This window comes from Solanum dulcamara, chromosome 4, assembly GCF_947179165.1.
Source record: "Solanum dulcamara chromosome 4, daSolDulc1.2, whole genome shotgun sequence".
Taxonomy (NCBI): domain Eukaryota; kingdom Viridiplantae; phylum Streptophyta; class Magnoliopsida; order Solanales; family Solanaceae; genus Solanum; species Solanum dulcamara.
Genome location: NC_077240.1, coordinates 22848603 through 22992781, shown reverse-complemented (window position 1 = coordinate 22992781; position 144179 = coordinate 22848603). Strand labels below are relative to the sequence as shown.

The window sequence follows — 144179 nt, the reverse complement described above, 5'->3', positions numbered from 1 at the left end:
TTTCATTGTGTCAATTAAAAATGTTAAACTCAAAAGCTTTATGAACATTCTAACAAGCACCAAAATGAACAAGCATTCCTTTTGCTGTGTTACAACTTCCAAATGTTCAGTACAGTCAACCTCAGCTTTAGATAGTGCCCATGCATAGCTTAGCTAAAAATGTGAGATTGAATGTACAAAGTTTAAGTCTAAAGAGTCATGAGATGAGTGGCATTTGCCAAACAAGTGCACACCAATAGCCTAATGTTCACCACCCTACCATTAGCCAGGGGACAGGATATACATTAACACTCAGTTCTAGAGGAAGCACATGAAAGAGAAATGCTAAGCTGCCATCATGAGGATCCATTATATTGGTTGTGTGGCAGAGCTGGCATTACATATCATGATGCAATATGGAATTTCATCAAATTGACTACCGCCTAGAGATGGTAATTAAAAGGGGGAAAGAAAAAATATGTTCAATCACATTTCAATTGAATAATCACCCGGTAAAGGATAAACTGGAATACAGGGCACAAATGATAATGGGAGATCAATTATTCAAAAACTATCTTCATTCACCTGAATCGAGCAATTTCTCTTAACGGCCCTCCAATTCCACATCCTACGTCCAAGACCTGCAGTCATAATCTCGGTTTCAACAGGTAATTTGGAGCAGTAATATAAGGCAAGTACTTCATTATGTCTTCTTTTTCATTAATGATAATATATGCAAGCCAAACCTTTTGTCCTGGTTTCAATCCTAGTTGCAAGGCAAGGAAGTGCTCATGCCTCTTAATGCTTTCCTGGAGTGATTCTCCTCTCCACCTGCAGGCAGTGTGATTGATATAGTAAGTAATAACACAGTGACCAAAACCTAACGTTCATTCACTTATGTATGAATGGACCAAGATTAACAAACCTGGGTGCAAAATGGAAGGACTCTCCCCAGCCGTATTCATAGAAGCTAGTGCAAAGATCATAGTATTTGTTTACCTGAATAAAAGATGTGTTACTCATTTAGCAGTTAAACCACATTACATAATTGTGCTTCAACGAAATGTACATGAATACTATATGTTAAGCAAGACAGTTAACTGATGGGAGAATAAAAGCTTCAATAGCTAAATCAATCTATCAGCAGCCAGTTAAGCCTCAATCCCAAACTAGTTGGGGTAGGCCACATGCATCCTCCATAACCGTTCCACTATATTCGGATCCATTTCATCGCAATATTGGTATAATAAGGAGATTCTCTAAATCCTCGCACCGAGTTGAAAAAGGTTTGTGGCAAACATCAGATTAATGCAAGTGTAAATGCAACAACTGTCTTAATTCTAACCAGTAGGTATTGCTAGTATCACCTATGTGGATTTTTCGCTTCGTGATATGATATTAGCAACTCTATTCATAGCAACTTTGACATGAATATCCTTTGAGTTCTAATTCTTATAAGTTCTTTGCTGGTGTACAGGAGGAAGAACAACGCAAGAACTTGCATAACAAAAACTAAGCCATATTGATTCCAAGTGATTGTAGGTTTTTTTGATACAGCTTCTCTCCAACTAACTTTAGGTTTACACTCATCCTGTTATTAGACCTTATGTTGTGGTGCATTTAGAGTTTATGTAAAACCATTTCACAAGTAGATAAAATTTTGAGAATAATGAAATAATGATCTGCTGTAAACCTAATCCAACTTCAATACAGATCTTTAGTTTCGAAAACTTTGCCTTTTACTCAAATAAAAGAACTTGTTTTCTCATTCAAAGCAGAGTTCTAGGTTCCAAAATTGAGAAAAGTGACAATATACTTGAAAGCTGAAAAAAAAGAGGTCTTGTCTGGAAAAAAAATAGCTTCCTATCTTTTTGCTCCAGTTGAAACCAGTTACAGTTGCTACCTCAAAAACCTTTGTGATCACCATAGATTTAGTATTTCCCACAAATATCATAATTCATCTTACTATGCAAAAATAAAAGAAAAAGAGTTGTCTCCGTTTATCTAAAACAAAAAACATGTCCTCTTTGTTCATTTTGTTCATTTTGTTCAGCAAAATGAAATCTAAGAGTCAGAACAAGGTGTAAAAATCATTTTTTTCCTTCTTTTTTCGTAAACCAATACACCCCCCCTCTCAAAGGGATAATGAAGTTATAAGATTGATAGAAATGTCTCTCACCATGTCAGTGTAGTTATTCTTTCTCTCTTCTTCTTCACCTCCGTAACAACCATGGTACTTCTCATACCTAAAGCATTTGACAAAAAATTAAAATCAACAAATACATTCAGAAAATCGATAAGGCTAACAATCATACATTCATGTAGGACAATGCTATGTCATTTATTTGACTCCATAGTAGATTAAATAATGATCCAAGAACCTTCAAAAACAGATATATTCACAAATGCCAAAGAAACTCTTTTTAAGAGATCCACTAAGTTGACTATCATTTAATGTTAAATCATTAGTAAAGAGTCATTTTGTGAGTTATGCAGGCTTTAGTTATGCATATATTAGTTAGTATATCAGTGTATAAGAAAATACATGAATTGAATCATAACTTATGCATATTTTAGCTATATGGTATTGTAAACGGGTAATCAAGCACCGTATTTGCTGTGTTGTAGTATAAACTGCTGACTTTTATACTCCCATAGCAACTAAAATGCTACCAAACATGGTATTAGTTGTATAGGTTTTAAGACATAAATAATTCACTTCCTGACCGGCAACCAAACAACCCCAAAGTGACTTAAGAGTTTCTCTATTATTTTTATTACTAGAAAACCAATAAATAATACCCCTTTGGATAAAAAAATGAAAGAAGAATGGAGAATACATTTTTTTATACTCAACTAGGAAATACAGGCATTTAATGATATGAATACAAAACAGACAGCAGAGTAGCTTACTCCCAAAAAGGATCTATCCTACCACCCTAAATATAAAAAAAACTGTGGGCACCAAGGACCCCAAAGTAAAAAAAAAAAAAAAAAAAAAACTTGTCGTGGCAAAAATATTGCTTCCAATTCAAATTTTCTTGTACTTTAAAAATTATATTGTCAGGAAAACATTCTTGACTTATCCAACAGTAGGTACATAATGTTGGCACAACAGAATCTTTGACGAAAATGACAGAGCAGCATCACAAACTCCACTAAACAAGTTATATGCATAATAAAAACAAAAAAATTGGATCTACAGTAATAATCACCAACAGAAGCCTCTGTGATCCAGCCCAATCAAACTATAATTCCTTAAGCCTAACAGATCAATCAATCTAAGAATTAAAACAAACTCCACATTCTGTCTCATTGTTAAGACTTAAAAATCCATGAAAGATGTTGAGAAATCAATGATAAAAATTGAATCTTTTTCAAGAAACAAAAAAAAAATGCCCACTTTTTTTTTTGTCTTCTTTTGAGGGGTTGCATACAAATCTCAGATTTTTAGCTTCTAAACTTTAAAGGGGTTATCTATTTTTTTCTTTCTGAGGGGTTGATTTATACACAAAAACATATAAACAGAGAAAGAGATAGAGGTATATATACTTGTCAACAGCAGAGAGAACTTCATCCTTGCCAATTCTTCCACCAACCCCAAATGCCAGATCAAAAGCCCCTAGTTTTGACATCTCTTTTCCCAAATCACAAGATCTAAAAAAAGAAGAAGATGAAAGTTCAAATAAAGAAAAAAGAAGGAAAGTTTTACAAGAAAAGATGAAACAATGCCGAAGAAAGAGGAAGCTTACAGATTGAAGAGTGGGGTTTACCCTTTGTGAGATTAAGAAAGGAAAAAGGAAATGCCAAAACGGAGACGGATCCTAGAAAAGCAAGATGCTGTAAACAATAACAACAGTAGATATATATGCTTAATGCCAGCACTCAAAAATTGAAAGACACTATAAGAAAAGTGGGGGTTAGTGGCCACGTCTGATATATCTATAGCACGTCTCTTTCACCCAGCTTTAGGGCCCGGGTTCGACATGCCAATGAAATGAGGTGTCATGAGACGAGACGTTTTATATAATACGGTGTAAGGGTATATATATTATGTATCTTAAATTTTATGATTAAGAAAATAAGTAAATATATATAAAAAAAAATTCTGTAAATAAAAATATAATTATTATTTGAGAAAAATAATAACATAATAATGATAATGAAATATTGAAATTATCATCTATCTTCATATTTATTAGTCGTTTTCACCTTTCATAAATATTTACATTGATTATTGTTTATATATTTCAAAGAATGATTTAAAAAAATGTAAGAGTAGTAATAATAACAACAATATATGTGATAATCAAAATACAATAAACAACATATGACAAAAACTACAAGGGCACTACTAGTCCTACACCAGGCACTAAACCTCGCAAGGCAAGACAACACTCTACCCCTACTATCCTTCAATCCTAATACGCGACCTCTACTCCTTCCTATCTAAAGTCATGTCTTCGATAATATGAAAATGCGTCATATCATGTCTAATCACCACTTCTCAATATTTTTTGGGCCTACCCCTACTCCTCCACCTACCCACTACAACCAGCCTCTCGCACCTCATGCCGAAACTCTTTCAATCTTACTTCTCTCATATTGCCCACCACAGAATCCATTACCACATTCTCCCGAATAATCGCATTTCTAATCTTTTCACTCCTAATATGTCCACACATTCATATCAGCATTCTCATTTACGCAACATGCATCTTCTGAACATGAGATTTTTTTGATTAGCCAATACTCTACTCGTACGACAGGGACGGTTAAATCACTGCTTTGCATAACTTACATTTGAGTTTAGGTGGTACCTTCTTATTAGAGCAGACTCTAGAGGTAAGCTTTTTACCTATGTCGCCCCAATGTTATGTGTGACATCATCATTGATATCATCACTATCTTGGATGACGGACCCAAGATATTTAAAACTTTCTCTCTTAGAAATTGTCTGGGTAGCAAGCCTCACTTCAACATTCGCTTCATACATCGCAATACTGAATTCGCACTCTAAATATCCCATCTTGGTTCTGCTCAATCTGAACCCTTTGGATTCTAGAGTTAGTCTCCAAACCTCCAACCTATCATTAACTCTGCCCTGTGTCGCATCAACAGTACTATGTCATCGGTAAATAACATACATCATGGAACCTCGTGCTACATAGATCGATTCAGTTCATCCATCACCAAGGCAAATAGGAAAGGGCTAAGCATAGATTCCTGATGAATCCCCATCTCAACTAGGAAGTGCTCAGAGTGTCCTCTCACTGTTCTAACGTGTGTCTTGGCTCCATCATACATGTTCCTTATAGCTCTAATATAAACTATCAGGACACCTTTAGTATCCAAACACCTCTAAAGGATATCCATCAAAACTTTGTCATGGGTCTTTTCAAGATCAATGAACACCATATGTAAGTCCCTCTTCATTTTTATATATTTCTTCATTAGTCTCCGCACAAGATGGATTGCTTCGGTAGTCGATCGCCCCGGTATGAATTCAAATTAATTTTTGAAAATGGATCACCCTGACATGAGTCCAATAAAGTCGCAAAATGAATATAGGCTATGAAATCTTTATCCTATCAATTTTTAGGCATGATTATCTAAAAATTATTAATGACACTGTCATTTTTTATGAGAGTTGCTTTATTTATTTATTTTATAAAAGATCACTAAAAATAATTGCAGAAAGTATGAATACGATTACATTAATAAAAAAATATGATTTATAGCAAAAATACTTTAAAAATAGTAAAATCAAAATTAACATTGAGGGCATATGTTTTCACGCCCAAGACTTATGCTTTTATGCTTAGGGGCTTACGCATGCCCCAAAAATTTTAGGATTTATGCCCTATGAATCTACGCATTCAATGTCTTTCCCGGAGTGTTTTTAGTACACACGCCTTGAAACTCACCTTGAAAACGTCTTTGAAAACACTCACTTTTTGTTTGGATATACAATTTGAATTTCTTAAGTTGTATTTTATTTTCTTCATAAATATGAAAATCCTACAAGTAAGATTTCTCCAATTCTTATACAATCTTATCGAATTAGCAAATCATAGTTCAAAAATAAGATATCGAAATATCCTAAGAAGTCACATTAGTTAATCAAACATTTTCATGTTTCTTTTATAAATAAATACTTGCAAATACAATTTTCAAAATGCACATAATTTTAAAAAATTAATTAATCAGCAATAATAATAATTAGTTATTATTTAATATAATTCTTTCACATGAAATGAGCATGAGCCCTTTTGTTTTACAAATTTTAAATGATAGAATCTTTTTTTTTTGTAATATATACACTTATAAATAAAATTTTCTATTTAAAATATTTAAATTATAATTTTAAATCACATATTCATACGATAATTTTTAATTATATGTCTAAATGCAAGTTTAATTTTTCTATTTGTCCATCTTTATTTTATTATTAGGGGAACTTTGGTCTATAGTGCCGCTTTGGAATTCACTTTGAAACAATGCGTGCAAAATAAAATAAAAAAACTTTTTTTTTAAAAAATATTTACATTAAATTTTAATTAATTCAAATTCACCTCATGTAATTAAGAAACGAAGTTTAAAATAAGTTGAAGATTCTCAAAAATTCAATAACTTTTTCTATATTTATATTTAGAATTTTTTTTTAATATGTCTGAAAATGGTAATAAAAGCATATCTTTTGAACAGCTGGAATTTGAATGGGTAGTAGTGTTAAAATATTAAACTTTAAATAGGGAAAAAGAGCTGTACCAAGGGACCACATACAGAAATGGGTACACAAAAATTGAAATAGTCAAATACCAGGGCCAGCCAAAGACTATTATTGATGCAAAGTTGTTAATATTTTTTTTAAAAAGTATTTGTAATTTGGAAAAACAAAGTTATTCTTTTATATAAAAAATATATATTTTTATAAATATTATTTTCTTAATTTAAATTTATTTACCTGATTTTAACTTGATAAGGAATTTAAGAAAATAATAAAACTTTTGAATTTTATACTCTTAAACAAAAGATATGTAATACACCAAAATCCAAAATCTCCTTTAATTTTTGGAGTATTACACAAATTTCATAGTGTTAAGAGCTAATTACATTTTATTCCTACTCTTTTTCAAATTATAAAAATTCCTTAAATTTTGTAGAATCCGGATACATCCCAAAATATTCTCATACATCGCGTAAGTAATGTATCCGATCGATATATCGCGTAAAGGGATGTATCCGATCGATACATCACGTAAAATGATGTATCCGATGTCCCGATGCATCATGTAAAGTGATGTATCCAATCGATACATTGCCTAAAGTGGTGTATGCGAGAATAGAAGAGAGCAGAGATTTTTACAATTTTTTCAAATGGTAGAAAATTTTAGAAAATATGATAAGCTAAGTTGTGTATTTAGGTAAATTTTTCTTTAAATTTTTCCGTCTTAAATATGAAATGTGAAAAACTAAAATTAAAATAATTTGCAATTTTTATTTTTTTAAAATGAACTAAAAATAAAATTAAATTAAACAGCGCAATACAAAATATATTTTTAAAAAATCTATAATAATTTTATTATCGCTAAAAAAAAATGGGGAACTTGGAGCCGGCCACTATCAAATACGTGGAATACCAATCTAACTTGTCCTCAGTTTTTGTTTTTGAATTCCACTTTAGTCGTGTTCTGTTTTAACACTCCAATTCCATTTTTCATATACTTTTTAATCATAAATAATATTATTTGATATAAACTATTTAACGAGTGTTGATAAATATGAAAAGAATATAAAAAAAACATCTAATTAGATAATGTAATTTGGGTTATCTGGGTTTAATCCATATACATATTTTCTAATTTTTAACTCAATTTCAATACGGACAAAAAAAGACTGATTCATTACAAATAATAATTAAAAAACGTTAAAAATCAACTAAAAGATTTATGAATTCCATTGGTTTGTAAATTATTTTTTATGCATTCATTTCTAGAGAAAACCAACTATCTTTAAAAAAAATCGACGTATTTTTATTAATTATTTTGTGTTTATATGGAATATAAAAAATTGAAATGAAACATAATTGAGATAACGTATTAATATAAAAAATCGGAATAAGTTAGAAGCATTGTATATGTATTTGGTCAAATGAAATTATGCATATTCAAAAAATATATATATATATATATATATATATAATTTTTTTTTAAAAAAAAGAACTTATGTTATTACTGTATTTTCATAAAGAAATCCTTTCTTAAGAGATAGATAAACTTACCATGATAAAGAGATTTTTAAGTTTCAAATATTTTAAATATCCTAATGACATCTTACAGCTTGTTTGAATGGTTGTTACTTATTGTTTAAGTATAGTGTGGAATCTATATAATGTCTTTGGAGCTGGACATGTCAGCTTTTTTAAATTAAAGTTCATTTTGATGGCATTTTAATCTTTTTTTATAAGAATCAAGCATTATTTGTTTGGGAAAAAAGGGCAAATATATTTCTTAATTTTATGAATGTAGATCTATTAAAGAAAAAGGTATATATGCACGATTTATAAGACGACAAAGATTTATATACAACACTTTTAAATAAAGAATATATCTGTTTGGATGGTTGTTAAGTATTGTTTAATAATGTATCGTATTATATTGTTTTAATGAATATAACGTTTGGATAAATTGTATCGTTTTTTGTTGTTACATAATGTCACACATCCATAATTTGAATAATAAACCCACAAGAAAAGTAAGCTACGTGGTAGAGATACTATGAAAATATAAGGTAAATGATAAAATAAAATTATTAAATAATAAATAAAGATAATATCAGAAGAAAATATTGAGGTAACGACACGATCAAATCAAATCGATCGTTACACAAAATGGATTTTTTGCTCGTTACCTAACAATAGATTTAAACGATATAATATAATAAATTTATGTAACAATCAAAACAAATATTATAATTAGACTAACAATACAATACAATATAATACAATGGATAACAACCATTAAAATAAAGGGGTTAATCACAAAATTCGAGAAATATATTTATTCCTTTTCCTTGTTTGTTTATGATGTATCCTCAAATGCTTGACCATGATCTCTTTATAATATGCTGCCAAACGTGTCCTCTATGATTTAACAATGACCAAGTATAATACAGCCGGTCTCTTTTAAATTGCACTCTTAATTTAGTTTATTTAATATTTCTCTCTAGTTCAATATGAGCATTTTCTTGTCTTCTCATTTTGTAAAAAAATAAATAATCAAATTAGTATTTAAAAATTTCATGTATTAGTACTTAAAATTATGCAATATATTTTATATTGTCATTTCTTAGAAAAAAAAGCTCAAATTAATATTTGAAAATTTTATTTATTTCTAAAAAAAACCAGATATTTAAAATTGAGAATGAATTATTTAATTTTGAACTTTTCAAGTGTTATTCCGTTAAAATTAGGGATGAATTTATATCAAAATATAATGAGATAGATATATTTAAATCAAAAATATAACAGGAGGAATATATTTAATTTAAAAATATAATAAAAAATATATTTAAACTATTTTCAATAGTACAGATATATTTGACCCTTTTGCCTTTGATGTTGCTTGTGTCGACCTAAAAGAGCAACTAGTCTATGAACTTACTTGGTAAAGTGCATTATGACGACAGGGAGAAACACATTACAAGCACATGACAAGTGGGAGTAGGGAGACAAATCTACATCTCACGAGTCACGAGATTTGAATTTAGCAAACGGAAAAAGATGTGATAATTTAGAATTGATATATTCTTCATTATAAAATGACTCATATATATTTTTGTAATTATACAAATAGCTTATATATATGTTTTTATTTTAACGAAAGTGAAAAAAAATAATTTTACCTGAAAATTAAAATCAAAGAATTATAAAAAAATTTATTCTTTTCAATACAAATTAAAAAAATAAAAAATAAAATAATAATAATATATAAATGGGGATAACCAGGCCTCATGGTCAAACATTCTTTTCATGTCTTTTTACATTCTGCACTTGATGGTTTTATCTTATTATATGTTCAGTTCTCTATGTATACTTTGATAAATCTATCCATATTTAATTTGAGGGATAATTTGTACTTTCAAAAAGCATGTTGGTCCAACAACTGACAAAATACTCTAATTCTTCTTAGAATTTTAAGGAATTCTTCACAATTTTTGATGTACTAACATTTCAGTATTCTTTTCTGACAACGAGTAATATTTTTTTCTTCATGTTTTTAAATATTAAAATATTTACAATAACAAAAGGGGTAAATATAAATATCCATATAAACCGGCTGAATTCACAAATCATTAGTCTCCATTTTGATTTGAAAAGTTATATAATGTAAATTTCATGAGTAAATCTTCCATTTTTTAAGCTAAAAAAATGGAAAAAGGAAATTGCATTCCTGAGATGAAGGAAGTGGAAAGTTTATAGAAAGATTTTTTAAATTATTATTCTTTTACGGTGTTTTGGATTTTTGGAAGTTTAAATAATATCAGAAAACCATTTAAAATAAGATTAAATAATATTAGAAAACCATTTACATTCTTATATGTATTTTACATAATTTAATTTGCAGAATATCTACAAACATTATGTTGCAGTATCAAAATTTATTTTTTCCTATTGTTAATCTTTTTCTAATAAAAAATTTAATTTCATAATACAACAGTGATTGTAGCATATAAGATTTGTTCTTGCATACATCAATATATATATTTTCAAAAAAAATAAATGGAAATATCCCATTTTTCTGTAATTTTCATTCTCAGAATTTGAATCTGAGAATACAACAGTGATTGTAGCATATAAGATTTGCTCTTGCATACATCAATATATATATATTCAAAAAAAGTAAATGGAAATATTCCATTTTTCTGTAATTTTTATTTTCAGAATTTGAATCTGAAACCATTAATTAAAAATGGATGGATAACTTACTATTGCACAAAACTACCACAAACTTTGATGATAGAATAGAAATAATTAATCGCGTTAACACGTTAAATCTCTATATATCTTTCAAAATGTATCAAAAAAATGCTTATATCTTTTCATTTTTTCTCCAAATCTAAAAAAATAATTATACTTTTGTAATGTTGGATCATCCTAAATATCTTTGAACTACATTTTCTCTAACTAACATTATATTGTAAACAAGTACCAAAAAGAAGATTAGAAAAGATTAATTTGGATGTTAAAGTGAAACTTGGGCCCGTGCTAAGCATGGGTTTTATGCCACTAGTAGTACTATATAGTATTTATAAATGAGTATTTTACTTAAATTCCATATTGAAAAAGTTCAATTACAATTTATCTTGATTTTTTTGGTAATTACCCAGATTTTCTCTTTTTTCCAGATTTTTGATACATATGAATGACACTGATACATCACGATTTGATACATAAGTCCTTTTCATGATACATCGCTAGTTGATACAAACTAAACATTGTAATATCAATAAAACTTATGAATCAGCTTATAACACCTAATATATCATGAACACAACAAAAATAGCAGTAAAACTTATGTTTTACTGATACATTTTGTGTTTGGTTTGTATCAACTAGCGATGTATCATGAAAAAGACTTATGTATCAAATCACAGTGTATCAGCATCATTCTTATGTATCAGAAGAGGAATTTTTGAAATTTTTACAAATGGTAGGAAATAATTGAAAATATAGGAATATAAGGTGTGTAATTTGATAATTTTTCCTTTATAAATAGTATTTATAAAATTACTTTTGTAATTTTAGTATGATTAATACGAGAAATTTTCATAAATAGTTATAATTTGAGTTATAATTATAATAGTATTTATAGTTTGTTTTATTATAATTCATAGCAATAATTATAGAGAGAAGAGAGACGAGCAAGATCAAGATAAGTAGTGAGAGAGGCGAGCAAGTTGTATCTCATATACAACCTGTATTTCAATTGAAATTGAGATACATAATAACATCATGATACTTAACATCTTACACATATATATTCAAAAGAAAATTCAAGCAACTCTCTTTGTTAATCAATTCCAAAAAACAACAACATTTTAATCAAAATAGAGTTGTCAAAGTTCCAACGTCTACGCCTTTAGTTTTATACTAATACTAGGTTCTTTTGTTTGTTAGCATTAAAATAACATATATGAAATATTTCATATAACTATATAGTTTAATATGATATTTGGTATTTTGATATTCTATATCTAGTCAAATAATAGCATATAAATTGTGAGGGTATAAAGTAAATGTTTGTCACAATTTAGTTGACACACTAACTAAGTTATACACCTAATTATATATAAATATATAATTTTTTTGTTAATTTTTTTCTGTCACCTATACAATTATGTCATGTTACGGCGCTGCATTGTATAAAATGACATTGGCTGCTACTATTTACTATGTATGGCAAGAGCGAAACCATCATATGTTCCAGAATAGACACTGGCCAAAGGAGATTATCATCAGACGATTGAGGCTGCTCGTTCTTTAATCACCCCTCTTGGATTTAAGTGCCGGGTATGAACAAATTTTTGATAGGGAGCGTTGTTTGGTTCTAACGGTGTGGATGAAAAATGAAGGGTTGTGACTTTTTCGAAAAGTTGTGATCTTTACGAAAGGTTGTGACCGTACTAAAAGGTTGTCTCTTTTCAAAAAGGTTGCGCCCTCTCTGATAAGGCACAATTAACACATTTTCGTACTACCCTTTGTAGGTTATAAATAGAGGAATTTTCTCCCTCAATTTTCTTTATTGAATTTCATCCTTCTTCTACATACATTTTCTTACAAATAAAAGTAGAGTCTTTGTGTGGTTTCGTTGTTGCCTTTTGAGTTCGCTAAAGTTATTGAAGTTTAAGGTACCGCTACTTTTTTAGTAGGTTATTTATTTATCCTGGGAGGAAATAATCCACAACCTCGTGTACAGTGAAGGAATTAAAATTTCTTAAGGACACATAGTGATTTCTGTGTACTCGGATAGTTTCATTTTTTTTCATCTTAATATTTTTCTAGTTTATTATACTGAATACAGAAAATAACAAGTGCTTTCCCTCGAATAAAGCCCTATACGCGGTGCAAATTCGAATAAATTAGACTCCAAACATTGAATGATTATACATGTAGCCATGAATTGAGAAAAGATATTTCACTTTTATTCAATACATAAATTCAAATTAATCAAAATAGTACTAGACATATCAAGGTGCGAAAGGCAAGCAGCATTATACATGTTGTAGGGTACGTAGCTGAAGACGTACACATCTTTTTTCTGAATGATTAAATCAAATTCTATTACTTTTATTATTTTTGTTAATGTTTAATATACTTTCTATAATATGATAATTTTGTCTAGTTTTAGCACCCATATTAAAGATGCAAAATTACTTCTTAGAAAAAAATATTGCTGTCAATGTGACACCATATGAGAACTATGTTACAGACCGGGCATGATGAAGGCATGTGATCTCATTCATTATAGATATCTTTAATTTTTTTAATAATAATGTGAATGGACAATGATCAAGACAATAACATGTGAGTATTTAATATAGCGATCGGAGAGAATAATGTGTACAATTATGTTGTAAACGTTCATTTATTTTTGACATAATGCAAATCACAAACATAGGAAAAAATTGCTATTTTTTTTTAAAAATACACTCAAGAAAATATAGTTTTTTCTTTTGACAGATTTGAGCTATTGTCTTATAAACTCTTTTGAAAACGTTAATTTTGTTTTCTAGTGTATAATGGAAAAAGATGTGTACATGAAATAGGTGATTCAAGTTTTGAACTCAACTAAAAGCAGAATTCTCATTCCATACGCAAAGTAGGCGTTTGATTTGAAATTTCCGATTTCAAGTTTTAATTTAAAATCAATGTATATTTATGAAATTTATATAAAATTTCAATTTCAATTTCTTAATTCTTCAAAAAAGTAAAATTTTAGTAATTCATCATTTTAAATTATATATATAAAGGATCCATGCTCAACGTGAATTATTGTTCTTACCATTTGGAAGGATTATATTAAATGATAGCTAGTTATTATTATTGTTGATTTTTTTGATCTGTAAATCTTTATAAAAATTATGTATATTTGAAAGCTTGTTGAAATATTTATTTATAAAAAGAACATGAAAATATGATTTATTAATGTGGCATTTTAGGATATTCAAATACCTTATTTATGAACTATAACTTGCTCATTTGATAAGATTATATAAGAATTGGAAAAGTTCTCATAATTTTCATAAATTAGAGGATTTTTATATTTATGAAAAAAATACAACTTTAAAATTTGAATTATATATATCAAAAAGAAATTCTACTTTTAACCAACTTAATTTCAAATTAAATTAATGATTAATTTTAAATCATGTCCAAACAGGCCCAACATACAAGCGACCCTAATACTACTGCTATAAGCGCACCGATTCACTTTTAGTACAACAATCTAGAGCATTTGTGTAAGTGATAAATTAGCTCATAAATTTACAAGTGGCTTAATTTATTTAAGTTTAAATGGGTCACTGACTTATTGATTTATATATTAACTTTATTTATTTTGATTCATCTAATTTAAGTTAACACATTAAAAGTTGAATTGATATACAACTCAATTAACTCATGAAAATATTGTCGAGATATTTTTAAGAATTTTTTATTTATTTAATATGTTACATATATAACCATGGATTATAACAAAAAATTAATTAGGTATTTACAAAAATTATAAGTAGATAAATAAAGAAATTAAAATATCGCAATAGTTGAGTGAATTAGATTGTGACCTATTATTTAAGCTCATTTCAATGCAAGTAGTTTCAATTGTGTCCTATTTTGAAGATGTCTTTTATTTTTGTCCCTCAAATATGTGTTCTTTCCTTCAACACTTTAAATAACCAAAAAAAAGAAGCTGAAAATAACGGCGTAGTCAGGATTTTTATTTAAGGGTGTCAAAATATAAAGTAAAAAAATATATGTTACTATTAGGATAGAATGCACAACCTCAAGCAACTTTTGCAACCCCTTAATCTCTACAGTAAAACTTCAAATTGTATCAATAGGTGTCAACACATGTATATATGTATTCATTAAACTAAATTTTAACCCATATATACAATATAATTTTTCGACGAAGGGGTGTCGCTTGACAACCCTTGCCTGAGGGTGGCTTTGCCCCTGGCCCAAAATACCCCTAACATCAAAATAACCAACAATATTCGCTTGACATAAGGTTATATTTTTGTAGCATGATATAACACAATTTATGCTTTAAAAAGGCATAAAAAGTTATGCCACTTCATTTCTACATAGTTTATAAATATCGAGGCATAAATTCAGTTTCAGATGCCACACGTCATGTCCTAAGAGGCATATATATAACTTAATTCCTACATAACTTATGTCGAGCGAAACTAAGTTCTCTAAACTTACCTCGAGCAAATAGATACTATACGTACACAACTTATGCCGGGTGAGAAAAAAGTTCTCTAAACTTATGTCGAGAGAAAATTAGGTCATAGATAAGGATATTTTGATCCACAAATTTCATTAATATAAGCAGCAAAAGCAAAAATTAAAAACCATCATATTTGAGGGCAAACATCAAAAACTACCTTAAAATAGGGGTAATGTGTACAAAAACTTCATTTTCGCTCAAGTAATTTTTTAAAGAGTCATTTTGTTAAATCATTCTACTTTAATCCGTTCAAATCCAAATCATTCCGCTTATTGACATATGCAATCTTGTGACGTAATTTACATGACTCCACTAACTACGCATGGACCTATTAAGAGCCGAATTTTGGTTTGTGGCATATGTATACATTTTTAAACCTTAATAATTTTTGGTGGTTGAAGGGGAGCCTTGACGTAACTGATAAAATTGTTGTCATGTAATTAGGAGGGAGTCGTGGAAACAACCTCTTGCAAAATAGCAGAATAAGATTGTGTACAATAGACTCTTGTGATTCTGCCCTTCCCTAAGTCCCGCGCATAACAAGAATTTCGTACCTCTCACGGTTAAAAAAGTGGTTAACTATCTCAAAAAAATCCATATCGTCCATCCGAATTGTCTCAATTACAGCCAACTCCCCCTTCGAAAAATGCAAGAAACTTTGAATTGGACGTAGATAGCCTTTTCCATCTTTTCTGATTTCGATAGGCAAGGCAAATCGCCAATCGATTTGCCGATCCAACTAGGGACAAAACACCCTCTTAATAAGTTTGGTAGTTGGTTACTTTAAATATATTTTGAACGGCAATGCAAACTACAAGAGTCAAGCACTAACAATGACATTCTTTGTGACATTCGTATTAGGTGATGCAAGCAGGTAGATATTTCTAACAATATGCCTCCTAAAATATTGTCTTTTCTGTCATGTAGGAATTAGGATTAATAATTTGTTATGTAAGAGTGTCTAGCAAGCTATATGGTTGCTGTTATGGTATGAAGCCACAAATGTAACGGTTTTTGGTTTAGGATTTGCCCTAAATTTTCTACCTTAATTGGATTAATTCAAAACCGCTTTCTTAGTACAAAATGTTTTCTTCGTGGAAAAGAACTATTCTAAATTTATTCTTTTCTTGGATTAGAAGTTTTGGACTTTAATAAATAAAAGATCTTTTATTCTCATATAACAACACAATAACATCCACAATATAATCGTTTAAATAATCTTATTTAGGGAGAGATTATTTTCTTAATATTTTTTGCCTTTTAAATTAGTTTTCTTAATATATGGGTCACTTGATCAAATTATATTAATTATTATGCTTCTTTTAATATATTTTTTTGTCATATAATTTATTACAACTATGATTTACAATTACTGACTTCCACCTAATACCTTGTTATTTCAATCTCAACATTTTCAAACATATTGACATGGTCCCAGATATATTTCTACAAAAAATACCACAAACAAAATTAAGACTATGTTTAGATTTCAATTCCGTTGGTGCATCTAAAATAAATAATTACCCTAAAAAGAAAGGACATGCATGTTCATTTATCATGACAATTTATAAGATTATATTGAGTGATATAAAAAAAGTTTTATGACATGATATTTAATTCATTTGAAATCATGAATGAGGAGTGCATGGGAGGTACAAACGTAATGAAATTGGGTGGCAGGGGTTATAGACTTTATTACAATAATTGAGAATTTGATTATTTTTGTAGAACTTGAATATTCACACTAGTTATATTATTTCACAACAAATATTACTTTAATTAATTTAATTTTCATTCTTCACTATAAGAAATTAACGATACAACTTCCATTTGGCCATAATTTTTACTAAAAAGTAATTTGAAAATATTGTTTGGTAATAAAAGTGACCAGGTTTTTGACCGTTCTTGCAAATTAATTTTTTAAGTTTCAAAAAATGCTTTAGATCAGTTTCAAGTAAAATATATGTTACAGTTTAATCTCTCTATAAAATCAATATTTTCTATAATAACTTTTCACGATATTTTTAGTTCAACAAAACCCCCCTACCAGCTCATTAACATAGAGACTTTCAAAGGGCCTTTTGGTCTTTCACTCAAATTCCTTAATTTCATTGTATTCTTCTTACGATTCTCATACGTCTCCCCCGTGCCTCCCAATTTCCTTCGTTGTTTCATTCATACATATTTCTCCCCCAAATTCTATTATTGAGAAAACTAATTGGGAAAAATGAATATCATATTTCAAATTCGAGCATGTTTTTATTGACATAAATAATAAAAGGTTCGAATATCTAAAAAATTTAAAAACTCTTGATAATTAATGTTTAAAAAATCAGTCATTCAATTTTGGAATTAATTCTTTTGCTATAATTCTAATAATGTTCATATTTTCTTTTTTATAGCGAGTACAAATATAAGAATTAGAGGTCGTGATATGTATGTTCAGATGATTCTTTTGACTGAATGCATTATGTTTTCTTCTATATTTCAATCATTATTTTAAGATAAATATTATTATGTGAGTTTTGGTTAACATGTAAATAGGTATTAACTTCCAACAATGCTACATTGGAGTTGGAATGCCAAATTGCCTATATTATTAATTTCATCTTTTTTTCTTTCTTTCTCGAATTTTATTATTTTAAAAAGAAGAAGAAAAACTTCAATTTCTCAAATTTATTAGTATTAAATAAAAAGTAAAGGGATAGTTAGTTATTTTTGAAATAGTTTAGGTGTTAATTTACCAAACAAAAACAAAATGCCGCAGTTGGTGGTACTCCTCTTTATGCACACAGTACCACACTAAATGGAAGAAATTCAAGAATGTAACGTAGCGTAGGTAGTCCGCCCATCATCTTTGAACAAACATTGTGTCGGATCCGAAAAACAACCCTTCAAGAACAGGTGAATATTAATAGCCTTTGAATTGTTAATTTGTCTTTCTGATTAATTGGTGAAAATTTTACCCTTTTTTTTATTGATTATTCGCAATTAGGTGTGTGGATTTTGATGGGTTTCTTCAGTTAATTTGATATTTTTGAGTTTCTTGAAGTTGATTGGAAAGTTTGACTGCTCGATTCATCTATGTGAAAAGTTTATCCTTTTCTTGGTGGGGATGAGCTAAATTTGATTAATTTAAGTTAGTCATGATAGATTTTCCTTCAAGTTAACTGCTTGATAGGTGAATTTTTTTAACCTTTTTGTGATTACTTGTGTTTGGTTGAGCTTGAGACTTGTATACACATTAACTAAATCTGATTAATCTAATAATCCAATGTTGTGACTTTTTTTCTGGAATTCCAGAAGTAACAAGTTGGAGATTTTGAACAATTCATCTTCTTAAACGGGTATGGAGATCATGGTTTTGTGGGATGCTTAAGTTAATTTTTGTTATATGTTGGGGAGATGTGATCAGATAGGACATGACGTAGTTTCATATTACCGAGGACATGACTCTAGATAGGAAGGAGTGGAGGTCGCATATTAGGGTAGAAGGTTATTAGGAGTTGTGTGTTGTCTTGCCTTGCAAAGGTTTAGTCTTGTTAGTGTTTATCATAGTAGTAGTAACCTTGTAGTTCTTGCCATAAGTAGTTATTTGCTTTTCTTATTAATTGTTATGCTTTCGTCATTGTTTTCTTCTTTCTTTACTTGGGTCTGATGCACTTGAGCTGAGGGTTTTTCGGAAGCAGCCTCTCTACCTCCACGAGGTAGTGGTAAGGTCTGCGTATACTTTACTGGGTACGTTGTTGGTGTTGTATTCCTTGTCTGCAAGATTTCAAGTAAGGTGCAGTTGGAGGTGGCAATTTCAAGCATGCCATTTAGCTCAGGAGTTAAGCTTTACTGCATTTGACTTATCTAAATAATTACTAATGAGATTTGAGCTCTTATCAGTTAAAATATTGTGAAACTTTGTTGGTTGGTGTTGTTCAATTTTATATCCAAGAATCTATCCCGAAAAGATAATGATAAAAGAAAGAAAAATGCTATCCAAAATAATATCTGTCCAGTAAAACAGGTTCACTTTGAAATTTAGCTCTGCACCTAGTTTAGTAACATATTCACTTTGAATATGGTTTGGTTCCTTCCCTTTTGTAAAACAGAGTTGTAAGATTGCGCTAGTTGAACTTGTGGTCTAGTTAAAGAGGTAACCTTTGATATATATTTTGTTCTTTTGGTGGGATGTTTTAGCAGTTTCAGTTAGAGGTGATTCTTACTTATGAGATCAATACCCCATATAACTGTTAATTGCCAATTGTGCACTACACATCATTGATTTAATAGGAGTACCCAAGTGTGTGGCCTAGTGGTTAATGAAGTGTTTGAGAACCATGAGGTCTCAGGTTCAAATCCTAGCGGAGACAAAAAAACACTAAGTGATTCTTCCCATCTGTTCTAGCCTTGATGGACAGAGTTACCTGGTACCTGTTGCTGGTAGGAGGTGGAAGGTATCCCGTCGAATTAATCGAGCTGCATGAAAGCTGGCCAGAACACCACAGTCATCAAAAAAAAAAATCAAAAGAAAAAACTCATTGATTTAATAGGAAGTTTGGACCCCAAGTTTTAGGCTGTGTTATTAACTGTGTTCATGCTTGTCAGTGACATATCTGGAACAAGTGTCTAACATTAACCTAAGAGATCCTCTTTCAGTTCTTAAATATAAAATACTAATGTCAGCTATATGGGGCAGTCATATCACTCTACAGGACATAGAACAACTTCTCAATACTGTGCCTTTTAACTACAAATTTACAATTTTAGAAGAATGACGTGGTTTTCTGTAATGAATGAGTTTTGACAAAATTAAATCTTTCAATCCCTTTTATCTTTGAAGCTGGTCGGCCATAAAAGGGAAAGGAAGAGGAACTGACCTTTGTTTCGATGTAAACATTTGTTTAATCAAGGATATTGATAGTCTGATTTATGTTCTTTTCTTGTATTCTTACTAATTTAATACTAATACATTCTTAATTTCTAGTGTGATGTTGAGCAGAGTGAATAATATTTTTCTTATGTTGGCATCTCTAAATTGACATTATTTATCTTCTATTGGGTAGTTTGTTATGTTTTTGTTAGTAGTTTAATTTTATTTTGTGACATACAAAAAAATGCAAAGTCTCCAATTACTATAATGTTATCCCAGTTTTCAAACACTACTTTGGTGTTAATGCTACTACCTTATATTTGGTGATTGAATACTGTCTGGAATAAAATCAATCTAACTTTTAACCTTTTAATTTCCATCAGATTTCTTGGAGAGGACCTTTTTGGTTTGTGTCATTTCTCAGCTGAGCTAGCAATGGCTAATGATGATGATTTCACTTTTTGTCAGGTGCGTGCCATAATAACACCTTGTAATGAAGGAAATCTGAGATGTTTATGCTTGAAGATCAAGTCGTATTACCTAGTTAAATTTTCTCTTTTATCAGTTGAACTTGAAAGATTAATTTGCCTACTTAGGTTGGTGAACCTGATAATCAAGATTATGTGGATGCACAGAAGATTGCTCAAGATATTAGTGAAATTAGAATAAAAGATGAGCCGTCAAATGATGCTGGTACTAGTCAAAGTAATGGTGCACCATGGGAAGGTAAACTGGGCAGCATTGCTACCTCAAAGAAGCAGGGTACAGTTGGTTCTTTGTCTTTCACTGTTATAGAAACATCTCCAGGCAGTGGAACTTCTGGTCAAGTGGCATCAAAAGATGGTGGATTTTCAGTCCCAACTTATCAGAAGCAAATAAAGCCTGCTAGGAAGCCTGCAGCTCGAGCCAAGGTTCCCTATGAGAAGGGTTATAGCCAGATGGACTGGCTTAAGCTTACAAGAACACATCCTGACCTTGCAGGTAAGAATCTTTTGGTGTAAATCTTTCACTCTTTAATGAAATTTGTCATTCTTTCAATCATATTGACAAGGATAGGATAGAAACGGGAATAAATGCATTTCTAAGCTAAGTTGCTCGGACTAGGGTGCATGTGTCCGATATGGGTGTGGATCTAGAGGTCGGGTCCTCTATGATCTAAATTTTAAGATTCGGGGATATAGATCCATGTATGGATACGGGTGCGGGGATTCGGCTAAAGATAATTCAAATATCTAAAAATAGATTTATAAAACCTAAATTATGAGATATTATGTGGAAAACTTGAGGAGAACCCTGGAAGGAGATAAAAGGAAAGGGAGTGACAATATAAATTTATATATACAAGGTATTCCATTTTCTTCAATTTCACATTAATTTTTGTTTTGAGTACAGAAATCATTGAATCTGTCCAAAATTTCTCCCTCGAATTTGGTCAAAGTACCCAAAATTGGTTGACCAGATCGGGTAAGGATCGCACACCCACACCCACACCCACACCCACGTTGTGTCGACACGGGTGTGGCATCGAAAGTGAATAGTCCGAGCAATATAGTTCTAAGTGCGCCTTTTGGCATTATTTCTGCAAGCTTTATACAGGTTATAGTCAATGGACGTATAAGTATAGTACTTCATACGTGGAATGCTTTGTCGAACATTGGAGAAGTAGTATTGGTTTGCATTATTCTATATCAGTTAAAAGCAACTCAATTTTGTTGCTATGCATAGACATTTTTATACTTTCTTTTGTTAATGAAAGTAGTTAATACATCAACTAGACTTGGCCCATTAAATCCATTAGGTAAAACAAGGTAAGGAGTGGATATGTGAGTTTCTGGTCTAGTACTGGATATTGTATCGTTTCTTTAGCTTGAATGGTATCAAAGCCCGAAAATCCTGTCCGCTAAAACTCATTGATGCACCCCATCCTTGTCACACCTATTTACCAGGCTTCGCATGCAATGTTGTGTAACTTTTTAAAGGGAGGATTAGAACCCCGAACTTCATGAGCTTTTCTTGGGCTCTGATACCAAGGCTGGTTTGGAATCCTAGGTGCCATTTTAAGAAATACCAAACCTTTGGTTTAAGAGGCTTTTGATGAACGAAAGAACTACTCTAGATGATCATAATGTGATATCAATCAATCAATTGATCTATTATCCCTCTATTTTTAGCTAGTTGGTGTAAGCTATATGAATACGCTTAACCTATGAGACATTATTTTGAGACATTTCATTCCAAGACGAAATAGTTTGTCTTTTAGGGTAAATTAAGGGTCCTCTAAAAAGTCACGTGATGTGAAAATTTTATTTCATGTACAAACTCTAGACAAGTTCCTATCCTATAGTGCGTGGGATGAGGTTCATGTACAAACTCTAGACAAGTTCCTATCCTATAGTGCGTGGGATGAGGTTCCATGATGCATGATGCTTGTAGTTTGTAGATGACATTGTGTTGATACACGTCACTGTTTTATTAAAAAAATAAAAGTACATGTTACTGTTTAATTACAAGTGAAGTTGAGCCTCTGTCATTTTACAGTCTTAAACAAAGAGGCCTTATTTTGCTAGCTTTTTGGTGCAACCTGGTTATTTTACAGGATGTTGATGCCATTTTAGATACAACAGGGGATCTGCACAATCTGGAGTTATGTTTTCTTGCAGTGACTTAATGCAAGTGTTTATAGAATCTTTGATTACTTATCAAAAAAAATAATGTTGAGCTTGTGTCATTTGAGTGTCGAAGTCTCAAATCTAAACACGCTTTTGTGGGAAATGGGAAGTGGCTATTACTCCACAACATGGAATTGTAAAGCTCGGATATTACAGCTTGCTCTGCAGTTAATTTTCATTTTATATGTCCTTGTAATCAATCTTCAGATGCCTTGAATGCACTGAACCAAGATTAAAAGTTTATAGTACTCATAACTATGATTGGTCTACTAAATGGCTAAAAAGTTCTCTCCTATAAGAGAAGTAGAGTAAACAAATAAACGGAGCATGCAATGCTTATTGTATTCCATCAATTTAATTTTCTATCCTACATAATATGAATCGAGAGAACTTCTTTATGACCTAAATCCTGACATATTTTAAGTGCACAATTGTCGGTCACACTGTTGGCTTCCTCCTATGAAGTTTCTCTTTCTAGTGCTGCTTATTCTAGTCGTCATGTATCTATTGTTCAGGATTGAAAGGACAGTCCAATAGGAGACTTATATCAATAGATGAAGTTAAGGAACACCAAAATGCAGAAGCAATGTGGACTGTTCTTAAAGGACATGTCTACAATATAACACCATACATGAAGTTTCACCCAGGAGGTATGGATCAAATCTTGCTTTTCTCTATCTCATTAATCAGTTATGGAAATCATTTCTTGTCCCATTTTTCTGCATGGCTTTCTACTTTACCTTGCTGTACCAGATGATGTGAAAGATGCATTCCGATCTTAATAATTCTTTTCTCCACAAATATACTCGGCGTTGCAGTTAAGAGTGTGAGTTTGCCAGCTTGTCAACTTAGTAACATGCAGTTATGAGTGTGAGTTTGCATGCCATTTTTTTTTGCTTCATAGTACATGACATTAAGTTGAACTATACTTGAAGAAATGCACAGTAGGAGAAACCCAAAATCTAAACCTCCATGTAGCAAGTACAACTACTGTTAATATAACAGATGTACAATGACTTCCATATCTCTCACGCATAGTCCTTCATGAATGCAAAGGACAAGTCTTATCTTCGTTGTCCCTTTGATTTAATCATCTTGATTTGACTTGAAGATAATCTGATGTGACTACTATATCTCACGTTTTTTAAGATGTGCTCTGTTACATGTATATCATCATGCGAGACTTGCTTGCGAGGGTGACTTCTTCTCATTCCCTGATTCTATGAAGAGGATATGGAAGGGATGGGATGGTGGAGGGTGGCATGAGGTTTATGGATCTAATTCATATGCTACATGTTGCTCTTAGTAAGCAGTAAATTATAGAATTGCCACATTAGATGTATGTTGCATTGAAGGCGGACCTAGGAAACCAGCATATTTACCTCATCTGAAAAAGTGTACATCCTCTTCCATCTTCCTCATCCTTTGCCTTAGGAATCCCTTCTGTAAACATTGTTAGAGAACCACTGGGATAATCTTTTCTGACCTTACTATTTTCTGATTTCCATGTGTACTCATTTCGGAAGTCATTGTCTGTTAAAGCATTTGTTTTTTCTTTTCCTTTTTCTTTGGGAATTATCAGGGGGTGGGGGTAGATTGTAGACTTCGGATCTTAAATAGCATTCCTTCTGAAGCCTGGAAATTAGGCTTCTTAGTAGCTGCATCTTCATGATTCTTTGCAGTTCAACTTCCATTATGTATAGCAAAAGTGGCATGTTTATGGATTTGATGATATACCAGACTGCTGGTAAAGATCCCTGAATGGCTAAGAACTTGAAATTTTATATTTGACATGAAAGAGGTTTTGATTTCCTTTTATAGCTTGACCTATTTTTTCGAGTGATAAGTTGATAACTGATGAACTGTCATGGAATTTGTAAAAGATGGAAAAAAAAATTCAGACTTTAAAGTCGCTTTGCTGAAGTTTTATAACTGTGAAATCAACTGATGTGGCATTTTTACTTTCAAATTTTGAATGATGCTTTGACAGAAGCATACATAAGAAGTTCCTTATTCCTTTCCAACGTTCCACCTCTTGTAATTTGTTTGCATTCGAAAATAATTGTCAATTCTCTGTGCTGTTGTTTTAGTCTCATGCATCAGAATTTCTGTGTGTTTTTTGCTATCCAACTTGTCATGCATTCGATAGATTACTTTAGCTATAACCAAGGGAAATTCTTATTTGGTATTTAGTTATGAATGTTATTTATTTGACTAGCTTGCGTATCTTTCTTTTCAGGTGCTGACATGCTGATGAAGGCTGTAGGAAAAGATTGCACGGCATTGTTTAGTATCCTCTGCTAGCTCTTGTTGTTTTTGTAGTTGATAAAACTATATAATGGTACTAGATTCAACTAGAATTTAACAGGATCCTCATATCGAATCAGTTCACGATTACTGGTTCTTGGATTGGCTATACTCAGTACATGAAAAGTGGATCCTCTACTGCTATTGCTGATGGAGCTCCTCTTCCAGCAATATGGGCATCAGGCTTCATGAGTACCATTTATACGTTATTCCCTTCTACACAAATCCTCCCCTACCATAGTTTGCTAAATTTATCCCGACTCTCCTTACACTGCCCTGACCCCCCTCCTTCCTTCCTGCCGAGAGAGAGAGACTACCATAGTTTGCTAAATTTATCCCGACTCTCCTCACACTGCCCTGACCCCCCTCCTTCCTTCCTGCCGAGAGAGAGAGAGAGAGAGAGAGACCTCCACGAAAATCCTGCCATATTATAGTTTGCTAATGTTACCCTGACCCCTCTCCTCCCTGACGAGAGATAGAGAGAGTGGAATTTGAAAGAGAGTGAGGGTGAACCTATAGGAATTATGAAAGCTATGTAAATAATGATCCTTGTCACCAAGAGGATGGTCGATGTTCTCGTGGTTTAAGCATGGGAATAACAACCTGGAGATTTCGCTTCTGAATCATAGTTACAACACTTGGTGTGAGCCCATGTGCTCCAACTTTTGTCGGCATGATTAACTTGGTGACCTATGCCTTGTGGGTTGGTTAGACTGCCTGGTGGATTAGTTGAGATGCTCGGAAAAAATTGATTAACAATGGTCATAGGGTGATATTTGCCGTAAAATTCTGAGGCAAGATCAAAGGCAATAAGGATATATTTGCTTATATGGTGTCTAATGAATGGCAGAGCAAGGAACTTCCTAATGCATTACTATTTGTTGTTGCAGTTGTTTTGTATCTTACTATTTTTGCTGTCTTATTTTCTTCACAATCATGCGTTGGATACTTTTCTTTTGAGTTGTGGATCTATCAGAAAGAACCTCTCTACTCGACAAAGGTAGGGGTAAGATCTGCGTACATCCTACCTTCCCATACCCCACTTGTGGGATTACTCTGGATATGTTGTTACTTAGAATTTGAATTTTCCTTTGTTTCATCAAGTTTTGCAATTCCTTAACACTTGGTTCAGACAAATACCATGCTTGGGTTAATGCTGAAGTTCTATTGGAGAAATGTCTTGTGGGTATTTTGGATGACAGCAAATGAAAACTCTTTGTTTCATTGATCCCAGAAACAACTGTATCAGACGAGCATTGTCACTACAAGAAGATTGTCCTTGACAGAAGACTAAGACATTTTGCTTCTTTTGAGGAAAAGCTTACAAGCCATAGTATATTGGACTAGCTATTTACATACTCAAGGATTTTGAATTTGTATAAGCTGTATGTCAAAGGAACTGGCTGAATCTTTTTTTATGAAAAAGATATTCCACCTAGTTGCCAATTAAACCAACAAAATAAGCTACCTTAGTTTTTGAAGACTACTTATTCTGACTTTTTATTGGATTTAGAGAGGTTGTCCTCCCCTGGTCCAGAAGTTCTGCAAACTACTACTATGGTTGTACCATTAGGATCCCCATTTCAGAAAATTATTAGGACGATCGTTACGTCCAAAGTTGTATACTAGTTGCTACTATTACGATACTGATAGATTTACTATTTCAACGTAGTTGTCGGACTTTGTAGACTGGGCATTCATTTCTGGTATACCATTCTTTACTGAGAAAAAGGGTAAAAATAGGAGCTATTTTTACTTACGAATAACACCTTTCCTAACCAGCAATTAAACGACCCCTAAAAGATTTAATCATCATATAAAAAGTTTGACTCTCGTAAAACTAAATTAATAAATAGCAACTACTAAGAAAAACTGACAAGCTCAGAGTATTGCAAATTGTTTATATAGGGAAATACGATTGGAAAGGTAACATAATTTTGGACATCTAAAAACAAAATAAAAAGTAACCAATGAAATGAGATTTGTAATCTTATTACTACTGTATTTCATCCTTCAGATAACATGAAATCATTAAAATGTATTACAACTTTGTATGTCACTACTACTTGATCAATTTAGGAATGAGAATCAAAGTGCACATAGTAATGGAGAGGAAATTCTACTAGTTTTACACTTCCTTTGTAAACAAATAGTACACAACTCTTACAGCAGCAATAAGCAATCACATAGGTAAAATACAGCAATTGCCTCAAAATGGTCCTATTGATAAGTGGAGTATGTGGTATGACCATTGCAAAAACTATGACAAGCTTTTTTTGGAGTACTTGTAGAGAGCCTAAGCAACAGGGGTCACCTTAACTTCATCTACAACAGGGCCACAAAGAGAGCCATAGTCATTGATCTTAGTGTGGTAAAAAGAGCTGTAGAAAGTAATTCTGGTCCTGTCTGCAATAGCTGTGAACTTGAAACTAACAGTTTTGAAGTTGCCTTTTCCTTGTGATTTGAAGGGAACTTTGAACGTTTCTTGAGCAGCAAATGCTTCGACCATCATATCGCCATGGCAACCGTTCTTTGCATCACCAACAGTGAATGTGAGGGCATAAACCTTCTTAGGGACCGTCCTAATGATTTGGGCAAGGGCACTTTCTTTCCCTGCAAGAAGTTCCACTGCAGCTTGGCCAAATGGGACATTGAAATGAGCTGAATCCAAGAACTTCACTGCTTTGAGTGACTCAATGATCCATCCTGGAAGTGGGGATGTCAAATCTTCCTGTTTGGGAGGCAGGAGGACTCCATGTGAAGAGTTCATCAAGAGGTGAGGTCCTTCTTCAAAACCAGCATTTTTAACCAAGTTCACTGCAGGACACCAAAAACCAAAATCAAGAAAGCAAAATTTGCACAGTTGTAATCCAACAAAAATCCTTCATACATCTTTAACGGTGACTTTGTACAAATAAGTAGAACGCCAGGTAAAAGCACAAACAAATAGAAGGAATATCATGAGATGTACCTCTTGTAGGGCGAGGTGGGAAAAGTTCCTTGATAGCAACAGCATCCAAGAGTGGACCACAAGCTGGATCCTCTTGAACTCCAGGATTATGAAAGGTAACTTTAACTACGTTAGAAGTGGCATAGAAACCCCAAGCATAAGTATCACCACCATTGCTGCTGTAAAGGGTCTGCAAAGGAAGGTCTCCTGTTTGAGGAGGCACTGACACCCTCAAGACCTCTTCTTGGGCACAGGTTCTTGATGCCCCAAATGTGAGTGCATACAGAGAGCCTTTCTTGACTGGAATTGTCTGAGAAATTGAAGCCTCATTCCCAAGCCTCACGGCGTGGACACCGTGGGCGACTGGGAAGTACATCCCACCGGGCTGTGGCCCGCCAGAAATGTACTCCACTAAGCCATTAATCTCCCATTTGGGCAAAGCATATTTGCCTTGGAGCACTGTTTTTTTCTTGACGTCTTTTGGTTTTGGTGGCTCTTCAAAATTACCATTTGGAAGTAATCCTGAAAACAGAATTTCTCCCTCATATCATTAACTGTAAACCTAACTATATATCCAAGAAAACGCATTCTTTATTTAAACAAAAATAAGCTCTATTGAGCAAAGATTCAACCTTTTTACTCACCCAATGAACACCATTTAAAATAAAGAGAGCCCCATCAAGCAAACAAATCTAACTAATATGCTGTATAAAGCACAGATCCTAACTAAGTACAGAGACTCCTAAGTACATCTTCTTTACAATATCAACCCTTCTCTCAAAACACTGTGGACACACTAAACAGAGGTGAAAAGCAGTTCAGAACTAACCATTCTTGAACACAATCTGAAATGTAGGACTTCTGAGTGGGGCCAAAATTCAAGATTGCATTTTTATACTAAAATAAGTAAAGAAAATGAGCATATTAAAAGAAGAATGTGTAAGATTTGTATTACCTTCAAGAGGAGGAGCTGGGCGAACAGCAGAGGCAGTGAAAAGCAATGAGAAAAGAAGCAAAACTGAAACTTTGACCACCATATTTGCAGAGTAAAGAAGGAGCTGAGGAGGAGAAAGAATAAGGAAGAAGGTATTTAAAAGGGTTTAAGAAGTAAAGATTTAGGACTACTGTTCTTCACTTATCCCTATGTTTTATATTTGTCCCTGTCGGTCTTGTTATAAAATCAATGACATTTTCCACAAATTGAAAATTTTCTTGTTTAAAAATCAAATTTCATATTAATGATATTTTTTTTATATAAAATTTATATATGATATATTAAAAATCACAAGTTCTAAAGTATTTTTGATATGTAACTAAATTTTATGTCTAATTGAATACCACTATAGTAGAATCCACAAATAATAGCGAAACTGTTTAATTGAATTATGCTTCTTTCGAAAATAAAATGAATTTTAAATTTAAATTTTATAAATTAAATAACTAATATTGATTTTATTATAGTTTAAAAGTTATGGGGTCAGATCTGTTGAGTATTATCTTAAATTAGTTATCGTGTTATATTTTTTAAAAGTTAATTTAATTAATTTTTAAAGTGAAATTAAATTAAATTAACTTAATATTTCATAATTTAAATCTGTATATTTTAAAACTAAAGCAAAAGTACTACGATTTGCAATTGTTCTCAGGTTAATTTAATAAAAAGATATATTTTAAAATATTACTCAAAGTTTATTTTATATAATTCTTGAGAAAAAACAATTATTTTAATACTGAAAAAATATTAAAATTTTTATATATAAAATTTAAAAATATTAAATTCAAATAAATTCAATATTATAAGGTTGTATTCGCTTTTATCGAAAATTATAAATTAATTAGAGATGGTGGGGTGAGGGGTTGGGGACAGAGAATAGAGGGAGCCATTCAAGGCACTCATACTTTTGACCGAATGTCTTAAAAGACAGTCCTTTAGAAACTTTGAACAAAATTAACGACGGTTGTGACGGAATAGTAAATAATTTTTTATTTTTAATTAGAGATTTTGAATTTGAGTTTTGAATACGTATAAAATTATTTTTGTTAGAAAGTGCTTTAATTTTAATGTGAGATTTTTTGATATAAATCTGAACTTAGTCTGACTTCAATAGCATGGATACTAAACATTTGGATGGAAAATTAAAAAAAAAAAAAAAAACTTTGAACATGACTTTTTTTCCTCCGTAATCCATGCAACAAATTAATAAATTAATCAGATTTTAATTGCATTATTCTATTTCTTTGGAGCACAGCTGTTGGAGAATACTTGATTGACTTCATATACCTAATCTGTTTTTCCCTGTTTAAATATTTAATTAAGCTTTACATGAAAAAAGTTATAGTCACAACTCACATGAATATATATAAAATACTACTCACTCTGTCACTCATATAAATAATTCAACTTTTCTATAGTTCAAACGTTTAGCAATATTAGAAACTTAGAATAGAATAGAAAAATGATTATTTATTATACTTTTCTCAATGCAATTAGCAAGAAAAATATTTTTTTCACGAATAGAAAAACGATTGTTAATAAAATGCCATTCCTTCATTAGAATGGTTAATACTTGTGTAGTAAATAACGAAGTCGGTGACAATTTTATTTTATTTTTTTAAAAAAAAGATAGAAGAAAATAAGAATAGTCTAACAATGTTTAGTTTTTCTGGAGGAATATATAATATATGTTAGTCCATTAGTGAATTTAGTTTTGAGTTCGACTCTTAAGTATAAAAAATCTTTAGTTCCACAATATTTTTTTTCGATAAAAATCTAAATTAATTGGATCTCAAAAAACGGAGACAAAACATTAGGCAGGAAATCAAAGAAAAATAATTAGATGTTGAACCAATGCGTTTACTTCTCCATATTTTAAACCTCTTCAAATCTTAATAAAAACCTTGTGGCTAGGGGGCGGAGTCATATTGTGGCTAGGGCGAAAAATTATATTATTTATACATGGTTAAAATAATTTTTTATATATAAATAGTAGATGTCGAACCCCCTTCAACTAGTTCATATGTCTACTTCTTCAAATTTTGAACCTTCTTATTAAAAATTCTGACTCCGCCATTGGTTGCTTGCGTGTAACCTTTAATTGTTCACACAATTTGAATTTGAGAGTATGACATGGATGTCCACGTGATTGTTTTTGGAGTGTTCAATTATGTTACGCGGGAAATGGGAGAATAAATGGTGTTTATTGATGTTGACCACTACAAAATTTCGTCATAAAATCTTCCACTAAAGTCTCTCTTGTATAAATTTGAGCGTGTAGCTTCTGGTTAATTAATATCATACGGCTTCAACAAATTATTACAAATTTACTAGTAGTTGTAGATCAATAAATACATATATACTACCACATATCTTTAGTATTTATATACAATACAAAAAATAATGTGATTTTTTACTCTAATATATCATTTTATCTTCATTAACTAGTGTAAATAATATTTTTTGTTTCAAAAAAGTAACTAGTGGTGGACTGGCCCCTTTAGTTGATCACCGTATCTGGCGCTATTTGAATTTGAGGATCGATGATGATGGGATCCAAAGTTCTGGGGCCCATTTTGGCGTTTAAGAAAAAATATTTTTGTTGGAGCCCACCCCAAATAAACTCGGAGGATCTATTTTTTTCGTAAGACTCGAATCTAAAATCTCTAATTATGAATGATGTAGTTTAATACCACAACCATGTTACGTTGGGGAGAGAAAATGTAGGGTTGTTGGCGTGATTTACTCTTTTGGCATGTGAAATCTTGACATTAGAACTTTCCTCCGTGACCCACAAGTCCATAACTTCCCACATGGGTACAATTTACCTTGCATTTCTTTTGGTGGTTATTGTTGTTGTGTTATTATTGTTGATATTTTAAGATTTTAAACACGTTAGTACCATTTAATTAGCTGTTTTTTATTATTACTATTCAATGTTTATAAATTACTAGTAGTTCAACTACATCAGCTTTAAAACTTCAATGACAAGAAGCTAGCTTTAAATTAGTGTGCGTATGAAAGAAACTTTGGTTACTAAAGTAAAAAAAGAGTATCACAACAGTATTGCAAAGACATAAATCAAGTTACCAATCGGTCTATTTTATTTTTTCTTTTTTATTTTGCATGTTTTTTAAGGAAACATAAATTAAAAATGTAATTTGACTATTTGATTTTTATTTATCTTAATTTAATACTACTCTCTTTTTCATCATAATATTAATCTCTTTATATTTATTAGGAGCCAGTTTGAATTGACTTATTTTAAATACTATTAAGTCAAAACAGTTTATAAGCAATTTTGGATTATTTGGGTAAATTTAAAAAGAACTTATAAGCACTTAGTTTTAAGCTAAAATGGTAAAAATAAGCTAAAAGCTAAAAGCTAAAAATCAATTCAAATAAGCTCTAAGTAAGGATAAAAGCGGAACTAACAACCATTCTAGTTTATTTATTTTTAGTAAGGATGACAATAAAGTGAATCGGAGAAAGTACATTTAATATCCCTTTGGTGTCATTGACATAACATATGTCGTTTCTAGTCTATCTCTTTCGGTATATGAAAGAACAGTTACAAGATTGAGAACATTGGAGGAAAATATAAAGTAGTTCATCATAACCGTGAGTATGTTGGGTGCACGTGTTTGTTTACCCTAATTATTGTATACATGGTGCGATTTCATGATGAATATTATTTGCAGATAATATTGTCTACGGATCATAGTCGAAGAGGATTCGAATGAACCCCTGACTTCATGTTGGCTCTGTCCCTTGCCTACAAGTCCACAACTTCCCACTACAATATGCATTTGCATTTCTTTTGGTTGTTATTATTGATATTTAAGAATTTTAAACGCGTTACCATTTAATTAGCTCTTTTATTACTGTTTTAATGCTTATAAATTGCTAGTAGTTCAACAACATCAACTTTAAAACTTCAATGACAAGAACTTTGGTTAGTAACGCTAAAAATAATAATAAAATATCTTAACTGTATTGCAAAGACTTAATTAGAGTAAGAAGAGAGTGATACATAAAGTAACCAATGAACGAAGATGGAGAACTCGTTAAAAGGTTTTCTCTCTATTTCATATTAACTGAATTTCTAGATCATTTTTTATTATTTAAAATAGTTGAATTATTCAATGTTCAAAAGAAATGTTTGAATCTTTTTCCATGTTTACCCTTTGCATTAATGAAGTTTTGTAATTTTCTAGGAGTTAAACTACACTACTTACAAAGTTATACCCCAATAAGAGACTATTTGTATTTATGAATTCACATTTAATCATCTTTATAAGGTTGATTAAACAAAAGGGTAATAGAGAAAAATATGGTTCAAATTTTGTCCTTAAATATTTTTCTTAATATGTGTGCATTAGCTTAGAAATCCAGTTATGGAATACAGGAAATACTGTATAAGAGAGCAACTTTGGGTGTATAGGTAAAAAAAAAAAAACTGAAATTAGAATTTCAACTTTAAGAGGTCATTTAATTGGAAAATAAGTTATCTTTGATTTATAATGACATAATTATAATACAGAGATTAAGTAATAGAATTATTTAGAGTGTATATATATTAGGATATAATATGAAACATGTGTTTTGATTTATATTTCCTTTGTCTCAAATTAGATTGACACTTTCTATTTTAAATGATGATTAAGAAATCATTTAATAGATTGAACAACTTTACTATTTTGCCATTTGTTCATATCAATGCACATGAAACTAAGTTAGAAAAATATACATAGAGTATAAGAATAACTGGTATAGGGAATTGTTCACATTTAAAAATGTCATATTAATTGTAGAGTAAAATGAAAAAAATTTAATTAATTCTATCTTAATTTAGTAAGTAATCAAATAATATGGGACAACAATTTTTCGGAATAACAATGAAGAATAATCCTTAAACAAGACTGCAATTGCAACCTCTACAGTAGAGAGAGAAAGAGAGATATAATATTATTGAGAACATGCTCCTTGCAGTACATCAATCGGCCTTTTATCCAATTCCCAAAGTTAGTTGAGCAGTTAACTAACAGAATTCAGGGAAAGCCTAACTAAACTAACTAATTCCTCTTTTAGCTATTATGTGTATATAACACTTGGTGAAAGATTAGTACTCTTAGTTTAGCTTATGAATGTGTTTAGTTATAGTTATGAAATTTACTGCTGATTTCCATAGTAGAGCAGGTTTTGTTTTGTTTTAGTTGTAAAAAATTTATGGAGTATCATATTTGGTTGCTCTCATTTAATTTGTATTTATTTTTTGAAAAATAAATTTAAATCAAATGAGTGTTGTTGGAAAAAAATTGAAAATGCATGCAATTATCTAGTTCACGTTGCAGAATGAGCTTTGACATATTGATGATTGAAGTTTGTTCTTTACCTCCTATTTCTTTCTCTTGATTCTTCTTAAGTTCATATGTTAACAGATTTCCAATGAGCTGGTTCATCATCATGGTATCTAAGTCACGTGCCTCAGTGATTTCTTCCATCTTGTTTTCCCATGATTCAGGAAGAACACTCGGAAGTTTTCTGATAGCTTTCCCCGTTGGAATCACTTCTCCTAAGGAATATATCTCGTTGATTATAGCAGTGAACTTGATGTGCATGTATTGAATTGTTTCACCATCAATCATCCTGAACAACTCGTACTTCGATTTAGATTATCGATTTTGGACTTCTTAACTTGACAAGTTCCCTCATGAGAAATCTGTAGGATCTTCCATATTGTCTTTGCATCTTGACATAATGAGATCTTATTGTACTCATCTGGACCTATTCCACAGATTAAAATCTTCCTAGCTTTAGCATTGTTTTGAATAACAAGTTTATCTTTCATATTTCACTCTTTTCTGTTCTTTGGCACGCGTGTTGTTCCATCTGCCGCAGTCTTCATAGGAATAGTAGGTCCGTCGAGGATGACACTCCAGAGATCTGGGCTATCTTTGATAAGGTGATCCATCATCCTGTTCTTTCACCATCCATAGTATTTTTCGGTGAATGGTGGGGGGTCTTATGTGTGACGCTCCTTCTTGTGTTGTAGGTGGTGCAACCATTGATTATTTTCAAGAATTGAATCTTCTAGTGAAAAGACCCGTTCTGATACCAATTGAAAAAAATAGACTACCTAACGATTTCAAAAATCAGGTTCTTGCGTAAATAACAGAGTAATAAAAACAAACAAAACGCACTACACAGAGTTATTGTGGAAAACCTCTTTGCTCAAGAAAAGAACAACCACAACCTACACCTCATATGATTTCAACAAACTTCCACTACAAGAAACATGATATTTTGCGGCGACTCTTTGTGGCAACACATACGGTTGCCACAAAAACAAGAACTTTTGGAGCGACTTGGAAAGATTGCCACAAAAGGTTGTGGTATTACGGGCGACCCTTATTGTTGCCACTAATAATAATGTTTTTGTGGTGACTATGTTTTGGCAGCCACAAAAGTGAACTAAAATTTTCTAATAAAACTTAGGTTGAAGAAGTATTAGTGGCGACCTATAAGATGTCATTGCTAAAGGTTATTTGTGGCAACACGATTGTTACTAAAAGCTGATCTTTTGCGGTGACATTTTATGTCGCACCTAATTCTTTTCTTCTGATATTCAGCGTTATTTTGAGATGAAAGTCGCATTTTTGTAAATAGTTGTGGATAATTTATTGTATATTTTGATCCTTTATTAGTAATAAAATCCTTTATTAGTAATGAAATCAATACTTATCGCAATTTTATATTTAAACACGCACAAAAAAAATATAAAAAAATTTTAATTACTATTTTAGAGTACTTGTTTAGCCCGTGTGTCTAACGTTAATCAATAAAACTATATACAAGACAAATACCATAATTAAAAAATAATAATTGACATTAAAATAAATATTATATCTATTCAAATTATAAGAATTTCATACATGAAAATTAAAAAGTTATTTTAAAAAATGTGAACCTTTGTCTTTAATATTTTTGGTTCTTTTATTTATTTTGTTTTTCACGTTTTATTTTTATCACAACATTCCTCAAAAATGTATCTGAGTTACTAGATACCAGAAAATAAAATGTTGCCTTTTAATGCCAAATTTTAGGCCAAATTATGATGGCAAAATTCCTATTTTCTGTAATGTGATTTTATTTTGTTTTATATCTTTTGCGATGCATCTTGTTTAAAATATATATTTTGTACTTCTTAATTTTAAATATTATAAAAATAATTAAATAATAATTTAAGAAAAATAATAAATGACAATTTTGTATATTATAATTTTTTTTAATGAAAGACAAAAAATTTAATCAATATTTCTAAAAAATTTAAAGTTTTTAAAGTAATACTGATTATAGTGTAGAGTTATTTAAGTAAATTTATAAAGTAATTTTTTAATAATAGTTAGTGACTTTTTGATTTTCACTATGTGTTTCATTAAATATCATTTTAATTTCTTAAATAAAAATATAAAGAACCAAAATGGTTAAAAAGAAGCCTCCAATTCCAATTCCACATTTAACACCACACATATCCCCTTTCCCCAATTTTTAGGGCTACTATTTTTGATGTCAAATACGCCGCTTTCACTCATCTTCGATAGTGTAGGGGTTGCAAAATTGCTAAGATGATTTCTGCTATTCCTAAATGCTAAACTCTAGTGAACTTTGTCTGTTAGGAAGCAACAAGATTCGACATGCTTTCTCTCTTGCAACGGATGAAAAGTATCTTTTTGGGGGTTTTCTTTTTCCGCATATCTTTTCGATGAATTTATTTATTCTATTTCATTTATTTGTTCATTTTTGTCGGGTTTTCATTTGTGTTAGAAATAATATTTAAATTTAATTAAATCTTTTAGAGTTGTATGCTAGTTGTTAGAATAGAGTGAGTGACTAGAAATGAAGGATGCTGAAAAGAATGGCAAGATGTTGAGAATATTGTGGCAGAGTCAAAACCTAAGACTTTCAATTAAAGTTTGAAACTTGAAGGGTCTGCTACTGATGACGAATGTTGACACCCAATTGTGACTAATCCTTAACTATTTTTCGGATTGCTATCTTAATAAATAAGTATTTTTCAAAAATTATTTCTTTATTAAATAAATAAATTTATATTTAGTTTTACCCAATAAATCGTATATTTTTACGTTCGTAATTTATAATATCTTTTCTATTTATTAATATTATAACTATTATCTTTACTATTTTTTTTTATATAACGAGCCTCATACGTTCAAATATTTTTACGTGTCTATTTAGCATATATTATATGTGTATTTCCTCTATATAAAAAATATTTATTAATTAAGTTTATTTTATAATTCACTTATTCATATTAATATATACATATTACATATCTACTTTAATACTTCTTGTATACATGTGCATATAAAGTTGTTACTTAATTAAGTTTATTATATATTTAGTTAACTATATTAATCATGCATCTATTTTAGTACGTATTATATATATACTTCAGTGCATATACGTATTATTCCTCGATCCGGACTTATTACCGCTATCAATTCACTACCAGTGCCCCATGTGGCCGAGGTTGTCCCGAAGCGGATCACCCCGATGCCTGTAATGAAAGGACAGACTTTCATCAGCTGCAAACTGGAAGCGGTTTATATATATATATATATATATATATATTTACATAGTATATATATGAGTAGTTACCTTATGTACACAAATGCTACTACTTGATAAGGTTTGTGATTTTACTTATTCAACATATATATTATAGTTATTATTTAGAAAAGTAATATATTTAGCTTTCCTCCATTTTATTTTAAATATAGTCTTCTTTATCAAATTTATTAAAATTCTAGCCAAACAGATTTCAATCCATCTCAATTGTAGCCTATTTGAACCAAATGTGGTTAGTTAAGATTTAATCACATTTATCCATTTCATCTCCATCAAATACCCAGATCCAATCCCAACCACTCATCAAAATCAATCAACGATCCAGATTAAAGGACAATTTCTTTCTTATTTTTATCAAAAAAGACCCCAAAATCCTAAGGGACGATTTTTTCATCTTCTCCAACAAGGGAGATCCGCCGCTCCCTCCCCTTTTCTCTCCGTATTGCCGTCACACATCGGCGAGCAACCACCTTACGTCGTCTCTCCGACGAGATAACAGCAGCCCTCGCTGCTCTCCACTCTCTTCTTCTCTCTAATCTCCTTTTTCTCCCTTTCTCCCTCTCCACCGCCGGCGGCCTCTCTCTCCCATCGCCTCCTCACGCAGCGACTCCGATGAAGAACACCACTGGGTCATCATTGCTCTCCTCCGTCTCTTCACCTCCTTCATCTCCTTGTGGCCGCTCCGCCAGCGAGAACCAAAGAGACACCATCCCCCCAAAATTCCTTCGCACTTACTCTTCTCCTCTCCTCTCCCTACCACCAGAATCAAAGGCAGATGTCGAAGAGAACCACCGGCAGAGCCGATCCCATTATGGTCAAAGAAACTACTGTGAAACATTATGGATGCTGCATTGGTTTGATCTCTATTACATTTCATCGTCTATTGTCTTGAGTTGCATGATTTTTATGATTGTTATAGGTATATGGTGCTGCTCGAATTTATGCTCAACTTCATGGTAAGATTTCACAATCTGTTGGCATACCTTGGTATTCTTCTCCTAGACATTTACTCTTTGCCCATTTTCTCCTCGTTTCTAAATTAGTTGCCTCTTTGTTTACTTGACAGATTCTGAGACTCAATTTGATATCAATTTTGATTCATGTTTCTCAATGCTTGTGCGAAATCATCCCTAAATGCTATTGGTTTTTATTTTTTTTGTTTTAATCCTAATGTTCTGCATTCATGTTCTACTTGTTCAAATTCCTTGTTCACTTTAGATGGGAGAAAGTGTTTCTTTGAGGCAATTATATAAGGTCTATGCATAATGTTATATCTTTTCCATCGTGAGTTTGGTTTACAATGACTTCCTCTATGTGCTAATTGTTGGAGTTTTATCTCATATGATTACTTATAACAACCTAAAATTTTGTTGTTTAGGATAATCTATGATTGATTCTAGGCAACTTTTACTTTTGCATATGGCGGATTAGGAATTGAATATTTCAGATAAGTCTAGCTTTTAATCTGCTAATTTCATTATAATTATTTCACTTCTTTGATTCACGACAACTTTGCATTATGTTATGGTAATTTTGAACAATCTGTTGTCTTTCCCTCTTGAATTTAGATTGTGATTGCTCAAGATTTTTTCTACTACTCGAATTTACCATATTTGGTTCTGTTAAAATTTATTATGGACAGAACTTTTATTTTCTAATATGCAGCAAGATTATGAGTAGCACGTACGTGAGATGGGAGATTCGGTTCAGCTAACGCTTGAACAGTTCACTCAAATTTGGACAGAAAAAGTGGTTGGAGGCAGCCACAGAGGCCGAATATATGAAATGGACTCTAGAAATAATGTACAACGACTCCAATCAGGTTTAGAAGGTATTGGATCATCGCGTCAAGCCGAGGCCATTGACGGGATTCAGATAGCTGCAATGTCTCAGCAAATTGCAGAACTTATACGCGCATTGACAGAATCAGAGAAAAGAAGGCTCGCGGATCAAAAAAATATGAATGAACAAGTTAAGCAAATTAAAGAACAAGTGCTCAACCTAGCCTGTCAGCCTCCGCCCCGTTATTCAAGAGGGTCCACTCCGGATGATTTCGATGATAGTGATGAATATATAGCAAATAGTCCTTAGGGTTCCCTATGTTATTTTATGAACATTTTTGAAATTTTTTGTTAACTTTGAAACACTTTAAATCGTTCTAAATTATGATTTTATTCATTTTAAGGGTTTGATTATGTTTGTTATTATGTATTTTGTGTATTTTGTTTGTTGTTATTTGTGTTAGAATGGGCTGAATTGAATAAAAGTGAATTGAATTTTGATTGCAGGTGGGCAGCAGAAACTGCAGGTTTCTGCTGTAAAAAATGTTGCAGAAAAGCGACGGACAGGATTCTTTAGTCCGTCGCTTTTCTGCAAAATTTTAAGAAGACCAGTATGAACATAGCGATGGACGGAGACTAATAGTCCGTCGCTTTTTATTAAATAATATTTTTTTAAAAAAAAATAAAAAAACGGAGTCCATCATTGTTTTTATATATATTTTTTAATTAAAAAAATTAGGGGCGACGCAGTCCGTTGCTTTTTACGGCCCTGTCCGTCGCTCTTTCAAAAGCGTCAGCGACGGAAGTAACTGCATCGCTTTTCCGTCGAGTTTGACCAAAAAAGCGACGCAGTGTCTTTTTTTTTGACAGTTTTTTAATAGTGTTTAGTTCACATTGTTTTGATATTAGTCTACGCAGTTCTTGTATGTCAGGCCATCCATAGAAGAACTTACCTATCACAGCATATTGTAAATTTTCATTGTGAATCATGTGCTCTACCTCCTCCTGTTCCTAGATAACTCTAGGCTCTCCATGGAAGTACGAAACAGGCTTCAAAGGTATTGATTTTTTGGTAACTTGTGGTGGTCGAAGGGTATCTGCATAGTTTTGTTTTGGTATTCGTTCATCTGTGGCTTCAAGATTAGGGACTGATGGCTGTCCCGGAGACGTAGTGGCCATGGCCACCGGAATTTCAAAATGTTTTGCGGCGGCGGCTTAGGATTTTTGTTCCATTGAACACCTCTATCAACTCGAATTTGAATATTTTTTTGACAATCAACTAAAAAGTATAAAATATGTGTAATATACTCGCCAAATTGACGAATTAACAATGTACATGTGGCATTTTGAGTCAAAATAATAATTTAAAAATTATGAAGAAAAAAAAACTATCTTTACGCCGCTGTCCGCCCACGTCGACCTTCAACCTCCTTTATTCAGAATGTCGCCCACCCACCATTCCCTTCTCCGCCGTCACCCGTTGGTCCTCTTAGTCCAACTATTTTTTTTCCAAATCTGTTTTTTTATAATTAAAAAAAAAATTGAAATAGCAAGCTACATATTCTATTTCAATTTCTTCATTTTTATCCCTTTTCTCGTCTCAAGAAAATTTAACAATTAATGGTGAAATTAAGTTGATTCAGTGAATAAATTACTCATTATTTTGTTTGTAGCTGAACCCCACCTCCATTTTCTTCTTTTTTAATCCTATTTTTATTTTTGGTGCTGAAGAAAATTGAAAGAAATTCACTTCCATGAAAGAAATTTCTCATTTCTAAAAGGTCGTGGAGCCCCGACTAAATCTGAATCACGCACTAGCCTATTCGAAAGTGACACTCCCAATAAGATTTTCACCATAGGTAGGGCTCGGCTCGATGAAGTTATGGCTAAGGAAGAAAAGAAAGAAGAAGAAACAGATAAAAATACCTCTCACGCGCTAAGATATATGTGTATTGCACTTTCCAAGCCATGTTAGCAAAAAATTGTCCAATAGGCACTCATTTTCCATGTCATGCTTCAAAAGCGTTGAGTAATCTCACTGAACAACTAAAATTAAAAGAACTCTGCAGTTTGAAAGTGCAAACAAACCATTCTACAAACTAATAGTATTTAAATACATAATATGCAGAGGATACCTTTTCATTCTTCAAAAATATACTTCTGGTTATTGTTCAAAATTAATGTTAAAAGGCTTACCAATCTTTACTGGTTAGAAAGGAACATTTCACTTCCAACAAAACAGTCTCTAAACTAATGTACAACAGACAATCCCATCTTTCTCCTGAACTTCCTATGGTTTTTTGTAAATTGTTTGCTGCAAAAATCACCTCAACAGCTTTCAGTAAGTTTGACGTCCACAAGGCTGCGCGCAAACTGAGTTAACATGAGATTTTGATCCAAAACGTTATCATTTATTCAACTTTCATCACCTAACAGCTTCTGGTGCAGAGTTGCAGTAAGGCGTATGCAAGCAAACCAACTTTGTAAATGCTAGACAAATACTCGCAAAAAAAATGCCTATTATCAGTCCTGTTATGCTCTTCCGCTTTTGGAGGCTCATTGCCCTCTTGAAAATGCTCCCAAAACATGGAAGTAATCCCCCACATGCAAACATCATAAGGTGATCCAAACCACTGTAGTCAATACCTGCAAGTATTGCTCCGATTGCAGATGAAGGACCCATGAAGCCAATAAGAGCAGCAGCTAAAAGGGACGCATGCCAGCTGTCAGTTGCTCCATAAATGCAGCTAGCAACAGCGGCACCACGCGGGAGTCCATGAAGTGAGACAGGAAGAACCATGTGCCGACCAAGTCCATAAGCTTTCGGTGCAGCGACACCCAAAGCAAGCCCCTCTGATAGTGCATGGAGGGCAACTGCAGCACAGCACAAAATTGACTGAAGAGTGAGAGCACTCACTGGCAATCCTGTTACAGCAGATAAAGCATCTGCTGAAGTCCTCTTGCGACTTCCAATTTTAATAACACTAGCAGTTGAAAAATGGGAAAGTGAGAATCCTGTTGCAAAGAGAGAAAAGAGGGGGATAAACTCCATCTTTGATGATAAGACTAGCTGCAATGGACGCCATACACCAAGGACAAACGCTGTGCCACAGGCTACACCAGTTAGGAGAGCATGCTGAAGACGAAGAGCAAGAGCAAATGCAACAAGAGATACACCGCCAAGCAGTGGACCAAATCCGAACAGTAGAGAAACAAGGAAGGCAGAAGCATCCTCCGAACTGCCATTGCAAAATGATTTGGTTAAGAGGACAGGACACATCACTAATGAAGAATCCATATCAAACTAAAAACATACATAGCATAAAAATATTATAGATTAATTTTCCAAGTTAAGTCTTTCAAACCCCAGATAGATTGTAGGATATTTTCAAATTCTATAATTGAACACATCCCAGACCCCACTTAGTGAAAAAAACCACTGGCTATATTTTCAAAAGAGAAGACAGCTTAGTGGCGGAAAACTCTTATCATCCTAAGACTAACAATATGTCTTTTCTACTTTTCATCACCAATCTGTTTCTACTTCTTCTCCTGTTATTGCAGGGGCGGGGAAGCAGATATATAGAGTTGGTGAAAGATTTACTCACTTGTAGTTGTGGCCAAAATTCTGGAACACAGCACTAAGAGCTTCCATAAATGCTACTGAAAGAGTAGCAGCTGATGCAACATGAGATGGTGAGGCTTCCTACACAAAGAGAACCCATAAATTAAAAGGAAAATGTAATCAATATTTCATTAATGGTTGTGCTGGACTATCGGAGATAGTATTAGAATACGAAACATAAGATTCAGCTTTAGGTTGTGGAATTAATGTAACCACCATCTCGAGAAGTTGTCAGTAAAAAATTACAAAATAGAGTATTTCCTATTCAACTAACATCCATAATATTAGCTAAATAGAAGTTTCATTAACATTTCGATCTACTGATTCCAATCAGTTGATAAAATTCAAGGAGCCAATTTCATCCAAAGTTTCATAGAGCAGTACATTAAGTGCTTCTCTACATATTTGAGTTCAACATACGCCCATTTCTTGCCAACTGAAATCATCATGGATCATTACAGTGCATTTTTTTGTATTTTTCTATATCCTCTTCTTTTTTTTTGACAAGGTAACATTCCTCATTCTCTCCCTCTTTTTCTTTTATTTTCTCCTTTTTACCCCTTTGGAGGGTAGAGGGCACTATATAAGTCGGTTATGAAAGGTCTTTCAAAAATTAAGAGGGCATTAAATAATTACCTTGAATCCATCAGGAAGGACCTCAGCAACAACTATCCAAATCATACACCCAGCAGCAAAGCCAGTAGCAAATGGCAGAAATTTGTGAAATGCATCGGCACACATATATGATGGTACTGCAACAATTGGCTGCATTAAGAAGGAATTCAAGGCTTAGACATCAATATATCACGACTACTGACAAAGGATGGAAAATAATTGAACTATAACTAAAACAGGAAACTAAAAATCATATATCATACCTCACTTGTAGACATCAATATATCACGACTACTGACAAAGGATGGAAAATAATTGAACTATAACTAAAACAGGAAACTAAAAATCATATATCATACCTCACTTGTTCGTGAATATCCAATAATTTATATTAGTACACGCATGAACAGCATAAACTATCATTACAATGATTGGCACAAGCACCTCTTCTAGAAGACGAAGACTACATCAGTGTGGTTGAAAGCAAGTAATTCATTGCTTACTTAGACATCAATATATCATGAGTACTAACAAAGGATGGAAAAATAATTGAATTATAACTAAAACGGGAAACTAAAAATCATATATCATACCTCACTTGTTCGTGAATATGCAATAATTTATATATGTACACGCATGAACAGTATAAACTATCGTTACAATGATTGGCACAAGCACCTCTTATAGAAGACAGACTACATCAGTGTTGTTGAAAGCGAGGTGAGAGTTCATTTCTTTTTGAGTGTGAAGTGAGGTGAAATGAAAAATGGTTGCTTCTCTAATGAAAGCAAGAAGTGTGTGTGGCGAGGAAGTGATGGAAGCGTATGCTTTTGTTTTAAATTTAAAAAGCTGGACTTTTTTAGAAGAAAAAGAAATCGCACAACAGTATCCTTTTATTTCTCACTGCTTGGTGCGACATTCTTCTCCGAACTACGACACGACTAGGGTTCACTTTCTGCTGCTCTTCTTCTTCTTCAAGCTCCAGGTATGGCTTCTCCATCGTTTTTCTTCCTCGTCGTCGCTGGCTAGCTACTGGAGTGGCTGGCAACTTTTTTTCCCATTCTTTCTTTCTTTCTTCCCTGGGTCGCTGGACTCTGTTTTTTCCTCTGCTGAAGGGGCTGGCTTCTCTTATTTTTCTTTTCAACTTTTTCTCCTTTTTTCCTCTTATTTTCTTCTTCAGCAATCAGCAGACTTATGTTTTCTCTTATTTGTTATTTTTAGTTTATTAATTAATTATATTAGCCTTTTTTAACATACAAGTAGGCAGTGGGCAGTTACTTACAAATTTCTGATTTTTTGGGTCTTTTTTTAAAATTGTACTTCACTTCAAAGAAGCGAGCCCTGTGCTAAAAACATGAAGCGGGGCCTTGGTCTCTTTTTTCCATTGCCCTTCTAAAAACACTGGACTACATATCACAAATGAGGTAATTCTTATAGGAATCAGTTACAACAAAATTAGATACATCCCAACTTTCACTTGTCTACTTAGAAATCCCAATTCGTAAAAGATGGTATATATTCAATCACCTGGGGTAAGGAAGTTAATATACTCCATAACATGGCTTTCTGCGGAGAAACTCCTCTTGATGCAAGAACCATGCTCACAGCTAAACCCTCTGGTATGTTGTGCACAGCAATAGCCAGAGTTACCAAGATACCCTGAGAAAGACCTTTGGAGCCAGCAAAGGATACTCCAACACCAGCACCCTCCCCAAATGAGTGAAGTGTCATAATTCCAACAACAAGGATGACTTTTGCTGCATCTGCTCCCTTAATGTCCAGCATACTTACTTCACCATATTGTTCAAGAAACTGAATATGAAAAACAGACAAACATGAGGAAATTGCAAAGTGGGAATGAAGAAACTTGTCAAACTATGCAAGAGTAACAAGAGTTATGCACAAAAGATAAATTTAAACAGAATAATGTTTACTTTAAACCAGAAGAGACTGTGAATCCTGAACTCAGCCAGCAGGTCAAGCCTATACAACTAGCATCCGCTAGTGATGCGCCAAGGCTTTTATAATGTCCTTCAGTAAATAGAATTTAGAAACAATAATACAACACACTACATCTGATATCCACTCAACAGAATGACTGGAACTGAAAAGCAGTAGCTTCTCAACTTAACTCCGTAAGACCCATTACCAGCACATCCAATTTCCCAATATGGAAGTCAACATTTGGTTGTAAATTTAATTTGCGAACTCCACTCCAACTCAAGAGAAAAAAATACATGAATAGCGTACTTCGACGAAGTGAATATTAGCTAAAACATTACATATTCTGCTAAATCTTTATAATTGCAGCTAAAGCATAGTCATTCTTTTCTTTTTTCTTTTTTTATTTAACTTTTTTTTTTATAAAGGTAATGGTCAGGGTAGCTCATGCACACCTCTACTAATCCACAAACAGCCTGCGACATCATACATGCACAGGTAATTTTGTCCATATGGCTCATACTAAGTATATTGTGTTGGAATTCAAGCCAGAAACCTCAACAGTGTTACTCCTAGACCTCAACCACTCAGTCATCCCCTTTAGAACGCATATTAATTTTCTTCATTGATAAACTAAGACTAAAGATTAAACTTACACCTAGTCCGTAAAAGCAACGAAATACTAAGAAAGCTGGAGTATATGGTATGTCGCGCAAATCCTTCAAATCCTAGCCGCGCCCTGGTCAAACTAACACGATTTGGGTATCTGTGTGGGTGTGGTGTGGGATCTGCACTGGATTTAGTCAACCTAAATTGGGTGTTTTGACTACAACTCTAGGAAAGAAATATAGGTTGATTGAGTATTTGGTTTGATTTGGGGTTATGAGATATATATATATATATGATAAATTACAAATAAAATATTAAGTGTTTACAAAGAATTTGATACACATCGTAATATACATTTATTGGTTGTATCTTAGCAGCCCCATGACTATACTACGATTAGGGTAATGATGAATCCAACTTCTAGATCTGCCTCAGTGCAGCGTGCCCACATCCTTATCCAAGCAACATAGAGTATATGTTTTTGAAGGGCAGTGATTGAGAATAAAAAATTAAAAAGGAAGGAAAGTATTGGACATTTAGATTTTTCTAATAGAGTTGCACATTACAAATTTCCTGTATCAACAGATAAAGGTTTGATCTGAAACCTCTAAATTCCAATATAGCCATGAGAGTTATTTCCTTTCGAGATAGCAACTGCCAAGAAAACATTATACATGTATTGAATAGTTCCACAAGATAGAACTTTTGTGACAAAACTAAACCTACTAAATGGAATCATGGACAGCAGTGGTCTGGAGAGTGGAACAGTAAAGTTTTATCAGATATGTCAGGAAAGTCCCCAATCAAAGGAACGACGGAGACAAGTGAAAAATCAAAAATAATATTCGTGCATGCGTTTCTTAGAATGAAAAAGGACTAAAATCAAAATAAAGGTGGACGTTCATGGATTTCCTTCAAGAACAGAAACTGTTTCAAGACCCTAACTTGCAGGAAAGTTGAAGCTAGGATATCCAGAAGAAGTTAGAAAGTAGGATACCGCAACTTCCTATTGATCAAACAAAATAATTTAGAGAGATGTAATTTTGTTTCGATCATAAGTACTCTAAATCTGAAAATAGTGGGAAAGCTAATAAACGTTGTGGCCCCACAGAATTTGAAAAATAACAGGTCAAAGATACTGAAAGACCAGTAGCCCATGCCATGTATTAAGCTTTACCTACTCATGGACCGTTTTCCACTTTTATCTAGATTAATAGTCACAAAAAAATACATAATATTAGAGATGATAATAAAATTATTTAATCTTAATCAATGAAACCATTTAACGTTATTCAACAGCAGAAATGATATAAAGCTAATTGAAGGATGAAAACTGGACAACACGAAAGCGGGAAACAGGACTTTCACCTTCTTGCAAAGCAATATGAAGATTCCACCAGCCAAAATACCAAACACAACCCATCCACCACTTCCATGATCCTGTCCTTCCTTTATAAGATCAAAGCTCGCCGCCAACATCACTCCAGCAGCCATTCCATTGCATACTCCCGACCATTGAGGATCCAGCTCCACAAAGAAAAATGGTACTGCACCCAAACCACTAGCCGCAGCCATTGCCAAAGTGAACAATGCAACTGTTGAAACAGACACTCTGGTGTTATCACCTGTCCATTCACCTTTTCCATCCATACTGACAGAATCAATACCATATTCTTTACCAGAACCATCAATTATATTGGTTCGGGCATTCCTTAGAGGAGCGGTTATTACCCTTTGTACACTCACTTCTTCAGATACAGCTGTGACAATAACAATCAAAGCTGATACAAACAGAAGGAATAAAAGAACTTGCCCGAATCTCAACCCCATATTCGTCATGAATAGATCAGCAAATCGTTATAACCCAGAAATTCCTCAAAGCCAGTATAATTATCAAGAGAGTCATTGGAAATACATCATCTCAGAGGCTGCAGATTTCACCACACTAACTCCCTTTAGAGCAAATAACTTTGTGGTGAACTTCTCCAACTATCTAGATGGGTAGAGTTTCTTAAATAAAATATCTAAAAGAATTGGATTCAAAATCCATGGCATCCTGAACCACCGATCAATTTAAAAAATTACTGCTCCTGGTACTGTTGTCAAGGGTGTATCTGGTCCGTTCTGCACTAGAATGAACCACAACACAGTTAGATCTCAATCAATTCAACAGTACTGTAGACAACTGCAAAGAGACAAATACAGCAAGCATAAGAAGACCAACAACAAACAGAACAAAGTAGTAACTTGTTGCACCTAACCGCCCACAGTCAATGGTTTATCTTTATTCAACTTCTTAGTCCATCTTGATAATTTAGGTATACGCACCAAATAATTTATACACAATAAGCTTGTTTAGAGAGTTCACCCGTTAACATTAAAATGGAAAATGGTCTGCAATGGAGACTGAAGTACAAGTGGAAGACAACAAGGAACACGAAAGAAGAGTCTAACAACTCAAACAAGAAATCATAACTCCCGAATACACCAAATTCGGAGAAACAGGCTTTCCTTAGTAGTCAAAAGTTGTACTGCAAGTGAGACTTGGCCCATGATTAAATGATATCCCAAACAGCAGTTACAGCACTAGTAAACCCTGAATATAATGATCAAACAGATTACACTCAGCCTCCTCTTGGAGCTAACAAAATTTGAGCTTTCTTGGCAACATACCGCATCATCAGGCTTTGTTCTTACTACCAACCAAAGAAGCTAACTCTTTTTATCCGTCTATCATCAGAATCGGTGTTAATTACGAAATATTTCCATCAAAAATCAGTTGATAATCTGTTATACTAATACATTGCAGCTTCAAAACCCCAGACACAAGAAGCTCAACAATACTTATACTACAACATTAATCAGCAAAAAATAAGGCACGAAAATTCATATGAATATAAAGTTTGAACTAATAGTCAAAAAGATAAGGACCAAAATAGCAAAAGGCATCAACAAGATTTCATAAACAAACCACCATTCCCACCTAACAAACCCCAACATGCCAAAACCCACATAGATTACCTCCAAATCATATATCCAATCATGGGTATTCATTAGAAACCAAAAAAAGAACAATCTTGATAGAAAACCAATCAAAGATAGAGAAACCATTGACCTTCAAAAACCCACATGGAATAGAGCAAGGAATGTCAATATTTTTACCTATTTCGTCGTGTCTCAGGAATCTGAAGGATCACGACGAAAACAGAGTTGGATTGCAATCAAGAAATTGTAGAGAATTTAGGGTTTGTGACAAGAATTATTGAACTGACTTCAAAGACAGGGAAACGTACACAAAAGGGGAGAAAAAACCGATCTTTTCCATATGGTAAGTAATCTTTTGTGTACAAGTATTTGTTTTTGTTGGCTAATAGATGGAGGATCTCATCAGTTGACTCACTATAGAATATGGCTACTCTCTTTTCTCTGTGTATTTTGACAAAATACAATGTTCTGTCCATGGTTTTCATTTCCCTTTTCTATTTTTTCTTGTAGAAACAAAAAAACAAGGAGTATCATTTTCGAAGTCATACACAAACGCGTCGCTTGACTTGGTCTCATTTTATATTTAAATAAACACACATATCTTATGTGACGTCTTAGTGACAATTCGTATTTTACATGATGTCCTAATTATATTATGTCATGTAAAACATGTGTATCTATTTATTCAATTTTATACAAATTTAAGTGTTTATTTGTGCACCTCCAAAATTAAAGGGTATAAATGTCAGCAAAGACCAAATTAAAAGGTCAATTTATATATTACGTCATTGGAAAATTATATTATTGATAATCAATAACCGTATCTTCTAACTTGGCCTTAGCTTACATATACTCCGGGTGTGCAACAAGTAACCACTTAAATTATGTGCTCTGTGTGACATAATACATATAAAACATCATATAGGACGTGAATTGCCACGTAAAACATCACGTAGGACATGTGTGTTTACTTGTTCAACTTTAAACAAGTTTAAGTATCTATTTGTTCACACTTAAAGTTGAAGGACATAGATGTTAATTAAGTTTAAATGACACATTTATGTACTATGTCCATATTATTTTCAAAGTTTCCCTTCAATTTAATATACATAATTTGTCAATATATTTGACGAAAACTTAAAATACTCACCTTTAATAAATTTTAAAATACCATAATTTATATTCAAAAATAAAAATTACTTTAACATTTATTTCTTTCACTTCAAAAAAATAAAAAATAGGGGGAGAGGGATGTTAACTTTCCTTATAAGATACTCCATACCATATAATAATTAATAACCTTCAAATTACATTTGGCTCAATTATCTCTTACAATTTGTTTCCTAATGACAATTCTTCAGTTTACCCCCCCCCCCCCCACCAAAAAAAAAAAAAACCAACAAATTTATTAAATATTTGTGATTAACAAGTTATGAAAATTCACTTAACTAATGAACTCAAATTTCTCCACTTTAACGACTTCAAACATTTGATTGGTCTTTGTACGTCATTTTGGCCTAAATAAAGTTGAGTTGTCAGTTATTCCTTGTTACTAAAAACAATTAATGATATTAAACAAAACATAATTTCTTAATATTATTCTTATGCTTCTTTTCAAACTATTCTTAAATTTAGAGATATAAAAAAAATTACAGAGGAGGTTAATTTCAGAAAAATAATTAATACCCCTCGGTCTATATTTATTTATTTATGTTTGATTTGACACACTTAAAAATAATAAATAAAATAATAATTTTATTATATTTTTATGGTATGTTTATTCGAGTCGAGTTCTATCAAAAACAGGTTCTCTATTCTATAAAGCTAAAGATAAGGCTTACGTAGATCCTACATTCTCCAAATCTCACTCGGGAAATTATATTAAATATATTATTATTGTTATTATTGTTGTTTATCCCTATTTTATAAATAATCTAAATGTTGAGAAATGATCCGTACTTAATAATAAAAGTAATAAATGGGTTTAATTTATCATTTGGGATGACCAAGTCAGCAAAGATTAAAATATTTTTTGAAACATCCCATTACGATATTGTTACCAATGGGATGAACAAAATGTGAAAGCTGTTTGGCAAAGTCAAAATTCCACCAATTATGCTAATTAATTAGTCCCAAACATCGAATAACTGTACAACAAGACTAAATATTTTATCAACATAGTGCAGAGTGTATTTAACAAACAAAGGAGGTTTTTACGAAGATTCGTAAATTGGACGATCATATGAAAAATTCAAGAATAATTATGATATTAATTTTCTTGAGTAAATATGTTTGACTTGTTACCAAGTACAGTTAAGAACCAATATTTTTACTTTTTATTGTTTTGCAAATCTGTAAGTTGAACGATGAGTTGTAAAATTCAAAAGTTGTGGATAATGTGATTTCTAACACTAAACAATTGATATCTTTTTTTGAGAGTCTGGGCTTTGATCAATATTTTAAAATATAATTTTTCATCATATTGATATGAGAGAAATTGTAATTTATAGTACTTTTCGTGAAGTTTTTGAAAGAGGGGCATGGAAAATCAAAGGGTTGGATCGGGCGGAGTGTTGACAACAGTAGAATCACCATGAACTAGACAAATACATATAAAAATATGAATGTTAAGATGGATGTGCGATCAGAAGAACTGACTAAAGTAGACCTCCAAATGCACCTCTACATATGATCCCACCGTGATAATAAAATGTGCTAAGAAAGGATAAGATAAACATAAAACCACATGGAGAGAAATTGCCACAAAAGACCTATAATCTTAGAATCCCTATGAGCTTAGTGAAGAACATAACACAATTAAAATAAGGTATTCTTAGGTTACTTGTTACTCATTGCACTTAGATTAGCTCCTGCCATTTGTTAGGAGTTCTGTTCAATTTGGTAATGGATTTTTATGTCAGTGTAGGGATAAGTGTTAGAGTATACTTAATTTGGCTTACAAAAAATTTAGATAATTTCTAATGTTAGAGTATACTTAATTTGTCTTACAAAAAATTATTGAGCATGCATAATGAATATAGCAGATTCATATAGCAAACCCAACTAGCTTTTGAATTGAGGTACAATTGTTATTGTTTCGTATTAGCCCTACGATGACATATGGCACATCGAATTTAGTTGGACCTAAGATTCCCTGAGTCTGAGCTGGTCAAAAAAATTGGCAGTTGGCAACATCAATAAAGAGGTATAGTTTATTCTTGTCGTTTGGTTGGGAACAAGTTATCCCCGAATACTTATTCCATCACTAATGGTGGGATAAATAATTCAAGAATTACCTAATACTTCCAACCAAACGTAGGACAAAATATCACACCAAACGACTCCTAAGAGTTCATTGAAACATCCAAAGTTACCAAGTACAAGATGAAAAAAAGGAGGTGGAAACTGGAACACCATACAGACACTATTTGGGATACACATTCACAATCCACTCTTTACTGCTTAGTTAACCATGAAACAGCAGGTTCATTCATATCTGTCTCCTATATATCAATGGATGAGCACGTAGAGCAACAGTATGAATGTCCCAAAAATATAGTTAGACACTACATCTAAAGCTTCAACAGTTAACACATCCATTCGGTGTTCTTTTCTGCAGCAGTCCTAACAATCAGGGAAACTAGCATATGCTCCAACTATATAAGGCAAACAAGTACACATTCAAGTCCTCATGATGATCATACATGAGATCTTTTATCTCCAACTTAAACCTCTCTGTATTAGGGATTGTGAGAACAGCAAAGAGAAACAACTAACTTTTTTTTGAAATGGTAAAAGTTAAGATAACCAACTTACTGGTAGTTTTTTTTATCAGATATTGAACTGAACAGTAAGCTCACAGAATTTGGAAACTTTATAGAGCCAAAAATGCGAAAGGTAAGGTCTTTGTTTTTTAATAACCGGAAATCCCCAAGTGCTAGTGGCGCATGGTTCGAAACTCGGTGGCTAATGGACCACCCCCTTCCCCACTTAAATATCAGGCATTTGTTTGTGGCAGGGTTCGAACCCATGATGTGCGCCTAGCGCACATATCACGTGCTATGCCCTTACCACTAGACCAAAGCCTTTGGGGAAATGGTAAATTAGCTATGCAAGTAACCACAAATGGCATCTTCCCTCAAATCCAAATTAAAGTTGACACATTGGAGCATGATTTAATTTATCATACAGAAAATATGGTAGTCATTGATCAGAAATATGGTATAAGTCGTCAATGATTGCCAGAAGTTAATGTACTGATTCTTCTCTAGCTTATGCAGCATACTTATGGAAAACATGCAAGAAATTTTATATACCAAACATGCCATCAACAAAGGCAAATGCCTTTGCACCTGAGGTTTACATTCTGTTGCTCTCTGTGCGCGGGCGGGCATATCCCTAATTGGAAGCACTTAGTCTCATTCCACATCTCTGAGTCATCTGTCTTTTGATTTGATTTGCAGAAAACTAATCTTATTTTAATAAGTAAGGCAATCCTTTTTTTCTAATGTAAAGAAGCACCAGAAGATGCTGAATGTGTACCAGAAATCACTCTGTCTCATACTCTATTGTTTAGTAAAAAACCTATAGTTTCTAATTGTCTTAACAATAAAATGGGTAATATTTCATAGTACTATATTATGTTCAAATTTTTTTTGATAAGTATATCATGTGTCATTCTAATCTAGTTCTTCTTTTTTATAGTTTCCACTTCTAATTATAACATATCTTCTTCTTTTATAATTGCCTAATATGAAAATGCAAGTGCATACACTCCTCAATTGAGTAAATATGCCACAGCTAAGGTGAATACCTTAGAATGTCAAATTCATTCAGCACACAGTGCAACACAACAAGCCATAAATAGCAAAAGTAAGCATCAATGCAGCATTTTAACCTGCCAGTCCAATTGCTATGGAAGCTTATTTACAGCTAATGTTTTCTAATTTTACATTATTACTTTACTAGTTAGTCTTTTAAAATAAAACCATGCCTAGTAAATCAAGCTACCCCCACGGGAGAAAACCAACATTTACGCCAACAAGTTTGGAACTCCCATCAATTTCAAGTCTTCCTACTCTTCTTGCTTAACTCACCATTTCCTATAAAGACTATGACTGTAAGTTTCTCTATTTTAAAGAATATATGTCCAACCATAAACAAGCTAAAGAATAAATCTGGAGATTCAATGACAAGTTGAAGAAAAGTTGTTCACATTTTTTGGTGGTTGTTACAACAGTAGAGTAGCTAGCAATGGAAAGAAACAAAGGACTCAACGGAAACATCGAAGCAAGAGTAGACAGTTTAAACCTTCTATGCAAAACAACTAATCGTTGGCTTTATATTCTGCTCTTGCTTGCAAACTGTTATTTAGACTACCACACATTATGATATATCATCATCTTCGGCTCTCTGAAGTTTTACTTAATTTCTACTACCAACACATTTATCACCATTATCCGAGATTTAAAGTTGGTAACATCAAATCAATGAAAACACAAAGAAATGAACTAAAGTAAGCATTTTTTTTTTAATTTCAAAAATTAAATCTACAAAATGATACACAAAACAATACTTGTACACATAATTATTTTCATATATTCAGAGGTACACAGAGTTCATTAAAAAGGCAATAAAATTGTGATCAAAACTGAAATGGATCAATCAAGAAACTCAAACTCATCTTCCTTAAGGTGGGCAGAGAACTTAACCGGAGTACTTCGCCCTTCCAAATCGTCTACCACGAACTCCGCCTTGTAAGGCAAATTAGCTGAAATTTGTTTGCCTTTATGAATAGCCACATACTGTTTCAACGTCCCAATTCTCCCATCCAAATCCAATTCTGGAACCTTCGGCACATGGTACACTTTCAACGGAACCGTAACCCTAACCTTAGACCCAACTTTCCCCATTGCCGCAGCATCTTTTTCATCAACCCCCTCATCTAAATTCAATGAAGATGTAGAAGAAACAGTGGAGGGGTTATCGACACTAACAGACTTAGAAATGAAATACCCATTTGGCTTTTGAGTGTTTCTTGATTTGTTAATCTTGATTTGGGTAAAAGGGTTAGGGTTTAAGATGTTTTTGTGAGATGGGATGATGAGGGATTGGGTCTTGGAGTTGGGTATGTTGAGAACTGATGATGAGAAGAAAGCTGGAGTAGAAGCAGTCATGGTGATTCTGGTAATACAAGATTTCTGGGAAGATCTTTTTTTTGCTTTTTCTTTTGATGAGATATTACTGGGAAGGGATTTTGAGATTATTTGTGGTGGTGGGAATTTATAGGTTTATCCAAATGGTTGATTCTTGATTGAACATTGAGATTATTATAAATGGAAATTACATGGCTATGCTTGAGGATTTGATGTGATTGATGCTTTGTTTTGGTATAATCCTACATATCCTGATATTTTTCATTAAAGAACGATTGTGACTATTTCTCACACACACTTTTAGGACTATAAAATTAAATGTAACAATTTCATAGTCAATCAAACGAGAAAACAACTTTTCTTTTTCGCTTTCTCTTCATTCCTGCTCTTGTGGCTTTCTTTCCAAGTTCATTTCCTGCCCCCTCCGATTACTCTGTCCATCACATCCCTTTCTTCTTCGTTCATCTTCAGGCAAGTAAGTGGATTGTGGTCTTATGTAGTATTGAATCTAATCTGAAGCTCTTTTGAACGAGTGAGGCAAGAATGATCACAAACTATGCTTAAACTCTCGACATGCAGTTAGCTTAAAACATGTGATCGAGGTGGGTTCTCCCATTTTTTGCCTTTCAAAAGGGTGGCCCACACACGGACAACGGGGAAAGCGAGGTGGGGGAGAGGGGAGACTAGCCTCATTATTTACGGTCTGGGAGAGAGGTACACCTAACTCACCCACCCACCCAATCATCAATCACGTTTGCACTTAGATCCTTATTGTATTTAAATTAGGCGTTAGTCTTTGTACTATTGTCATTCTACTCTATGTTAGAAAATTTCTTCGAATGTGATTATTATTTAAGTGGTCTTATTCTTGGAAGAAACTCATAGAATGATAGCTCCAATAGAGTTTTTACACATTTTTGATAATCCATGAACAAGATTTATACATCTTCATCCGATAAAAATCAAGAGAAAAAGAGAATCGAACATCTTTTACCCAATAGTGAAGAGTTTGAACCAAAATTTTCAGATGAACGAGGTAGGGTTTTAAATTTTAGATGTGAAAAATTGTCCTATAAAAAGAAAATGTTGAATGAATTGATCGGAAATTATGATATGTGAATTTTTTTTGCCGCCTTTGAAAGAGAATAACGAAGATATTAATAGTAGAAAAACAAAATTTCCACAATAAATGCAAATCTAAGCAATTACTAAGCTCCCACCCATCCACAACTAATTAGGGTAAAGTGGATTTCAATGTCATAACTTATGCCTTGACTACTTCCTATGTTTTTATTCGAAACCCAATTTCACCACTTTATATTACTACGACCACACTACTAAAGAAGATTATTGGACCACCTTCTCCCATATTACTCCAGGTGAGTTGGGCGTCCTAGATGCGCTAGCGATTGACACATAAAGGAATAGCTTTATCAAAAATTATATTGTTTTTAATAATAAAAGGGTTCCAACATATTAATATATAGTGAAGTGTTCCTCCAGATTTAGATCTTTATTTCAATACTCACAATCCTTATTAGTAACCTAATGATTGAATTTCTATGCTTAGTTTGATAGGAGCAGAGGGCATGTGAAATTATGTATGAATCAGCAAGGACCACCTTTGAAGGCTAAATACTTCTAGTATCTAAGTGGCGTGTTTGTGGAGGCAAACCGACTTATGGGGCGCGACCATCAGACCTCGAATAGGAGGGGGCAACGTTCGGTTCTTCAATCACTACATAGATACAATACCAGTAAGTCGTTATTCAATTAGATACGACTAATAAAGTACTAAAGTTTGTAATGAAGTTGGATTGTAGTATGGAAATACTTTTGGTTCATATAATATTGCAAATTTGAAGATATTTGGTACTAGGTGTAAATGACATTGGTGGAGGACAAGATACAAGAGATGAGGTTGTGATGGTTCAAGCATGTGAAGAAGAGGAGATTCACAGATGCCTCAGTGTGGAAGTACGAGAGGTTGGCTATACATGGTTTTAGGAGTAGTAGATATAGGTTGAAGAAGTAACAGGAGAGAGATGATTAGACAAAACATGACACAACTTCAAGTTATCAAGGACTTGACCTTATACAACAGATTATAAAGGACACGGATTAGGATAGAAGGTTAGTAGGTAGTTGAGTGTTGTCTCACTTATCCTTCCATACTCGTAAGCATAACATTAATCTTGTAGTTTCTTTTTTAAAATTTTTTTTGTTATGTTTATAGCTTCTTGTACTTCAATTATCGTATTATTTTATTATAGTTACAACAACAACAACGTACCCAATGAAATTCCTCAAGTGGGGTCTGAGGAAGGTAGAGTGTACTCAGACCTTGCCACTACCTCATGGAGATAGAGAGGTTGTTTCCGAAAGACCCTCGACTCAAAAGTATCAGTATTTTGTTATAGTTATTGATCATTTTTCAGAATATATAAGGTTAGTAGGTAGTTGAGTGTTGTCTTACTTATACATTTTTTTCTCTACCTTATTGTATAAAAATTGAAATGTTTACATAAAAACCATATGTTCAACACTAAACAATTCAGAATTTATCTCTTCTTTTTTAATTTCTTCAATTTGGATATATGACAGCTGCATAGTACTCGAGCTGTAATGGTCAACTTTGAAAGTTGGCTTTATATTTTCTGTTTTTGTTTATTGTTATGTTGCTGACTTCTGAAAACTTGATTATATAAAGAACAAAAGTTAACGACAAAACCGAAAGATTGATGCTCAAGAAAACACGACAAAATCCTTTCCAAATCTTGTGATAAAAAAGACCAGTTGACTAAACAGCGCGAAAACCAATGTCCTTATCCTTTTACTTGTACTTTATTCAACTAATGATGGATAGTGACAATCATTTTTGATAATACTAGTAATTGCTAATACACCATTTATTTTTAACCAACTTATAAAGAAAAAGGCGTTGTGCTCCAAGATTTGGACTTGATGGAGAGACTCCAAGTGTGTATTCTTTTTCTTGTCATTTTGCATTCAATAGCAGTAGAATTTGCTTGTAATGTTGCTACAAGTTGTTCAGCTAATGATCTTGAAGCACTTGTTGATTTCAAGAATGGCCTGAATGTTCCTGAGAATCGGCTTTCGTCGTGGCAAGGAAGAGACTGTTGTAAGTGGAGAGGAATAGGGTGCAGTAACACTTCTGGTTCTATTATCAAAATAGACCTTCGCAATCCATTTCCAGTCGATTCTGCCAATGTTATGAGGTATGGATTTTGGAACTTGAGTGGGGAGATTAGACCTTCTTTGATAAAAATCCAATCTTTAAGATACTTGGATTTGAGTCTAAACACATTTGGTGGAATCCCAATTCCAAGATATGTTGGTTCTTTAAAGAATTTGGAATATCTGAATCTTTCAAAAGCTGGTTTTTTTGGTACATTACCTCCTACTTTGGGAAATCTTTCTCACTTGCAGTATCTTGATGTTTCTTCAGAATTCTCAGCCTTGACTGTTGAAAGTTGTCAGTGGGTAACTGGTCTTGTTTCCTTAAAATATCTTGGGATGAACCAAGTAGAGCTTTCTACGGTAGGATCAAGTTGGTTGGAAATGCTAAACCAGCTTCCACATTTAACGGAGTTGCATCTTTCATCTTGTGGCTTATCTGGTTCCATTTCATATCTTACTCCTGTCAACTTCACTTCACTAGCTTTTATTGATCTTAGTTTCAATAGTTTCAACTCAATGTTCCCGAGTTGGCTAGTAAATATCAGCAGTCTTGAATATATAGACTTAAGCAACTCTGGTTTTAGAGGCAGAATTCAACTTGGCATCAGTGAGATTCCAAGGTTAAGATACTTGAACCTTGCACTAAACAATAACCTTAGTGCCAATTGCCTTGATCTATTTAGAGGAAGCTGGAAACAGATAGAAGTTCTCAATTTAGGTTCAAACAAACTACATGGAAAATTGCCTAGATCCATCGGGAATATGACTTATCTGACTCATTTCAATCTCTTTTTGAACAACATTGAAGGTGGAATACCGGGTACTATTGGAGGACTATGCAATTTAATCAACTTTGATTTATCAGGAAACAACTTGACAGGAAGTCTACCTGAAATACTCGAAGGAATGGAGAAATGTGATTCCAAGAGGCCTTTGCCTAGTTTGACATACTTAAAGCTGAGCAGCAACGGTCTTGTTGGTAAGTTACCAGGATGGTTGGGTCAGTTGAAAAGTCTTCAACAACTTGGACTAGCTTCCAACTTTTTTGAAGGACCTATACCAGCTTCTTTAGGAAAGCTTCAAAATTTGACCAACTTGGGACTTTCAGGAAACCAGCTAAATGGTACTCTCTCTGAGAGTTTTGGAAAGCTTTCTGAATTGTCTGTTCTGGATCTTTCTTCTAATTTCCTCACAGGTACTCTATCGGAAGTTCATTTTAATAACCTGCGCAAAGTGAAGATTCTTGACCTTTCATCCAACTCCTTGACCTTGAATGTTAATCGGAACTGGATTCCTCCATTTCAGATTCGAAATCTTGACATGGGGTCTTGCCATTTAGGTCCTTCTTTTCCTACTTGGCTCAAGTCTCAGAAAGAGCTCAAGTTCCTAGACATTTCAAATGCAAGTATTTCAGATTCCATTCCAGGCTGGTTTTGGGACATTTCTTCTGATTTATCCCTTCTGAATTGTTCTTTTAACCAGTTAGGTGGTACTTTACCAAATCCATTACCAATATTCCCCTTTGCAGATATTGATCTGAGTTCAAACCTATTTAAAGGAACCATTCCATTACCTAGAGTCTCAGTTGAATTGCTTGATCTTTCAAACAATATGTTTCAAAGTCTCATCCCTCAGAATATTTCTGAAGTCATGCCAGACTTGATATTTCTGTCTCTTTCAGGTAATGGAATTTCGGGTGAAATACCAGCTACTATAGGAAAGATGACCCTTGTTCAAGTCATTGATCTATCAAACAATAAGCTAACAGGAAGTATCCCTTCAAGCATAGGGGAGTGTTCTTACTTGAAAGCTTTAGACCTTGGGAACAATAGTCTATCTGGCTCAGTTCCAAGTTCTTTGGGCCAATTGATTCAGCTTCAGTCATTGCACTTAAATGACAACAAATTCTCCGGAGGGGTTTCCATTTCTTTGAAAAATTTATCTAGTTTGGAGACACTTGATCTAGGCAACAACAGACTATCCGGAAAGTTCCCTCTGTGGATATCTAATGGTTTTCATAATCTTAGAATCCTCAGATTAAGGTCAAATTCATTTTCCGGAGAACTTCCTTTAGGAATGTCACATCTGAGTTCATTGCAGGTCCTTGATCTTGCAGAAAACAACTTAACTGGCGTCATTCCAACAAGCATAGGAGACCTGAACGCCATGGTACAAGAGAAAAAAGTGAATGAATATCTGTTATATGGGAAGTATAGAGGGATTTACTACGAAGAAAGCTTGGGAGTGAATTTGAAAAACCAGTTCCAAAGGTACACCAAGACTCTATCACTTCTTATCTCAATAGACTTGTCTAGAAACAACTTCAATGGAGCGTTTCCTGTGGAATTGACAAAGTTGCATGGCCTCACAGTTTTGAACTTGTCCGGAAATCAAATCAGTGGACAAATCCCAGGCAACATTTCAAGCTTACATCAGTTGGCATCACTTGATCTCTCAGGTAATATGCTGTCTGATGTCATCCCATCAAGCATGGAATCAATGTCATTCTTGAGTTATATTAACTTCTCAAACAACAACTTATCCGGCATGGTTCCTTATAAGGGGCAGATGACAACTTTTGCAGAGTCTGCGTTTGAGGGGAATCCCCATCTTTGTGGAACTCCACTTCAAGTACTATGCCAAAATGGAAACTCGGACAATAGAACAGCACTAGAGAATGACAGCAATGATGAATTTCCTGATAAATGGTTTTATGTTAGTATTGGATTGGGATTTATTACAGGTATTCTTGTTCCTTACTATATCTTGCTCGTTCGAAAGGCATGGAGACGAGCATATTTCAGTTTCTTAGACACAGTCATCGACAGATTTGTCCCAGTCAGAAGCAACAGAATAACCAGTTGAAGGAATTAAATTCGGGGCCAATCCGAATCCATTTAAATAAGGGAAGAGACACAACTATTCAGAATGTTTCTGAAAAATTGTATCCCTTTACAATAAATAAAAGAGAAGAAACACAACTATTCAAATTATTTCTGAAAAAGTTGTATTCCTTTACTTCTATAAAAGGACAGTCTTAAGAAAAAAGAATGATATTTTTTATTCTTGCTTTCTTCCTTCTTGCCTTCTCCAATTCCTAAAAGTTCTATTGAAAATTCTTGTGTTGACTTCTCCTCCAAAAAGGAACGGACTTCTATAATAGATACGCGATTATAATCTGTGACTATTTTTGGTGTAGTTCGTGTTTCATAAACATATGATTACACTGTTAGACTAGTAAAACAAATTCAATGATCCTATAAACTATGTGTTTGAGTAGATTATTCATTGGTATTAGAGCCAAGTTTATTTGTTTTCTGGTTTCTATGAGTGTCGAGAAGAAGTCCTTGTTTACTGTTATTCTTGCGGCATTTTTTTTTGTTGTTTTGGCATGATAGCTAAATACTAAAAACTAGAGAGAGTTGAAAGGATTTCTTGTCTGGTAAGGAAATTACAAATGAAGTTTTTTTTTAAAAAAACAATTTGGGAAAGATTTTTCTACAAAAGATGCTAAAATCTTGTAGAAAAAGTTTTTCATTCCGATTTTATAGCTTTGCCTGTTTTCTTCGTTTCATAGCCCATATGCATAAGCCTTTCTTATCAGATGCATAGGCAGAAGTTTTTTCAAATTAAAAATTCCATTAACATTGAACTTTGAAAGTGAATTTCAAAGCATATTTTTCTTGGGAAAACGTGCTTTTCTATTCTATCCAAAAGTGCAGATTACTCTTCTATGTTACTAAATATTGAAAATGGGAAGAAGAGACAAATGAGTTAAATTTTTTTTGTATATTCACTTGTGAAGGAATAATAATATATAATGACTTGTCACTGTTTGATTAGTTCTTTTTTTGGTCCTTGTTAGTAGAACTTTCTGTTAAATTTTTTTTGAGCAGTCCCTTTGCAGACCGTGTGGCTGTATATAAAGTTTTTCTTAATGAAGGAATCGATTAATCTTATAGTATAAGTCTCATAATTTGGTCCCTATGTGGGTGTTGGGATGACTGTTTTTTTTAATTAAAGGCATTCAATTATGATAAACTTTGAGAGTAGATCTGTCACGACCCGAATCTGGATCATGATGGCGCCTACTATAACCCCCGAGTAGGCAAGCCAAACCCAAGACAAGCAGAAGGCAAATCTCAATCTAATTAAATAATTACTAACATAAGAAGGCGGAAGCAAAAGAATATAACCAAAAAAAAGTCGGGCCAAGGTATAGATATGCAAATACGATACAAAATATACAAAAGGCCCAATAGTGACCAAACAAAAAGACGAACTGACATTAGACCAAATCCCGGACCTGGTGTCACCTATACAGGAGCTACTAAGTACAAAATCTGATAAAATTTATAAATATACAATACAGATCTGACTGTCCAAAAATACAAAAATACAAGTCAGAGCAAACGAGGGAATGTAGCAAGTCTCTAAGCATCGGGAGCTCACCACAATTTGAAACTGGCACCGCTACGGATGATCAGGCGCGCGCTGAGGGTGACTCGAACTGGGAGCTGCATCAAAAAATGCAGAAGTGTAGTATGAGTACCAAAACATGGGGTACCCAGTAGGCATCATAGGCAGATCAAGCTGAGAAAGAATAAAATATATGTAAAGCAGCATGATGATACTAACAACCATAAGAGAAGAATACAAGCTACAAGTATGGGGAAAGGGGCACGAGAATAATCATACGGCAGCCAAGCAAGTTCGACCAATCAAGTAAGCACATCAATAATCCCATTTGATAAAAATACCAAAAGAATACTCAATGTAAACTCGTGGCTAAGGCTCAATATCCTCAAAAATATCATGAAGCGCCGGAAATCCATGCCTCGAGCTTACCATTAATAAGTAATAGTAACCCGAATATGTGTCATGCCCCCCCTTAATTCACACCTCAAGCTTCTCAATAATAGTAATAATAATAACCCGAGATATGTATCAACAGACCACTAAGAATTCACACCTCGAGTTTTTCAATAATGATAATAATAATAATAACCCAAATTATGTATCAATGGGTCCCCCGAAATTCACGCCTCGAGCTTCTCAATAGGATTGTCATAATTAAAATACCACCGGTATTTCCTTTAAATCATCACACTTATTTATAAATCAAAATTTTGATATCACCATGTTTATTCTTTAAAAAGGATCTTTAACACCGGTGAGGCATATCAATAAAAGTAGTAAGTCAAGATCATATATCATTCGATTTGAGTAAAATCCCGTCAGAGGTGCCAAATATCTAACCTGAGACTCCGGTGTACTAAAAATACGGTCTCGGGCTATTATACCGCGCACTCTTGGTACATGGTAACATTTATTTATCTTCTCTAAAGTTACCTTGTTTATCTAAAGTTACCATGTGATCCATGTTATTCATGACGTTATCAAATAACTCTAAGGAAGGAAGGGTGTGACGCCCCATATTTTGCATAAACTAGCTCTATGTGAGTAGTGATGGTTGAAAATAGGTTTGGAATGATTTGAAAGGGGTTGGAGGCCGAATAATGAGTCGTGGTAATCGACCTACTTGTATAAGCTATCGATTTTGATATCATATATAATCAAGCTACGTGAGTACATGTCGGGCTTAGGTAGCAAGGATTACATGGGTTCTTAAAGTGAGATGAGAATACGAACCTACGAAAAAGAGGAAGTAAGTGATTCACCTACTTATAAAGTGGGCCCACCAAGCCACATGGCAGCAGCTTGTTGGAGCATTGATGGGATGGACCTATAGGAGTTATAGCTAGACACGTGTTACCCTTAGGGTTGGACACGTGTCACCCTTAGGGGCTGACATGTGTCACTTTCAAAAGAGGTGTATAAATGCCTAAATAATGACGAGGAACTTCATTTGTTCATCTTTTTCTTAACCTTAGCCTTAGAGAAGAATAGAGAAAATAAGGAGAGTTCAAAGCCATGGCTAAGGTGGAGCTTCGAGTATTGCTCCGTAAATTAGTTCTTTAAGGTAATCTCAACCAATTGGAAGGTGATTAGCTACGTGGGATTCATCGTTGGGGCAGCAAGGAGGTTCAACGTGAATCTACAACTTTCAGCAAGCTTTGGAAGCTCATTTGTTAAGGTACGACTTGATTTCCTTTTCACATATTTGAGTGAGGGTTTAAACATGTTATGGATTTGTAAATATGGACTGGAAACATAAAATTATGCACGTTATCGTTGAAGGGTGTTGAAAATCGTGTAGGGGTTATTTTGAAGCTATTCTAGTGAATTAAAGTTTGGTTAGTGTTGTCGTTATTATGGTGTTGTATTTGAAGGTGGTTTGTATATGTTAAAGGGCTGAGAACGTGGTTAAAAATGGGTATAAGTGCTGCTGTGTGCAGCCATGTTGTGCTCCTTTCCATGTCGTTGTAATTTTATGAAATAAAGATTGAAAACCGTATTTTAAGGTCGTGGTTTTGAGTGGGCTGTTTGGAGCTTGTATTGAATAGTGTTGTGGTAGTTGCAGTGATATGGATGGTGGTTGTTGTTGTTGATATGGCTGTGCTAATCGGAGGTTAATTGGAAGTTTGAATAGGGTGAGTCATAGGGAAAATGCTGCTCGATTTCCATTAACTTCTTAACTAACTGATATACTAGTCGAGAAGTGTGAACGAGGAAGTAATTCCTATAGGTAATTGATTGTAGGTTTATAAGCTGGAAATTCGAAGGTTATTAATAATAGTATTACTTTCGTGTTAAATATGTTCAAAGGGTAACGAAGCAAGCGTGGTTATGGTTGATCCATAAAAGGTATGTAAAGCTATCCCTCTTTTCTTTTGGCATGTCTTAGTTATAAGTGATATGTGATATGAGCTTTGGTTATAATTCCATTCATAAGCTCCGAATGACTCATGACTCTTATTCACTTCTGAATGTTAAGACTCTTAAAGTAGTTGAGCTACTACCCTCGAGCCTCCTATATGTTGAATAGTAATTGGATATATAAGCTCTTATTCTTAAGGACTTTACGATGACAAATGTCTCTGATTCCATAAGGTATTTAGCATCGTCTTGATACATGTCTATAATTTCTGGGGCTCCATTTGATATGATCCCTAATGACATGTAAAGGGTACTTGAGACGATTACTACCTTGATCTTCAGGTGATGGTTCACTTGACTATTCTATTGAGTCTTAGATGATGATTTAATTTGCATATGATTACTTACTACTCTGCTTGTGCATAATGTTAATAAATCTTTCACCGAGTCCCATAATGGGCAGGGTATGTTATCATGCACAGCTTCACTATGTCTTCACCGAGTCCCATAATGGGCCAGGTATGGTATGATATATGTATATGATGATATGATGATGCATTGGTATGGTTATAGCATTGAGTCCTATAATGGGTCCGGTACGGTATAAATATACACTACATCTTCACCGAGTCTCTCACTAAAGGGTCGGGTACGGTATATATATGCATATGATGATATAATGATATATTTGTAACACCAAGCCCCACAACGGGCCGGGTACGGTATGTGATGATGATATACATGACTTCATTTCATAAGATGCAGGTATAGTGATTTGGTAACTGTCATACTTGTCTCCTGCATCCCTATTTTAGCTGTAATCTCCTTATGGCATTATATGCTTTATATACTTAGTACATATTCCTTTTTTTGGGGGGGGGTGTATTTCATGCCCGCAGGTATAGACATACATTTTGGAGATCCGTCAGCTTAGGATTTCCACTCAGCAATTTCGGAAGTGCTCCATTGTGCCAGAGCCTAGATTTTTGGTACTGATCTTTTGATGTATATATTTGTTTATTTAGGGGTACGGTGGGGGCCCTGTCCCACCATATGATACCGTTGACACTCTTAGAGGTCTATAGACATATGTGTGATTTGTGTGTATATGTCTTCGGTTGTGTCCATGTGACTTATGTTTTGGGACGTTTCCTTTCGTAATGGCAGCCTTGTCGGCTCGCGTATATGTGTATAATGGGATGATCCCCATATGCTATGACAGCCTCATCGGCTTATGTACTGTGTTACTTATTGATGAGTTATGACAGTTGAGAGAGCATTCTATTTCCTTAAGTTATAAATTATGCGAGATTTAATTATGGTTAACAGGGATATATGCGAGTGTCTATCTTGGACACTCATTGCAGCCTACGGGGTTGGGTCGTGATAAAAGTGGTATCAGAGCAGTTCTTCCTCGGAGTGTCTGCAGACTATGTCTAGTAGAGTGTTATTTATCGGTGTGTTGTGCACCACATCTATAAATAGGAGGCTACATGACATTTAGGATATTATCCTTTTTTCATATCTAAGATCGTGAGATAGAGCTGAGCTTTAGGAAATGAGATTCCTTATACTAACCTTCGATTACAGTTGAAGAACGAAATTGATAGAAGGAATTGACTAATGATATTGGATGCTCCACAGTACACAGGGTACGTAATGATGCAAAAGAGGTATGTTGGATGGTAAGAATATTGAAGTATAATCGAGATGTAAAGTTAAAAATAGAAAGGAAAGGTAGACAGGATAGTGTAACAGGTGCAGTTCAAGTTGGACATACGAGGTAGGTTCATCCTTTTTAAACTGTTGTTGATACTGGGCGCCCTGTGTAGTAGTGATATGAGATGATATATACATATATATATATATATATATATATATATATATATATATATATATTGGCCCTGTGAGGCATTGTTGCTACTTTCTGCGTGCAAGTTTGAGATAGTAAGAAATATAGAGGAAACTCTACCCAAATTTTCTCAAAAAAAAGAGAGAAAATGAGATATAAGTTCATAATATGTCTTGGAAGTTGATACCGATAGGGTAAATTTATTATGTTAGACTAAAGCTGTAAGAGGTACCCTCCATGTCGTCGGTAAGGGGCACCATTTTTACTTGGGGATTTTATTTTGAAAAAAGCCTATATGAGCAACAAAGTTCGGAATTCATTTGAACGGACCAAGATATTTTCCAGCCGTATTTTGCCTTAGAAAAAAGCTCATATTGAAGGGCAAAATATCCAGCAATTAAGTTTCACTTTTGTTGAAAAGTACAAAACCCTCAACCATTAGTTGTGAACTAGATAATTTGTTCACAACTCAAGAATAAACCTAGAGGGAAACCACGTGAGTCAAGCACTAAGAAGTATTGTGGTGCTTATTGGATTTTAGTCTTCTTCTGGTGGTGGTTGGAGAATGCTTCATGGTAACATTTTATTAGTTCTTCACCAACTAATTAGAGATGGAATTTATGGAAGGAAAACAAACTTATGGCTATTCAAGATCGTGTATTTCATATGTTGTTGATGAAATGCTACGATGATTCGGAAGGGCTTGTAATACTAAAAGATGATTTAGAAGAGGTTGGCAAATCTTGATAGGGTGTCATATTAAGATACTGACTGAACTGATAAGTAAGAATAACAGCTTGTGAGATATGACGAATAAGACTAACTAGGAAGGGTAAAAGGTTAAGTATGCTTACTTCATCGAGTGCAATTAATCCATATTAGGAATCGTGAAAAAGGTTAAGAAGTGCTATACTGTGGGATTGAATGCAAACATGATATAATGTGAATATAATAAGGATTGTTATGGAGATAAGGAAAGCCCAGTAAGAAAGTGGCCAAAGATATGACATGATCCGTGTGGCTAGAATATAAAGGTAAGTGTGAAATGGAAAAACGAGCAATGGAACAAAGAAGGAAGACTTATAGAGTTCTGTAGGGAAAGTCTCGAGTAAAGGTTATACGATAACGGAAATGATAGTGAGCACAAGGAAATAATAGTGAGCACAAGGAAATAAAGAGGAACTGAAAGGAGGAAACAAGAAGAGATCGAGATAATAGTGTAGTAATAAGTCATAACATGTGTAACCGAGGATACGAATGCTAAAAATAATGGAACTGTGAAAGACCAAGTTGTAGAAAGATAAGTAACGATGTAGAATGGGTGCTAGAAAATGACTGGTAGGATACGCATAAAAATGGATGAACAGAATGCGTTTTGGAAATGAGGAAAAAGATTATGTGAAAGTAATGTGTTCCGAATGATACAGAGGTAGCATAAGATTCCTCGTGTGTAGAATAAAAGATAGACATAGACGGGAGAAATGATAAGAAAATTCTAACGGAAGCACCCAAGTTAGACGTAATTAATTAAATACGAGTATGGAATAAAAGGGGAATATATAGTTATGGACTGAATAGTGTGGTACGATGACATGGTGATAATATAAGATCATTACTGAGGCAAACTTGGTACGTTGTTGAGTAAGTTAGAAGCCTGTGTAGGGCACACAATAAGGGTAGAAAGGCATAAGACAGAAAAGGGTATAATTATCATCTAGTTTGTGTGCATAACCTGGAGCCTAGATTTCGAAAGTGCTCCATTGTGTCGGAGCCTAGATTTTTGGTACTGATCTTTTGAGCCCTATCCTGCCATATGATACCGTTGACACTCTTAGAGGTCTATAGACATGTGTGTGGGTTGTGTGTATATGTCTTCGGTAGTGTCCATGTGACTTATGTTTTAGGACGTTCCCTTTCATAGTGGTAACCTTGTCGGCACGCGTATATGTGTATAATGGGATGACCCCCACATATTATGACAGCCTCGTCGACTTATGTACTATGTTACTTATTGATGAGTTGTGATAGTTGAGAGAGCATTCTATTTTCTTAAGTTATAAGTTATGCGAGGTTTACTTATGGTTAATAGGGGTATACGCGAGTGTCCAGCTTGGACACCCATCGCGGCCTATGGGGTTGGGTCGTGATATGGGCCCACATTTCAATATTAAAAGCTAGTAAGATATAGGCAGATACCGAAATCACACCAATCGACAACCAAAACCAAACAAGTCAAACAAATGGCATTCTATGTTCAGATCACCTAGGAGAAAGCTCAAAGGATTCTAATCGATATAAACAAGTCAAGATATCACCTAGGCTAAGGATTCCACGACTAAAACCTCAAACCATTCACTAACGATGAACATCGAGTCCCAACTCCTTAATGACTAACAACACCTAATTCTCCAACCTTCTTATGCATTACTACTCAAAATATTCCAATTCTAGCCAAGCCAAGTCTAAAAAGAGTAGGACATAACCTACGTCAAGCCAAAACTACACTTGAACTGCTAAATTTGAGTCTTTCCTTTTCGGCCCGCTTCTAAACGATGTCACTCTATAAAATTATTGAAGAACATATCAAAACAAGGCCAACGATACCTACATTGCTATAATCACCAACGAAACTAAAAATTGGGTCAAAATTTGACATTGGGACCTATGCACGAGATTGAAAAACCAGCTTGTCACAAGGTCCCAAATAACTCAAGGAACTTATGCCCCAAAAATGGACACATTTTGTACATCGAAAGAGCTTAAACAACCCAACCAATTTCAAGCCCCAGAATAGTGTTAAAATGAAAGAAGTAATGAAATTTACGTGAAACTTACAAGGTTTTTAGGACGAAAAAAGGTCTCAGAATATTGCCACAAGAATCCCCAACGTACCAAAATAAAAATGGTCGAAAATGGTCAAGATTTGCTCCAAAATTGTGTTTTAAAGTATTGGAAATTGAGATAAAAGGCTGGCATCGGGTGTTAAAAGACCTCACAGTCAGGTCCTTCAATATTCTCTGCGAATGCGAAGAAACCATCAATACCTCTGAGAATGCAGTCAGAGACCCGCAAACGCAAAGAGCAAAATACTCAACCTCCATGAACGCAGCAAGAGGCCGACGGACGCAGAGAGTAAATTTGAGGTGCACCAGCAGTTGTGCTGGTGCATTTCACTAAGGGAAACAAGTCCCTCTATGGGGCTCGAAACTCATTTGAAATCCCATCGACACAAATAAACTATGATAACCAACTGAAAACGGCATTTCGGACTCAATGAAAGCGATAGATTTTCCAATGGAGGTCGTTTTGATGAAATGTTGACCCAAGTTAAAGGATTTTAAAAAAATTATTGAAAATGCACTAACGGCCAAAAATTTATTCCGATCACTTCAGAAATCGAACCAAAGATCGTTCTAGACCAAACCTAGCATTTTGGAGCTAATGGAACCGTCAAAATTCTCATATGATGCCCAAATCTCCAAATGTTGACTAAAGTCAAGTCTTTCAAACCTTAAGCCTCCAAAATGGCCAAACTACCTCAAAACTCAATCAAACACCTTGGGAGGCGAGCCACCCATCCCGACATCACATATAAGTTATGAGGAAGCTACAGAAAGAGGTTAAATGGTAAGAACACGTAAACACACAAAAATGACCTTGGAGGTCATTACAAGATCATAATCAAGTTTTCTTCTTAAATCCCATACAAGACTTCTTTTATATAAATTATTGTATAATTTTTTTGTTACATAATAGTCCTAATTACTTTCTGTATGTGTTATAGAAAATCATGGTAATGATAAGGACACCCAGCCGAGTTTTTACAAACAGAAGGATAAAGTAAAAACTTTGATCGACAATTTGGTTAATCTTTCGCCAGAATCTAATGATCAAGATGATGATCTTACAAGATTTGTGAATCACATAACGAAAATTAACAAGTTAATTCTAGAAGTTGTGTGGGTTGGGAATTTATTAACCGTAGAGAAGAAATATATGCATTTACGGTCTATATTGCCTGATGTTTTTCAAAAAAAATTACTTAACAAATCTTTGCATAAGTTACATCTCAAAAAGTTGAGATCTTACAAGTCATTGATCCAATATTTTATGGATAAATGCATTGACTTGATAGTTAAGAAGATTATATGTCATTGTCATTCGCTGCCTATAAGATATAAATTGCCTATGGACTTGTATATAGATTTTATTTTATCTATTCCTATTCACAAAGATATATTACAGTGATAATGTGTATATTATTTGTATGTATTTGTAGTTGTATGAATTTAAATTTATATTATTTATGCAATTACATTCTTAGTTAATTTTTTATATATTTGTTATAGAATTATTCATATTTAGTCTTGAATTATGTGATTTAAGATAAGTGGTTCTTATATGATTGATTGTGTTAGATTTATAACATATTAGAATTTGGATAATGATTGGAAACTTAGTGAACTTTCGAATCTGAACTTAATATGAAATAACTATTGATATAGTTAATTATCTCAAGAATAAATATGTATATGAATTTAGGCTATAATTTACACATAGTTGTCTCACATAAGTTTATACTTGTTTAATCAGTATGTCAACTGCTGTAAAATATATTATTGTCGAGCTTAACAAAAATGGTAAGCTTAACACTGATAACTGTGAAATATGAAACATGAAAACTAATTATGTTTTGAAAGAGCATGAAACTCTTAAAGCTCTAAATGTGTCTATAACACTTCCTGAAAATGGTAATACCCTCAAACATGTGAAAGTCTCAAATAACCCTAAGGTTAATCAACAAGGAGAGAAAAATGTTTCTGCTCCAAAGATTTATAGGAATATGGCTAAGCTTAAGTATTATAACTATAAGAACAAGGGGAACTTTGCTCATGATTGTCTTGAGCCTAAAAAGGTACATGACCTTATGAACGATTTACATAGTGAGGTAAATGCTTCTTGTTCTTCTTTTTTAGCCGAGTCACTTCCTTTGTGGATTGAAGACTCGGGAGTCACTGAACATATAGCAATGGAAAGAGATACTTTCGTAGATTACCGATGAATCCCATAAGAATCCAAATTGGTGTATGTAGAAAATAACTCCAAAGAGGAAGTTAATATGATTGGTACCTGCAAACTTCAAATGTGTGGTGACCAAATTCTGCTCCTATATGATGTGTTATTCGCCCCATCAATTCGTCGCAATCTAGTCTCTGTTCGAATATTGATTAAGTTAGGATTTAATTTATTCTTTCATGAATATGGTATGAATCTGTATTTGGACAAGACAAAATATGAAACTAGTTATTTTTACGACCGATTCTTTGTGTTGGATGTTTGTCAAAGTCTCAATGATAATAATATTAGTTTTTTCTTATTTACGTCTTCTAATTATGAGAATGATGTAAATACATGTCATGCTAGGCTTGGCCATATTGGTCAGCAAAGAATGACCCGCTTAGCTAAGAAAGGTTTGTTTGGCACAATAGATAAAATAGAATTGTTTACTTGTGAATCTTGCCTAGTAGAAAAAACTGCACGAAAATCATTTGGGAAAGGAACAAGGGCTGATACTCTATTGCAATTAATTCATTTTGACATTTGTGGTCCAATGAATGTAAGGGCAAGACATTGTGCTATTTACTTTATCACTTTTATTGATGATTTTACTCGATTTGGTTGTGTATATCTAATTTCTCACAAATCTGAAGCTTTAAGTTGCTTCATTAAGTTTATGAACTTAGTTGAGAATCAATTAGATAGAAAAAACAAAAGCTCAAAGAACTGATCGAGGAAGAGAGTATTTGTCTGATGAGTTCAAATGATTATGTGAAGAAAAGGAAATTCAAAGACAATTAACTACTCTTTATACTCCACAATAAATTGGTGTTGCGGAACGATGAAATAAAACCTTGTTAGAAATGGTTAGGTCGATGATGGCGCAAGTAAAATTGCCAATCACCTATTGGGGCGATGCTTTGCTCACTGCTGCATTTGTACTTAATCGTGTCCCTATAAAATCAGTTACAACTACTCTATATGAGTTATGGACTAAACGAAATCTTAATTTGAGCATTTTGAAGCCTTGGGGTTGTGCTTCTTTATTCATAATTCTTCTTTCCAATATGAAAAAATAGGTCCAAGGGGAAGAAAATGTATCTTTATAAGATATTTTGAACAATCTAAGGGTTATATGTTCATAGGTGAACAAAATAGTGGCACGTAAGTGAAATTGAATCACGTGATATTACATTAATAGAGAATGATTTTCCTAAGCAGGGCGAGATAGGTCAAGACTTATCTCTTTATGAAATTATAGACTAGACCGTTTCTGTTGTCGAAGTTTAAATGGATTTGAGTAGGAGTCATTTTAATGATAATGGATTGGTTTCTATTTCCACAGATACACCATTTGAATCAAATCCTATTGATATTGCTGGTTCGAGTGGGAGTAACTTACCAATTGATAAATTAATTTGTCAATCTCAACCTCGATGAACAAGTCATCTATAAATTCCCCATCATCGATTTGAGATCGAAGGAGAAGCATTTATAGTTACTCCGGACGATAAAGAGCCAAGAAATATAAATGAGGCTCTCACATGACCACTAAAGAAAAATGGTTAAAAGCAATGGATGAGTAGATGAAGTCAATGAAATCTAACCAAGTGTGGAAATTGGTTGATCTACCTATAGGCCGAAAAGCTATTGGAAATAAATAAATTCTCAAAATCAAGGCTAAGAAAGATGGTAGTATCGAAAGATTCAAACCTCTCCTAGTAGCTAAGAAGTACACATAACAAGAAGAAATTGATTATGAAAAAACTTTTTCACATGTTGTACGATTTACTTCAATAAGATTAATTTTGTTTATAGTGGCTAAATTGGATCTTGAATTGCATTAAATGGATGTGAAAACTACATTTTTCAATGGATAAGTAGAAGAATATGGAACAACCTATAGGTTTCGTGAAAAAAGGTGAAGAAAATAAAGTATGTCGCCTTCAAAGGTCGATTTATGGCCTTAAACAATCTTCTAGATGATGGTACCTTACGTTTCCATAATGCGATCATATCATATGGATTTGTTATGATTCATAAAGACCATTATGTGTACATCAAAAGATTCAAAGATAATTTTGTGATCTTATCATTATATGTAGACGACATACTAATAGCTGCAAGTGACATTGATTTAATAAAAAAAACAAAAGAGTGGCTATCATCTACTTTTGAGATGAAAGATATGGGTGAAGCAACATACATTCTTGGAGTTAAGATTTTAAGAGATCGTTCGAAGAGATTGTTATCTCTTTCACAAGAACCTTACATTAAGAAAGCTCTTGAACGCTTTAATATGCAAGACTGCAAACCCATAAACACTTCAGCTTCTAAAAGTGAAGCTTTGAACTGAATGATGTTCCCTTAGACTCCACATGAGAAGGAACAAATGATAAAAGTTCCTTATGCCAATACAGTCGAAAGTCTTATGTATGCTATGATGTGTACAAGGCCGGATATTTGTTATGCCGTTGGGCTAGTTAGCAGATATCAATCCGACTCAGGACCACAACATTGGAAAGCAGTTAAAAGGATATTGAGGTATCTCAAAGGTACAGTTGATTATTCCTTATGTTATCAAGGAAATGATTTACAACTTAAAGGCTACATTGATGTTGATTGGAGATGAGATTTAGATGAAAGAAAATCCACCTTTGGATATGCATTCTTCCTTAACAATAATGCCATATCATGGAGTAGCAAGAAGCAGTCATGCATAGCCTTGTCTTAAGCATTTTCTGGTTCACTTGGGTGTGTATAAAAATGTTTTTGAGCCTGTCACAATCAGTTGTGATAGTCAAGCTGCAATAGCCTACACAAAAGATCCAAAGTACCATGAAAAAATGAAATATATTGACATAAAGTATAATTTTATAAAAGACATGGTAGTATAAAAAGAAGTGAACGTGAAATACATATCTACGCATTAAATGATAGCAGATCCCTTAACAAAACCCATAGCATGTAATGCTTATTAGAGACATGTGAAGTCATTAGGTTTACGTAGATGCTGATGTATTTACATTTTTTCCATACATGTTCATGTAAATTCACATTATTAAAGTTAATATTGATTTATGCCTAATTTTTATTCTTGTTGGTCTATATACATATATCATTTTATGTTGTGTACATAAATTTTTCGAGAATAAAAAGTATGTTGAACAGACAAAAAGATTGGCCAATTCACACAGGCAATCGCCTCTATTGTCTAAGTGACAAGTAGAGATGAGACAATTATAAACTAATTATTGTCAGAAGTGATGATAAAAAAGAGCTGGAAGTTTATAATAAGGATGTCGTTTGTTAGTTAGTGTATATGTGATTAAAATGAGTTTGTTTGTTTCCAATGTCAGATGTGAGTTCTAAAGAATAAAATTATGAGTAGATTTGTGAACTCAAAGTTAGACATGAGTTGTCTGAACTATCATCTGCACAATATTTAATTAATAAAAAACATACGCTCTATGGGAAATGAATTAGTATTGTGATACATGTTTCATACTATGTATGCATATAGTGACCAATAAGGGCGATAAAAGTTTAGTCTCTACTCTCTATCATGTGAAGCCCTGAAAATTATAAGTAATTTTCAAATTGTACCCTTATGACTTTAATCAGTTTCTTGAGATTCAATTTGGTGTTTGCTATCTTAGTACGTTGCCAAGAGATCATGGTTGATTCGATCTGGTGGGATATTTCTAGAAAAGCATATCACGTTGAGATTAAGAGATTCAGGTGATGAGGAAGATCATTAAGTATTATCACATTACTTGTGTTCATTGACTGGTCCTTTATGTTTGTCTATGAAACAAGAACATAATGATGAACTCAAATTTAGGAAAAGAGATTATGAGAAATATAAATGTGATAAATGATCTAAGGTACTGCATACTATAATCTACTCTAAGTTTTATTGATTGAGATGTTATATATTCCTAACAGATATATAATAACGAAGTATGCACTAGTCACAAGGTCTAGTCGTTAAGTATGAATGTTACAAAATAGGAATAAGAATTAACCCACGATGTGTGAGTGGGAGATGAAGGAATTAAATTTGAGGCACCTATATGGGTCAACCCGAATCCATTTAAATAAGAAAAGAGACACAACTATTTAAAATATTTCTAAAAAGTTGTATCCTTTTACAATAAATAAAAGAGAAGAGACACAACTATTCAGATTATTTCTGAAAAGTTGTATCCCTTTACTTCTATAAAAGGGCAGTCTTAAGAAAAAAGAATGATATTTTTTATTCTTGATTTCTTCCTTCTTCCTTCTTCAATTCCTAAAAGTTCTATTGAAAAGTACTCGGTACCAACTTCCAAGACATATTATGACTCTATATTTTATTCTCTTTTCCCTTTTTTTTTATTTTGGGAAAAATTTCGGCAGAGTTTCCTCTATATTTCTTAACTATCCCAAACCTGCACGCAGGAAATACCAACAATGCCTCACAGGGCCAACATATATATATATATATATATATAATATATATATATATATATATTCATATCATATCACAGCCACACAGAGCTTCTAATATCAATAATAGTATGAACATGATGGACTTACCTCGTGTGTCCAACTCAAACTGGATCTATTACACTTTTTCGCCTACTTTTCCTTTCCCTCTACAACTTTACATTGCAATCATACTTCAATACCTTACCTAACATATATCCTTCATACCTTTGCTTAACTGCGTGCTTTGTAACTTCCAATATGGTCAATTGTTTCCTTCTGTTGATGTCGTCATTCTGCTAAAGTCCAAGGTTAGTATAAGGAGTTTTCCTATGACTCGAATCTATAGAACAATCTTAGATATGAAAGAAAGGTAACATCCTAAATGTCTTGTACCCTCATGTTTATAGATGTGGCGCGCAACACACCGATAAACAAGACTCTACTAGACACGGTCTGTAGACACTCCAAGGAAGAACTGCTCTGATACCACTTCGGTCATGACCCAATCCCATAGGCCGTGACTGGGGTCCGACCTAGACCCCCGTCTACCTAACTATCAAATATAAGGACTATACACCAAAAACCCCATGGGTGATAACATATGTGCATACATATAGCCTCTTTCATTTACATCATATCATGAAAGGGTATACAAGCCGATAAGGCTGCCTTAACATAATAACATTTGCAATATACCGTATAGGCACAACTAAAAAAAACTTATAAACAACCCACGTACATATGTCTACAAACTTCTAAGAATATCAATGATAACATATGACAGGGCCTCCGCCGTACCCATGAATAAGAAAACATATACATCAAGGGTCAGTACCAAAATTTGGGCTCCGGCACAGCAAAGCACTTTTTAATTGCTGAGTGGAAACCCTAAGCTAGCGGATCTCCAAAGTAAGTGCCTATACCTGCGGGCATGAAATGCAGCCCCCCGAAGAAAAGGGTGTCAGTACGATATATGTACTAAGTATGTAAAGCATAACACATCATAACTAAGATCATAGCTGAACCAGGGATGCAGGGGACAAGTATAACAATTAACAAATTATTGTACTTGCACCTTAGGACACGTAGTCATATACATTATCATACACTATGCTCGACCCGCTAAGGAACTCGGTGTCATAATTATTCCATCATATTACCATGTCATCATGTCATCATCTTTTTCCATCATGTACATTATTTCATCATGTCATCGTATACGGTATCATATCATCGTATACAGCATAATCTTATTATATATGTCATCATATTATATTCGGTCCACTATGGGGCTCAAGGTCATAAATGTATCCCTATATTTTCATATGCATGCCTACGTAAAGTATCCAGCCCTTTAGTGAGGGACTCAGTGAAGGGAGTAGTGTACGTCTATAGCATACCATTATCATATATATACATACCGTACCCGGCCCTCTAGTGGGGGACTCGGTATTCCTTCCTTATATCACCATACATATCATCATATTGTATCCGGCCCGGGACGCGGTGAATTATCATATTATCGCATCTTCATATCATCATATCATCATATGTGTCATTTCATCATCACATATAGTACAATACCACCCTCATATACACTGCCCGGCCTGAGGCTCGGTGAAATAAGTAGTAAAGTTGTGCACGATGACGTTCTCGGCCCCCTTATAGGACTCGGAGAAAGAGGAGTTACAGTATGCACGAGTAGAGTAGTGAGAAATCATATGCAAGTAAAGTCATCATCTGAGACTCAATGAAATAGTCAAGTGCATCATCACCTGAATACTAGAATAGTAATCATCTTAGAAATCGTAGACATGTATCGAGACAAAGCTAAATAGCTTATAGAACTAAAGATGCTTGTCGTCGTAGAGTCCTTAGGAATAGAAGCTTATACATTCAATTAGTATTCATCATATATGGACTCGAGGGTAGTATTTCAACTACTTCAAGAACTTTACATTAAGACGTGACTTAGAGTCATGGATCATGTCTTTACTTATAGAAGGCTCAAGGGTGATAACTCAACTACCTTAAGAGCCTTAGCATTTAGAAGTAAACATGAGTCACGAGTTATACTCGGACCTTACAATGGGAAATACCTCCACACTTATACCATATTTTATTTCTCTTACATTTAAGACATTCTAAAAGAAAGAAGAGACAGACTTTTCATATACTACATTTCATCATATTGAAGCCTAAAAAGGCAATAACTCAACTCTTATAGGAGTTTTAACATCACGAAGTGAATGAGACTCACGGTTCATGCTTGGAATTTATGAATGGAATCACCCCAAGCTTATATACATATCACTCATAACTTATACCTAAGACATGCTAAAAGAAAAGAAAGGATAGCCTTACATACCTGTAGTACCTCACTTGTAACCCAGTCTGCCTGGTACTCCTTCAACCTATTTAATACGAGAGTATACTAAGATTAATGACCTTTGACTTTCCAGATCCTAAATTCATATTCAAGTATCCATAGGAATCATTTCCTTGTCAATTTCCCTCGACTAGTTTATTACTAGTTCCGACGTTAGCGGAAATCGGGAAGCATCTCCCCTATAATTGGCCCTATCCAAATGTCCAGTTTTAGCCTCTAATCTTAGCATCCATACTCACAACAACAACCAGCAACTATCACATCACTACAATATTACGCAATACAAGTTCCAACCAACTCACCCAAAACTATGGTACCAAAATAAGGTTTTCAATCTTTACTTCGTAAAACATTTAACCACACATAATGAAGGGTTATGTGGCTGAAACCAGTAACTCCCACCCACCTTTTGGAATGTGTTCCAGCCCTGCAACCCACAATAAAACCATCTCCAACCGCAGCACCACAATCGTAACAACACTACTCGATTTCGATTTAACTAAAACTATTCCAATTTAGTTTGTTTCTAACATCAAGCATACTTATACAATTTTACTACTTCTAGCTTCCTTTAACACATGTAATATACTCCATAAAAACACCATTATCCCTAATTTGAAAGGGGGAGCCTTACCTTATCGAAAACTAGCCAAAGCTCACCAAAACTCGCCTCAGAAGTTTCTTAACGTGGCTGAAATTGTGGTGGCTAGTCATTACCCTTTTGGTGATGCTCCAACTAGTAAATTTATATTATTAAAACCCTCAATTCATCATAGTATACCTAGATAATTAATTTATGGAGCGAAGCTCGAAGTCTTACCTTGGTAGCCCCTAGGTTGTAGCTCTCCTCTCTTCTTTCTCCCAAGTTTCTCTCTAATTTTTCCAAGTGTAAAGCTGAATAAATGACTCCTTAGTCATCATAAGGTACATATATACACCTCCACGTGATCGAGGAACACCTTAGATAATTAAGTTAAGGAGAAAAATTGGAGACTCATATTTGAAGGAAGCAATCCGTAGCTATACTCCCTTATTCTCCAAGTTCTTCAAATTTTGGCTAAGTATGAACAAAAGAAATGACTTTTAGTCATTATAAGGTGCATGTATACACCTCCTTAGGAGATGACATGTGTCATCCCCTAAGGGTGACACGTGTCCAACCCCTATTGGGCCAACACATCCATGCGGCCATCCCTAGGCTACCATATGGAAAGTGGGGTCCACCCCCCAAGCAGGTGGGTCACCTACTTGACCCAAAGAAGGTGGGTTACCTTTTGACATGTGTCACTTCCCCATGCTGCCTCATGGTGCCTCCTCTTGCTGCCACGTATCACTCTTCTCTCTCTTCGTAAGTTCGTAATCTCGTCTTACTTTAAGAACCTGTGTACTCCTTCCTATGTAATCTCGACTTGCATTCAAGTATCTTAACTTTGTAAGACTTTCAATTTGGTAGCTTCCATAAGTAAGTCGAGTCGCATGACTCATTTCTTGGCCCCCACCTCCTTTTGAATTCTTATAACCCTATTTCCAACCTTCCCTATTATGGAGCATCACATCCTCCCTTCCTTAGAGGTATTTGATAAGTATGTAGAGAGTAGGGGTCACATGGCCACTTTCAAGAAGGTTAGGAACATGTTTCAAGGTACAAAAGTGCGGGGTATAACAAAGGCGATCCCCTAGAATAGATGTAAAGGAGCTTGTGGTTCCAGGTTTGATTCCCACGAAGCCCTGTAGGGTGAAGGAAGGGATGAACTGGCTGACCCTGAATATGTGAACCCTGAGAGGGGGTCGTCACACTGGTAACAAAGCAACCAGCACCAAAGATCAGATACAGGCACTACATTTTCATTTTAGCCATCATATTAAGTTCTAGTCATTGTTTATAGAAGGTGAATCCCATTGTAGACAAGACATCTTTTCTTATATGTTATGTGATGTCATTAGTCTATATCAAACAATAGAAAATTGATGTTATAGACTATTTCCACCCAAAAGCTCACGCAATATTTAGTAACAAGGCAATAACACACAATAAAATTTTTATTTATGTTATATTCGGTAGGCAAATAGAAAAAATAATGTAAGAATCCTAGCTTTATTATTCTCAACATTTGTATTGTACGAATCCTAACTTTATTATCCGCAACATTTGTGATCTACTATTATTTCAATGATTTTGAGTATGGTTTCACAAATACAAAAAGGGGATATTACCCTGTTGTAGACTAACTGAAAAACCGTCAAGTGAATTAATGATAGTATATACTAGTAATACTAGTACTCTCAACAAAGAAGAGGATTTCTACTAAGAGTGTTTATCTAAAATAAGAGTAGTGTGATTCAAAAATAATACCATAAACGTGTTGGGCTATGAGCCATGTTCCAGCCAAAGGCCTAATTCTATTTGGAAAATAATTGGAATAATTTTTCTTTTTTGGTTCCCAATCCTATTTGGAAAAGAATTGAAATTATAATGTTATTTGGAGTTGGTATTGGCTTTAGGGAAAAATGCCATTCTATAAATAGGATGATTTGAGAGAATTATTCAATTGCTCATTGGTATTGTCTTTGAAAGACATTAGCACATAAGAGAGCTTTTTTGAAAGAGCTTTCAACAAGAGAGAACACAGAAGAAAATGGTTCTTTTTGTTGCAGTCTTTTTCTCCTACCATTATCCTTCAGATCGCATTTTCCAATTTATTAACCGTTGGATCGGGCTGAAATTTTTACTGTATGTTCTTAATATTTTAATGTTTCATTTGAACGGGAAGATCAGATTCAGAGGTCAGCAGGATTTAATTTCAGGTCTCTAACAACAACTTGGTTTGGGTGGTCTCTTTCTATCTATTAAAATTTTGTGTTGATTTTATTTCGAAATTACAATAATATAAGGTAATGAGTAGATTAATTTTTGAGCCGAAAACTATTTAAGAAGAGGAATTTCTACTAGGAGTGCTTTTCTAAAATGCTAGCGGTGTGATTCAAAAATAAACCTTAAACAGACAAATAAAAATTGGGAAAAATAAAAATTAACATGCTTCAGACTTACCCAAGTTAGTATAATCAAGACTAGATTTTTATTTCCCTACTGTAACACCCCCTAAAAATGTTGTATATGGTATTCCAATTCTCGATGAAAATGATACTGCTTCTGTATTTTGAGCATAACTTTTTATAGTATGGTCTAAATTAGGTGACTCAAATTTTTGAATAACTCCAACATCATTAGTTATAAGTTTTATGAAAACCATAGCTTAAGATTCGGAGGCTAAGTAGGTCAAATAAATTAATCTTTCCAAGACATGGTGGTGTGATGGAATGGAGTATTTGTAGAAGAAAATTCATATCTCACTGTAGGTTGATCCCATTCAGTTGATTCTTGAACAAAATGAAAGGAGACTTATAGAGCTACAATTCATATGGAGACATTAAATCCTAATTAGGAAGTATCTTGTTCAAATGTAGCTCCAAAAAAGGGTATTCCGTAAAACAAAAGATTCATCTCACCAACCATGAAAGATCTAGATCTATTTGACATCACTCATGACATCAATAGTCATTTATTTGATATCACCATGATATCACAATTCTCCATTAAATTTACAGATTTTTCTTTATAATTATTTTAATTATTGTTAGGTCCCTTCTTCATACCTATAAATACCCATCTTATTTCATCATTTTGTTCATCAAGCTTTCTCCAATAACTCTTCTCTCTATACACTTCTTTACTCATTCTCAAAATATAGTTTTAGTTCTTAGTAGTGTAGAAATACTATTTTGGTAATTCATATATTCCAGGTAGTACACAAAATACTCCGGCGAGGAAAAAATGCTAGGATTCAAGAGTGTTCATTAAGTCCTTCGATTCTGAGTAAAGCTTTGGATTCCAGGTATGTAAGGCTTCAATGAGAGTATTCCTTCCACTCTCATGCCTAAAGTATTTTAATTATATAATAAATTATGTTTATTTACCCAATTCTTGTCAAGGTTTACTCTAAGATATGTGGGTGTTTATCCATGGGTTTTTTCCACCCATATAGTTCAAAACTCTTTCAACTAAATCTCTTGATTTCAAGTAAGATTTTCTTATAGGTAATTCTTATTTCTACTTAATAGCATGAATCATGGTTAAACTAATGATTATTGATCTATTTTGATGCAAAATGATTTCATATGTATGAATTGATGGTTTGCAAGTAATTTCTCTATTTGTCTCTTTAAAGGTTCTTGAAATTCATGGTGGGTTATTTAAAATATGATTTTTAATTAGTGGATTTCAAAGTATTTATGTATAATTTTATTTACATACATGTTTGAAAGTTGAAGTGATTTAAACGCACCTAGTTTTACTATATTTTTAATGAAGTTTGACTTGAAAGCTTTGACTCTAAATAAATGTTTATGAAAGTAATATCTATGATAAAAAGGGAGTCTTATAAAATAAAAGAATGATGAAATTCTATGAATGATGGATTCTTTATGCTATAAGGACAATTCTTGCATATTTGAATCACTAAAGGTTTTAATGAGTTATTCCACCGAATGTGATATTTTGAATTCTCAAGTGATATGCTATGACTATTTTGAAGTATTAAACTATTTTGTGTGATTGACTTAGCACCGAATGGGGCATTGAGGTGGTATTCGGTAAGGGAATCCGAGTAGCAACCCCTTGTCTCATTAACTATGTGGCAACATAGGAGCCCTTGTAGGCTTAGGCTAATGGATCTATGAAAGCCCTTAAAGTTAAAGTTAAAGAATGAATGTAAAGTTGACGGAGTTCTACTCTAGGCAAGTAGACTCTCCAGCCAATGTAGGGGGTTATGTTGGATTCCATGTAATAGCTCACATAGTCTTAATGTCGGTTATAGTCAACTTCCCACAAATAAACGTATCAAATGTTATTCACATGATTACTCATGCATGTATATATCTACATATGTATGATTTAAATGATATCTACTTGATTACTCATGCATACACTTATTTATGTACTTTACCTTATACATGTCCTAAATATTTTACTTTGTAATGCATGCCTACATACTTAGTACATTCAAAGTACTAACGCATACTCTTTGCCTACATGATATCATCATGTAGGAATCGGTGCTCCTCCTCTTTCTCCTCCACGTGGCTAGTTGAGATTTCGTTTGAAGACTACTTTTGGTGAGTTCCCATGTTCCGGGAACAATACTCATTTATTTTTCTAGTTTATGATATGTTGAGATCTTTAGACACTTACTATGACATTTCTTTCTATTATGATTGAGGGTGAGCTAGGGACTTGTCTTAGCTCCGTTAAATCTAAAAGTTAGAGGTATTGTTGGACACATGTAAGTTGAAGATTTACTATTATAATTTTCGCTTGTTTATTTATTTTCATTACCTATGAAATGCTAAAAGAATGCTAAGAAGCTTGTTTGAGGTACTTTCGGGTTCCTCATTTGTCATGTCACGTCTAGGACTTAGGCTTGGATCATGACACCTACAATCTCGGAGCTTGGATTTAAACAAAAATAAATTTATTAGGCTTCTATGCTAACACAAGTCCAAGTAGTATATATATACAAAAAGATAGATCTAGTTCAGTTCACAAACCTGTCATGGAGCCCTCCTTAGAAGGTGTTACGCATAAAAAGTCAAGTGATGCGATGTTCAACGACAAATCAGACCCCCTTCTCAAAACTGATCCTCTTCCAAGAGATTCACCAAAAATAGTTCTATTAATGTGTTGCCATCGAAGAATGTTTAAGTGACAACTAATAGTTTTCGAAAGGCTGCTACTGCTGAACAAGTGGTGTTGGATTTTGGAGATGACTATGGATTTTGGAAGAATTATTAAAGTTTGGAAAAAGATGATTATGGATTTTGGGATAACTATCTATGCTTGGAGGAAGAAGCTTATTCTACCAGTGGTCAAAACCAAGAACGATCTAAAAGCTTGGGCGAAGTGACAACTGTAAGCGGCCCACCAGCAATCATTGAAGATGTAAAGAATTCAAGTTAAGATGTCTGCAACTTATCTTCTACAAAAGACATAAATTAATTTATACAATAAAATCTTCTTTGATTCGATCGGAGTAGCCAGGATCTAGAGTTGATGAATTTTAAAGTTAACTTGTTTTAATTTTTTCATTTGCATACATATTTTTTGTCTTATATATATTCAAATTCCGACTTGTTTGGGACTGAGACATGAATGTTATTGTTGTATGCATATATATATATATATATATATGTGTGTGTGTGTGTGTGATTTGAAAAAAAGAAGCTATTGATTATAAGTTGAAGCAGTGAAATTCGATCTTAATTTCATGTTCTTGTTAGCATCACTTATTAGTTTATTTTGTTTTGAATTCGTTTATGAATGTACCTCGCTTTCCGACTAACAACGAACTTGGAAATAATTTCTATTTTTATGAAAAAACAATGCTAGATTTAGATTATTTCACAAGTTAGTTGTTGACTATTTCCACCTAAAAAGCTCGCGCAATATTTAGTAACAAGGCACAACGTGCAATATTTATTAGATTTGTGTTTTAGCTCAAGTACCAACTGAAAAAAAATATTTTTCTAAAAACATAAATGAGGAAAATAAATATATATATTTGTTAAAAATAAAAATAATATATATATATATATATATATATATATTTGGGAGCGGAGGGTTAAATGCGATGGGGTAGAATTTTTTATTTTTTTTAATAAAAATTAAAATAATATTTTTTAAAAATTGGGAAGGAGTGGATGGTTTGGGTGGGGAGGGGTTGAAGCAAGATTTCTTCCGTCCTTTAAACTAGGCTTCTTTTTTTTAAAATAAAAACAAAAAATTAGGGCGGAAGGGCGGGGGATTGTCAGAGGGTTCAATATATATGTATATATATAAAACTATGTATAAATGATATAAAAATAATTGTGCTTGTTTCCGATTTTAATATTAAAATTTTGTATTAATTTTTGACTCAATAATAATTTAAGGAGAGAAATTCCTACTAAGCGTGTTTATCTAAAATAAGAGAAGTGTGATTCAAATTAAATATATCATAAACGGACAAATAATGATTAACTTGCTTCAAACTTGCCCAAGTAAGTAAAATCAAGACTAGATTTTTATTTTCATATAATCTCGCGGTTTGGACTTAAACGGAAAAAAAATTATTAGCCTTTTGTGTTAGCACAAATTTCAATAGTGTATATATATACACACACACACACAATACATATAGTTCAATTCACAAAGTTGTCATGGAGCCATCTTTAGAAGTTGTAAGGCAAAAAAAGACAGGTGATACGTTGTTCAACAAAAAACCAAATCCCCCTTTCAAGACTGATCATCTTCCCATCGATTCACCAAAAAATAGTTCTGCTGATGTGTTGCCATCGAAGAATGTTCAAGTGACAACAAGTGATTTTCGAAAGGTTGTTGCTGCTGAACAAGTGGTGTTGAATTTCGGAGATGACTATGAATTTTGGAAGAATTATCTATGCTTGAAGGAAAAAGTTGATTATGGATTTTGGGAGAATTATATATGCTTGGAGGAAAAAGTTTCTTCCACCAGTCATCAAAATCAAGAACAATCTAAGAGCTTTGGGTGAAGTGGCAACCATAAGCGGCCCACGGACAATTATTGAAGACGTAAAGAATACAAGTCAAGATGTCTACAACCTATCTTTCACACAAGATATGCTCAATTAATTTAAACAACAAAATCTTCTTTGATTCGATTGGGATAGCCAGGATCTAAAGTTAATCAATTTCAAAGTTATTTTATTTTAATTTTTTCATATGCATACATAATTTTTGTCTTATTTATAGTAAAATCCCAACTTATTTGGAATTGAGACATGAGTGTTGTTGTATGCATATGCATGTATATATATATATATATATATATATATATATATATATATATATATATGATTTGAACAAAAAAATAATGATTATAAGTTGAATCCGTGAAATTCGATCTTAATTTCATGTTCTTGTTAGTATCACTAATTAGTTTCTTTTGTTTTGAATTAGTTTATGAATGTACTGCACTTTCTGACTGACAACGAACTTGAAAATCATTTCTATTTCCAATAATAAAACAATGCTACATTCGGATTATTTCATAAGTTAGTTGATAAATTATAGATTCTTGTTCCTCAAGATTTTGGGAACCCAATTCTTGCACAGATTGTCCCTATTTTGGGGTGGTCTTTAATCTTACTTTTTGTCCTCAAATAAGTTGGTCTTTAATTGTTTCTCTGCTACTCATTTAATAATAATATGTGAGACACAGTACCCTTATCTATGACTTAGTTTCACAAAACATAAGCTTAGAAAACTGTCTTGTATGTCATAAGTTCAGTAGGAATTAAATTATTCGGCATAAATTGTGTAGTGTCTAATACGCTCGGCATAAGTTTAGAAGACTTTTGCCTTGTGGGTTCTAAGCTAACTTATGCCTCTAACGACATAAGTATTGTATGAATAAACGACATAACTTGTTATGACTTGTAAGATATAACTTGTGTTATATTATGATACAAAATATAAACTAATGTTAAGGATAAAAATTAATGACCACTTGAGGGGCAAAAATAAATCCGTATGTTTCCTTAACAAACATTAAACAAATCAGAATTTATGTCTTATTATTTCTTAGTGCTAAATCAAATTAAAATATCCAAAAGCCTTGCTGGATACTACTTGTCTCATGTAGCTGCATAAGGCTTGAGTACTAATTGCTTATACACCATCAATTATCGGGTTATTGGTTCGATATTGGTTTTTAATATTGGGTAAATCGATAACCCATTAATACAATAGTAATTTACTATTTTACTCCTAAATAAATATTAAATGTTAATATCAATACATTATTGATTACAACCTTTGTTGTTTAGCCTTCCAGGGGACGGACCTACCTTGTGCGAAGGGGGTTCATCCGAACCCCCTTCGGCGGAAAATTATACTATTTATACATGGTTAAAATAATTTTCTATGTATATAAAATAGATGTCGAACCCCCTTCAACTAGCTCGTGTGTCTACTTATTTAGATTTTGAACCCCCTTATTTAAAATCATGGGTCCGCCACTATAGCCTTCAATTCATATTATTGTCCTAATTCTATTATTTGTATTGCACTTGTAGAGTTCTTTTCTTGTTAGTCACTATTGTTTCTATTTTATGAGCATTTCGTAAAGTTATATTATTGTCTTGTCGCGCCAAATGATTGGAGAACTCATATCATTATTTTATGAGTATTTTCTTATTGGTTAAATTGAATCATTATTTTATGAGTATTTTCTCATTATTTTATGCATTTTCTTATTGATTAAAATATCTTTATGGTTTAGCATATTTCAAAATCGAAAACTGATAAAGCAAACCGATAATACATAAAATCGAATTGAATCGACCGATGCACACCCCTAATTGTAAGTGGAGAGGAATAGGGTGTAGCAATGGTATAACATGAGTCATACACTTGATAGGTAATGTGTCCTACATGACATAATACAAATCAGTTTGATTTTATCTCACGTGAATTGTCATGTAGGTCGCGTGTGTCTACTTGTTCAATTTTATACAAGTTTAAGTGTCTACTTGTGCACAGCCAAAATTGGAGGACACATTTATGTATTATGTCTATTTCTTATTTTCTATTATCTATTTAGATAAACGAATTTTGATTGTTATTAATGAAATATTTTTTAAATTGTCATTTAAATTTTATTTATATATCTTTATTTTTATTAATTATTTTTGTATTACTTGCATCAAAACATGTTTATAAGGTTATCACAATATAAATTTTATTAAAATTTAAAAAATATTTTTTATTCTATTCACCTGTTTCATGACATTAACTTATATACTCAACCAATATTTTTTACTTTTCTTTTTTTGCCGTGTGTTATAAATTTTTATAGGAATTTCTTTATATAAATTAAATAACAAAAATATTATAATTTGAAGAATATGTTAATTAAATAACAAAAATATTTAAATTACCTGAGTTGATTATGATTATTCCCTTTCACATAAGTTGAAGAATATCTTTATCTTCTCTATGATCTGTGCAATTTATTTTGTACATATTTCTTGGTAAAAATATACCCTGGTTATAGTTTAAATATATTCCTCGTTATATTTTTGGCTCAAATATACTCCTCTCATTCTACTTTGGTACAAATTCGATCTTAATTTTAACGGAATAACACTTGAAAAGTTCAAAATTAAATAATTCATTCTCAATTTAAAATATCTAATTTTTTAGGAATAAATAAAATTTTCAATTACTAATTTGAGTTTTTTTTTTCTTAGAAATAAACTAAGAGTTTGTTTGACTTAGCTTATCTAAAACTGTTTTCAGCTTCCCAACTTATTTTTTTGGGCTTATAAGCTGTTTTAGATAAGTTAAGCTAAATAGACCCAATAATTTTTTTAGCTTATTTTAAGCACAAAATAATTTTAAGTTCGTCAGTTAAACACTCAAAAAAACTATTTTCAGCAACTTATAAGTCAATCCAAACGGGTCTAGAGATTTAAATATAAATGGGGTCTTTTTGGCGAAACTCATCGGTGGTCTCCTAAGTTGGCACCAACTTTTACTTAGACACCTCAACTAGGCTTTGTTCATTTTAGACACCTCAAGTAAGGCTCCGATGTGTCATTTTGACACTTTTTTGACAATCACCAAAATATATTAAGTGTGTGTAATGTACTCGCTTGATGTGTCAAAAGCAGCGATTAAATAAAGACATATGTCATTTATATATATATATATAATAAATATCAAATAATAATTTTTGAATAGAAAAAAATGATCAATAATTTGATGACACGTGGATTTTTTTTATCCAAATAATAATTTTTTTTAAAAATAAAAATTAACAACTATTAACCCCTACCCCCACACCCTATCAGTGGTCTTCCAATACCACCCACCCCTCCGTCGTCTTCTCCAACCCCACCTACCCTAACCCTAACCCCTCCCCCACCCCATCAGATCTTTTTCTCCTCCAACATCCACCCAACGCTATTCATATCATCTAAAAGGAAAAAAATTGGAGCTATAATGGCAAACAAAAATATAAATCAAATTGGATCAAAAAATCCGACGAACCTCCATTTTTTTCGGCAAGACTAATACAAATCTAAAATTACTCACTATGAAATTAATAAATCATAAAAGCTATGGAACTTCATTGAATGTTTGCTTGCGATTAAATACATGATAATCATCAGAATGGGAAGAAGCAATCTTTCCACACAATTCAATGAAATTTCCAGGAAAGTTCCAACAATTTGCGAGATCTTCCAAAGTTTTTTTTTTAGGCATTTTGACCAAAAAAAAACTAAAAATAATATTTGAAAAAATGTTTTTAAAAATTATTTGAATTTGAAGTGTGTATTTGAACAGAATTTAACTTTTTTTTTTGTAAAAAAAAAAAGTAATTTTGTTAGTACAAAAAAGTTTACTGGAAAAACGAGTTATATATATTTTTTCAAACTTGAAACTAGTGAAAGAAGAAGAACAACAACAAAAAAAAATTTAAACAAAAAACGTTATTCACGCGCTTAAAATGGGTGCAGCACACGCAATGTGCCAAGTCAGCACAAAGTGTCAAAATGACACATCGGAGCCTTACTTGAGGTGTCTAAAATGAACAAAGCCTAGTTGAGGTGTCTAAGTGAAAATTGATGTCAACCTTAAGGGACCACGGATAGTTTGCCGGTCTTTTTTAAAGAAGCAAAAATAAGAAAAACTATACATGACATGGAGGCATGACCAAACAGTCCACGACCGTCAGATATCCAAAGATGCATCTCAGTCATCCAATTCAGAATTCAAAATTCAAATTTTAAATCTCCCAACTTTACCGTTAGAGCGCCTATTTTGGGTACTATAAACCCTAACCTCCATTCCCAACATTTTCCTCATTTTCCAAATTTCTCTAAAAGACACCATCTCTGTGTCTCCTCCTCTTCCTCCTCCGCCACAACAATGGCAACCAAAAAACTCCCACTACAATCAAGTAGCAACGCCAACATTTCAAATGCATACGGCAAAACCATTGAACAAACCTACCAGAAGAAGACCCAGCTTGAACACATCCTTCTCCGTCCAGATACTTACATCGGATCTGTTGAAAAACACTCTCAAACTCTTTGGGTATGGGAGAATGATGCCATGGTTCATCGCCCAGTCACGTACGTGCCTGGTCTGTACAAGATCTTCGACGAGATCTTAGTCAATGCAGCTGATAATAAACAGAGAGATCCTAAAATGGACGCAGTAGAAGTGGTGATAGATCCTGAACAGAACTTAATTAGCGTTTATAACAATGGTGATGGTATTCCTGTGGAGATCCATCAGGAGGAAGGTGTGTATGTGCCGGAATTGATTTTTGGGCACTTGTTGACTAGTAGTAACTATGATGATGCTGAGAAGAAGACTACTGGTGGAAGAAATGGATATGGTGCTAAGCTTACGAATATCTTTTCTACTGAATTTGTCATTGAAACTGCTGACGGAAAGCGGCAGAAGAAATATAAGCAGGTATTTCTCAGTTTGTTTTTTTTGCGATTTCTCTTCACTAGTTTCGTAATGGTTTTCTAGGGCTTATTTTTATTCCGTAGTATTATGGAAAATGTTGAAGGCTACTGTGTTTAATCTTAATTATTGTGAGAATTTTAGTTTCTGATAACATGAAACACTTAATTAGCAGCAGTGTGCATATTTTTTATGCCTGAAATCTTAAATAAGTACTGATAAATATTAAAATAGGATGATAGAAATTTGGGAAATTAGCTAGGATGATAAATCTCTAATTGTAATTAGCTAGCTGAAGATCTTCTAAGTTATGATAATGGAAATTTGGGATTTTTGATTAAGCTATTCTTTTTACTTTTGCCAATGAGGATGCACTAAATTTATGGATCTTTCTGATAGTTGCCAGTACCTTCAAGGGGATTTCTATTTCTTGCAGTTGCTTTGATTGTTGGTTGACTGCTGTTACTAAACAATTGAATTTTGTGTTCTGTCAATGAAGGTTTTCTCTAACAACATGGGAAAGAAGTCTGAACCAATTATAACAAAATGCAAAGCAAGTGAGAATTGGACAAAAGTTTCATTTAAGCCAGACCTGGCAAAGTTTAACATGGAACAACTTGAAGCAGATGTAGTTGCACTAATGAGGAAGAGAGTAATTGATTTGGGTGGATGCCTCGGAAAGACTGTGAAGGTGAAACTAAATGAACAGCGCATTCCCGTCAAAACATTTGAAGAGTATTGCAAGCTTTTCTTAGATTCCACTGCTGCGAAAAGGTAAAATGTCAAAAAATTCTATTTTCTAATCTTTACTTCTTTATCAAGTTTTTTACTTTGAAATGTATGCTAACATTCACTAATTTTGCAGGGAGTTCCTAAAAGTTACAGATGCAGAGGGGGTATTAAGGTGGGAGATATGTGTGAGTTTGAGTGAAGGACAATTCCAACAGGTACTGATGACAAGCTGCTTGAGACAAAACTATTGTTGTAATCTATGAAATATTTAGTTCTTAAACTAACATGGTCTAGCATGATGATTTGGGCAGGTCAGTTTTGTCAACAGCATCGCAACAATTAAGGGTGGAACTCATGTTGATTATGTGGCCAACCAGATAGCAAACCACATAATGGGTGTAGTGAACAAGAAGAACAAAAATGCCAACATCAAAGCCCATGCAGTGAAGAGCCATTTATGGATGTTTGTTAATGCTCTCATTGACAATCCTGCGTTTGATTCACAAACCAAAGAAACCTTGACCCTGCGTCAGAGCAGTTTTGGTTCGAAATGTGAACTTCAACCAGATTTTCTGAAGAAAGGTATGTTAGTTCAACTACAGGTTGTTCCCTTTGATGCCTGCGAAGACCAATTATGCTATTAGTTCTATTAAGTATGTGGTTTTGATTATCAATTTTTTGATATTACTGCAGTTGAGAAGAATATTGGTATTGTCGAAACTCTTCTCTCCTGGGCAGACTTTAAAAATAGCAAAGACCTTAAGAAGACTGATGGGAAAAAATCTGATAAGGTCAAGGTGGAAAAGCTAGAAGATGCTAATGATGCAGGAGGGAGGAATTCTGATAAATGCACATTGATTTTGACTGAAGGAGATTCAGCCAAGGCTCTAGCTGTATGCTACCTTTTTGACTTTCTTTAACCTCATTATGTTCAATACCACCTTTGATATGTTTCTAAGGGAACTGAGCTGTTTCACAGATGGCTGGAATATCTGTTGTTGGGCGAGATCACTATGGCGTGTTCCCTTTGAGGGGTAAGCTGCTAAATGTAAGGGAAGCAAGTCATAAACAGGTTTCAGAAAATAAAGAAATTGAAGCTATCAAGAAGATTCTTGGACTTCAGACAGGCAAAGAATATGAGAGTGTCAAATCGCTCAGATATGGTCATCTAATGATTATGACTGATCAGGTGCCCTTTCTTCTGCAATATCCACATATGTTAAATGGTTAATGGTTTTCTGTATTCTCTCGGTGGTTAAACTATATATTATACTTGTGCAGGATCATGATGGTTCACATATCAAGGGTCTCTTAATTAATTTCATCCACACTTTTTGGCCGTCCTTGCTGAGAGTTCCATCTTTCTTGGTGGAGTTTATCACACCAATTGTGAAGGTGAAATTTATACCTTTTCTTTAAATAGCCAAAGTACATCAATCAGGTTCAAAAGATCTTTAAGTAAATATATTGGTCTGAACATTGTTGTTTTGCAGGCTACTCATAAAAGTGGGAGGATACTGTCATTTTATACCATGCCTGAGTATGAGTCATGGAGAAAGAGTTTGGGTGCTACTTCAAGTGGTTGGTCTATCAAGTACTATAAGGTTTGTCTACCAAACATTTCATGAAACCGTCAGATGTGGCTTTCTGCTAATTGTTCTCTTTAATGCCTTGATTAGGGGTTGGGAACAAGTACTTCAAAGGAAGGAAAAGAGTACTTCCAAGATCTTCAGAAACACAGGAAAGATTTCGTCTGGGCAGATAACCAAGATGGGGAATCAATAGAACTTGCTTTCAGTAAGAAGAAGATTGAAGCAAGGAAGAATTGGCTTAGACAATTTGAGGTTGGAACCAATAATATTCTATCCTAGTATTAATTATAATACATCCAAAATTTCCCTATTTGACTTGTCAATCTCTATTTTTCTTATACTCTGCAGCCTGGTACCCATCTGGACCAGAAAGAAAAGTACATTTCATACACCGAATTTGTTAACAAAGAGCTTATTCTGTTTTCAATGGCTGACCTTCAAAGGTCTATTCCGTCAATGCTTGATGGTTTGAAACCGGGTCAAAGGAAGATTCTGTTCTGTGCATTTAAGAGGAATTTTGTTAAGGAAGCAAAAGTTTCCCAATTTTCTGGTTATGTCTCTGAGCACTCAGCATATCATCATGGTGAGCAGAGTCTTAGCAGCACCATCATTGGTATGGCACAGGACTATGTTGGCAGCAATAATGTAAATCTTTTGCAACCAAATGGTCAATTTGGCACTCGAAATATGGTAAGAAACAATTTCATTATTTGGATCTTGCTTTTATATCACACAATTCCTTTAATTTTCTCTTACTCATCTACCTCACAACCTTCAAATGCAGGGAGGCAAAGATCATGCAAGCTCTAGGTACATTTACACTAGGCTTTCACCAATTGCAAGATTTTTGTTTCCTAAGGATGATGATACAGTTCTTGATTACTTGAATGAAGATGGGCAATCTATTGAACCTACTTGGTAAGTATAATGTAACAGACAAGTATAATATACCTTCATATATAGTGTAGAAAAATCAAATGATTTCAAGTATCTGAACGGTTGATTCTCTTTTCACTTAGGTATGTACCAATCATTCCAATGGTACTTGTGAATGGAAGTGAAGGTATAGGAACAGGTTGGAGTTCATACGTTCCAAATTATAATCCAAGGGACCTTGTTGCTAATGTAAGGCGTTTACTGAATGATGAGCTAATGGAGCCAATGGATCCATGGTATAAAGGTTTCAAAGGGAAAATAGAGAAAACAGCAACAAAAGAAGCTGGAGCTACCTACACCGTCACTGGTATTATAGAGGAGCTCAATGAAACGACTCTTAGGATTTCTGAGTTGCCAGTTCGGAGGTGGACAGAGGACTATAAGCAGTTTTTGGAATCCATGACAGTCTCAACTGACAAAGCCAAGGACTCTTTCATAAAGGTACGTCCATTGAGTTATCACTGATTTAATTATTTTTCTTTGGGAAAGTACTTCAAGGTAGATAAGAATAAGGAGCTGCTTCTTGCAGGAAGTCAGAGCATATGGTGATGAGAACTCCGTATGTTTTGAAGTGATCTTGTCTGAGGAGAATCTGCTATTGGCCCAGCAAGAGGGTTTGCTGAAAAAGTTTAAGCTGACTACTACAATAAGTACCAGCAATATGCACCTTTTCGACTCTAGGGGGAAAATCAAGAAATATGACACCCCAGAAGAGAGTACGTAATTCCCACAAAATTACATTAGATTAGTAGAAAATAGATGTTGCTGTTTACCGTTTAAACTCTTTTATTGCAGTTCTTGAGGAGTTCTACCATGTACGACTCGAGTATTATGAGAAAAGAAAGGCAAGTCTATGAAATAACTGAACTGAATTACATTTCTTCCTCCTGAATGCTGGTCATTGACTGTGTTCTTGTAACTTATGCAGAAAGCTTTATTAGAGATTCTCGAATTGGAGTTGCTGAGAATTGAGAACAAGGTGAAATTCATCCTTGGAGTTGTGAAAGGCGAAATCATTGTGAACAACAGGAAGAGAGCTGATCTCTTGCTTGAATTGAAGACCAAAGGTTTTACTCCTTTCCCCAAGAAAAAGCCGGTTGAAGCTGTCGTTGCAGACTCAACTGATGATGCTGAAGATAGCGAAGAGAGTCCAGAGGAGTCAAATAGAGGAGTTAGGGCAAGTGATTATGACTACTTGCTGTCGATGGCAATAGGAACATTGACTCTTGAGAAGGTTCAAGAGCTGTGTGCTGACAGGGATAAACTGAATGCTGAAGTTGAAGATATGAGAAATGCAACTCCAAAGGTTTTGTGGATGAAAGATCTTGATGTCCTCGACAAACAGCTTGATGTATGCCACTGAAAGTTCCTTCTTTCTAACCTTTTAGTATGCTTTCCTTACTCATCTTAATAAACGCTTTTGCTTTTTTAATTCAGGAACAAGACAAAATTGATATCCAGACTGAGGAAGCTCGAGAAAAGATAAAGAAGAAGGTGATGAATGCAGCTGGTTTAAACGCACCCAAGCCTAAACCCAGAAAAACTAATAAGAAGGCTGCTGTCGCGGAGTCCACTGCTGAACCAATGGATGTGTCCGTTGGTTCTACGGCGGAAACAGGTCAGTATCTAATTTTCATGGCTTTTGCTGTACTCTTAATGGATTATTGATGTACTGAATTGGGTTTTCTTGTGTTTTCTTATCTTTTCTCTAGCCAATGTTACTGAGGTTGTGAAGCCAAAAGGCAGAGGAGGAGGTTCAAAGAAAGCTCCTGCAAAGGTGTGGATTCAGATTAGATTTTCTTCAGAAATTCTGTTTCAACAAGGATATTCTTTTCTTTATTATCATAGTCATTTGCTGATACATTAACTTTTAATACGCCTATCATCAGCAGGCAAAACCTGTTGCTGTAGAAGATGAAGAAGAAGATGAAGTGCTAGCGTTGAAAGACAGACTTGCAGCTTACAACCTCAACTCTTCTCCAGATCGCTTAGAAGGTAAGTGAAATGTGCGGTAACATATTATGGGACACATACTATTTTCTTGATTATATTTTTGTCTTCTAGAACTTATGACCATTTCCCTGCAGTTACGGAGACGGAAGCACCAAAAGCTCAAAAGAAAGCACCTGCTAAAAGGGCTGCTGCACAAAAGAAGACTCTTCCATCCACTCCAGATGTTTCTGATGGTGTGGATGAGATTGAAATTAGTGATGATGATGAGTTGGAGGCAGAAGTAGCTGTGGAAGGGTTAAAAAAAGGAGGGAGGAAACCAGCAGCTGCAAAAGCAGCAGCAGCACCGAAACCCCCAAAGAAGAGAGCACCAGCTAATAAGCAATCACTAAGTGTTGGTCAGAGACTCATAACTCAAGTTCTGAAGCCTGCAGAGGATGCTGGTGTCTCACCAGATCGAAAAGTGAGGAAAATGAGGGCGTCTCCATTTAACAAGAAAAGTGGAGCTGTTCTGGGAAAGAACACCAGTAGTAGTAGTAGTAGTGAAGAAGTAAGTCCTCCAATTTCTTCCTTGGGCAGTCTAGAGGAGGAAGTCAGCGAAGTTGTTGTGGCTCCAAAAGCTAGACCACAGAGGGTGAATAGAGGGAAGACGACGACATATGTTATCAGTGATTCTGATACTGAAGAGGATAACAGTGATTTTGAACTTTCTGATGATACTGAGTTTGAAGGAGATGATGATTAAAGAGGATGTTAGCTGCTGTTGCTCATTTCAGAAGTTTGAAGAGTAATTAGATACTGACGTGTGTAGATTTCTAGGACTTTAAACCAATGAGCTTGTTGGTTTCTTGAAAACTTTATTGCTGCTAACAAATCAAAAATGCCTTTCAGGCACTAGTTAATTTCTATGTTTTATTGCTTTTCATTTATGGATCTCATATTGCCCTGCTCTTTTCTTTTACTGCCTGCTAATTAATCCAGACGGTTAATATATCAACCATGAACAAAATGCAATAATATTACTGTACATGACTTCGAAAACGTCGTGTAAACTTCTCTATGTGCTAATGAAAATATCCTATGTATTTATTGTATCCACATGACTTCTCTCGAAATTAAGATAACGGCGGAACACATAGATAGGCCCTTAAAATTGATTGATTTTTCCTCTTAGGCACCTTAACTATGCTACCTTTCTACTGATCTCTGAACCGTGCATAATTTGTACATTTAAGCATTCATCGCTGACATGACATAAATTGTGTTATCACATTTGAAGAGCGCGTAAAAAGGATTTAAAGGGACTGATATGGAATTCATTTTGGGATGTAACGGTCTACTTCCCCTTTTTTTAACCCTAATTTTCCCTTTCTTTCTCTTAATTCTCTTCTCTTTTCTTTTCCTTCTCTTTTTTTCTTTCTCTTCTTCCTTACAACTACTCACATACTTTCAACCATTTTTTCCCTCTTCTTCCATTCCACGATGCTGCTCTTCAAGTCAATGTCGAAGTTATCTTGTTCATCGATTCCTCTTTCTTCAACTACAAATGTCATTGTAGATCAAACTCCAAAATCATGATTGAACTCTAAAATCTTATGCAATCTTCGATGATACCTTTGACAAACACCCAAAATCACTTCGAAATTGGAGGATTTTAATTCTAAAAAGCTTAAATGTCAGTAGAATCATTGAAAATAGGATCAATTTTTAGGGTTTTCTCCTCACCGTGGCTGAAAGGAAGTCCAAAAGTGTGTTTAGTAAAATGATGTGTTTATTTGCATTTTTAACTTAAATGCACTGATGTGTAATTTAATTTAAAGGAGCTGATTTTTGATTGGTTGCATTTTCCACGTGGGAAAGGTGGATCACACACGCCCTTTTAATAATAAAAAAATTGTGATGTTTTATGCAATGTCAGCGATGAATATTTAAAAGGTACAAATTATGTATGGTCCGGGGTTCAATAGGAAGCATGATTGAGGTGTCTGGGAGGAAAAACCAATCAAGTTCAAGAGCATATCCATGTGTTCCGCCTAAGATAATCAAATGTAAACTAAAAAAGAACATTAAAAAGTTCAATCAAAATATAGTTGCTTCTAGCCATTCTTAAACAAGAAAAAGGAAATCAGAGACAGTACAAGGCCTAGGTTTGGGCAAAATGGATAAATATTCATTCCATCTCTAAATAACGAAAAGAAGTTAATTCTTTCATTCTATCTCTACAGCTTACATCCACTGTATACCATTCATTTTACATTGCTTTTTGTAGATTGAAGAGTTTGTACCATTCAAGAACCAAGAAGAGCTATTTCCCTCCTAATGAAATAGGAAGAGGTAACACACATAAATAGATCAAATGGTAAAGACACTCAGGGTGTGTCTAGCTGTTAGTGAAGTAGGTGAAAATCATGGAAGACTAAGTTGAAGAAAAAGTAATTCTTTTCTTCTCATCTACTTAAGTTTTGATGGGTAGAATCGCCCTGGTGCACAGGCAAAATAATACACAATCCAGGAACTAAATGGATCTTCCTCAGCAATTATATTCTCAGCTGCAACACAAGCATTTGGATAATCAAGTACTGAATCTCCATTTTCCTTGTTTTCACATCTTGTGCATAACTGGAGTTCATCTGTAACATAAAGACATAAGGTGGTCTCTGTACAGAATCTGGTTAGCAGAATACAAGGAATACTAGGCTAAAGAACACCTACAAGTTAATTTACTTCAGGTGTTTCAAACCTTGCAAATGCTGCTTAAGAAAAAAACACAAAGTTGTCCTAAAGAAGATGCTACTAATTAATCACAAACTGAGATTCCTTCTAGTAGCTTCCATTTTCAACAACAGATCTTTGATGTTATTTTCCATTCTCATTTTCATACTGAAGTAGTCCTGATAAGCTCTTTCTAAAGACTGCAGCTCTTGCAACTTTTGTTTCCGCATATCCTCAGCTTCAGCCAATCGCAACTTTGTGATTCGAGTTACATATTCTTCTTCAATTCTCTCACTCTTAGTTACACCAATGCGTTTCAGAGCATCAGCCTCTCTCCTAGCTTCATCTGCTCGTGCTTGGAACATTTTAGCTTCCGCCTGCTTGATTCTAACAATGCTCTCTAGTTCATCAAATACTGGTCCCTTTTCCATACTTGGCTGAAAACTCGAGTTCATCGCCTGCTTTTCATTCCGGAGGCTATCAAAACTTGAAGGCAAACCTGTTGGCTTTTCCACTTGAGGAGCCTTCTCTGAACTAACTGATTTCAGCCACATCGCTCCCTGGCTGGGCCGAGCAATACCGTTGTTCCCTTCATGGTTCTTTGTAGACAACTCCTTTCCTTGAATAATTGGAACATTGTCAGATTTGACTGAATCGGGCTCTGCATTCACAGTTAGAATGAAGTGAACATCCATGTCAAATTGAGCATTAACATTAGGACATGGGACTAACAAAACTCGACAGACCCAACGACGTCCACGGTTAGGAGACGAAACAAGTGAAAAGCCATTACAGTAATATTTCAGCATTTTTCAACACAAGAAATGAGATTATCTCAATTTATTATCTCAATTTCTATGCCTTAGTAAGTGATATGACAACCCATGAATCATAATCCATCAGATTTAAACAACAGACAGTGTGAAAGGAATTGTCACATCACTAGAGAAGCAGATTTAGCATCAGCAGTCGGTGTGATAGGGATTATGCCACATTAGTAGAAAAGTGAATATTAGTCCACTTATGTGTATTGGGGAAAGCATAACTAGTCCCAAATCCAGATAAAGAAGCAGATCTTTGGTACATTTATAATCAGCCGAACATAATCTAACTATGATGAATTTTCTATATATAAGAAATTGACTTAAATAGAACAGTTGAATTCATAGGATTCACCAAAGCCAACCTCGACCAATTCGAACAGTTAGATTGATTGGCACAGGAAAACTGATATAGAAGGCAAAAGTTATAATTAAATGGAACGGTGAAGAGAAAATAACCTTAGTATACAATTTAACCAAAAATAACACTAAATTAACAAATAACTTAGGATTCATTTAGAATTACCGATAGTAAAATGGACAATGACTTTGGTTTGAGTGTATGGAAAACACTGCAGTAGCGACAATCTCTAACTTATACCCTCAACCCCACTATAAAAGTGTACATTATAATTCTTATTTTCCAATTAGCAACGAGGAATAAGTAAAGATGGAGGTCATTACAAAGGTTGGGTTCAATTTCCCTCTTTTTTTCCTCTTCTGGGGTGCCAGGGGACTTTATGGTGTGAGGCCAAGGGGGATGGTCAAGTAAGATAAGACAGAAGATGATTAAGGGAGGAAGGAGGTGGGGTAAAGATAAGAAAGAAAAAGAGGGGGATTAGATGGCTCAGAAGGCAGTCTGACGCAATCATATTCTTCTTTTAATACATTTTATCCATTTCTTTTGTTTCGACCCATTGATTGTTCGTCCATCACGCTATTAGAGAGGATGTTTGAACTTGAAGCATTCAGAAAATTATGGAAATACTTTCTGCCTGTAATAAATGCACAAAAAATAGCACCTCACAACTCCAGATGAATTGCCACTTTAAAACTAAAGTTCATTACGCCCGCCAGGCATCAATACCAATAGGGCATGTAGAATTTCAGAGAGATAGGACAGTAAATAAGCCACTGTGTTACTGGTCACAGCTCACAAGTAAGTGGTTCCCATGCATATCAATGTCAACGCTCCAAACAAAAACTTGTAAGTTTACTCAATTTCTATCTTATCATGGGAAATATGTGGTACTTGAAACAAATATAAGCTTTAAGACTTCAGCAACAAAGCTACCAGCTGAGAATCCATCATGAACTCAATATTAACAATACATATCATTTGTTAAGTAAAGAAGGAATATCAACAAAACCTGATTGACTGTTAAGAGCTCACCTGTCAGGAAGAAATGCATAATTTGACTTTGAACTTCTTGAAGGTCAGCCTTAATTGCCAATTTTGACAGCATATAATTAGCAATGTCATGCAAGCGTTTCCCTCTGATGTCCTCACTGGCACTAAAAATTCTTTTCACATATTCAAGCTCCTTGGAAAATGCTTCTGCCGTCCATTCCTTTGCAAAGTTTTGGAAAACCTCTTTTACAAAGCCGAACATTTCAGATGGATGGTTGCAGGCAACGCAATGGAATTGCATCTCTACACTACCCTTTGCACCAGCAGCACTACGGCCATTCCTGATGTAAGATTCACGTAGACCACAATCAGCGTGACACCAATGCAGACATACATCACATCCAACCCAGCTACACGTATTAGATGCCATGTCAAACTTGGAACACACAAGACACATGCAAGCACTGCAGAAACCATTCTTCTGTGAGCATACTTTGCACTCGCATTCATCCACAGGCAACGAAGATCGACAAGTGAGATTTCTGCATCTTAAATTCAGAAATATGTCTGCCAAATCAGAAGTAGAAACATCATAACTTGGCCGAAGAAATTCTTGGAGACCAGTTTTCAGAGCCACCAACAACTCTAGTTGACTCTTGTGGGATTTCAGTAGTGTATCCAAAGTGATGTCAGACCTCTTCTGCAGTGCCTTTTGCAGAGTACTAAGCTGCCAATGTTTACCAGGATTTGTGATGATGTCGCCAAGTGCCTCCTTCACACAAAGCAAATGTTGCCCAGAGATCTCATTAAACCTCCTGGCAGTCACATGTATTGGTTCAGAAACCATGGTTGTGATTACTGATTCAATGAAGTCAGGTCCAACAGCCAATTGGAGCTCTTTGCCATCAGAACCACCAAACCTATAAAAGCTACTATCTTTTGCTCTAGTTAATTGTTTCTTATCTTTATTGTATTCTGATCCAGTTTCATGAGAACCATCACTCTGTGTAGGAGATCTAGCTCCATTTGGATGACGAGATGCTTTACCAGTACTTAGTTGCCTATCCAGCCCAACAGGTAATCTAGAGCCTTCCTCTGCAGCTCTAAGATGTTTTGCTACAGCTTGACCATTAGAATTTCCTTGAGATGCTTGAGACTGCTGATACAGACCAGTTCCATTTGATAACATGCCTTGACAAATTGGGATGTCATTATTCTTCTGCTCATTTGAAGCGAGGGCTTGCCAATCAACACCTTGAAAGAGGGGGCGACTTTTAACGGATTGCTCATAATCAACTGAATTATGTGTCATTGAGCAGCTAGGATTATGAGTGAAGTGTTGTGAACCTGAAAAGGAAAAGCCATCAGAATTTGTGCGAAATGAGCTGGCAAAGGATTGGAAACTCCTTCCTTGACTAGGAGAACCAGGAGGTTGGACTTCATTCTGTGCACCAATAGGCAACAGGACATTTGGCAAGCTAAGAGAAAGCTCAAGTGGTTCCAGACCAAACTTTTCATCTTTGGTCATGCAATTACTAAATTTGTCTGTTTTCTCAGGTTTTTTGACAGGACCAGACAAGAACAACTCAAGGCCCCTTGTACTTGGTCCTTCCATATCAGAGTTGCCACAAGGTACAATGCCTCTTGGCTCCTTATCCATCATCAAACCATCTGCAGGAGCGGCAATGATATTATCAGGCGAAACAGCGAGACTTTTTCCCTTGTCCTTGACACTTTGTGATGCATCTTCATGTGCAACAGAAGAAACAGAGCCTGGTGGTCCACCTTCCCCAACAAGCTCCCTATTTAATTCACGGAGCTCAATACAATTTACCTTAGACTTAGCATCTCTGTTCTTCTCCTCCCCTTGTTCCCTCTTTTTAGGTGGTAGCTTCTCAGCATCTACATTCTTTTCTTCTTCCCTAGAGCCATTGTTTTTCCTAGTGGACCCATTCTTTTCACCAACGTGATCTATCGCAGTCTCAGTTCCATTTCCCATTCCACTGTGGCCCATTGAAGTGCCGTGATCAGACAAACCATCACCGCCCTTGAAAATGTCTTGGACATTATCCGACTGTGTTTCTTCCGACTGCTCAGCAGTAACACTTACTTTACTGAGCTCAACCTTCTGTTCATACAAAGAATTAACCCCATCATCTCGTCTCTTACTATCAACTTGACGCTCACTCTCATGCTCCATCTGTGAGAGGTTCACCTCAGCAGAAGCTTCATCTTCAGCAGCAGGCTCAGTGGCAGAAGATGGATGATCAGGCTCCAGTTCCCCCTCTTCCATTTCACTGCTATGTCCACCATTCTCCATTGGCAAGCCTTCACTTTTCTTAACTTCGACACTCCTTGATCGCTCACTGCCAGAGTCCTTTGACCAAGCAGGTGATTTTGCATCCCACCATCCTGGGGGTGACTTTGACTTCTCAAAATCCTCTGACTCTATTCTACTTCCTCTTGCTGAATCCCCACCACTCCTCGTACCTTCATCATTATCTTTCACGCCACCAAACCTGCGCCATGATGACACACTCCCCTCTCGCCTGGACCTATCCCTTTCTGATCTGAACCCCTTTGGAACTTCCCTCCTTGGTCCAGAAAAACTCTCTGACCTATGAATCGGGTCAGCACCATATCCCCCCCTTGGAGAAGAACTTAGAACCCCTTTATCATTACTATGACTGTATCGATTGTAACTCTTCCGCCTATCATAGTTGTCAACATCATAATCTGATCGCTTCTTTATCGGTCTCAGACTCTCACGGTCATCCTCAAACCGATCATATCTAGACGAAGAAGAAGATAATCCCTTTCTCCCACTCTCAGCCTTGTAATAAAAGCTCCGGTTGGAAGATGAACGATGCAAACTCGGATCCTCCTCCCTTCTTGCCCAATCTTTCAACACACCTTTCTCCCCGCATGATTCAAGATCATCACTAGACCTCAATCTCTTCATTGTGAGCTTACAAAAACAATTTCCTACAAGTCAAAAAGGTTTCATTCAACTTTAATCAAAACCAGAATTCATCTCTTCTAAATGCATCAAATCAAACAGTCAAAAAACCCTAACGGTACAAAAGCAACAGTCACAAAAGGAATAGATCTTCAGTAAAAATTACAAACTCGAGCTTAAACAACCCCAACAAAAAAACTTTCAGCTGAAGGAAACAAAAAACTCATCATTTATATCATCAAACATAGATCTCCAAGACAACTATACTAAATTCAACAAACAAAAACGAATCAAAAAGAGAGTAAAGCTAAAACACAAGAAACCCACAAACTATATAAAAACCACATCTTTTTCAATTTAAATCCCAAGAACCCAAATTGGGGGTTTTTCAAGATTACAACTTTTTGCATCAACAGATCTCAGATTCAAAAACCCATTTGAGAAGATGTTCATATTACCACAACAGTCCACCGGAGTAGCTAGAAAATGTCGGCCGGCGAAGATTTTCCGATGAGAAAATGAAATCCTTTTTTTCAAAGATTTAGACCATTTTGGAATTTTCTCCCTACGACACCTAGAGAGAGAAAGATAGATAGAGAGAAATTGCTTTTAGTCAACGGAGTTTTAACTGCTATGTATGCTTTCTTTTGCGGTGGGGTGTGAATTGTGTTAAAAGGAAAGAGAAGGAGACTTGAATACGCAAAGCATCGGTCAAGGGGAATATATTAGAAAGCTAGAAACTTTGTACAACCCATCCTTGTATTTTGAGGTAATAATCACTTTAGTTGCCTATACTATGTTGCTTGTCCAAAATCATTTTATTTATTTTTTTAGTTGTTTTTAACGACTAACAAAGTTAGAGATCGTTAAAATTTTCTGAGTTCGTTAGATTTTTTTTGGTGGTCATGACTTATATATATAAATGAAATAATGAGAAGTGACACGACATAAAGATTCCATTTGATTCATTAAAAGATAGCGCTTTAACATTTACAACATGTGTGTTTTCTTCTACGGAAACAACACAAATGCAATAGATAGTAAGAGCAATATACTTATACTATTTTGCTTGTTTAGAATATTTTTTTTGTTGTTGTTGTTTTAATGACTAACGAAGTTAGAAATAGTTAAGATTTTCAAGTTCATAAGATTTACTTTTGTGGTTATGACTTACACATGAAAGAACGAGAAATGACAAGATAGATAGTAAGAGTAATCTCACTTGAGCAATATACTTATACTATTTGCTTGTTTAGAATTATCTTCTTCTTCTTTTTGTTGTTTTAATGACTAACGAAGTTAGAGATAGTTAAGATTTTTCAAGTTCGTAAGATATTTTTTTTGTGTGGTTATAACTTACACATGAAGGAACTAGAAGTGACACGATACATTAAAAGATGTTGGTTTAACATTTACTGAAGCTTAGTTGAGATGATTAATATTTTTTATCAGAAAATAATATATTAATCTCACTTAAGCAATTTACCTATACTATTTTGCATGTCTAGACTTATCTTTTTCTTTAAGGACTAATAAAGTTAATGACAATTAAACTTTCCCGAGTTCATTAGATTTTCTATAGTTATGACTCGCACCTATAACTGAGACAATGGGAAGTGATAAGACATAAAGATTTCTTTTGATTTATTAAAGAATGACTCTTTAATATTTACTCAAGCTTAGTTGAATTATGACTTGCACATGAAAGAATGAGAAGTGACACGACACAAAGATTCATTTTAATTTATTAAAGAATGCCAGTTCACGTTTACTGAAACTTAGTTGAGATGATTAATAATTTCTATTCGAAAATAATGTAATAATTCTTATGAACACGTGTGTTTTCTTCTAGGAAAACAACATAAATGTGATCAATAGTAGTAATAATATCACTACTATTTGCTTGTCTAGAATTATCTTCTTAATCTTTTATTTTAGTAACGACTAACGAAGTTAGAGATAATTAAAAAAATTCGAGTTCGTTAGGTTTTTTGTGGTTATGACATGTACATATATATAATTAGAATAATAAGAAGAGACACGAAATGAAAATTTCATTTGATTCATTAAAGTATGTTAGTTCAATGTTTACTAAAGCTTAGTTGAGATGATTAGTAATTTATATTCGAAAATTATGTAATAATTCTTATGAACACGTGTGTGTTCTTCTAGGGAAACAAAATAAATGTGTTACATAGTAATAATAATCTTACTTAAGTCATATACTTGTACTATTTTACTTGTCTAGAATTATCTTCTTCTATTTATTATTTTTAACGACTAAAGAAGTTTAAGACAGTTAATTTTTTTGAGTTCATTAATTTTTTGTATGGTTATGACTTGCATATATATAATTGAAACAATATAAAGTGACACGACAGCACAAAAATTTCTACAGATTCATTAAAGAATGTCACTTTAACATTTACTAAAGTTTGATTGAGATGATTGATAGTTTCTCCTCTAAAACAATATAATAGTTCTTAATAATAATCTACCTTAAGCAATATACCTATATTGTGTTGCTTATTTCGAATTATCTTCTTATTTTACTTTTTTTTCTTTTTTTTAGTAACGACTAACAAAGTTAGGGCCAATTAAAATTTTCTGAGATCATTAATTATTTTTGCGTGTGTGATTATGACTTGCAATATAATTTAAACAATAAGAAGAGAGGCAGCACAAAATTTCTTCTGATTTATGCCAACGCATAGTCAGGGTCTTTCTTGCGTGCTTAACATCCACTCCCCGTCAGTCCCTATGGATCCAATCAATATATCAAAAAAGCTATCGATTTAACATTTACTGAAGCTTATTAAGATGATTAATAACTTCTTCTCTAAAATAATATAACAATTTTTATGAAGACACATATTTTCTTCCAAAGGAATAACATAATTGGAATAGATAGTAATAATAATCTCACCTTAAGAAAATTATTTCTTCTATTTTTTTCTTCAACTACTATCAATATTTTCTTAATAATATAGAAATTGTCACCCAACGGATACTTCTAAGTCGGTATATTAAAACAAGGAAACTTTAGAACACTTCCACATTATAGTCCATGACATAGTTATAACAATTTTTCTTTTGAAGAGTATATAAGGCTAACAGCTTTGGCTAATTTGACAAAAGTTTATTCAATTTTGTGAATTAACTACTGAAGATATTACTATGATAGTACTTTTTAAATAAATTAAACGAAAAAAGATCTTAAACTATGCGAAATGAATAAAAATGTCTTTAGTTGATAGTTTGATCCAAAAATATTTTTGTCTTCAATATTTCGGTCAAAAAATATCCTTATTGTTATTTAATGAATCAAAAATATTTTTTTTCCAAATAAATAAATAAATTCATGATTTACTTTAAACACATTATTTTCCTAATGATGACTTTTTTAATTAAAAAATATTTATCCTACTTCAATTTGGTAAAGATTAAGAAACAAAAAAATATTTTTATTTTATTAAAAAAAATTAATCGTTATCTAAGTAAAAATTAATGATGGAGTTAATATAATCTTATAAATATGAAATATATTATCGGTTAAAAAAGTACATGAAGTTATTTTATTTTAATTGTTAAAATAAGATTAAGAAGAAAAATAATTATTTCCTTCTTATTTATTAGTTAAAGTGATTTTAAAAGAAAAGAAACAAGAATAAAACTCTTTAAAAGAAATATTTTTATCGGAATGCTCTCATAGTAATTATTTTATACCCTCATAGTAATACCTGTCATTAATTTTCATTTTGATAACGATAGCAAATTTCTTAATATTTTTTTATGAATTAAAATAGGATAAATATTTTCTAATTAAAAAATTCAGAAAATAATGTGTTTAAAAAGAAAAGAAATAATATGTTTATTTGAAAAAAGGATATTTTTGACCCATTAAATAATAATAAGGATATTTTTGGATCAAACTATCAACTAAAGACAATTTTATTTATTTCACATAATTTAAGGATATTTTTTATCATTTTCCATAAATTAAATGTAACTGGTTCTAAATGTAATAACATGAGGGACTAAAACTGTAAAACGTACAAGTTTGAGTGCTATAAATAAAATATACCCTTGGACGAATTCAAATGAGAGTGGCGCATTGCGCGTGTGGCGCATTGCGCGTATGGCGCATTTTAAAATAATGAAGAATAGTCAACTATATTTGAAAGTTAAAGTACACCCATCTTAACTTTCCACCTCACCTTCTAAACCTACACTTTGAATTAAGACTTCTGTCTTTTTTATATTTTATATTTTATTTCATTTCATTTTACCTAATAATGATTATTTTTTAAAATCGATCTGAATAAATTATTAAGTTTTTTTTATATTAAGTTCAAAATCAATGAACAATAAATTTGTTTGTCTTAAATTGTACTAGATAACTTTATATCCAATGTTTTGATAATACTAGTTCATAGGAATATGATGAATACAATGTGGACATGTGGTAATAATATCTATATTTATACTCTTTCTTTTTATATTATTTGCCTTTTTTAATTTGACATATATCATAAGAAAATTTTAATTAAAGTAGAATTTTACTTAACTGATCTTATTAATAATGTTCTGAAACTCTAAACTTGACTATTATTACCATCTTTACTATTTTACAAATCTGCCCATCACCATAGTCTTGGTTTTTTACACGTATAGCCACTTTTTGGTATATATTTTAAAAAAAATTGTACCAATTTTGGTTGTACTTGCCAATACCCCATTTATTTCCACAGAATCTAAAATCTATCATCAGTGAGAATAAACGGCTAAAGACAATAGGAAATAGGGAAACATAATTAAATATATCATATTTAATGTCCACCCCTAGTATTTCCACACATCCATCTCAACATTCTCATCTCTGCAACATGCATCTTCTGAACATAAAAGTTTTTGACTGACCAGCACTTCAGAGGCCTAACCACTATTTTATAAAACTTAGCTTTAAGTTTGGATAGTACCTTCTTATCACACAGGACTTCAGATGCAAGCCTCAATTTCATCAATGGGATAGGTTGAGTACATTTACTATAAATGATAAATATTTTTTAAAGGTAATCACATACTGAATAAAGAGACTTTTTTGGGTATGGAGAAAATCTTATTAGGAGTGTCACCCCCTAAATAGATCATATAATGCGATCTGAATTTAATCGGAGCTCCAATAGATAAACATTAAACATGTAGGTTCCACTTGTTTAAAATGAAAAGAATTGGTCCAATCAAATGAATCAGAGGATATGATTCCTTTTGACTTTTCAGTTTTTTTTGTTCATTTTAAATTCTTGCAACTTCTTATTTTAAGCCATTCAACCCCAGATTTCCAGCACAACGTTCAAGGCAGACTTTGAGGAAAATTGGTTTCTTTATGTTCAATGGCAAGTCGTTAAGCTAATAATAAAAGATTACAGAACTTTTGAGTATTTTCAGTTCAGTAATTGCAAATGCTTGTCCATATATTAATCTTTCATAGGTAGAAAAACTATTTCCGATAAATATTTGGATCAAGAAAAATTGCCTTTTCAGAATTCAATATTTGAACGTCAAAGTGAAATATTGAAATATTCGTCATTTCAAGGGAAATATTAACTTCACTCAATTTAAATCTTAAACTTTCATAAACTATTTTTCCCCCTAAATATCACTGTTCAAGAGTTTCACAAACTTCTATTTTCTGATTTTCAACTTCAAATACAATTTTATTTTTCAGACAATATTGTGGAAATAGAGAATTGAATACGTGAGGCTTTTTGTGTGGTAAAACTGATTAAAAAAAGGGCAGCTCAAGTCCGGGGAAGAGCCGCATCCAAAGTGTGTAAGGTAGACAGCCAAAGTATTAGTGGTGCTTCCACAGCTCAAACCTGACCTATAATTCATACAAAGACAATTTTACCATTGCTCCTTCAAACTTTACTGTGGCCAAATCTGTAGATGACCAATGAATTTCCTTTGTAGTTTATAACAAGCACTATCTATGCATACACACTTTGTCCTCATGGTGTCAGCTATAGCTAGTAAGGAGAACTATTACTATAAGCTGAAAAGTTTACTTCTAAACCAAGGGAAATTGCAATATCCGAAATACATGTATCATTAGCGAACATTTGAAATCAAAATGAGGAAATAATTAGCAAGGAGTTATCTTACTAATAAAATTACATAATCAAAACATTAAATTTCTTCCCTATTTCTTTGGTTAGAATTTTTTTTCAAACACAAAGGTCAATGAAAAAGCTCCTAGAGCTCCAGAGGTCTGTGCTGGAGTAACATGGTGGGAAGTAGTTTAAGTTCTGATCAACAATAACATCTCTCCAAATTCAGTTAGTCATTCTTGCGCATCTTACGCCTGAAAAGCATATAAAAGAGTGACAATAACCATTGCCAAATGACAATCAGCCAGTTACTAGACTTTGGTTTAGGCTCTGGTCTTGGTCCAAATAGTCCTTTGTAAAGTTCCTTTTGTTTTTTATAGACAGCCTTCTCGTTTTCTGCAATCAAATACAATTCCCTAGTAATGGCTTTATCTTGTGGGGCAAGCTTACGTGCTTTAAGGAAGTCCTCACGAGCTGCATCGGTCTGACCAAGTATAGACCTAGCCTTTCCACGTCTAAACAATGCTTTTACATTGTTTTCTTCTTCTGCTAGAACCTAATCATCATCAACGAATAGAGCTCAACATCACTAACTTCAACATTAGTAATTTTCTTCTCCGAATAATGAGTTTAAGAACACTGGAAGAAGATAAAGAAATAAATTTCATAATTCAGTTACCCAACTGCTGGCATGGATGCAATTAGTCCTGAAAGAAATTGGACGACTGTATTCTCAACGGTAAAAAAAATGCCAGAACAAATAATTAGGTCATAGCAAACTAACAGGGCAAGGTCTTTAGCAAGAATTATAAACTTGTAGAGCTCTCTTCTACTAGGGAAAGTAAAGCCATGCAGATTCCTTTTTCCCGAGTCTCCATGAGGTAACAAAAAGATAGTAAGCTACTGAAAAAGAAAAAGAACTAGGACAAAATTATCTACAGAAACAGGAGGCAGCAATAGGTATCTAAGCTTTGAAGAAGTGTATGCTTACAATGCTACATTGTGCAATGGCTTCATCATATCGCTGGAGCTTCAGCAGGCAGGCTGCCATGTTCAGATGGCAGGGATTCTTTACTGCTAAAGCCATGTCCCGGAACTTACCAAACAGCTGAAACATGAAGTCATCTCCCATATATGCAATAGCCTAAGGAACACAAATAGAATACATGTACTATGAGGATACATGAAACTTATATGGGTACTGGAAAATATAAAATAATCAACTAAAAGCAGTGGTGAGACCATTTCATATTGTTGCATAGCCTCCTCAAGTTTCTCTTCCTTAAATAAAGCGTTTCCATCCATCTTTCTTCTATCTGCTGTCCCAATTCTCTCCTCTACTGTCATGTCACCTCGTGCTTTCCCCTACATATATTGCACAGAAAATTATAAGTACTAGCACCTTTAGTGAGTACAAAGCAGAAAATAGTTAAGAAACAAATAACTCACTTCTCCAGTCTCATCGAAGCCAATCAACTCAGCTTCATACAGTACATCAGCTGAAGGTGGGACATTAGGGAAAGAGAAGCTTCCTTCTTTTCCATAGGCTAGTTCCCAGCCAACATGCAATAAAGCACGCTCACCAGATTTCATGCTGTTAACGCCAATAGTTAGGCCGGTCATTTCCTTTTTCTCTGCAAGAAACAACAAGACAATACGTCTTATTTTGTATTATACGAGCCGGTTTGGGTTACCAAATTGTGAATAGCTAATAAGTATTAAGCGCTAAAACTGATTTTATAAATTAGCAGTTATGTGTTTGGATAGAAATGCTGAAATTAATCATAAACGGTTGTTGCGCTTGACAAAAAGATGTTGAAAATCAAATTGCAACTAATGGTATGCCCTTATCTTTTTTTTCTTCCAGTGGTTGTAAATGGTAAGTTAGCAGTTCAATTGGAGAAAGATGAGATTGAGGAACAGACTAAGGAATGGAGGAATGCACTTATACTCTATACTATGGGGAATACTCCAAATTACAATTATACGAGAAACTATATGGCTAGAACTTGGAATTATGTGGCCTGCCCTGACCTATATTTTCATGATGAGGGGCTTTCTTGTTGTGAAATTCAAATCAAGTCAGGATAGGGATGAAGTTCTATACTCACGCCCATACACAATTAATAGTGTGCCTCTGATACTGAAGATGTGGACTCCTCATTTTGATGTTCAGCAGGAATATCATAGAACAATTCATCTGTGGTATGGGTTAGATTTCCTAACCTACCTCTGAATTGTTGGGGACCAATTACTTTGAGCAGAATAGCTAGTCGTTTGGTGGAGCCTATGTTTGCTGATGAATGCACTAAGAAACAGAGTAGGATTTCTTATGCTCGAGTTCTTATTGATATGGATGTCAGTTGTAACTCGGGAGCTTCCATCAGAGATTACATTATTGAACCCTCAAGCAAACTTTTCTGCCTGGGATGAAAGCTGGCTGACTCTGACCAATTATCCCATCTAATCCTCCTTGAATCCTAGCAGTTAAAGTGGATATACTACAAGCATGTGACTCAATTGAATGGATCTTTATTGACAAATATTAAAGGAGATTGGTTTCTCTTATGATGGTTCGGTGGATTATGACTTGTATAAAACAATGAGTCATACATTTTTAATATATATGGTGCTTTATCAGAAACTGTTATAGCCTAGAGGGAACTAAGACAAGGGGACCCTATGTCCTCTTACATTTTGTTATAGTGATGAAATACTTGAATCAGCATGTATCATCCAAGATGCCAGAAACTGGGGATTATTCATTTCTGCTTTGCAGATGATCTCCTGATGTTGCAAGAGGAGATGAGACATCTGTGCAATTTCTGAAAGATAGATTTGATCTATCTCTGCAGCTTCTGAACTAAAGGTCAATCTCAGCAAAAATCAGGTTTATTTGGGGGGAGTAGACTTACCAACTCAACAGAGAATCTTGGATATTTTGGGTATGAATTGGGTGATTTGCCCTTCAAGTATCTTGGAGTTCCCTCATCTACCAAAAGATTAACTGTGCTGCAATGCAAGCCACCGGTAAACAAGATCATATCTAAAATCACCACTTGGATGGCTAAAAGTATCTTATGCAGGGAGGATTCAGCTTATAAAGGCAGTCCTATTTGGAGTTCAAGCATACTGGGCCCAGCTATTTTTATTGCCAAAGAATATAGGATGATTGAAGTTGTATGTAGAAGTTATCTCTGGACAGGAGAAAGCAACAATTACTAAGAGGGCTCTAGTAGCTTGGGTAAATGTTTGCCCACCTAGAAGAGCAGGTGGTTTGAACCTTTTGAACTTGAAGATATGGAACCACTACTATTGGGCATTGAGTCTAAAGAAGGAGAAAGGATAACTTGGATCCACGCGTATTATATAAAGAAGCAGTCTATTGATACTATGATTTCACCTGCACAGGCTTCATGGATAATTAGAAAGATCCTGGTGCATGGAGGTAAATTTCCTCATATCTAAAGTTTATACAAAACTGAGATGTGAACTATCTAATGTGGAGTGGAAGAATTTAGTCTGTCATAATTCTGCTGAGCCTAAGTAGACTTTCATTCTATGGTTGCAACTACAAGGAAGATTGAGAACTATAGATTTGCTGCTGAAATGGAGCATCCTTGTGGCTGAGTCATGTGTACTATGTTCTTTAGAACTTGAAACTGATGATCATTTGTTCTTTGAGTGCTCATACACTCGAGCACTATGGAATGATGGAAGTACCTCTTAGAATGGCAACTTGGCAATTGGCATAGAAAAATCCTAAACTGGGAAGCTGAAAAGAAATGGATGAAATAACATACTACAGGTAGGCATGCAAGAGGTGTTATCTTTTGATAAAGGTAACATTTTGTATATCAATCATCAGCTTAAAGCTGGTATCCATAAATTTACAACATTTCCTACATCCACAGGTTGTGTCTATCAGAAGCAAAAGATAAAGGAAAAAAAAAGAAGAAAAAAACTGCCCCTAGATCCTCCTCCATCTTTATAAGGATCCTAGAATGTCTACAATAGCCACAGGATCATCTTTAAACTCTGAACTGCACCAATAGCAAAAAGTGATAATGCAATTCATTTTAATCTTGTGTAAGGGACTGCTTTTTTTTTCAAAACTCCTAGAATTCCTTTCTTTCCATATGGTCCACCAAATAACTGCTGGGACAATTCTCCATCTGTTCTTGTCTGTGCTGCCACTGCTCTCCATATTCCAGCTCTCTAAAGCCTGTTCTGTTCTCTCAGGAACAGTCCAGCTTATGCCTCTAAAGCTAGTAAATAAATTCCACAACTGACCAACCACTTTGCAATGTAAGAACAGATGGTTGATTGTCTCTGCAACCTGCTCACAAAAACAACATCTTGGGCTGATCTGTATTCCCCTCTTCATAAGATTCTCTTGTGTAAGTACAACCTCTTTCACCACCAACCAAGTAAAAACTGCCACTTTATATGGTATCTTGACCTTCCATATGAGCTTCCAAGGCAAAAAGTTAACTTGGGATCCCATCTGGTTCATCTCTCTATATGCAACTCACAGTGAACAATCCTTTGGTTTGGCATTTCCATTTAAGAGTGTCTTCTCCTTCCTTGAAACCTGGGAACTGATCAAGTGCACCGTAAAATTCAGCTAATCTCTCTATCTCCCAATCTTGCATCAGTCTTCTGAAAGTGAGGTTCCATCCATGTTCAGACCATATTTCATGGAGAGTAGCCCCTTGTTGTTGGTTCAGGTTGTGAATATCTGAAAACATGAGTTTGAGACTCCCATTCCCTAACCAGTTATCTTCCCAAAAACTAATCTTCCTCCCATTATTCACATTAAAATATGTTTTTGCATAGAAACCATGCCATAAGTTTCTAATTGATCTCCACACACTTGTTCCATATGTGGATGTCACTTCCATAGTCTTCCAAGGCCCTTCCTTCCCATATTTGGCCTGGATCACCTTCCCCCATAAAGATTGTTCTTCTAAGGGAAGTCTCCACAGCCACTTCATGAGAAGACATTTGTTTTGTTTCCTAAGATTTCCGATGTTTAGTCCTCCCTGTTTTTTGGAAAGTAACAGGGTATTCCATTTGATTAGGTGGAAACCTTTATATTCCTTCTCACCATGCCAAAAAGAGTTCCTTCTCAAAGCATCAATTCTTTCTTCTACCTTTCCAGGAAGGTGAAACACTGACATTAAGTAAGCTGGTAATGCATCCAAAACTGAGTTGATCAGCACTAGTCTACCACCTCTTGATAAATATTGAGATTTCCACCTAGACAATCTTTTTCTCACATCTTTCCACAACTCCAATCCATATCTCTTTGGATTTGCTTTTGGCTCCCGAAGGCATACCCAAATATGTTGAAGGTAGCTGTCCTATTTCTCCACCCAAAATATCCACCAACTGCTGTATTCTGGGCATATCATTGATTGGAAAGATGTGACTCTTTCTCCAATTAATGTGCAGCCCTGATACTGACTCAAAGAGCATGAGGATTATCCTCAGAAGTTTTAGTTGGATGTCTTCTGCATCACAAAAAATCAAAGTGTCATCTGCATACTGCAAATGGGTGATTTCCAGTCTAGTGTTCATCTCCTTGTCCACATTAAAACCCCTTATCCATTCATTCCTATGGGCTATTTTAATCATACTGCTCAAACCTTCCATGACTATCAAAAATAAGAAAGGTGATAGTGGGTCTCCTTGTCTCAATCCTCTGCTTGCTGGAAAGAAACCTTCAGGAGAACCATTAATTAATACTGAGAATCTAACAGTGCTAATGCAAAACTTCATCCATCTAATCCACTTCCTCCCAAAACCCATACTATGCAAAATTCCAAGCAGATACTTCCAGTTGACATGATCATAAGCCTTCTCTATGTCAAGTTTACACATTATACCTGGGATCTTATCCTTCAGTCTTGAATACTCATTTGCAATGAGGACAGCATCAGTAATTTGTCTTCCTTTCAGAAGGCCATTTGTTGTGTGTCAACCAGCTTTGGCATCACCTTCTTTAACCTTTCTGTAACGATTTTGGCAATCAGTTTGTAGACACTTCCAATCAGACTGATTGGTCTGAAATCTCTCAATTCTTTGGCTCCATTCTTCTTTGGGATGAGTGCAATGTAAGTTGCATTGAGGCTCTTTTCAAAGACTTCCTATGAGTGGAAGTTCTGGATAGTAGCCATCACATCCCCCTTTAAAATCGACCAACACTTAATAAAGAAGCCCATAGTATACCCATCAGGTCCTGGTGCCTTGTCTAAAGCACAAGCCTTGAGCCCCTTTAGGACCTCATCTTCTTCAAAAGGCTTCTGTAAATCTTGTTGTTCCTCCCTGCTGATCACTGGGCAGGGATTTATGTTGTAAGAAGGTCTCCAGCTTTCACTCTCACAGTACAGCTTCTTGTAGAAAGAAATCATCTCCCTCTTGATATATGTTGCTTCTGTTAATTCGCTACCTTCCACCACCAGTTTATCAATATGATTGGCTCTCTTGTGAACATTTGCAATCTTTTGGAAGAATTTAGTATTCTTGTCTCCTTTTTTAATCCACAATGCCCTTGATCTTTGCCTCCAAGATATCTCTTCTTTTTTAGCATAGTCTTCAAACTCCTTATTTAAATTGGCCTTCTGAGTTGCTTCATCAACAGAAAGAGGTCTAGCCTGTTGAATATTGTCAAATTCAGTGCTTCTGTTTAGCAACTTCTTTTTTTCTTCTTCTCCAAATTTCCATATGTATTTGAACTCCACTCTTTTAGCTTGACCTTCAAAGCTCTCAGCTTAGAAGCTAAGATATAGTCTGGTCTTCCTTCAAAGTCAAAAGATGTCCACCACTCTTTTACCCTGTCATTAAAGCCTTCAGTCTCCAGCCACCATCCTTCAAATTTAAAGTAGGATTTGGTATAGATCCAACTGCCGCTTGTGAGTGCAATTGGTGAATGATCTGAACACACTCTTGGCATCAAAGGTGTTATCTTGAAAGCTAGTTTTGCTTCTGTGATCTACTCCATATAGATTGAGAGAAACATGAGAATTTTCCCAAACAAGTCTAAACCCATTGATGTTATGCTTCATCATATAAAGCTTGGTCTTTACATCAGGGTTAGATGGAATAAAAGAATGGAGGAATGCATTGGAACATATTAGTCTGGGTAGTGTGATAGTAGTTAGATCTGTTTGTTTTCATGATTGTAATTAGACTTATGGTCTGTTGGTTATGTTTCTGAGAAGGGAGGATTAGGCCTATCCCCCTTGATTAAGTAATGTGCTCACTTTGTAATTACTCCTTCCGTTTTCATTTGTTTGTATGGTTTTGACTTGGCACGGAGCTTAAGAAAGTAAAGAATACTTTTGAACCTTGTGGTCTTAAATTAAAGTTATGTAGAATGTACCAAAATGTCATTTAATCTTGTGGTCTTAAACATGCCATGTGGAAAGTTAAAATTAAAGAGTTGCCAAAAAAGGAAAGAGGCATTCTTTTTGGAGCGGACTAAAAAGGAAAGTAAGACAAACAAATTGAAACGGAGGGAGTAATAAAGTCTCTTTAATTGCGAAAACAAAAAAGAAAAAGGGTCAATCTAGAAGTGCTTAGAAGCTGAAAGTATTTTGGGTATTCATCAAATGCATAGATAAGGCAAAAGGTGCTTATAAACCAATTTGACCAACTTATAAGCTTTACCCAAACACCCGCTAAGTAAATTCAGAAATCCAATGGACTTAAAAAAAAATAACTTCCTCAAAACTCTATTGTAACTTCTTTAAGTTTAAAGCATTTCACGACACTTATTTTGTTTCCACGAATGGTAAAACACACATGTGGAAGCAAGCTATCACGAAATTTAATACTCTATAATCATCAATTGCTAAATTACTATCTCAAAAACTGAGGATAAAATGATCAAAAGTGATACACTGAATGTCCTGCAAAATGGTAAATTGGTTATATACCTTTTCCTATAACCAGCTCAAGAGGTTGTTGTTCACGCCATGTATCTTCAAACTTGTGCTGGGTGCTTTCAGCCCATGCCCTGTAATGCACTATAAAGATAATTCTAGTCATTTTGTGCACTTGAAAGGGAAAAAAGACAGACTCTACTTCACCGAAATTTGAATGATTATACAAGAAATACAACAAAGAGACTGCAAATTTAACTAGTGATTGCAGTGATGGGCTGCACTATATCTGTGTGGCATGCAATGGTTAATGCTGGCCACCATTAAAAGTATAATGTTAAGCTGGGCCATTAAAAGAGGAAAAAAAGATGCAGTGCATGTAATGTAGCACACTTGGCACTAATGTGGATAGTTCAGAGTGAAAGAACTAACAGAGCTTTTGAAGAGAAGGGAAAAACTTTGCTATACAAGTGAGCCTTGTATTGTTTTTCTTGTTAATTTTCGTGCACCTATGAGATTCCAATTAATAAAGATGATGGGACACTATTTGTCGAAACTATATTTTCGGTTAGCGTCTCGGATTGTTGTATATCACTTGAATACCAAGAGTTTTGCTAACAAATCACTACATTTATTACTTTATAGAAACAAATAATCACGATTGCAAGGGAAAATGCATAAAGCCCCCCTTGAACTATGGCCGAATTTCCAGTTACACCCTTTATTTTGCGGAGTTAAATTACCCCCTGAACCTTTTTAAACTTAACTCATTCCGAGACAGGACAACCAAATTTTAGGTACATGGTGATTTGCACGTGCCACCACATGTGTATACCTTTTTCCTTATTCTATTCCAATTTTTTTCTTTTTCTTTTTTTTTCTTTCTGTAGTCTGTGTATAGTTCTCTGCAAACCAAACAACAATGACTTATTCAACTTTCTTTATATCAATTACATTCATGTTTTGTTGAGGGATGGTCCCTCCAAAAGAAAACAAAGAGGTCCTTTTTGTTTGGCAACAATATATGTGAAATCATGCATGACAATTTTGTATCACAGAACACAGATATTTTGTTGTCAAAAAAATAAGAATAGAGAATGAAAAGGAATCTAAGAGATGGTTAAGAAACACTTGCCCAAAGAAAAAGAAAAAGAAAAAAAGATATGCATGAGCTGATCGATTCAGAGGACCCCCAAAGATAAAAAACAAAAAAAAAACAGGCATTATATTTCCTAAACATGTATAAGAAGATGAATGCAACAACTGACATTTGAAGAGAACTATTCAGGAAAACAAGATGCTTGTAGTTTAACTGAGAAGATGTCCTCCAAACAATTAAATCAAATCGATATATCTGAAACAAGGTGACAAATAAAATTCTTCTCAAGATAATAGGCAAGATTGTTGAAATTACAAAAACAATAACTATTAATCGAAACAGGGGCAGCTTAAAGTAGATACTCCAACCAATCAAAATACAGTAGGAGTTCAGTTTTTTCTGAAACCAGAAGATGGTATAGGGCAGGAAGGGGAAAAAACAACCAAACACCAACAATCTTAGCTTCGACTTACCAAAGCATGTTGCGTATTTCGATGGCTTCTGACCATGACCTTCTTTAATAATTTGCTTGGTTACTTTTTCATGGAGGACTTCCACTCCTGAATCAACTTTTGGCGGCCCAGCATCATCCTGGGGAAGTTCTCCACGAACAACTGAAGCGCCTTCAGTGATGATTTCGTCAGTACCACCCTGATCTGCATATAATAAAATTTCAGTAAACATACCTTCTTCAGAAACAAGTATGAAGAAGTAGTTTAAGACTTTAGGTCTAATTTCTCCTGAAAGAATAGCCTTCACTTAAACAGTTAGTTAAGCATTAATACAAAAAGAATAGGCACATTTTCAATAAGGCGACCAACTTCTGCTGATAAGCAAACATCACTTGCAATCCTTCAAACTACAAAAGTAAATTTCTCCATAATCCATGATCCCAATCCTCAACTGCGTGACATATGGCTAGTCACTAGTTAAGTGCACTAGCAAAATAACAAAACAAAGGCGCAGGAGGAACTAATGATGACAACATAAAATTATGATAATGATGGTGGAATCAGTTGATCTTCACAGAAAATTGCTTCCATTTGTAATGAAACATTCAAAAGGAGAAAAAAGTTCTCAAATATGGCAAAGTAACTTCATCAGCAACCAAATGTCCTCCAAATTTTAAGTGATTTAAGATCATAGTCCAAGAAGTACTTGGAAATCGCTTTCTCAAGAACAACATGAATGTCTCTAAAATAATAGAAAATTCTAAAACACGTAACTCTACAACTGAAGTCAACCCAGCATTGTCATTTCAGTGAATCAAACTTTGAAATTTACTTCATATTCCACAATCATATTAAAACAACCTTCCTACCATTAAAGAGGCAAAGATGAATAATAACCAGGGAAAACTTTCAAAAACCAATTATACCATAAGATTACCTATTCAAGGAGTCAGAATTAGATCACAATTATCTAAATTAACAGCTAAAAATTCATAAATGATATTATTTAGCCGAGTAGCAGAAGAAAGCCATAGATTAACGCATTACCAACTGACGAATTCTGCTGCTTCTCCCCTTCTACTTCAGCCATTATTCAAAATCTTGCTCAATTTTCTGAAAACCCAGAATAGCAGCAGCAAGCCAAGTGCCCTCCACTCCAAATAACGATTGTATTATGAAAACTAAACTGGGGTTAAAAAGAAACAAAAAAAATCAAATCTTTATCAAAACCCATTAAGAAAAACACACAATTAAAGTAGCTTAGCTCAGAAATCCAACAATTTAGCAGTATTAATCAACTGGGATTTCACAAGATGAGCAATAATAAGTAGAAGTATTACCAATTACTGATCTTCTTGACAGTTAGGAGTATTTTCAGCGTTTATAGTGTCAAAGTCGCAAGAAAATTGAGGTGGGTTTATCTGAAAATGGCTTTGAAATTATCGAAGAAGATTCGAGATGACAGCGAAACGGCTTATATGAGCACTATATGCCAATGGAGGAGTTTGACCAAAGAAAATAAACGTCTCTTCTTGTGTTTTTTTTTTTGGGCTTTTGGACATACCCGATAAAATTCTCTAAAAATAGAGTTTTTGGCCAAAAACATTTTTAAATTATACCTCAAACTTAAATGACATTTTTAAAATATATTTTTGACAGAAAATATCCTCCAAATATTTGAAAGTTAACAATTTTCATCCTATATTATCAAAATATTAAGTGATCCTACAAAAACATGTGCAATTCATGTGAACAAAAGTTTTTCTGCATAATTCATTACCTGCTAATAAAAACTTTTGAAAAAAATATTAAAAATCGTAGACACTATTACTTGTTGAAATAAAAAATGTTAGGAAGGTGTGAGGATATGATCTGCTCTTCTTCTCTTTTACCAACGAAAAAAAGTTAGAGCTTAATTATTTTCACCTTTTTTAAAGTCAAATTGTAGTTCAATCAATAATTTTTCAGTGCAATCTGATGTTAAGGTGATCAAAATTTTAATTATGTCTCGCATTCGAGTTTTTAATCAAAGTTTTAATTATATCTCGCATTCGAGACACCGCTTAAGCAGATTCAGTTGAGAAGAAACATATTTCAATTGGTAATTTTTTAATATTAAATCACATGAGAAATAAATGAAAACAACTGCTAATTAAATTTAATCGCCCAAAAAGTTTACGATAATATTTTGGCGTATTTCAGAATAATAAATACAAATGGGTGACTTGATTTTTGTAGAATCTGTTACTTTTCTGATAAATTCTAGCAGAAGGATGAAAATTGTTAAATTTCAAATACTTGGAGGATGTTTTCTACTAAGAATAATATTTTAAGGATGTAATCTAAGCTTGGAGTGTAGTGTAAGAATGATAAACTCTGCAAAACTGCATTTAAGAGGAATTGTTTTCGAAATACTCTCAGCTTAGTTAAATCGGTATATGAAAGGGTAAGTGTACATAATCTATATCAAAGACAATTTTCGAAAAATCTGACTCAACCAAATCGCACCAATAATAATTTCACCATAAACATCTACATGTTTAATACAAGTTTTATAAAATTATAAAGTCAAATTTATTACTCGTATATGACTATATATTTTTCCATATCATATATAATAAATATACTCTTGTACGCGTCATACAAATATTATTTATACAACGTTTAAATTTAGTAAGTGATTATGCGTACCAAAACACACATTGGTTAAGTAACATAAATATTAATAAGTGAAAAGGGTCAAATATGCCCCTGAGCTTGTCGAAAATGTCTAGATATACCCTCTGTTTGAAGCTTAGCTCACTCATACCCTCGCCGTCTACATTTGGGCGCATATATACTCCTTTCAACGTTAGTTGCTTTGTTGGAAAATTTTCTTTTTTTATATTACACGTGAAATTGTCAAATCATCATTTAATTGACACATGACATTTATATTAACTAATAAAATTCAGCCAATATCCGATCCATCCGACCCAAAAAAAACTTTTAAACCTATTTTCATCAAAAGCCCTAAATGGGTCTTTTTTCTTCACTTTCTTCTTCTGCGCCGCTGGGTTTCTTAGAAGAAGAAGAAGCTTAAAGAAAGAGTGCTCACAATTATACAAGCTAGATAATGATTGATTTTGTCAAGGTAAGCTTTATCTATTTGATTTTCTTACATTTTTCAGTTAGATTAGGGTTATATGATTAGAGTCGACCTAATGAGGCATGTGTGGGTATTTGATTGTGTCTACCAAAATCACATGAAATCTATTGTTTAATGTTAAAAGGAAGTACATTTTATGCCTTTATAGGCTTTGTTTTTTTTGTCTTTCAGTGGTCTCGAGATGATGTTTTCAAATACTTTATTACATTTTTGTAGCTTTTGATGTGTTTGGTTTGATGTGGTCCCTCTGATTTTGTTTTGAATTTACTTTTTCTTTCATGTATTTTTGAAGGATGATGAAGTTGATATTGTGTAGCATGTGTGGGTATTTGGTATCTGCCAAGGTCACATGAAATCTATTATTTAATGTTAAAGGGTGTGCTTTTTTCTGTCTTTGTAGGCTTTGTTTTGTTTGCTTTTGGTGGTCTCCAGATGATGTTCCCTTTACTTCATTATATTTTTGTAGCTTTAAATGTGTTTGGTTTAATGTGGTCCCTCTAATTTTGTTTTGAATTTACTGTTTCTTTCATGTATTTTTGAAGGATGATTGATGAAGTTGATATTGTGTTCAACCATTGGGATAGTTGGGTCATTTCACCTGAGTTGGCATACACTAAGAAATTGGTGCACTTTTGACATAGTTTTGACCCTGAATTATTGAGTCATAAAGATATATGTGATGAGTTTACTTTCAAGTTAGGGCTTTCTCAGATTAAACAATTGATAGCCACTGGTCCCTCTGATAAGTATTATATAGTAGATGGGGATGATGACATTAGGGTCATCCTGAGCCTATTGTGTGAGAAATTTAAAGTTGTCAACTTCTTTTTTGTGGAGGAGGGTGAGCTCACAGTCTTTGCTCAACTTATCACACAACATACTAAAACATTTTTTTACTGTTGTTGAGGTTGGTACAGACTGTGAACACAATGTTGGTTCTGATTGTGAATGGGATATTTCTGAGGGTGAGGAATATGATAATGAGTAGATGGAGGCTATTAGCAAGGAAAAGAGAATAGTAGTAGGTGATAGGTTGAAAAACTACAAGGAATTGCAATTTGGAATGTCAGTTAAAGATATGAAAGAAGGTAGGCAGGTTGTGAATTTTTATGCATTAACTAACAAAAGGGCTTTGACTATAATCAAGTGTGACTCAAAGATAACTAGGTATGGTTGTGAAGAGGGGTGTCCCTTTAGATGTTTGATTTCAAGAGATGGTAAGATTGAAGGGTTTAAGATAAAGACTCTCATCAGTAAACACACATGTGAAGAGGCCTTTTTTAATCCTAGAGCTGATTCAGCCACATTAGCTCAATACTTCAAGAACAAACTTCAAAATAATTCCAAGTACAAGGTAAAAGATATGAGAGCAGAACTTGAAAATGATTTTAAGTTGAACGTGTCTCAATCCATGCTTAAAAGGACTAAGTGTATGATTCTTGAGAAGTTGGAAGGTAGTTATATAGATGACTACAACAAGCTTGAGGCCTATGGCCAAGAGATTAAACAGTCTAATCCAGGAAGTGATGTTTTGATAAATATCTCCAAGGATGTCCTAGCTGAAGGAAAAAGAAAATTTTTGAGGATGTACATGTGTTTTGATGCTCTAAAAAAGGTTGGAAATCTGGTTTGAGGCCATTAGTTGGAGTTGATGGTAGATTCTTAAAAGGTAGATGTAAGGGCATGTGTGTTGGTTGTACTAGGACAAGATTCTATGAACAGTTTCTTTCCACTAGCATGGGCAATAGTAGACAAAAAAACAAGCAGTACATGGTGCTGGTTCATTGAGTTATTGAAGGGGTCTTTGGACCTTAGAGATGGTACAAGAATTACATTCATTTCAGATATGCAAAAAGTATGATTCCCAATTTTTACTTCCAAATTTCATATTTTAATTTCATGTTTCTCATTTTTTTTATTTCACTGTTACAAGGATTATTAGATGATGTTGAAAAAGTGTTGCCTGAAGCTCAACATAGGTATTGTGTGAGACATATTAAGAGTAACTGGTGCAAAAAATGGAGGAGTGGTCAAATGAGGAAGCTTATGTGGTGGTGTGCATGAAGTTCATATAATGAAGAGTTCAAGGACCAGTTGAATAAGTTAGGAAATTTATCAACAGATGCTGCAAGGGATTTGGTGAAATATCCACCAAAGGCATAGTGTAGAGCTTATTTTGATACTCAGTGTAAGAACATTATGGTTGATAACAACTTCACTGAGTCATTCAATGCATGGATCCTTGAGGCTAGAGAAAAGCCAATAATCAAGATGTTAGAAGACATAAGAGTAAAAGTGATGGGATTGCTAAGGAAAAATAAAAATAAGTTGAGGACTTGGGTTGCTGATTTTAGTCCAACTTGCATGAAGTTGTACCTTGAATTTAGGGCCATAACACATCACTGTAAGGTGGAATTCAATGGAGATTGGGGCTATGAAGTGTCTGATGGAGAAGATAGACACACTGTTAATCTTGAGCAAAAAAAATGAACCTGCAGAATTTGGGATTTATCAGGTATTCCCTGCTCATGCCATTAAAGCATTGACACACAAAAAAGTTGATCCCAAAATTGAAATTCATTGGTGTTATAGCAAGGAGGCTTACATGCTAACCTATAAACACAAGATGCAGCCTGTAAAAAGTCAAATGTTCTGGAAGGTTAATCATTCAAGTACAATGTTGCCTCTTGATGTTGTGAAACAAGTTGGCAGACCTATAGTGAAGAAGAATAGAGAACCAGATGAAGCAAGCAAAAGAAAATGTGAGTGGTCCCAATCCAGAAAGGGCACTCAAATGACATGTAGTAACTGTGGTGAACCAAACCACAATAAAAAGGGTTGTTATAAGGTAAGCTATAAAATATTTATTGGTAATATTCCTTTTTTCTTACTTTTTCTTATTGTAAGTTCATTAAAAACATACTTATTGATTGCAATTTTTTGATAGGAAAAATCTACTAAAAATAATGCATATTCAAGGAAAGGATTGACTGGCACCAGTTCACAATCAAGAACAATGGAAAGTGAATATGAGACTGAGATTGATACGCAAGAGTCTACTTTTCAACCACAAGCTGCAACACAAGAGTTTGAACCATATGGCCCTAATGTTGGAAATAAAGAAGACCCGCCCCTAAAACCAAGGTGATTTGTGAATCAGATTTACGAACTGAGAAGATGAAGACAAGAAGTGTTTCAACTGGTACAAGAAAAAATTAATTTACTGGAGATCACGCTGGTGCCTCAATGCCAATTAATCTACCTTATTCTCCTGTCAAAACAACATGGAAGGGCAAAGAAGTTGTCCCTTCCGAACATGTGCAAATGGTGGCAAAAAAGAAAAGGATCAAGATGATGGAGGTTAAGGGAAGAGGAGAACCAGTACTCGATGATAATTTCTAGTAATTTATTTTCTATGTTAGTTTTTTGTCTTAATCCTATAATAGTTAACCACAGTTGGTTGACAAACAATATAGCTTGTAGTAATTTTTTGGTGGCTAGGTCATGTATCAGTTACTCTCATGTATCAAACTCAAATTTAAGATGAAATTTTATGTATCAGATTCTCATGTATCAAACTTTAATGCTTCTGATACATCTACAACTTATATCAATACAAGATGTTATGTATCAACCATAATTCAGTTGAAAACTAATACAACAATCTTTAATGTATCAACCCTTAATCTGTTGAATATGTTGAATGGTTATGTATCAGTTACTCTCATGTATCAAAATCAAATTTAAGATGAAAGTTTATGTATCAGATTCTCATGTACATTAGCAGCTTTACTGCTTTTGATAACATGAGAACCTGATACATGTATCAAGCTTTACTCTTGTAGGAGTATGAAGATCTTAATGAAAAGCCAAGAGAAGTATTAAAAACATTTTAAACTTGGAATTTAGGGTGTATTTTACTCATGTTGTTATAACATAAAGGGCGTAATTATCAATAATTCAGAAACAAAACTAATAATTCGCGCAAAATTTAAGAGCGTTTTCAATACTTGACTCTAAAATTAATAATTAGTAGTATAGAAGATAACAAGCTAGCCTGGTTGAAGGCAAATAGAAGGGAAGCAGGAAAATAGTTGATCTCCTTCATTGAAGCTGCAATTCTTCTAAGACCAAACAACCTAGAAAAAGCTAATACTGACATTGAAATAGGTTTTACCTTAACTTTAACAAAATCAGATCCTTCCATTTTGTTTGTGTAATATAAGGAACCAATTTTTCTTTGTTTGCTTAATAAATTACTACGTACAAAAGTACAAAATTTTATACCAGTGAAAGAGAATCATGGATGTACACGTGGTGCCGCCTGAGAAATCGGAGGTTGCAGCCGTATCTTGCCGCTGCTATACTTTAATAGCGGCTATACAGTGTATAGTATTCAATGGTTACGATTCTATTATATAATTTCTTTTTTGGCAGAATGTTAGATCAAGAAAGATTTTGATGATTGACAAAAAGACGAACAAATAAAAGAAACAGGTTGCTATGACATATTCCTTTCAGACCGAGTCCGATTGGGATAAGGAGAAAATCAATCCATACGAAGCAGAAATACTAAGGCGGTGGATGGAGCATGTTTATAACCTGTCCAATTGCGTAAAGTTTTCTTTCTTAAGAAGATTCCTGCAAGGAAAGAGAAATAATAAAAGGACATTGACTCCAACTCAAAGAAGGAGAGGTTTTGCAAGTCTACAAGGAAAAGGAAGCAGTAAAAGGACATCAACTTCAACTCAAAGAAGGAGAAGTCTTGCATCTATAAATAAAGAAAGGTTTTCACAAAGAACCTAGAACACTTACATAGAAAGAATCAAGCAGAACGAATTCAAATAAGAGAGAGTTCATATTTGAGAGAGTTCTGATTAAAGATTCAAGTGCAGCCAACGCAAGGAAACGAGATTGAAGAACCTGATCCATAAGCTTATGCTTTATAGTTCTTAAGTCAAGTTTGCTTGTAATGCATTTTATTGAGTTGTATTTTAAACGCCTTTTAGATCCAGTAAGTTATAAACTGGAGTAGAAATATAGTTTTCAAGTTGGGAAACTTGAAGACTTAGTACATAAACCTTGGCAGGTTTGTGTTGTAGTTTAGCGATTAGAGTTAGTTCCTAGGATTGCAAGAGTTGTAATCTAAATACATAACTTGAAGTTGATTCAACAGTCAGGGTGATTTTTGATTCATAGGAGTTAGAGTTTATAATTCCTTAGGTTACATAGGTTTGTAATCTTAAACTTTTGAGGTTTAGAGTTTAGTGAAGTTGAAGTTAAATCCTACAGAGATGTAGGTCATGGTTTTTCACCCTTTATGAGCCGGGGTTTTCCACGATAAAGTATTGTGTTATTACTTTATTTTCTTTATATAAACGTAGTTCTTATAATCTGCAAAGGAACAGATAGAATATACATGTTCCTTAGACAAATCTGGGGGTAAGAATTCAAACACATAATACATAAATATATTTTTTAACTTTTCCTCATTTCAATTTATGCCCTCAAACTTTGAGTGTGCACAAGTAGACACGTAAACTAGTATAAAATTGAACAAGTAGACAGACATGTACGACGTGGCACAATACATGTAGAACACTACGTATGACACAAAATTGTCATATAGGACGAATGTGTCTATTTGTTCAAATTTTAGATAGTTAAAGTGCCTACTTGTGCATTAGTAAAGTTACATGTCATAGCTGTCAGGTGAAGCCAAGTTAAGGGTCATATTTATATATTATGCCTTTTATTTTTATTTCGTCGAATATTGATTTTATGATATTTAATGCTTGTGACCTCCTCTTTATGTCTGGTCATAATGATTCATCTGATATTATATTTTATTATAACAATGTTATCATAAATCACCAATATGGATTATGGTGCAGTGATGAAATTATTTTATTCTTAATTAAAAGTTTCGAGTTCGAGCCCTGAATATAAAGAAAATTTTGTTGAGAGTATCATATCTGAATGGATCCTACAATGTGTGATCTGGATTTGGCTAGAGCTTCATAGAGCTTCGAACACTGAAAAAAATAGAAGATATCATCATAAATCATTATTTTATGAATTGAATTTTATTTAAGGAAAAAGGCTCAAATATACCATCGAACTTTGAGAAAAGGCACATTTATGCTATCTATTAAAAGTTTGGCTCATCTATGCCATTACCGCTAGATAAAAGGCTTATCTATGCCATTATTTTTTAACTCCAATTTTACAAAATTACACAAAAAACTTTTAATACTTTTCTATTGGAATTTTGAATCAAACACTCTTTTGCTGCTTCTTCTTGAAGAACACACGAAAAATACCAAGAACTCCAAATTTCTAACTTCTTCAATTTTTCATGAAATCACCTCAAATTTCAATATTATCATCCCTCCGAAGTAGAAATCAAAATCTAATATCTTTTGAGTTCGAATTCAGCCTAACCTAACAAGACACACTTAAAATTTCTTCAAAGTTTCAAAACTTTAACCTCTTTTAATGGTGGAATTTTTGCCACAATTCCAAATTAATTAAAATTTTGAACATAGACATAGTGAACTTTAACATAGTATTTTTTGAATCTATATTCAAAATTTCAAATATTTTGGAGTTGTAGCGAAAATTCCACCATTAAAAGAGGTTAAAGTTTTGTAATAAAAATTTAACTCATTCACTATCATCCACAAGTTTTTTTTATTAAAAATATAACTCATTCAAATACTTACGACTTTTTATAGATAGTAGAACTCAATTCTATCTATAAAATTGAAACTAAAGGGTCTTATATATATTTCTCAACTTTGTCAATTAGAATTAATATATCATTCGTTATAAAAGTGATTTACATATATCCATACCGTTATAACAATGACTCACATATACCCCCCTATTGTTACAAAAGTGACTCACATATACCCTTTTATCAAACAAAAGTGAAAAAATTAATTTTAAATTATTTTTTTTATTTTAAAGTTTAAATTTTTTTTTATGTAAGGGTATATATGATTCTTTTCATACATTATTATTTTTTGACTTCTTTGATTATCATTATTTGAGTTTCTTATTCTTATTTTATTTTTTTCTTCATTCTTTAGTGTAAGAATATGAGGGGGGGGGAGTGTGAAAGAAAAAGGAGAAAAAAGTAAGAAAAAAGTTTTAAAACTAAATATTTTTCGGATATATTGTAATTTATTTTTTTGTATTCTATAAAAATAATTGGGGCATGTGTGATAAATTTTACAAGAAATTTAGTGAAAAATATATTTGACCATCACAATAATAAATTCAAACTAGCCATTGAATCAAAAAAAATAAACAAAAAAAATGTGTGAGAAGTATAAAATATACTCCTACATGAATATTCTTCTTTAACAAAAAAAATTTTAGAACTACATTTAAAATTAATTTTTCACTTCTGTTAGAGTAAAACATATATGTGAGTTATTTGTATAACAGTAAAGATATATTGAGCTACTTTTACAAGAAGGGCTATATCAGCTATAAATGACAAAGTTGAGGGACATATGAAATCATTTTCCCTTGATTAAGTACCTGTAGATTTGCATATTAGTAAGACTTTCTATTTTATATTGTGAATGTCTCAGAATTACAATTAAGAATATCATTTTTAGGTTTAAAAAAATAAGTATTTAAAGGCATATTATAATATATTATATTTTTTAAGGAAAAGAACACTTGTACCCCCCAAAAGTAAAATATTTATCCTTAAAAGCTTCATTACTTTCATATTCTCTTTTTATTTTAAATTCGCGCACTGATATCATGCTAATGTCAGCGCTCACTTTTTTTCCTCTCTGATACCATTAGGGGTCTTTTGATTTGGATACAAGTTATAATGGGATTAGTTGTAATAACCTTTTTATTTAATGAAGGGTCAATTAAATGGGTTGCAGATTTAAAAGAGGGGTCAATTGATAATTTAACCAATAACTTTTATTATTAAAAGAATCAAAAGGAGTGGCTGTCCTTTCAGTTAAAAGGAGTGGCTGCCCTTGCAGATTTCTCTCCTCACACTCCCGAGTAGAATTTTATGACAGATTTTGTTTGTTCTTTGGAGTTCAAGTCCCTTTGACCACTGTTTTGGGAGATAATAAGCTTCAAGTAATGACATCAAATTTGTTCATAATAGTATATACTTGTACCTTATTAAATTTGCAGAAAAATAGTAATCTCTTTCTATTTTACCATAGCTCTTAAAATAATTGAAGCAATGATTAGAAATCAATGATGCGATAGTGATTATGGATTGATAATCCTTAGGCAACTTTTGTTCTAAAAGTATTAAGAAAATTAGAAATTTAAGCCATTGTTGGCTGCGAACTGGATTTGCTTTAGCAATATGGCTTGCTTCGAATTTTTCTTTTTATCTTTAATTCATGGTTTCAGGGTGAAATATTAAGGTTTAGATCTAAGCTTAAAAGTTGGGATATTGAGACTTGACCCGACTAGTATAATTGATATCGTTTATCAATATTTTGCATAGATTGAGGGAATTGGGGGCTATTTTGGTTGGTGTTCTACGCGTGCAAGGTTGTGGAACTTGTCATTAGCGAGGTAAGTCAGACTTTAAGCTTTAGAGCTTATTTTTCATACTTGCTTTGAAAAATGCATTTTCTTTGCCTAGTCCATGTGTTGGGACAAACGTGTGCTTGATAGAATTGGTGGTTTTGGATCAGCCGTAAATATGCTATTTTGTGAAGAATATCAAATAACTTTATAAGTTATATGTGGTGTGATATTGGATATATTTCTTCATTATCGTGGTATAGCTACTGGGGGCATACATAGCTTCTGTAATATGTTAGGGGCATATTTATGCTACCGTAATATGTTAGGGCTTTGTACATGCTGCCGTAGTATACTTTGGAGAATTATATATTCTGTCATGGACTTGTCGAGGTGATGGTTTGATCTCTTTCATTGTCGTTTATGACAAGCTTGGAGTGTGGATTGAGTGGAAACATGTAATGTCCTTTTTGGAATATTTGGTTGGACTTATTGAGCTATATATTATAAAATAAATTCTTGTGCATATCATTATGTATTTATTGTGTAGATGTATTTTCTAACTCTTGTTTCAGGGGTATTAAAGTAGCGGGTCAAGGATCTTACTTGGTTATATTTATATATAGCTCAATCTTTACTTGCATGTCTATGCAGATACTGTAGCAGAGGGTGAGACTAGTAGCTAACTAGTTCGTTCATGTGGATTCTATCGCTAAGGTGGGCCTTCACATTATTTATGGAGGCTACTATTTCAGCTCTATCTATTTTTAGTTAATAATTTCTTTTTCATGGGGTTTGCAAGCCCGAGAGTTAAACTCATGTAACTCTATTAGATGCCCCATGGTCGTATTGTGGGATTTGGGCTAGATATACATTATTTAAGCGTCCATTTTTTTCATAAATCAATATACAATTTTGGTTTGATAATTATTTCATTTTAAGGAATATTGATGAGTTTTGTAGCTGCACATATTTTATCTCAGTGCTTAAATAATTTGATTGAGTGTATGGATATTTAGTTCGCTTGACAGATGGTGATAGAGGGTGTCAGTCACGTCTAAGGGGTATTTTGGGATGTTACGAAATTGGTATCAGAGCTTAGACATTAAGTCCCGGGTCATAGAGCAGTGTTTGATAGATTGTTGTTCATGGGTATGTAGGCTCCCATACTTATGACCTTGAGGCTACTAAACATTTAGGATGTTTCCTTTTATTCATTATTTGTTAGTGCGTTGAGTTGAATCAAGTATAACCTTCGAATATTATTTTCGCAGATGACTAAGAAACGTGGTTCTTCCCCTACTTGTCGATCTAACGCATTTGTTAGATGTGGTGCGAGACATGGAACTACCTCCGGTGATAGTCAAGGTAGGCTCATCCTACTAGGGCTCAGATTAAAGCACATGTCAATCCTCAGTCAAAAATTGTGAATAGGGGTCAACCTCGAGTTAGTGCTCCAGAGCGAGTACAGGAACAGGTTGTTCGGAATGCTTTACCAACAATGCCAACTACTATACCTACTGTTTCTTTGCCTGCATATGTTGGGACAAGATTGTTGAATGTGTTGGAGTCCTTAGTGCCTAATCAAGGTAGAGTTTAAGTCCCTCCGACAACTTTCCAAATGCAAGAATAAGCTTAGTTGAATGTTACGGCTACTCAGACACCTCATGTGGATCCTCAACAAGTTGTTCATTCAGGTGCAACTTCAGGGCAACCTAAGGATCTTAATAATTTCATGGATCTTAACCCACCAGAGTTCGATGCAACACCATCTTTTATTGAGCCTCAGAAGTTAATAGATCATTGTGAAAAGATACTTACTACATTGGGGTTGAAGAAGATTCATGGTGTGGAAGTTACCACTCTCATTTTCTCTAGGTCTCCAGAAGTATGGTGGACTTCCATTTAGAGAGGTAGAAGGGTTACCACCTATCACTTGGTCAGAGTTTTCAATAATATTTAAGGACAGGTTAATTCCATTAAGCAAACAAGATGATATGAGACATCAGTTTCATGATCTGCGTCAGGGTACTATGACAGTTACAGAGTATGAGTCCAAGTTCATTGATTTGTCTAGGTATGTCCCATTTTTAGTTGCAGATCTGAGAGAGAAGGTGAGACGATGTATGGATAGACTTGAGCATTTTATCGTGGTCCTGTAATACCAGATGTGTAAAATGGTACGTATTCAGATGTGGTTGACACTTCTCTTCCTTGTGAGTCCTATCTAGAAATGGAGAAAGTTGAATGAGAAAGAAAAAAGATTCATAATGTAGGTGGGTTTAGTGGTGCTTCATCTGGGGGAAATAGTAGTTTTCATCGTGGGCAGTCCAGTTCTACTCAGTTAGAGTCAGTGATGCAATATTCTAGGAGTGACTATCCAGTTAGATAGGGTAAACAAAAGATGTAGATGAAGGGTGATAGTTCCTCTCAGTCTGGACAACATCCAAGGTGTCCTACTTGTGGGAGGAATGATAGTGGTCATTGCTTTGGTATTGATGGTCCTTGTATTACTTGTGGTGAAAGAGGGCATATTGCTACATTCTATCCTAAGGGAGATCCTTGTACAAGTCAAGCTACTACACAGGTGCAGAGGAATATTGTAGGTGCACAGGCTCAGATTCAGCCAGCTAGGGTCGCTCCAAAGAGTGCTCTTAGATAGGGTCGACAGGGTGCTCATAGAGCGGGTAGACCACTAAGATTATTTGCTATGGCCAGACAGGATACTGAGGCATCCAATGCAATAGTCATAGGTATTATCACTACCAATTCTCTTGAGGCTTATGCTCTTATTGATCCTGGTTCTACGTATTCATATGTATCTTCATCCTTTGTTATATCCTTAGAATGAAGGCTTGAGACTCTTATCGAGCCATATATGGTTATGACCCCAAGGAGAGGCTTTAGTAGTGTATAGAGATTATGTGATAATTGTTCAGGGCTAGGACACAGTAGTTGCTCTACTAGAGTTGCTAATGTTTGATTTTGATGTGATTATGGGTATGGATTGATTATCTTTATGCTATGCTTTGGTTGATTGTTATGCTAAGATTGTACATTTTAACTTTACTAGAGAACCACATTTAGTGTGGAAAGGCATGACCCAGCTGACATAGGGAAAAATAATATCTTATGTAAAGGCACACCGAACTATTAATCATGGGTGTTTGGGTTTTATTGCTACTGTTCATGATACTCGAGGGGGGGTGTTACTATTGACAACATTCTAGTTGTTCGGGAATTTGCTGATGTGTATCCAGAAGACTTACCTAGGCTACCTCCGATGAGAGAGATTGAGTTCAACATTGATTTAGTGTTAGGGACTCAACCTATATATATTCCTCCATATTGTATGGCTCCAGATGAGTTGAGAGAATTGAAGGTACTTAATAAGGGGTTCATCAAGCCTAGTGTATCTCTTTGGGGTGCACCAATGTTATTTGTGAAAAACAAAAATGGTATGATGAGAATATGTATTGACTACAACTAGCTGAATAAGGCAACAATCAAAAATAATTACCCATTGCCTCGAATTAATGATCTATTTGACCAGCTACAAGGTGCTACTCACTTTTCCAAAATTGACTTGAGATCAGGTTTTCATCAGCTAAGAGTTAAGACCGAAGACCTCCAAAACAGCCTTTCGGACCAGGTATGGATACTTTGAATTTTTGGTGATTTCTTTTGGCCTAACTAATGCGCCCGCAGCATTTATAGACCTCATGAACAGAGTATTAAATCCATATTTAGATCATTTTGTGATTGTGTTCATTGATGATAGTTTGGTTTACTCTCGAGGTGAGGTAGAACATGAACACTACTTGAGAGTTGTATTCCAGACACTTAGAGAACGAACACTTTATGCCAAGTTCTCAAAATGTGAATTCTAGTTGAGCACAGTTTTCTTTTTAGGACACGTGGTCTCATGAGATGGAATTCAAGTTGATCCAAAGAAGATAGAAGCAGTTCACGATTGGCCTCGACCTAATACTCCTATAGAGATATGCGGTTTCTTGGGACTAGCTGGATATTACAGACGTTTTATGGGGGATTTCTCAAAGATAGCCGCTCCATTAACATGTTTAACTCAGAAAGGTGTGGTCTTTCAGTGGTCATATGGTTATCAAGAAAGTTTTCAAAGATTAAAGATTGCATTGACTACAACTTCAGTCTTAACCTTACCTATAGTGGAGGTTGGATTCACCATTTATTGTGATGTATCTAGAATCGCTTTGGGTTATGTATTAATGCAGAATGGTAAAGTGGTGGCATATACTTCTCGCCAACTAAAGATTCATGAGAAGAATTAGCTGACACATGACTTAGAATTGGCCGCAATTGTATTTGCACTCAAGATTTGGCATCACTATCTTTATAATGAGCCATGTAAAGTCTATAGTGATCACAAAAGTTTGCAATATATATTCAAGCAAAGAGATTTGAATTTGAGACAACGACGGTGGTTAGAGCTACTTAAAGATTATGATATTACTATTTTGTATCATCTTGGTAAGGCGAATGTGATGGGAGATGCCTTTCAATAGGAAGTCTATGGAGAGCTTGGCCTGAATTAATATTAAAAGACGACCTATAGCTATGGATATTCAGGCTTTAGCCAATCATAGAGTTCGAATTGATTATACATTTCTTGTAAGGTTGCTTGCAAGTACGGTGGTGCAATCATTCTTAGTTGGAGAAGCTAAGACTTGCCAATATGATGACTCCCAACTTGCTAGATTACGAGATCGAGTGTAGAAAGGAGGCGTGAAGTCATTCTCTATTGATGGCGAGGGAGTTCTACGTCGAGTATGATAGATTGTGTATCCCCATGATGGGTGAGGTGAAGTAGTTAATACTTGAAGAGGCTCATAACTCATGATATTCCATCCACCCAGGTGATACGAAAATATATCAAGATTTATGTGGATTATACTGGTGGAAAGGTATGAAAGATATATCTTGAAGCATGTGACTAGTTCCTCAAATTGCCACAGGTCAAATATGAACATCAAAAACCCGGCGGATTAATGCAAAACTTGATTATCTCAGAGTGGAAGTGGGAAAGGATTACAATGGATTTTGTTGTTGGGTTGTCGAATACTTTCAAGAATCATGACTCAATTTGGGTGATTATGGCTAGACTCACAAAATCTGCCCATTTCATACTAGTTCGGGTTGTTAATACCACAAAGCAGTTAGCAGACATTTACCTTCGAGAGATAGTTAGGCTTCATGGGGTGCCTATTTCAATAATATCATATCTGAGGTGCACAGTTTACTATTGAGTTTTGGAAGTCTTTTCAAAAGTCGTTAGGTTCACAGGTTGAGTTGAGTACAGTTTTTCATCCCAGACTGATGGATAGTCTGAATAAGTTATTCAGATCTTGGAGAATATGCCTAGAGCTTGCGTGATTGATTTTGGTGGTCATTGGGATGATCAGTTGCCTTTGGCAGAATTTTGCTTACAATAATAGCTACCAATCAAGTATACAGATGGTAGGCACCATACAAGGATCTATATGGTCACAGATGTCGATCACCCATTGGATGGTTTGAACCTAGCAAAGCGTAGTTGTTAGGTCTAGATTTAGTTCAACAAGAGTTAGAGAAAGTTACATTGATACGAGAACGGCTTCGGACGGCAAAAGAAGATAGAAGTCCTATGCAGATAAGAGAGTATGTGATATAAAGTTCGAGAAGGGTGAGAAGGTCTTTTTGAAAGTTTCCCCTATGAAAGGAGTTATGAGATTTGGTCGGAAAGGTAAGTTAAGTCCTAGGTACATTGGTCCTTATGAGATTTTAGACTGGATGGGTTTGGTGGAGTACCGAATTATTTTACCTCCGAGATTGTTCGTTTCATCATGTGTTTCAAGTGGCTATGCTTCGACGATATATTCATGATGATACCCATAAAATTCAGCTAGAAGATGTGGAGCTTGATGAGAATTTAGCATATGAGGAAGGACAGATATCTACTCTTGATTGGCAAATGCGACAATTGAGGTCTAAGAAGATAGCTTCAGTCAAATTTTATGGCGCAATCATCCAACCGAAGAGGCTACTTGGGAGTCTGAGGCGGACATGCAAAATAGATATCCTCACCCATTTGACACTTCAGGTATAATTCTAGACTCGTTCGAGGACGAACGTTATTTTTAAGTGGGGGAGAATGTAATAACCCTTTTATTTAATAAAGGGTCAATTAAGTGGGCTGCAAATTTAAATGAAGGGTCAATTGCTAATTTAACCAATAACTTTTATTATTAAAAAAATCAAAAGAAGTGGCTGCCCTTGCAGATTCCTTTCTCCTCACAGTCCTATAGAGTAGAATTTTAGGACAAATTTTGTTTCTTTATTTTTAGACGAAAATAAATAACTCGTAAAGGAAGTTCTTTGGAATTCAAGTACAGCAAAGAAGAGTCCCTTTAACCACTGTTTTAGGAGATAATAAACTTCAGGTAATGACATCAAATTTATTCATAATAGTATATATTTGTACCCCATTAAATTTGCAAAAAAGTAGTAATCTCTTTCTACTTTTACCATAGATGTTAAAATAATTAAAAATCAATGATGTGATAGTGATTATGGATTGATAATCCTTAGACAACTTTGCTTCTAATAATATTAAGGAAATTTAAAATTTAAGATATTGTTGGCTGTGAACTGGATCTGCTGCAGCAATATGGCTTGCTGTGAATTTTTCTTTTTATCTTTAATTCATGGTTTAAGGGTGAAATATTAAGGTTTAGCTCTAAGCTTTAGTGCTTGCTTTGAAACATATATTTTCTCTACCTAGTCCATATATTGGGACAAGCGTGTGCTTGGTGGCTTTGGTGGCTTTGGATTAGCCGTAGATATGCTATTTTATGAAGAATATCAAATATTTTTATAAGTTATATGTGGTGTGATATTGGATATCTTTCTCCATTATCGTGGTATAGTTACTAGTGGCATACATAGCTGTCGTAATATATTTGGGGCATACCTATGCTGTCGTAATATGTTAGGGGCTTTGTACATGAAGTTGTAGTATACTTTGGGGCATTATATATACTGTCGTGGACTTGCCAAGATGATGATTTGATCTCTTTCACTGTCGTTTATGACAAGCTTGGAGTGTGGATTGAGTGGAAACATGTAGTGTCCTTTTTGGAATATTTGATTGGACTCATTAAGTATATATTATGAAATACATTCTTGTGCATATCATCATGTGTTTATTATGTAGATGTATTTTCTAACTCTTGTTTCAAGGGTATTAAAGTAGTAGGTCAAGAATCTTACTGGGTTATATTTATATATAGCCCACTCTTTACTTATATGTCTATGCAGATACTGTAGCAGAGGGTGAGACTAGTGGCTAACTAGTTCGTTCAAGTGGATTCTGTCGCTGAGGTGAGCCTTCCCATCGTTCATGGAGTCTACTATTTTAGATCTACCTATTTTTAGCTTATAATTTCTTTTTCATGGTTTTTGCATGCCTGACAATTAAACTCATGTAACTCTATTGAATGCTTCATGGTCTTATTGTGAGATTTTGGGTAGATATACATTATTTAAGTGCCCATACTTTTCATAAATCGATATATGATTTTGGTTTGATAACTATTTCATTTTGAGGAGTATTGATGAGTTTTGGAGTGTATGGTTATTTGGCTCATCCAACAGGTGGTGATAGGGGGTGCCAGTCACGTCTATGGGGTATTTTGGGACGTGACATTAGTTATGTAGAGATAAGTTATACTGCGATTAGTTATGCTGAGATGAGTTTTTATTGCTTGTTTGGTTGGTCATATTCATTGCATAATTTCTAAGTATAAGTTGTTTATTTATAAAAATACCCTCCACCTTATTTATTTTTATTTTTTTACATTGTCTTTGCAAGCTTTAGTTATTCATTACTAAAAATAAAATTTCCATCTTATTTAACTTAAATATTTTTATTTACGCATTTTCATGATTGTGTCATCTGTTTTTAAAATTAAACTTTTATCATATTTAACTTAAAAATAAAATTTTCATCTTATTTAGCTTTAAATAAAATTTTCATCTTATTTAAATTAAAAATAAAACTTTCATCTTATTCAGTTTAAAAATAAAACTTCAATCTTATTTAGCTTAAAAATAAAACTTTCATTTTATGTTTATTAAAGTAAAAGAAATTTTATTATTAAAATTATCTACATTTTAAAGTTATCTATATTTTAATTGTATATAAAATATAATTTTTAAGTTACTAATAAACTATTTAATTAAAAATATGTAATTTAGTAGTGGAGTGAACATTTTAAGAGGAATCAAAATATAAATAAACATAAGAATTAGATAAATAAATTCAACTTATAATATATTCATAAATAGAAATTATATTTATAAGATGTAATTTTTAATTAAAAATATATATTATCATAAAAACAATGATTAATTAAAGTTATGAATGTTATTATAAATGTTGTTAAAAATTATGTTAATATACAATAACAACCCAGTGAAATCCCACAACGTGGGTCTAGGGAGGGTAAAGTGTACGCAAACCTTACTCTTACCAAGGTAGGTTGGCTATTTTCGAGAGACCATCGACTCAGTAGAAGCATAAAAAGAGGTCAGATAAGGCTAAGAAATTCAAAGCGATATGGGAAAGCAAATAACGAAAGCGACACAGATAAAATAGAGTAATCAAAGTACAGAAAGTAATAGATAATAATAGAAATCAGAGCACAAGAAATTATAGTGCGCTAATGAGCCTACTAATACGGAAGAATAACAAGACTATGTACTAGCCTTCTACCCTAATATGGTTCCTCCACACCCTCTTATCTAAGGTCATGTTGTCGGTAAGCTGTAACTGCGCCATGTCCTATTTAATCACCAATCCCCAATATTTCTTCGGCCTACCCCTACCTCTTCTGAAACTATTCATGGCCAACCTCTCACACCTCCGCACTGGGCATCTGTGTCTCTCCTATTCACATGCCCAAACCATCTCAATCGCATTTTCCGCATCTTGTCTTCCACCGAGGCCACTCCTACCTTGTCCCGAATAGCTTCATTTCTAATCGTGTCGCTCCTGGTATGCCCATACATATATATCAACATTCTCATCTCCGCAACTTTTATCTTTTGAATGTGAGAGACCTTAACTGACCAACACTTCACCTCATATAACATAGTCAGTCTAACCACCACTTTGTAGAACCTGTCCTTAAGTTGTGGTGGCACCTTCTTGTCACATATCACACCAGAAACGAGCCTCCATTTCATACACCCTGCCCCAATACAATGTGTGGCATCATCGTCAATCCCCGCTGCCTTGCATGATAGACCCAAGGTACTTGAAACTACTTTTTTTTTAGATGGCCTGGTCACCAAGCCTAACTTCCGCACCAACCTCCTGAGGTATTTTACTGAACTTGCACTCTAAGTACTCTGTCTTGGTCCTACTCAGCTTAAACCCTTTAGACTCCAAGGTATGACTCCAATCCTCCAACTTAGCGTTAACTCCACTATGAGTCTCATCGATCAGGACTATGTCGTCCGCGAAAAGCATACACCATGGCACCTCACCTTGAATTTATCGCGTCAATCTATCCATCACCAAGGCAAATAAAAATAGACTAAGAGCTGATACTTGATGCAACCCTATCACAACTGGGAAGTACTCTGAGTCCCCTCCTACTGTCCTTATCCTGGTTTTGGCACCCTCATACATGTCCTTGATCACCCTAATGTACGCCACAGGTACACCTTTATCGTAAGCCTTTTTTAGGTCGATGAATACCATATGCAAGTCCCTCTTCTTCTCCTTATATTGCTCTACTAGTCTCCTCATAAGATGGATGGTTTCTGTAATTGAGTGTCCCGGCATAAATCCGAACTGGTTCTCTGAAATAGATACGCCTCTTCTCACCCTCATCTCCACCACTCTTTCCCACACTTTCATAGTATAGCTTAGAAGCTTGATACCTCTATAGTTGTTGCAGCTCTGGATATTCCCCTTGTTTTTGTTTAGAGGGATCATTACGCTCGACCTCCATTCTTTGGGCATCGTTGCCATCTTAAAGATGACATTAAATAACCTAGTCAGCCAGTCCAAACCTACCGAGCTCGCGCTCTTTCAAAATTCTGCAGGAATCTCATTAGGTTCGGTCGCTCTTCCCAAGCGCATCCTACGCACAGCACCCTTAACCTCTTCGACCGTAATACTCTTGCAGGACCCAAAATTATGACGCCTCCCTGTATGTTCCAAATCTCCCAACACAATCTCTCTGTCCCCTTCTTCATTCAAGAGTTTATGGAAGTATGATTGTCATTTCTATTTAATGAGGGTCTCATCTACGAATAGTTTTCCATGCTCGTCCTTAATGCACTTCACTTGATCCACATCGCGTGCCTTTCTCTCTCGTGCCCTGGCTAGCTTGAATAATTTCCTATCCCCGTCTTTCTCTTCTAGTTCAGCATAAAAACGTTCAAAAGCTATTGTTTTTGCCGTCAAAACCTCCGACTTCGCCTTCTTCCTCGCTATCTTATAAAGTTCCCTATTCCCACTTCTCCACCTCATCCTTGCTTTTTATCAACTTCGCATACACCATCTTCTTTGCTTCCACCTTCCCTTGCACTTCTCCATTCCACCACCAGTCCCCTCGATGCCGACCATGGCTACCTGTCGAGACTCTCAATATTTTCCTTGCTACAACCCTAATATAACTAGTCGTCCTATCCCACATACTGTTCGCATCCCCACTACTATCCCAGGCCCCTATATCCTTCAATTTCTCTCCCATCTCTAGGGCACTAGCCGTGGTCAAACTCTCCCATCTGATATACATGAATGTAAAATTAAGTGGTGTACAAAAGAGAGTTTAAGGGAGTATTTTTGTTATCTTACATTTTTATCCTAGGATATGTTATCCTGAGATTACTATTCCACCTACAAGGAAGGATAACTTATCCCAGTACTAATTGTTAATCTTGAGATAAGTTATCCTAGTCTTTGCAACCAAACAAGGGATTAAAGACCACTCAAAATTTACTCCGAGATTAACTCCTCTTATACATCACACCAAACGACCCCTTACAGTATATTACAATGTATGAATATACTCTGATGGTATCAAAGAGTAACTGAGTAGTGTCTTCATTGAAGGATTATTTCTTCCTCCTTGATACCATCAAAGTATAATATCCTCTGGTGGTATCAAAGGGTAACTGAACAATGTTTTCATTGAGGTTTGCTTCAGTCCTTCTATGAGATTACTCAATCATCCATGATACCATTACCGTATATCTACATATTGTCATGGTATCATTGATGTATGTTTCAATACTTCAATATTTTAATTTAAAAATAGTTTTTTTTTAAAAAGAGTCGTAATTTGATTACAATTTTTTAAAAAATTGCAAAAAGAGAAATTTTTTTATAAATTTTCTACTAATTTAGAGTTTAATAAATAAGATTATGACTGCCATAATTTTTTCTTAATTATTTCTTAAAAAAGAGTCAAATTCTATATGATACTGATAGGGTATCAATATATAGTCGGAGTATCACAAAGAATTAAGCTCAGTGCTATATGATATCGTGGTATCAATATACCGACGGAGTATCACAGAAGATTAATTTATAGTTGTGATGTTGACGTTAGGCGCAAAATAAGAAAAGAGAAAGTGGGCAAGTGCTTAAATAGTTTGGGTCATGATCCATTAAGAATAAATAATTTGAATTGAGTCCAATTTAGATAAATGGTTTCACTAATAGGTCCAATTTACGTAGTCTTTCCTATTTTCTATGTATATGTACTTTGTATATTAAAAGATATTCATTAGAAATCAGTGTATGTTGTAAATGTTACTTGACTATGGTCAATGCAATTTAATTAATCCATACAATTTACACATAGTTGCTTAAACTCTATATATCACAACAATTTAAAAAATAAACACTTCTAGATT

The 144179-nt window shown here is 34.0% G+C and overlaps 9 protein-coding genes and 1 pseudogene across 15 annotated transcripts in view; 4 read left to right on the top strand and 6 right to left on the bottom strand.

The window, feature by feature from the left end:
- LOC129886986 (cycloartenol-C-24-methyltransferase 1) overlaps positions 1–3867 on the bottom strand; it is a 6623-nt gene extending 2756 nt beyond the window's left edge. Inside the window, exons 1-6 of one of the 2 annotated variants that reach the window (XM_055961910.1) lie at positions 3753–3867; positions 3532–3636; positions 2159–2225; positions 905–978; positions 726–810; positions 565–620 (exon numbers count right to left, since the gene is read on the bottom strand). In XM_055961910.1, the coding sequence (XP_055817885.1) occupies positions 565–620; positions 726–810; positions 905–978; positions 2159–2225; positions 3532–3614 (365 nt within the window). In that variant the 5' untranslated portion in view covers positions 3615–3636; positions 3753–3867. Of the gene's footprint in view, positions 1–564; positions 621–725; positions 811–904; positions 979–2158; positions 2226–3531; positions 3637–3731 lie in introns of both variants that reach the window. The other variant, XM_055961909.1, reaches the window with a different exon arrangement.
- A 14402-nt stretch (positions 3868–18269) lies between these two features.
- Positions 18270–27023, top strand: LOC129886985 (cytochrome b5 domain-containing protein RLF). 2 transcript variants are annotated; one of them, XM_055961907.1, is made up of 6 exons: positions 18270–18401; positions 20742–20826; positions 20955–21339; positions 23543–23677; positions 25267–25317; positions 26467–27023. In XM_055961907.1, exons 2-6 carry the CDS (start codon positions 20794–20796, stop codon positions 26541–26543), a joined length of 681 nt encoding a protein of 226 aa, XP_055817882.1. In that variant the 5' UTR covers positions 18270–18401; positions 20742–20793; the 3' UTR covers positions 26544–27023. The 2 variants fall into 2 exon arrangements, with proteins under 2 accessions (XP_055817882.1, XP_055817883.1); XM_055961908.1 differs by lacking the exon at positions 18270–18401 and adding an exon at positions 18660–18678.
- A 417-nt stretch (positions 27024–27440) lies between these two features.
- LOC129886983 (protein DUF642 L-GALACTONO-1,4-LACTONE-RESPONSIVE GENE 2) lies at positions 27441–29399 on the bottom strand. Its single transcript, XM_055961906.1, has 3 exons — positions 29240–29399; positions 28306–28806; positions 27441–28151 (listed from the first exon to the last, which is right to left on the bottom strand). The coding sequence occupies exons 1-3, from the start codon at positions 29319–29321 to the stop codon at positions 27631–27633; spliced, it is 1104 nt and encodes a 367-aa protein (XP_055817881.1). The 5' UTR covers positions 29322–29399; the 3' UTR covers positions 27441–27630.
- Positions 29400–41834: 12435 nt separating this feature from the next.
- LOC129886982 (putative zinc transporter At3g08650) lies at positions 41835–49989 on the bottom strand. 3 transcript variants are annotated; one of them, XM_055961905.1, is made up of 6 exons: positions 49617–49989; positions 47870–48625; positions 45479–45763; positions 43973–44101; positions 43320–43417; positions 41835–42950 (listed from the first exon to the last, which is right to left on the bottom strand). In XM_055961905.1, the coding sequence occupies exons 2-6, from the start codon at positions 48338–48340 to the stop codon at positions 42137–42139; spliced, it is 1797 nt and encodes a 598-aa protein (XP_055817880.1). In that variant the 5' UTR covers positions 48341–48625; positions 49617–49989; the 3' UTR covers positions 41835–42136. The 3 variants fall into 3 exon arrangements, with proteins under 3 accessions (XP_055817880.1, XP_055817879.1, XP_055817878.1); XM_055961904.1 differs by having other exon boundaries at positions 47870–48630; positions 49664–49989; XM_055961903.1 differs by having other exon boundaries at positions 49664–49989.
- A 5003-nt stretch (positions 49990–54992) lies between these two features.
- Positions 54993–55916, bottom strand: LOC129884859 (ferredoxin-thioredoxin reductase, variable chain-like). The gene has a single exon (XM_055959136.1). It carries the CDS (start codon positions 55660–55662, stop codon positions 55147–55149), a length of 516 nt encoding a protein of 171 aa, XP_055815111.1. The 5' UTR covers positions 55663–55916; the 3' UTR covers positions 54993–55146.
- A 2684-nt stretch (positions 55917–58600) lies between these two features.
- LOC129884858 (receptor-like protein EIX1) lies at positions 58601–61815 on the top strand. The gene is made up of 2 exons (XM_055959135.1): positions 58601–61300; positions 61427–61815. The coding sequence occupies exons 1-2, from the start codon at positions 58606–58608 to the stop codon at positions 61705–61707; spliced, it is 2976 nt and encodes a 991-aa protein (XP_055815110.1). The 5' UTR covers positions 58601–58605; the 3' UTR covers positions 61708–61815.
- Positions 61816–91289: 29474 nt separating this feature from the next.
- On the top strand, positions 91290–98109 carry LOC129886981 (DNA topoisomerase 2). 2 transcript variants are annotated; one of them, XM_055961901.1, is made up of 19 exons: positions 91290–91956; positions 92450–92724; positions 92816–92897; positions 92994–93264; positions 93376–93575; positions 93662–93871; positions 93964–94077; positions 94176–94286; positions 94362–94526; positions 94623–94964; positions 95059–95192; positions 95294–95651; positions 95740–95926; positions 96006–96055; positions 96139–96561; positions 96648–96828; positions 96923–96987; positions 97100–97205; positions 97298–98109. In XM_055961901.1, the coding sequence occupies exons 1-19, from the start codon at positions 91402–91404 to the stop codon at positions 97903–97905; spliced, it is 4437 nt and encodes a 1478-aa protein (XP_055817876.1). In that variant the 5' UTR covers positions 91290–91401; the 3' UTR covers positions 97906–98109. The 2 variants fall into 2 exon arrangements, with proteins under 2 accessions (XP_055817876.1, XP_055817877.1); XM_055961902.1 differs by having other exon boundaries at positions 91291–91956; positions 97103–97205.
- A 1628-nt stretch (positions 98110–99737) lies between these two features.
- LOC129886980 (protein OBERON 4) lies at positions 99738–105695 on the bottom strand. Its single transcript, XM_055961900.1, has 3 exons — positions 105462–105695; positions 102087–105029; positions 99738–100533 (listed from the first exon to the last, which is right to left on the bottom strand). The coding sequence occupies exons 2-3, from the start codon at positions 105004–105006 to the stop codon at positions 99962–99964; spliced, it is 3492 nt and encodes a 1163-aa protein (XP_055817875.1). The 5' UTR covers positions 105007–105029; positions 105462–105695; the 3' UTR covers positions 99738–99961.
- Positions 105696–111048: 5353 nt separating this feature from the next.
- Positions 111049–122075, bottom strand: LOC129886979 (peptidyl-prolyl cis-trans isomerase FKBP42). Of its 2 annotated transcripts, none has more exons than XM_055961897.1 (8): positions 121894–122075; positions 121601–121739; positions 120575–120757; positions 119057–119146; positions 112563–112747; positions 112356–112478; positions 112105–112257; positions 111049–111669 (listed from the first exon to the last, which is right to left on the bottom strand). In XM_055961897.1, the coding sequence occupies exons 2-8, from the start codon at positions 121641–121643 to the stop codon at positions 111343–111345; spliced, it is 1104 nt and encodes a 367-aa protein (XP_055817872.1). In that variant the 5' UTR covers positions 121644–121739; positions 121894–122075; the 3' UTR covers positions 111049–111342. The 2 variants fall into 2 exon arrangements, with proteins under 2 accessions (XP_055817872.1, XP_055817874.1); XM_055961899.1 differs by having other exon boundaries at positions 121601–121734.
- Positions 122076–125900: 3825 nt separating this feature from the next.
- LOC129884109 (uncharacterized) lies at positions 125901–134889 on the top strand (annotated as a pseudogene).
- The last annotated feature ends 9290 nt before the right edge of the window (positions 134890–144179 follow it).

Excerpts from the sequence above, each read along its gene's own strand:
- LOC129886980 (XM_055961900.1), bottom strand. The coding sequence starts at position 105,006 with ATGAAGAGATTGAGGTCTAGTGATGATCTTGAATCATGCGGGGAGAAA. Across the intron at positions 100,534-102,086 it reads TATGCATTTCTTCCTGACAG|AGCCCGATTCAGTCAAATCT; the intron begins GTGAGCTCTTAA and ends CTGTGAATGCAG.
- LOC129884858 (XM_055959135.1), top strand. The coding sequence starts at position 58,606 with ATGGAGAGACTCCAAGTGTGTATTCTTTTTCTTGTCATTTTGCATTCA. Across the intron at positions 61,301-61,426 it reads GGCATCACTTGATCTCTCAG|AGTCTGCGTTTGAGGGGAAT; the intron begins GTAATATGCTGT and ends CAACTTTTGCAG.
- LOC129886985 (XM_055961907.1), top strand. The coding sequence starts at position 20,794 with ATGGCTAATGATGATGATTTCACTTTTTGTCAG. Across the intron at positions 20,827-20,954 it reads ATGATTTCACTTTTTGTCAG|GTTGGTGAACCTGATAATCA; the intron begins GTGCGTGCCATA and ends TTGCCTACTTAG. Across the intron at positions 23,678-25,266 it reads CATGAAGTTTCACCCAGGAG|GTGCTGACATGCTGATGAAG; the intron begins GTATGGATCAAA and ends CTTTCTTTTCAG.
- LOC129886979 (XM_055961897.1), bottom strand. The coding sequence starts at position 121,643 with ATGGCTGAAGTAGAAGGGGAGAAGCAGCAGAATTCGTCAGTTG. Across the intron at positions 120,758-121,600 it reads GCAGCAGAATTCGTCAGTTG|ATCAGGGTGGTACTGACGAA; the intron begins GTAATGCGTTAA and ends TATTATATGCAG. Across the intron at positions 119,147-120,574 it reads GAAATACGCAACATGCTTTG|TGCATTACAGGGCATGGGCT; the intron begins GTAAGTCGAAGC and ends TTATCTTTATAG.
- LOC129886983 (XM_055961906.1), bottom strand. The coding sequence starts at position 29,321 with ATGGTGGTCAAAGTTTCAGTTTTGCTTCTTTTCTCATTGCTTTTCACT. Across the intron at positions 28,807-29,239 it reads CCCAGCTCCTCCTCTTGAAG|GATTACTTCCAAATGGTAAT; the intron begins GTAATACAAATC and ends TTCTGTTTTCAG. Across the intron at positions 28,152-28,305 it reads CCCACCTCGCCCTACAAGAG|TGAACTTGGTTAAAAATGCT; the intron begins GTACATCTCATG and ends GGTGTCCTGCAG.
- LOC129886981 (XM_055961901.1), top strand. The coding sequence starts at position 91,402 with ATGGCAACCAAAAAACTCCCACTACAATCAAGTAGCAACGCCAACATT. Across the intron at positions 95,927-96,005 it reads ATATGACACCCCAGAAGAGA|TTCTTGAGGAGTTCTACCAT; the intron begins GTACGTAATTCC and ends CTTTTATTGCAG. Across the intron at positions 96,056-96,138 it reads AGTATTATGAGAAAAGAAAG|AAAGCTTTATTAGAGATTCT; the intron begins GCAAGTCTATGA and ends TAACTTATGCAG.
- LOC129884859 (XM_055959136.1), bottom strand. The coding sequence starts at position 55,662 with ATGACTGCTTCTACTCCAGCTTTCTTCTCATCATCAGTTCTCAACATA.
- LOC129886982 (XM_055961905.1), bottom strand. The coding sequence starts at position 48,340 with ATGACGAATATGGGGTTGAGATTCGGGCAAGTTCTTTTATTCCTTCTG. Across the intron at positions 45,764-47,869 it reads TCATATTGCTTTGCAAGAAG|TTTCTTGAACAATATGGTGA; the intron begins GTGAAAGTCCTG and ends TTTCATATTCAG. Across the intron at positions 42,951-43,319 it reads AATTTTGGCCACAACTACAA|TTCGGAGGATGCTTCTGCCT; the intron begins GTGAGTAAATCT and ends TTGCAATGGCAG.